A 127,403-nucleotide genomic window follows, 5' to 3' on the forward strand; every position below is an offset into this window, starting at 1 on the left:
CATATCTCAAGAATATTTGGATTTCATTCAAGACTCAGATTAGAAAAAAGCAAAATCAAGAAAAAGTCTTATCACCGGTTTAACCGACGACATCAAGCTGAAAGTCTGGACACAGTGCTCACTGGATTAACCGATGATGTTTAAAATTAATGTCGGTTCAGTTGTCCAGAGAGTCGGTTTTTCAGGGGTTTTTAGGCTTACACTCACCGGTTAAACCAACAAAGGATTTGAGTTAGTGTCGGTGCAGTTGTCCTGAGAGTTGGTTTTTCAGTTGATCAGTGGATAACTACACTCACCGGTTAAACCGATGATACGTCGGTTAAATTGCTCGAGCTGTAACGGCTAGTATTTCAAATGGGCAGTTTACATTCATCGGATTAACCGGCGTTGAGTACTTTTTCTGGCAGCTTTTCTCCAACGGCTCTATCCACGTGAGCTGCCTATATATACCCCTCCAATTTGTCATTTTGAAGTCTCTTGACACCAGGCAACACTCATACACTCATTCTCTTGTTGAGAGCCACCTTGAGCTTCACATTCCACTCATTTGATCATTCAATCATCCAAGAAGCAAGACTAAGGACTTGAGTAGAGAGAAGCTTGTGTGCATCCGTTCTTGGTGATCGGTTCTTACTCAAGTGAAGGCCCTACCTTGTTACTCTTGGTGATTGGCATCACCTAGACGATCTTGGTGATTGAGGTACTTCTTGCGGAGCTTGCCAAGTTGATTGTGGGAGCCCGAAGAAGATTGTACATGGCTTGAGCTCCACCACGCCGGGATGGTGAACAGAGACTCTTAGTGAGCACCTTTGTCTTGGTGACATGGGAGGTGACAAGACTCTTAGTGAGTGTCACAACGTGGATTAGGGGTGTGTGCCAACACATCGACACCATGGAAAAAAAAATCTGGTCGTCTCTTGCCAACTCTTTACTTTCAAGCACTTACTTTCATACAATTTATTCATGTGCTTGACCCTAGAGATCATAACTTAGCTCTACCTTGCTTGGCTTTATATCTTGTTGTTTCCTTTATAGCTTGTGTAGGTTGCTTAGTTAGCCGGTTGGTGAATTGAGCCTTACTAGCATTGCATAGGTTAAGGTTGCTTTATTTTGTTTTAGAAATTTGAAAAAGTCCCAATTCACCCCCCTCTTGGTCCATCGATCCTTACATCATGACTTGGAGCAAGCAAAGAATCTCAAACTATTGCTATGTGCCTTCGAACAATTATCTGGTCTAAAGATCAATTTCCACAAAAGTGAAATCTTCTGCTATGGTGCTGCAAAACAAATGGAGGATATTTATACCGACCTCTTTGGATGTAATGCAGGAGAATACCCCTTCAGATATTTGGGAATTCCAATGCACCATAGACAACTCCTTAATTCAGAATGGAGTAAAGTTGAAGAACGTTTTGAGAAAAAGCTATCTTGTTGGAAAGCTAAGTACCTATCTTATGGAGGCCATTTGATTTTACTAAACCCGGTACTTAGTAGCCTACCCATATTTATGATGTCCTTTTTTGAGATCCCCAAAGGGGTGCTCAAGAATCTTGACCATTTTAGATCAAGATATTTTTGGCAAGGATCTTCCGATAAACATAAATTCCATCTTGCCAAATGGGACATCTTGTGCCGTCCCAAAGACCAAGGGGGACTTGGGATCTTAAATTTACAGTTGCAGAATAAATATTTACTGGCAAAGTGGTTAGTAAATTTGCTAAACACCAATGGTTTGTGGCAAAATTTACTAACAAATAAGTATCTAAGATCTAAGTCTCTCTCAGGTCAAGGTCAAACCTTGTGACTCATTTTTTTGAAAGGTCTTATGAAAATAAAAGACGAGGTCTTATGACTCTCATTTTTTGAGAGGTCTTATGAAAATAAAAGATGAGGTCTTGGCTAAAGTCTCCTTTGAAATTAAAGATGGGAGCAAGACTAGGTTATGGGAGGATACTTGGGTAGGTGAGGTGCCATTCAAAGTTAAATATCCATCACTCTTTAATATTGTGCGTGATCCGGTGGCCAAAGTATTGGCTACGAGACCCCTCAATTTATCTTTTAGGAGGGCGTTGGTAGATAACAAACTTGTGGAATGGTGTAACCTGGTAGCACAGATAACTCATGTTGATTTAGTGGATGGTTTAGATAATTTTAGATGGAACTTGACCAAATCTGGGTTATTTACGGTTCGATCTTTCTATTTGTACCTTATTGATACACATCCACCGTTTAGACATAAGTCAATCTGGAAGTTAAAGATTCCTCTAAAAATTAAGATTTTCCTTTGATTTTTACAAAGGGGAGTGCTTTTAACTAAAGACAATCTCGTTAAGAAAAACTGGACAGGAAGCCAACGATGTTGTGGGTGTAATAGGAATGAGACTATCAAACACCTTTTTCTGGACTGCCCCTATGCGAGAATGATTTGGAGGATTATATTTTATGCTACAAGTTTGACACCACCTAGATCAATTGGCCATATGTTTGACTCATGGCTTTCTAATCAATCTAAAAAGATTAGGAACTTGATTTGGGTCGGGGTTGCCGCTGTTTGCTGGGCCATTTGGAGATGCCGAAATGATATTATTTTTAACAAATTTAAAGTTAACTCGATTTTGCAGGTTATCTTCGGAGGAACATATTGGCTACGGTTATGGGCGCAGCTGCAGCGTGACAAGCACGCTAAGAACGCACTCTCCGAGATGAGCAGAAACATAGAGATTATTTGCTATGGAGCTAGTAAAAGAGGGTGGAAGCAAAACTATCATTTGCAGTAGTTCTTTGTCTGAATTGGAGACTAGTTGTGCTTTTTTTTCTTTGTAAACTTTATAATAATTGGCTGTGTACATCTACGGATGTACAGGCCGGATTCGTATTTTTTTTTCTAAAAAAAATATGTGTGTATATTCAACAGCTAGCTGAGAGCATTATACGTATTGGGACTGCAGCAGGTTATTGATCGAAATGAGGAGCCACCTGAAACGATATTATAGGTGGATCTCATCATCTTCGGACGGATGCGAACAGTAGCTACCCGAGTTTAATTTAATAGTGCCTCCACGAGGCCAGTTAACAGGGATCGATCCATGGACGACAGATTCCTAGAACGGGTCAAAACAGCGGCGGCAGCAGGGGGTAGTGGACGTATATATGACTGGTGGCTTGCCCCCAGCCGCCGGCCCAGCAGATTCGATGATCTCTGACGCAGGCATGCGTGCTGTACTGACGATTTATTTGACTGTTGCAACACATGCTGGGAATTATTCATGATGGGAGTATGTATGTAATCGATCTCTCTCCCTCTCTCCGCTCTAGCTCCTGCATGCTGCATCTTGGCTTAATTTCAACGCTTATTTGCCTTGCAAGGTGATTTTCCTGGCTGTCCTTAACTCATGGAGGGCACAGTAGAGCTAGCTAGGCCCCTGGCTGAGTGATTGTTCTAGCTAGCTCCTACCTGATGGTACATACATATAGGCCCCGTTTAGTTCCCAAAATTTTTCCTACAATATCCGTCACATCAAATCTTTCGACACATGCATGAAGTATTAAATATATCCGTCACATCAAATCTTTCGACACATACATGAAGTATTAAATGTAGTTGAAAAAATAACTAATTACACAGTCTAACTGATTAGCATGAGATGAATCTTTTAAGCCTAATTAGTTCATGATTGGACATTATTTATCAAGTAACAGCGAAACGTGCTACAATAACTTTTCACCCTACTTTTCACCAACTAAACGCGGCCATAGTTCTACTACTGTTGCAGAACGAAGCAAGGTAGCAGAGATGCAGCATGTTGGTGCAACAGTGCCTCAGAACTCAGATGCGCGTATAGTAGTGTCACAACATGTACAGTACATGTAGAGACTGCTAGCTAGCTAGCTAGCTCAGTCGTTTAATCTGCAAGATTCGAATTTGAAAATCAACGTCGTTGTTAGTCCTACCATACCAACATCCATTGTGAAAATTTTTGGATCAAAGGTCACATCGATTGTTTGATCAGATGTCGGGAGGGCTTTTCGGGCACTAATTAAAAAACTAATTTCAGAACTCACTTGGAAACCACGAGACGAATCTTTTGAGGCCTTTGACCGCGTCATTAGCACATGGGGTTACTGTAGCACTTATGACTAATCATACACTAATTAGGCTTAAAAGATTCGTCTCGTCATGTACATCCAAACTGTGTAATTAGTTTTGTTATTTAATTACATTTAGTGCTTCATACATGTGTTTAAATGGGAGATGGAATTTTTTGGGTGAAAATTTTTGGGAACTAAACGGCCCCTAAGCATATATGCGTGCTGGGTCGGGAGTGATGCTCTGACAAAGTAGAGTAATTAAGCATGCTGCGGAGATCGAAATAATGCTCGTACAAAATACTAAGGTACAAAATACAAGGTGAATTAACACAAGCACCGCAAACCCAAGTTTCAGAAACCAACCAACTTCACTCTTCAGTTTGGACAACCGTGGTACTAGTACGTAATTATGTTACTAATAAACTGGTGCAACTTCTTCTAAACCTTGTGAGTACCGACTACACAGTGATGAGGTAACTTAATTGTAAGGAGTATAGCTAGCAGTATCGTGTTCATGCATGGTAACTACACTAGCAACTCCTGACGCTAATTAGCAGAGCAGTTTGGCACATCATATCGATGATCGATCGATACGTACGTGTCTTCTCTGAATCGATCGTCTAACCGTACTCAAGAAGAGGAGCTTGATGACTCGAACGTGGAGACCCTCCGGCGCTTGTTCAGGAGCGACGCCCTCGGCGCGAACTCGAGCGCGGAGTTGGCCTTGTCAACCACGGACTGGAGCGCCTGGCGCACGGAGTCGGCGACGCCGCCCACGTCGCACGGCGGCGGCGAAATGAGGAAGGTCAAGCGCACGCGGCCGCCCAGCGTGGTGACCTCCGACCCGACGACCCTCAGCCGCAGCGGCCGCAGCGCGCTCTTGACGTCCGCGAAGACGTCGGCGCCGTCGGCGCAGCTGAGCGTCGCCTTGACGAGGAGGCCGCCGCCGCCTCCTCCTCCCGCGCCGTGGGACGGTGGCGGTGACGCCGCGCCCGGGACCACAAGCTCGACGGCGACTTCGTCCGCGTCGGCCGGGACGGCGCAGTGGCTCCTGATGCGCGCCGCGCTGGTCTTGAGCTTCTTGACGTGCGTTATGACTTCGGCGAGCAGCGCGGCCTTGTCCATCTGCAGCATGACAAGGGCAAAATGGGAATAAGGAAAGCGTCAGGGTCGCCTCATCTTGGGCCTCAGGTTGGGCTTGCTTGTGTGGCCCGCAAAGACAGAAGGCATCTTGGGCCTCAGGTATATTGGTAGAAGAATTAGGCCTGGGCCGAGGGCCGGATACCAATAGGCCTTTGTTCCTCGACTGGGGTGTCAGTGTCACCCCTCGCCGGCCGGCAACCGGCAGCCGGAGCCGCCGGTGCAGCGACCCGCGTCTAGAGCGTCCATGTGACGGGACAAGTAGCTACAGGAAGGGTGCCGGGAGGAGGAGGAGGAAGAACTCACCTTGTCGGTGCAGGGCACCATGGTCCGGAGCGTGGCGAGGTGCGCGTTGATCCTCTCCCGCCGCCGCCGCTCCGCCTCGCTGTGGCTCTTGAGTGCCATCGCCGCCTTCTCCGACCGGTGGTCTCCCTTCCGCTTCGGCGCCTCCAGCAGCTCCGTGGAGGCAGCAGCGCCGTCCACCTCCTCCGCCGTTCCGCCGTCCAATGGGAGTGGGACATGCGACGTCGACGCGCCCAGCTGGCCAAGTCCGTACTCATCATATCCATGGCCGCCGAAACCACCGTAGAACCCGTCGAAGAGCTCCGTGTCACCAAAGGGTACAGAGCCCATGCCGTCGTCAAAACCTTCCACAACGACGGCGATGACGACGATCCACAAGGCACAAGAACAAATCAAACAGTGCAGCTGCAACTCTGGACCAACTTTAATTTTGCCGGCGATCGAAGAAAAATGCAGTGCCAGGAACGAACTCATAAGTCAGAGGGCACACAGCTTCTTGAGCTGACACGCCACAGGAGAAGGCGATCCGGATATAAAGAACAAGCCCCCTGTTTCCTCGCAATCCCAACAACGCACTGCGAGAGCGGTTTCTTGTTCCAACTCCCAAGGAAGGGATCAGCACGGACAAGACAGCTCCCGCACCCAAGAACTTGCGGTCACAAGAGCCAAGAACACGCGACAGGATTGGAGGGAGCCAAGTCCAAGCACCCCCGGTTCTGTTCCCCAAGGCCCCCCAAGCTCCGGCAAGGAACGGCGGCGAGACGGACAGGGAGGCAAGGCAGGGCAAAGGCAAGCGGCGGCGAGACCAACGCCCTGGCTCCCGAGGACACGGCCCGGACACGAGCCCTTCTCCCGAGGCCGCCGCCCCGGCAAGGCAGGGACCGTGGGAACAGGCTCGCGACGAGATCACACGAAAAGCAGAGCCATGTCGCCGTTAGAGAGAGGGGGCGGCTGCTAGACCGAGGAACTTGTTGGAGAACTGGATGGAGAATTGGAGATCGCCGAGGAAAGAGGAGGGAGAGGGGGACACGAGGCAGGCGCGCGCTCAGGTGCCTGGAGGCCGCTTCGGGGGGCAGGACCAGAAGGGGAGCCTGACGCGCCGCAGCTTCCTCTGCTCCGACTCTGCCTTGCCGCCGCGTTGCAGATCCATTGGTGCCTTCGGTGAGCTCCCGCTGCAGAGCATCTACTAGTGGAGGGAGCGTTTCATCTTTATGAAAGGGATCATCTTCTCGTCCACGCAGCTGAGGGTGATGTGTTCGGGGTGGGCGACCTCTGATGAGCTTCCTCTTCCTCCCCTCGGCTTGGTTCCTGGTGGTTGGTGTTTTGGTGTTGCGGCTTTCGAGAGCTGCTTCTACTCTGCGAGGAGAGGACAAGGCAAACTTGAGCTCTCCGAATGCTCTACAACCTGGGCTGGAGGAGGAAGACGACCAGCTCTAGCTCGTTGTGAGTGGAAGGGTTTGAGAGCGAGGGAGAATATATGTAACTTGTGCGTGTTCTTGTCTGATTTGAGATGGTTTTCCCTGCGATTGACGTAGAGGATAAGGACTTGCTGCATATTTTCCATGTTGCTTGCTGGGCTTGCTTTTGGTTTTCTTGCTTGGCTCCTTGCACTTCGTTTGGGTTTCCTTTTTCTTTCCTGATAGTGCCACAAGAATTTCTGGATGTACAGATGCCTTGACGTTTACAGTACCATTTAATTTTCTCAAGACAAGACAAGAAGTATGCAACTGGTGCATGGACTCACTCAAGTACAGCACAACAGCATGGATGCTGTAACGTCTGGAATCAATGGCAAGATGAGGGAGTTTGTATCCGGAATTTCTATGCTTTAGTTTGAATTTGAACGAAATTCTAAAGCTGCTACCCAATATCTACATGTATAATTAATTAATTTATTTTTGTTTATTGTGATGCCAACATATCTCGGGGTACCTTGATGTTGCCATTCCAACCATCCTCTTTGGCTCTATATAAGCTATGGCATCAAGCGTCCTATGAGAACTGCCCAATTTAATACTATTTTAAACGAACCGCCGGTCATTATCATCCAGATGAGAGTTAACACGTGCTTGCCGGAGAGCGTGCCACGTGTTATCCCACATCTAGAGACACGAATAACCGACACGTCATTCATCCAAAATAATATCAAATTCGGTAGTCTCGGTATGTGCTCCAACATACACCCAGAGTCAGCATATGCACATACCGTTTACAATCGAATACATCGCCAATATTCCACAAAGAGCAATTTTACACACTTAATATTACAAGTTCAAAATAGGTGGGTTTCGAACTTCACTTACAAGCCTTGGGCTCACGAAAGTCATATTAAATAGAAACATAAAGTTTATTGCATTTACAAGCTCTCACGAAACTCGATTACGATAAGTACTTGCTAAAGTAATGACGCCTTACTCAAGGACATCATTACAACCACCACGACCTACTCTTCCCCCGCGTTCGGATCAGCGGGGTAGAAGTGGCCGAACACCACTTCCGGCTCACCTGCAACTAGGTTTAGAAAGCACCCCGAGTACAAAGGTACTCCGCAAGACTTACGCGATTAAATAAGCAAGGATCATGCATTGGCTCAAGTAAAAACTTTAAGGTTAAGTAATTATTGCATAAGCATTAGCTCTCTACGCTAACACCTATCAGGATTAATTAATCTTGTCCAACCCCAAACACTTTTAGTTGATTAAGAGAGTAAAATAATCTATAACTAATCGTAGCTGTAACAAGAACCAAACCCATCATAATCAAAATTCTATGAGGAGTTCATGGGATAAAGAGCGTGCTCATAACCGAGAGCGCGGCAATTCGAATTGATTATAACCTTGCAAGGGTGTACTACTTTACCCACACGACACGAGGACCATGCGACTCACCCAACCGATCACGCCGGGCAAGGGGGTACTCACGTCAACCGTTCCCAACATGGCTCGATCATTGAACCTCACACCTAGATTACGAGTAGAGACTTAGTTCCACCAGGGACATCTCTAAACTTTCCTACACATAGGTCCACCTGGGGACACACTAAGCCTCTCTACATAGCCCGTAGCCACGTATCTAGGACTGCACATCAATGATCAAGTCAAAGAAGGTAATTGGCTCATCCATACCATTATATTGGATATGTGGTAGCACGGAAAGGTGCTCAAAACCAACGTCGTCCACTCGGTCCTTAATCGATCCAAGCGGACTATGCCCATGTGACTTCATTCTCTAGGCCCTAACATTCCGCTCGAATCTCGGTACTCCCACTTCATCACCACCCAAACCGAACCAGTGCGATCAAGGATTAACGGTAAGTGTGAACCTCCAAACCATTCTTGCCTAGCGAGCAATGTAAGTATTCTAAGCAGGGCTAAGCATCTAGTCAAGTTAAGTAATTAACTATCTAACCAGTGCCAAGAATAGGGATAACAAATCAAGGATGGATTATGCATAAAGATAGGTATAAAAATGCAATACATACATACTACATTTATAGCCCAACAATACCCAGTGGAATAGCTAAACTAAATTAGATTTGAAAGGTGCAAGGAATATGCTTAGCTGCTTGCCTGGGTTAACTTCAGACTCGACCACGAACGGGACTCCGGGTTCAGGCTCCACGGACTCGGCGGGCTCCACGGGTTCGTTCTCCGACCGTTCGGTCACTAAAATGCACGAATGTGATGCAAGAATTAAAGAATGAACTAAACAGCAAGAATAAATCATGAAATAATTTGAACATGCATAGAACAATACACAGAACTCATAAAAATTGGATTTACAGAAAAAGGATTTTCCTATAATTAAACATAAATAAAAAAGTTTTCAGCCACCCTAAACAAGGTAAAACAGAAAAGGAATGCAAACTAAACTAAACAAATCCAAGAAAATTATCTTTGAAACTAGGTAGCAACACAAGGCTTACAAAACTAGTTTTGCCATTTTATCGCTTTCCAGCAAGAAGTTCTAGAATAAACCATTTTCAGACAAAGTATAAGAAAACAAACTAAAACTTTAATAAACAGCAAGTAAGCATGTGAATAAGTTGCACCTCTGAAAACTACACCACACAAGGAGTCTAACAAAATTTGGTTTGGCATTTTTCGAGCAGTATACAAATAAATAAGCATTAAATTCACTTTTGCAAGATAAACCTATAGATAAATCTACAACAGAGTAACATGCAAAACAATATTTTTCCTAAGTAGATCTCAGCTAGAGGAATCCAACAAAACAAGTCTCATAATTTTTGGAGCTATACACGAATTTCTACACATTTTGCAAGATTGCTGCATAAGGAAAAACTCTTGAAAACGCTGGGTGCACCCGGAACCGACCACACCGCCAGCCAGAGGCCGACAGGTGGGTCCCACGGGCAGGCGCCCCCGGGCCAAGTCAAGGCAGCCCGGGCGGCCTTGACCCGGGGCGTGCGCGCCCACGGCGCGGCACGCGCGCGCGGCGGCGCCGGCGGACGGCGACGTGAGGTGGCGTGGAGAGGCGGGGCTGGAGTGGGGCAAAGGGCACACGCACGGGGTGGAGGCGACGGCAGCGAGGCTCACCAGCGGGTTGGACGGCGGGGAACGGCGGCGGACGAGCGGCGCAACGAGCAGAGGCGGCGGCGGGCAGACCGGCGCGGCGGCGGCCCTGCAGGGGAGGGGAAAGGGCCGGGTGAGCGCCGGAATCGGAGGAGGAGGGCGAGAGGGAGCTCCCCGTGCGAGGAGTTGGCGAGGGGCTCACCGGAGGCGGCGAATCGGCGGCGAGGAGGGAGCTCGGGCCGGCGTCGTCAATGGAGGGGAAAGGCTAGGGTTTGGGGCGGGGAACGGAGCCGGCCTCGACGCGGATAAGGAGAGGGGGCGAGGGAGGAGTGAAGGGCGGCACGGAACACAAGGATGGCCGGCACGTGGCGCGACTCGCGAGGATGGCCGGCGACGGGCGACGCGTGCGGCGCGCGGCGCCGAGCGAAACAGAGGAGAGGGAGAGGGAGAGGCTGACATGTGGGGCCCGGTGGGATTTTTATTTTCTTTTTTTTCCTGGGTTGTGACAATCTCCCCCCCTAAAGAAAATCTCGTCCCGAGATTTAGGTAGACAAGAGGGGAAGGATAAAACTCGGACTACGATTCTGCTTCTCAAGTCGTCTCTTCTACATATAAGCTTATAGATAATTCATGGCATACGTTTGGGTTGGATGACTTCAATCTTTTATATTGGCCAGTAAGTTCATGGATGCCAACACCTGCCCTTGAATTTAAAATCAAATAAACAGAGATGCTATCAACCTATTCTTTTTGTTTGACTTGTAACCCTCAACAAGCCTGATTATATAAGTATTGCAACATGGTTGACAACTCTTTTTAAGTTAATATGCATGAACCTTACCAGACCAGAACTACCGAAACAAATCACAGAGCAAACACACAGCCAAATGATTAGATGCTGGGACACATCAGACAATTGAGCAGATGTGCCACCTCTCTGGCCTGGAATCTATATATAGCACCGGCCCTTCAGGAAATACTAAGAGTTGGATGCCAATATTTATTAATTTTTTCTTTCAAAAAAACATTTATTAATTTGAAAAGGTGGCAAATCAGTCACCATCTTTGAAGAGTTCATTAATTTTTTTTTTGAAAACGCAGGAGAGCTGCGTTTCATTGCATTAGAGAGAGAAAAAGGTCCACATACATCTCCCACCTCTCATACGGGGACCAAATAAGAGAGACGGGTTCAAAACTAAAAAACCAGACTAGCCTATGGCAAAAATAAGAACATGACCGGAACACCTTGATCAAGAACCTAGATTATATTAGCCAAACCTAGGCCCTGCAGCTTTTTAGCGCCGGCCAGACACCAAAGGCTATGTACATCTTTGAAAGCACACATGATGGCACTGACTGAAGGGGTTACTCCCTCAAAAACACAGGCATTTCTGTGATTCCACAGCAGCCAAGCTCCCAGAATAATGAGAGAATTCACTCTCTTGTACTCTTTTTTCACCCTCTTCATCAATTTACGCCACCATTCCGCAAAGCTGCACTCCTGCTGTCTAGGAATATAGTCCCCCAGATTGAGAGGCTGTAAAAGGTTAAACCACACCTGTCTTGCCACCACACATGAGACTAAAAGATGCTGCACTGTCTCCCCCTCCTGATCACAAAGAGGGCACCGATCAGGGTGTGGTAGTCCTCTCTTGGCCAGCCTATCCGCTGTCCAACATCTGTTCCGAATTGCCAACCAAAGAAACACTTCGCACTTGTTAGGAGCCCAAGATTTCCACAATCTTTTCCATGGTTCAAAGGTAACAGACCCCAGGAAATAGGATCGGTATGCAGATTTAGAAGAGTAGCATCCCTTTGCATCCAGTTTCCAAATGTGCCTGTCTTCTTGCTCATTTAATACAATACCCTGGACACAATCCCATAATTTCAGAAATTCCCTGATACCAACCCATGAAAGACCTCCTCGAATTGCAGCTACCCAACCATTGTTGGTTAGGGCGTCTGCCATAGTTTGCCTCTTACGGATCCTGGGAGGCACACTTGCAAAGACCAAAGGTGCCAAATTCTCAACCGAAGTACCATGCAGCCAATTATCTGACCAGAAGAGAGTAGTGTTTCCATTTCCCAGCTCCGTCTTGACTGCAATAGCAAACAGGGCTAAGGAGTTGGGATGCGAGGGGAGTTCCAAATCAGTCCAAGGACGATCCACTCGGGTTTTCTTGTGCCATTGCCATCTTGCTTGCAGCGCCCATGCCATAACTTCCAGGTTGATAATTCCGAGTCCGCCCAGATCAAGAGGCCTCATAACTTTCTCCCAAGCAACTAGACAACAGCCTCCATTCGCTTGCTCTCTCCCTTTCCAGAGGAAGCCCCTTCTGATCTTGTCAATTGCCTTAATAAACCATTTTGGGACGTTGATGGCAATCAAAAGATAGATAGGTACAGCTGAGAGCACAAACCGAACCATGGTAATCCGCCCTGCCCTGTTCATCAGAGATGCTTTCCACCCTGGCAGCTTATCTGCCACTTTTTCAATCCAAGGCATAAGATCATTTTTCCTCAGTTTTTTTGTGAGACAAAGGCAGACCCAAGTAGGTACAAGGAAAATCAGATATGGTGCAAGGGAGGGTATTACTCACAGCCGACAGGGAACCATCTTCACATTGGATTGGGATGATGCTACTTTTGTGAAGGTTTGTTTGTAAACCAGAGGCTGCACCAAAGACATTTAGAAGATCCCTTGTAACCTGCAACTCCTCATCAACTGGTTTTATAAAGAGAGCAACATCATCAGCATACAAAGAAAGGTGCTGTCCAGAAATTATTGGGGACAGAGGCTGAAGAGTTCATTATTGGAGGCTCTAGTGAGGCGCCCCTTCAGATTAGGTACATTAGTGACAAAAACATTTAGATGTTGCCTCGCCTGATTGTGATCTTTAAATTTTTAATAGATACCTGTTCTGTCTATCCGAAGGAAGCAGAAGTGATATGCAAGACAACTCAAAGGTGACAGCAACAAGACTTAACTAATTACTCCAGGGGCCAATGAGGAACTAGGGACAATCTTGAACACCTGGAGCTTAGAGAGCCTTGCGTTTCTTTTTCTTTTTTTTGAATTAGATAATTCGAGCATCTCTGTCTTGAATTAAATTTTGCATTTTGATTAACTACAATGAGTCTAGCTAGTTTTTTCCTATTAAACTAAGGGGTGCAGTCAGTACTTAATCTCTTTGTAGCGAGATTTGTTTCAGTAAGAAATCTTGCTTTTCTGATGACCAAACAATTGTTCACTGACTGAACTTTTTGAGGGGGGAAAACTGTAAAAAACTTTGAGATAAAACTAAATACGCTCTGACGGCAGCAACATTTCTCTCGCACGAGTTGGTAACATTTCTGCTCTTAGTGTCATCAATAATCTGCACATGCTAGCGTGATACTGATACACACAAACTAAGGATATGCAAAGGGCACAGTGAAATTAAGCACCAACGCACTTCAACAAAAGGGGAATTCAGGTAAGAGCATAAAGCAACTATTCACTGGTTAGTCGTTGTGGACAACACTAGTACACTACATGGAAAAGCAACAAAACACAAGTGCTGGTTAAACATATCCAATAATTATCCATAACGATGTTTCCATGAAGCTTCAAAAAGTTGCTTAAACGATTCCTGCCTTTTTCATAACCTACTCTCTCCACAGATGGCGCTAAAAACACCTTAAAAACTAGGCTGTTCCATAAAAGGTACCAGGGACATATGCCGATCAGAACTAAGAGGGATGCTAAACCACATGTATATGTGCAAGTGATATGTACTAGCAATAATCAACTAGAGAGTTATCATATTGTGTGATAGAGAAGCTCCAACCACTTCAAGCCGAATGGGACAGGCATCTATTGCAGGGATCAAGTCATAGTCTCATGATTGGTTTAGAACATCACATTTTCCTCTACTTACCAAAAGTAAAACTGATCCACGTCCACTTATGGACACAGAGAAAGATGCTATTTTTTTGTTGCTTTATGCTTATATTATTTCCATCCACAAATTGGTATTCCTGATGCGAAAGTGACAATCATAACCCACCTATGCTTTTCTAAACAATTCTGGAGGATGCAACAGATTCCAAAACAGAAATACGCTACGCAGAATGCTTTATTTGATTTTATAAACATATTCATTCCCTAGTCTTTTCTATCTGAATCCGAGATCTCAATCATTCACAAAAACAAAAGAACTGAAGTAGCGCAGATATGGGTTTGGACTCTCAAATACTGGGAAGCTGTTTTAGTTGATCGATAGAAAGTGCTCTACACTGCCAGCAATCTGGTCTTCATGCATATCTGACACTGGATCAGGCTGGAATCCACGCAGTGATCCATGACGGCCATAGCAGGTGAAAGGTGGGATGGCATACAACTCCACATTAAGTTTCTTTGATCTGACAGAAGCGTGGAAGTAATTACAAGTTGCTCTTCATATCCTCTGCCTTTGATAAGTAAAAGAACTGCACAATAACCTTTGACGTATGTTCCTGGCTTGCCGTTTACAGTGTGATACTGTGATGTAACAGTACTACTGAATTAGAGTGCTCAGGCAGCTCCTACCGGTCTACACATATAGATAGAAGTATCACTAACAGATTCTGACATGTTTATCCACATGATTCTACAGTCCACGCTTGCCAGATCTGTAAAATCACATAAAGATCAACTCCTTTGCTATGCTGATGGCTTTATCTCGACCAAGCAGCTTCTCAACAATGGCTAGGGAAAATTCTGTTGCAGTTCCTGGGGCTTGGCTAGTGATAAGGTTACCATCGACGACAACTCTATGATCACATGCACTCTGATCTGTGAGCAGGTGTGACATGGGTGGAAATGCTGTTGCCTTCTTGCCCTACATACACAACAGCAGAGATAATTCAGAATTGGTACACCTTACAACCAAGGACAAAGCCAGGAAATTTTCACATAGGATGTCAAATAGCAACAAATAATTATTCAGAGGTGCCAATGGAAATCTTTTACTATTTTTCACAAGGAATTTAGTGCAAAGTAGAAGAAAACATCAAGGATAAGGGTCCAGGGCTTTTCCTAGCCCCCAATCTCCATCCCTGCTTACAACTTTCTGTACAGTGTACACTATCACCATTTCAACGAAACAATAGGTCTTCTCCACTGTTTTATGAATGAATGTGCATGTTACAAAACCAAGGATATAGGACTAATTTTGAAAAGTGCATGAATTCTGAGGCAGAGAAAAGTACCTTCAGTAAACCATGGGGCTCAAGGACATGGGCAGGAGAGGCACATATCGCACCATATGGTTTATTTGATTCTGCTTGCTTTTTGAGCAAGTCAACAAGTTTCTTTGTACTAGCAAACTTCTGAGCACCTTGTAGACCACCCTGTATACATATAAATCTCTAGTGTCAGTGCAAGGCCCTAAAGAACTTTACCTGGGTAATTGGAAATAACTCAACAGCCATGTACCGGCATGACTATCAAATCGAATTGCATTTCAGAAGCTTCATCCAGCATCATATCAGCTATTAGATTAAACTTGTGACGACGGGTCACAATTTGTAACTTTTCCTCCACTGATGCAACAGTAACATTTACTCCTGCTCTACGCAGCACATCAATCAAATTGATAGCTTCCATTTCCTCTGAGCCATTAGCAACTGGCACAAGAACCTGGAGGAGACATAAAGGAAAAAAAATCAGGAAATGTCAAACTAATTCAGGCTAATAAACAATATTCGAAAGCATGAGTATTCTATCAAAATAGTAGCATTGGCGAAAGCAGCCTAGGTGCTGCTGTTTGAAATATGAATATTATCCTTTTAATGAATGGCAGAGCGCCTGTCCATTTTTTTAAAAGAACCATATCAACAGTCTACCAAAGACTCAATGATCACCCATAACTGATAATGAACAACATTTGCAGGGCAGTAGATTTGCTACATTGTTAATGAGAAATATGAACAGTCATAATTGAACGGAAACAAGGTTGCAGAGAACATGTGCACCATGTTTCGAGGGAGGCAGCAATAAGTTACTCCTATCACTATCAGAACCAGTGGAATAAATAAAATTCCAACATAAGGAAGAATACCAGAAAGCAACCTAAATGAATGAGGTTCATTGGAGTTCATTTTCATCTCATACCTGAGGTGTATCACTGCACTTCCATTCAACTGAATTAAGCTCTTCTATGGTATATTCAACTCCATGTTGAGGACGCACATACTGAAAACAAGCCATTTAGATTAATGAAATATGCCAAAGAAAGAAAAATGGAAAACAAAACAACTGAATAAATTACAAACAAATATGCAGCAAAACCATCCCTACACAGTACATATATCACATACCCTAATATATATTTATAGACAGTTGTTTCAGGGGAGTGGGAAAAAAGGGTGTCACTAACACTAAGCCACAGCTGACAGCACTAACACAACTGTTTGATACCAATTTATCATAGGTGTAAATTAACAAAATTCAGCTTCCTTGTGAACAATAATCATTAAGGCATACACTATTTGGAACCCTCATGTTCTTAACACAACAAAGAGAAACAGAGGAGTTTTATGGCTTATAGCTTACCAAAGGCCCAGCAACCTCCTCCATCTTCTCTTTGCCATATAGCCGCTCCACCAAAGCAAGAGCAAACTCAATTGCTGTTCCTGGACCCTGGCTGGTCACGGCATTCCGATCCACCACCACCCTTGAGTTCACAGGGATCACATCTGCAGTGAACTTCTCCATGAATGATGGATAACAGCTTGCCTGCAATAACAAATTAAGCCATAATTTCTCAGCATTGCACATATTTCCGAGCAAAACCAATGCACAGAATGTTGATCAATGTGGCACCTTTAAGCCTTTCAGCATTCCCCAATAAGCCAGCGTCACCGCGGGCGCAGCGCAGATGGCGCCGTAGAGGCCCCCGTTCTCGGCATGTTTCTTGACCATCTTCTCGAGTGCTTTGCAATCTCTAAGGTTAACTGAACCCGGCATTCCTCCCTGCACCAAACTAACCATCAACACCAGAAGAGCAGGCCATGCATCAACCTCCTGACGGTTAATTTGTTGACGAAAGCAGCCAGCAGTTGTTTCGTGCAAGAAAGGCAGTTAATTTGGAGTGGGGGGGGGGGGGGGGGGGAACTGAGGAGGTGAACGCACCGGCAGGGCGATGAGGTCAAAGGCCTCGCCTTCGAGGTCGGCGACGCGGCCGTCGGCGACGAGCTTGACCCCGTAGGCGGCCTCCACGACGAGGCCATCGTCCCCCGGCGGGTCGGCGGTGGCGACGGTGACCCGCGCGCCGGCGCGGTTGAGGACGTCGGCGGTGGCCGCCGCCTCTATCGGCTCCGTGCCGGCGGCAACCGGCACCAGCACCCGCTTGGCCGTCTCGCCGCCCGAGGCGAAGGCGCGGGCGTGGAGCAGGCGGCGGGAAGCGGCGGCGGCGGCACGCCTCACCAACGAAGACGCGGCGGCGGCCATCCGGAACTGCGAGCCCTCGCGCGGCGGGATCCTTGCCTTGCTCGCCGGGAAGATGCCTTAAGACTGGGAGGTGGGTTTGAGGGTCCGCCGCTTTGGCTTTCCTTCCCGTGAGATCAGGCTACTCGATTACGATTACGACTGGTTGGGTTCTTGGCTTCTTGCCGCCGTAGGAGCAGGGCAAGGTCGCTGCGGATTTGCTTCGGCGCCGAGCAGCCGAGCAGAGTGCGTCAGGTGTCAGCAAGTCGTCGCCACCGCTTCTCGTTGTTTCCTGGCGTAAACTATGCCAGTGACGCGTGAGGCCGAGAGCCGCGGCCGCGTGGCTTCTGCGCTGTACTCAATTGCTGCTCATCACTTTTGAAACTGATTTCGCTTTCAGTAGTTGGAGTGCCCTCTACCGTGGATACCTGAAAGTGTTCAAAATCCTTTCAGAAGTTTACATTTGAAACTGATCCCGAAAGTTTCTTTCTGATCCACTACTTTTGGCGACAAACAATGTCTTTGGACTCCTCCACTAATTAAAGTGCTCAATGTCTGTAGTCGGCTTTAGTCTGGAAAGGTTGGGGTGTTTGGTAGGGACTAAACTTTACTACTTTAGTTCTATCTTTTAACACCGATTAGATGGACCAAAATAAAAGCTAATTACAAAACTAATTGTATAAGCCACGACTAATTATGAAGATGAATCTATTAAGACTAATTAGACCATAATTTGATAATATTTGTGCTATAGTAAACATGGATTCGCCTCGCGAACTAGGTACCATTTATGCAATCTCATTAGACTATATTTAATATTTCTAATTGGTGTGCAAACCTCCAATATTACGGGACTAAAACTTTTAATTCCAGAATCTAAAAGGCACAAGGTTTGGAGTTGTTTGTATTTCTTTAACCTTCTCTCTTCTAATAAAACTTACTATAAATCTCTTGACGCTTAAGTGTTTGCTGAAAAAGATGCTCAACGTTTTCCTCCTTTTTAATGAATTCAAGAGTGTTTTGTCCTTTTTGCGGCGGCGGCAAGCGGCGCGGGAGCGCCGCCGACCAGCCGGAGTCGGACGTCAGGTGGGCAATGGTCGGCGACAGAGTTGAGAAGAAGATTGGGGAAGGAGAGGTGGGCGGCGGCTTGAACGAATTCCAATCGCACATAGCGATGAATAGATGCCCCGATTGAGCCCTCCCGCCTCATCGCTTGCCGGTCAGACAAAAAGCAAGCCATCGATCCCCCAGTGTCGACGCCGCCTAGCTCGCTGCCGAATGCCGATCGATGAGCGCAGCTGGCCTCTTCTCCACGATGGCCACGGCGAACTCCATGGCGGCCAGCAGTTGAAGGGAGGAAACGATCAAGATCGATGAAACTTTCAGCGTGGTGAGCGCGCGCGTCCAGTTCGGGGATGAGGACGATACATCAAGCTAGCACGAGATAAAGTTGATCTTGGTTTTCTTTTGTTTGGATGTGTGTGGCTGTGTGCGTGTGCGTTCAATGCAGATGCCGGCGCAGGCTACGTGCACGCAGTGAATGGATTGAGGCACGTAACGCGGCCGGCCAGTCGCGAGTAAATGCGGCGCACGCCAGCGCGGGCTGCTGTTTCATTGCTAGCCCCCTGCTGTTTTTTTTTTGCCCCCCTCCCATTCCCTGCAACTTCTATTCGTTTTTTTATACTAAGCCATGTTTCGATTAATGCAAAACCCTTCGCAAGTATATTTAAACCTTTTTTTATTTCTTTTACAATGCTTTGACCTTAATTTTCTACAATATATATACTACTGACACTCGCGTACGTTAAGTTGCATTGTTTCCTATCAGTCGTCGGCAATGCAAGCAGGGCCGGCCGGCGTGTACAGTACAGTACGTGTTGCGCCCAGCTTGCACACTGAGGAATGTTGAGTACCTTCTCCTGGCTGTGATGAGTGAATTGTCAACCGTGTGGTGTGATCGTGTGCTTGGTCTTTGGTTGCAGGTACACGGGCGTCGAGTGTCGACGGAGAGCTGCCGTGGAGGTGCTGTGGCCGATGGACCGTGCGGTGGACGGCGGTGAAGGGCAGCCGGGGCCGGAGCTCGGGCCGGGCGGCAGCTGTGGCGTCCACTCCTGGATCGAGGGCGCAAGCACCGGTGGATGGCGGGTTTCTTCGTTTGCGCCACAAAACCAAGTTGGCGGACGGCGGTTGAAGACGCCAAGTCGTGGAGGCACGGGCGTCGGTCTCGGGACTGGCGGAGGAACGGGCGTCGACGGCGTCTAGGGCCTCGCTGCGGGCGAGGAGGTGACGGGCGTCGGGCGGCGTCTAGGGCCGTCAGAAGGCCGAGGCGGGAACGGCGTCCAGGGCCACGGCGTGGAGGCGGGAATCTTTCCGCGCGTGGAGTTTTAGCGGTTTTCTCAAAACCGGCCACCTACCCGGGTTTCGTGGACCCTCCAAAACCGCGGACCGGATCTTCATCCCCACGGCGGCATCGCGGAGAAGACTTCGATTCGAAGAAAGAACCTTGGCCGTCGGATGAGTCCTTGTATCTTTTTCCGGTTTTGCCCCTATGGGCTTTCTAGTGTTTAGGTAAGTCTAGGAGTAGTTTAGTCCTTTAGTTCTGGAGTTAGTGGGCATAAATATCTACTCACCCACTCTCTCTTCCTCGCTCCTTGCCTGGCGCCCAGACGTGGAGCCGCCCCCTCTCCTAGGCGTCTCCTCCTCCTCCTCCTCCCAGTTCCTTCCTTCTTCTCTAGGATTAGGATTTTAGGGCTATAGATTTTTGAGACTCTTGTATGAAATTGATCGGGAAAGGAGGCCCTCTCCTCCTTGTGCCCTCGGGGCTTTTGAATTCGTTTCAATTTCATACATCTTGTGCCTTGTTTGGTTGAAATTCGATTTTCCCGTGTCGATTCTTGTGCACGAGATGAGGGGTTGTTTCTTGATGATCATGTGACGCTTTGAAGTGATTCTAATCCACCTAGCCTAGTGGTAAATCCTACGGAATCACAAGTCTTTTCAAATCGAAGCTTTTCACGTTCTAGGAAAACCTCATTCTTGCTCGGGAATTCCTCGATTCCTCCCAAACCATGGAGTGATTCGTCGATTCCTTTGGTGGATATGTTCACAAGATCTTTGTGATCGTGCCTGCAAAATTTGAGCCCCTTTGGACTTGTTTTGATCCTCCAATCGTCAAGTTTTCCAAAGGTCGCGGGTTGTGAAACACCAGTTCTGCTCGGGCTGGGTTTTTTCGTTATCGTCGGTTGAACCAACGCTTGAGATCAAGATCGTCGGATCAACCGGTGAGTAGAAATTTTGGCTTTTAGGGTTTTTTGCCTTTCTGCTTGGTTGCACCGGTGCATTAGTTCCACATGCATCGGTTCAACCGGTGAAGCTTCACCAGCGATCCCTGCGTGTTGTTTTTCTCGTTGCACCGGCGTATAGAAATTCATCAACGTCGGTTCAACCGGTGCTCAGTGCAATTCGTTTTGCAGTCTCTCTGGACAACTGCACCGACACTAGGGTTTTGTTTTCATCGGTTTAACCGGTGCTCGTTAAGTCCGTTTTGAGGTGTCTCTGGACAACTGCACCGACGTTGACTCTTGATTTTGTCGGATCATCCGGTGTAGTAACACCGGTTGAACCGACGCTGTTCAAACCTATACGTCGGATCAACCGGTGATTGCTTCTCTCTTGCTGCCGGCTCTGTGACGTCGGTTGAACCGGTGAGAGTTTTCTTCCCACATCGGTTTAACCGGTGCTCATATACCGCGCTTTCTCTGTTGCTCGCTCGCCATTCTTGACTCGATCTTGTAACATCCCGAAAACTCACCAAATTAAATCGTGCGCTAAAATTGTTTTTTTCGTCGTTAAGCTCGACTCCCCCTTAAACCCTGAACCCTAGCCCTAGAATTTCTCCTGAACAACCCGACACCCGAATTCAATTCACGTCCCATCTTCTTTCCCATCCAACGCGACGCGTCGTGACCGGCCGCCGCGAATCCCGCCCCCTCTTTTCCCCTCTCTTCTTTTCCCTCCTGGCCGCGTGCCCATCCCCGTGGCCCGCACTCGCGTGGCGACACCACGCGTGGCCGACCGCGGCCGCAGTCGCCGCTGGCGTGCACCGCCCCCCCTTCTTTTTCTTTTCCCTCCCTCCCATTTTTTTTCCTTTCTTTTCCTCTATTTCTTTTTCCCTTTTTCCATTTCTTTCCCCCCTTTTTTTCCCTTTTCCTTTCTTCTTTCTTTTTCTCCCTCTCTCCTTCCTTTCTCCCTCTCCCTCCTCTGCCTCGCTCCCGCACGCCCCGAGCGCCGCCGTGCCCGGCCCCTCCTCCCGGTGCGCACCCCTCCCCTCCTCCCCGAGCCGAGCGGCCTGACCGCCTCTCCTCCCCGCGCGCCCCGGCCGCCTCCTGCTCCGCTCGGCTGTGCCCTCCACCCCTGCGCGCGCGCCCCGCTCGGCCTGCCCTCGCGCGCGCACGCACGGCGCTCGGCCCGACCGCGCCGCCACGCCGCGCACCGCCCAACCCTACCGCACGCCTCGCCTCCTGGACGCGCACCCCGCCTTGGCCGACCCACGCGCGGCTCGTGCACGCACGCGCGCACTGCTACCCTCGCCGCGCAAGGCGCTGCTGCATGCCCGAGCTCGCTGCCCCGCTCGGCGCCGCTCGCGCGCACGCGCCGCACCGCCCTTGCCCCTGCGTGCCACGACGCGGCCGCCTGACCAGCGCCCCGCCATCACCGCCCCGCCGCACGCCGCGACGCCCGCCGCTGGCACCTCGCCCCGGACCTGCTCGGCCCGCACGCGCCCACGTGCGCCCGCAGCGCCGCTCGCCGTGCCCTGCCTCGCCACTCGCGCCGCCGCTGTGCCGAACAGCGCCTCCCCCACGTGCTCGACGACGGCCTCGGCGCCCACGCCCTCGCCGCACGCCGCGTCGCGACGCAAGCACGCCATTAATGGCCGCCGCAGAACTCGCGACGCCGGCCACCTACCCCCGCCGCATCACCGACCTAATCAGGCTATAAAAGCCCCCCCCACGGTGTCGCCGTCGCTCCACAACCCCGGCCGCCACCACCAGCACCCTCCCCGGCTCCCCTAGCACCGCCGCCAGAGCCGCCTAGCGCCGCCGCCGCCTGCCCACATGAACCCGCCGCCTCACTCCACCATAGCCCGAGCTAGGTAGGGGAATCGGAGCTCCTCCCTTTCCTCTCCCTTTTCCCTCTCTCCCCGGCCGCCGCCGTGGTCCAGGACGGCCAAATCGGCCGCCGCCGTCCCGCACGGCCGCCTCCCCTATTTCTCGTGGAAGGGGAAGGAAGGGGATGGCAGTTTTGCCACTAGCCCCCTCCACTTTCCCCTAAATCCATAAAGAACCCCCCCTTATGACCTTCTTTCCAAAAACACCCTCCCTGTTTTCCTATTTTGCAAACAAACCCTCCGTTATTTAAACTTAATGATAACTAGATCCCTGCACTGTTCTAGTGGGCCCAAATATTCTTAAAAATTATAACCAAGCCCTTTCTATTCCAGAAAAATTTGTAAACAAGTCCCTGAACTATTGATTTAACCCTAACCACCTCGTTGCCCTATCATTTTATGTACCAAACGAACTCTGATCAACCCGAAATTTCACCACGCCTCTTATAACTCAGTTTTGGCCATGCCATTAGAAAACCACTCGAAAATACTACTCCGTACTCCATATTTTATGTGATTCCGATTCGAGCTCAACGATAGATCTTTGTATTGATTGGATGCTTGTTTGTGTGTGCTGTAGACCACGGAGTGAACGAAGGAGAGCCCGTCAACGAGCAGTACTGTGAGCAGGAGAACGAGGACCAGTTCCGCGACCCCGAGCCCGAAGGACAGGACTTTCCCGAAGGCTACGAAGACGGCAAGTTCAATCCCATCCTTTGATGCATGTTTCTGTCCTAGTTTTTATAAACACAACCCGATGGCCTGTTTTAATAAATTGCATGAGTTTTGCTTGCATGAAAACACGGTTGGATAGCCACCCCTTGATTTGTGATGACCATTCCTTGACCACCTAGATTAATGTCTGAATTTGCTCGGACGTTAATCGATATTAGAATGCTTAGGATTTTACTCATAATACAGTTTATTTTATAAAGAAAATGTGTGCGTATGGGATGGGATAAATGTGTTGTTTTTGTAAAGAAAGTGTAGACGGGATGGATGGCATTTCTACGGATTTGCCATTAGGTGTGCTCGTGCCAATGTGGCAGGGCAAAGAAGGGAGATATCCATCTTGTCGTGTCTAAGGACCGAGTTGGTGTGTCATCTCACCTAACTCCACTATCGTGCAAACAACTCGACCGTTGAATGGGCAACGGCGTAGCATAAATCCCACTAGTTGGTGTGATAGCCATCAGGAGAGCTGAGAGCAACGGGTGACTAAGGAAAAGGGATAAGCCCCGAGTGACTTATGCCCGGTTATACCTAAGTGAACGGTCGATGACCCCTTGGTGCATCCCATGATGGCTAGTCAGGCTTAGCTATGGTGGGTAATGGCTATGTTGGGATCTACACCGACACGACGGTGTTCGAGTTGTGGTATCCTACTTGTGGGTAAAGTTACACACCTCTGCAGAGTTAAGAATCTATTCGAATAGCCGTGCCCACGGTATTGGGCGAGTTACGGTGTGGTCACATAACTAGTGTTTCACTGGGATGGGCTGGTGTGAGTGTTTTGAATTGTGTCCGGCAGTCGTGCCGTGTGCTACGACGGACGGGGAGTCCGGTAGCAGTTTTAAAATTTGAACTCCGTATTATTACAAAAACTGATTTTCTAAAAGGGTTTTCTATTAAATAACCCCTGCATAAAATATCGTTTTTCTGCAATTTAAACCGTAACCTTATCCTTGATTTACCTATGCATATTATTTGATATAACCCCTCCGTGGGTGTGGTTGGACTTGCTGAGTACGTTCATACTCACCCCACTCTTACTTTTTACAGAAGAAGACCCAGACTTCGTGCCAGACGACGCTGAGTAGGGTTATCGTTCTGCACCCAACCTTGCCTGTGGAACCGGCCCTGTTCGAGATGCCTCCGCTGTCGCAATACTCTGAGCCCGTGCTAGACCCTATGTGGTTTGCGGTCTGGTGTTATGTCGTAGCTTGGCTAATTATTATCATTATCTGTATCGAGTGTCCTCCAAGGTTTGTACGGTTTTGAACCATCTGATGTAATAAATGTGGCATCAGCCTCCTGGGACTGGTGTTTTGTATCACATTTAAGTCTTCTCTTATGAGGGGACGCTTCAGATCTCTTCGAAGCTTGTTCCTAGGGTTTGTGCTTTGTGTCTAGCTCAGCTATAGCTACACTTTACACACTCTAGAAGAGAGGACTTGTGGTGCGCGTTTGGGATTATAGGCCAAACTTTCCTTGAAGAAAATTTTAATTGGCTCCCATTCACCCCCTCTGGTCGTCTTTTCGGTCCCTCAATTGGTATCAGAGCTTGGTTATGGTTTTCATTACCTTAACCGATTCGAAAAACATTTGGCGACCATGGCAAGTCTTGGTAAGATTCATGTGTTTACCGGCGAGGACTATGCCTATTGGAAAGTTCGCATGCGGGCTTTCTTGCAGAGCTTGGGAGCCGAGGTTTGGGATATAACTAAGAACCAGGCTTACGAGGTGCTTGCCGTTCGGGTCACTCCTCTTCAAGTGACCGAGCACGAGGCTAACGCCAAGGCTGTCAATGCCTTGTTCGCTGGCGTTTCTCGTGCGTTCTCACTCGTCCAGGGTTTTTAGGAAGCCCACAAGATTTGGATGTGCCTTGAGAACTACCACGAGGGCACACTTCAGGTTAAGGCTAGACTTTTCGAGACTCACCGGCATGAATATGAGAACTTCACACAGGGGCCAGGTGAGAGCATTGGCGATATGTTCAATCGGTTTCAATCGATTGTGAACAAAGTCAGTGCTAACAAATCTGCTGATGCCCTTGACTACACAGAGCATGAGAAGGCTCTCAAGTTACTCTACGCACTTGAGCGCTCTGTGTGAGATCTCAAGGTGAACACGATCATCGAGTCTGCAGGCTATGAGACTCTGACCGTGAATGAGCTATTCAGCAAGCTCAAGGCCACTGAGGTGGATAACCAGAAACAAACCAAACTCAATGGTTCCCCTCCTTCCAAGAGCATCGCTCTTGTGATTGGCCCAGGTGGATCGAGCTCTAACGCTAATTTTGCTCTTGGCTTTTCTCTTGCCTCTTTGCCTTCTGTTGCAGATGAGCAGTTAGAGACGCTGGGCGACGACGACTTATGCCTCCTCATCAGCAAGTTCCAGCGTATCTACCACAACAGGAAGAGGCAAAAGAACCCCGGGTGCTACTACTACGGCGATCCGAACCATTTCGTCGCCGACTGCCCCAAGAAGTCCGGCGGTGGCCAAAACAACAACTTCGACTACTACCGCCACCGCGACCGCGATGAGGAAGGCTCCAACAAGGAGTGTCGGTGCCACAAGCACCGCAGCCATGACCGGGACAAGGGAGGGCGCTTCGACAAGGAGTCGATCAAGAAGCGTTTCCAGTACAAGGCCAAGAAGCGGGAGAAGGCTTTCTTAGCGCAGCTCAGCGACCTTGACAAGAGCTCCAACACCGACCGCTCTTCTTCATCGACCTCCGACAACGATGACAAGAAAAAGAAGAAGCGGGACAAGGAAGCCACCGGCTTCATCGGCCTTTGCCTGGCGGCTGGTCGGCACAAGAGTTTCTGCACCATGGCGGGCGAGGCCAATGGTGCTCGTGCGTCTCCAGGTGGACATGCTACACCGACGCACGACGACTCTTCTCCTGGATCCGAGAGTGATTCAGAGGTAAACTCCACTATCGACCTGCTTGATACTGAGGTTATGGAGTTGTACGTTGCTCTCGACAATCAGAAAAAGCTGCTTAAGGAAGCAGCTAGAGAACGTAAGTGGCTTAGGGTTGAGCTGGCGTGTGCTAGAGAGAAATCTGGTGAGGATGAGTGCGCTGGCAGCATATCTCACATGAATGATCTTGTTGCTCTTCGTGCCAAGCATGATGAAAACGTAGCGAACTTGGATGTTGCCAAGATCTCGCTGGCTGACGTGTCTCACAAGCTAGCCAGGGCCAAGCATGAGCTTGAACTGGCCAAGGATGCTCCTATCGTTAGTGATGTGCTTGAATGTGATGAGTGCTCTATCTTTAAGTCTGATCTAGCTTCTTTGTAGTCTAAGTTTGCTACTGTTGTGTGTGAGCTAGAGGAGCTTAGGTCTAGGCCTGTTCTGCTTTTTGCTTGTAAGTTTTGTCCCACGCTTAGGTCGGAGCTAGATGAGAAGAACACTTTGATTAAGTCTTTGGGGAAGACTAAGATCGTGGAGTCTAGCCCACCTATTGATTGTTTTGTTTGCCCTGGTCTGATTTCTGACTTGGATGATCATGCGGTAGAGAAAGCCAACTTGGAGAATGAGAACACATATCTTAGGGTGATTCTTAGTTGGGTTTCTGATCGTGAGCCGCAGTTGGGCATGATGATCAAGCAGTTTAAGCGTGGTGATGGGTTTGGGGTAGGTTATACCTACATGTAGTCAAACTTTGACATGCTGTATGGTAAGATCGGCAAGGCTGCTAGAGTTCCGAGTGCTCTAAACACTGCTAGTACGAACACGCAACCTTAGCTTGTTGACCCCGTGGAGGGTGTGCTGAAAGAACAACCAAAAACACCTCCACAGAAATAGGTTTGGGTTCTAAAGCCCAATGAGCTGAGGAATCCCCTCGATACGCTCCCTGCTGTCACAGCCCAGGTTGCCCAGAAGAAGGGGGCTGCTCCTTTCCGTCCAAAGGCGGGGCCTCCACCTCCCAAGAGAGAGGTGAGGTACCACTGCGAGTACTGTCACAGAGACGGTCACTTGGAGGAGTTTTGCTTCAGGAGAAAGTGGTGTGAGGCGTGAGCAGGAAAGACGTAACTCGAACATGTATTCTGCTCGAGTGCATGGTCCTCCTCGGCGTGGTGGTAGGCAAGATGCTAGGGCGCGCCGTGTAGGTGGAGGACAGAGAGACAGTGGTGATTACCGTGCTCCAGCGGGTGGTCGCTTTGCCGGTTGTGCTCCTAGTCGTCCTCAGTACGGCTATGGACCACGGGATCGAGGCTTTGGAGGAGGTTACGAGACACCACGCTTTCCTCGCGGTGGTGATTGTCAGCCTCGCGGTAGACGGGACGGGGGATACACTTTGCTTGATTTTGCTAACCCTTATGTAGAGCAAATGGCTCAACACTGGTTTGCTTCACACTTTGCTAACCCCAGTGTTGAGACATTTGCTCACCTTTTGTCTCGCTACTGATGTGCAGGCCGGAGGCTTGGAGAACAGGTGGATCATGGACTCCGGTTGTTCGCGCCATATGACCGGGAATGACAAATGGTTCTCCAGCCTCATCCCGATGCGCTCAAAGGAGTACATTGTGTTCGGGGACAATGGAAGAGGAAAGGTACGTGGAATTGGCGTTGTTCATGTTTCCGATCGCTTTACCCTGAGAGAAGTTGTTTTGGTTTCGAACCTTGGGTTCAATTTGCTCTCTATTTCGCAACTTCTTGATGAGGGGTTTGAAGTTTGCTTCAAGGAGGGTTGTTCTCGTGTTTTAGATTCCAGAGGAGATTTGGTTTGCCGGATTTTACCTCGCGATCGGGTTTTCTTGGTTGACTTCTCTGGAACTTCTCTTGGTCCTCCTTGTTGCTTGTTGGCTGGTCCTTCTTCTGATTTGTGGAAGTGGCATAGGAGACTTAGACATTTAAGCTTTGATTTGTTGTCGAGACTTAGCTCACTTGGCCTGATCCGAGGATTGCCCAAATTGAAGTTTGAAAAGTATCTTGTTTGCCACCCGTGTCGCCACGGGAAGATGGTTGCTACCTGTCAACCGCTGATTAATCAAGTGATGACCACTCACCCTGGAGAGTTGCTACATATGGACACAGTTGGTCCTTCTCGGGTGATGTCTGTTGGTGGGAAGTGGTATGTTCTTATGATCGTGGATGATTTTTCTCGCTATTCTTGGGTCTTTTTCATGAGAACCAAGAATGAGGCTTTCGAGTTTGTTCGAGACTTGATCTTGAAGTTGAAAAACGAGCTACCCCATGCTATGAGAGCGATTCGCAGTGACAATGGCACAGAATTCAAAAATGCTTGTTTTGACACCTTTTGCAGTGATCAAGGTCTTGAACACCAGTATTCTTCCCCCTACACTCCACAGCAGAATGGGGTTGTAGAGCGGAAGAATCGGATGCTGGTTGAGATGGCTAGGACGATGCTCGATGAGCATAGGACTCCTAGAAAGTACTGGGCTGAGGCGGTTAACACCGCTTGTTATGTGTCCAATCATATTTTCTTGCGTTCTTTCATGCACAAGACTTCTTATGAGTTGCGATTTGGATGCCAGCCCCGTGTTGACCATCTCAGAATTTTCGGTTGCCGGTGTTTTGTGCTGAAGGAAGGAAATCTTGATAAATTTGAGTCTCGGTCATCTGACGGTATTTTTATCAGTTATGCTTCTCACTCTAGAGCTTACCGTGTGCTGATTATTGATACTAACATTGTCAGAGAAACTTGTGAAGTCACTTTCGACGAGACTGCACCGTGCAATTCTTCTGTCTTTGAGGTTGCAGGAGATGATGAGCTCGGCACCCCCATCTTTGAAGATAAGGAGGAAGAAGCTGCGGAGGCTGATGATGTGGCTACCACACGTGCTGTGGACCCAGCCGCCTTTGCCACGAGCTCGGACGATGATGACGGCCCCGACCCGACTGCATCCACTTCCCGGGGGCCGATCGAGCAGGTGACTCAGCCTTCACCAGCTGCACCTGAGTAGACACCAGTTTTGGTTGAGGAGGAGGCGACTTCGACAAGGAAAGCACTGCGACACATTCAGCGTCGTCATCCACCTCAACAGATGCTAGGTGACCTCAACGAGCGAGTCACAAGTTCTAAAGTAACATGTATCGCTGGCTTTACTCATTCTGCATTTGTTGTTTCTTTTGACCCCAAAGATGTTGGACACGCACTTTCTGACTCCAATTGGGTCAATGCCATGCATGAGGAACTCGAAAATTTTGAAAGGAATCAGGTTTGGGTTTTGGTTGAACCTCCACCTGCTTGCAACCCCATTAGAACCAAGTGGGTTTTCAAGAACAAGCAAGGTGAAGATGGGTTGGTAGTGCGGAACAAGGCTCAACTTGTAGCCCAGGGGTTTTGACAAAAGGAAGGGATAGATTATGACGAAACTTTTGCCCCGGTAGCACGCTTAGAAGCGATTCAAATTTTTCTTGCATTTGCTGCTTCCAAGGGTTTTAAAGTTTTTCAAATGGATGTGAAATCTGCTTTCTTAAATGGTTTTATTGAAGAGGAAGTTTATGTGAAACAACCCCCTGGTTTTGAAAATCCCAAGTTTCCAAACCGAATTTACAAACTTCAGAAAGCTCTTTATGGTTTGAAACAGGCGCCTAGAGCTTGGTATGATAGGCTTAAAATTTTTTTGTTTGCTCAAGGTTTTAAAATGGATGTGTTATAAAACCTTGTTCCTCATGCGCTCGGGCTCTGACTTTTTATTGGTTCAGATTTACGTGGATGATATCATATTTGGTGGCTCTTCTCACGCTCTTGTTTCTAAGTTTTCTGAGCAGATGTCCAGGGAGTTCGAGATGAGCATGATGGGTGAGCTGCAGTTCTTCCTCAGGCTGCAGATCAAGCAAACTCCTCAGGGCATGTTCGTCTATCAAGCCAAGTACACCAAGGACTTGCTGCGGAAGTTCGACATGAGTGACTTGTCTCCTCAGCCGACTCCGATCAGCACATCGACAGCGCTTGATGCGGACTTGGATGGCGAGGCGGTTGACCAGAAGGAGTACAGGAGCATGATTGGTTCCCTTCTGTACCTGACGGCGACCCGGCCGGACATTCAGTTCGGGGTCGGCCTCTGTGCGCGGTATCAGGCTTCACCACGCACCTCCCATAAGCAAGTGGTGAAACGCATTTTCAGATACCTCAAGTTCACTCTTGAATTCGGTCTTTGGTATTCTGCAGATTCATCTCTTGCTTTAGTTGGTTTCTCGGATGCCGATTTTGGTGGGTGCCGGTTGGAGCGCAAGTCGACTTCTGGCACTTATCACTTTCTCGGTACATCGCTGGTTTCGTGGTCCTCTCGGAAGCAAGCTAGTGTAGTGCTCTCTTCCACAGAAGCCGAATACGTTGCCGCTGCTAGCTGCTGCTCTCAGATTCTTTGGATGAAACAAATCTTGCATTATTATGGGTTGAGTTTTGGTAGGGTTCCCATCTTTGTAGACAACATGTCTTCCATTTGCATTGCAAAGAACCCAGTGCTCCACTCCAGAACCAAACACATAGACATCAGGTTCCACTTCCTGCGAGATAATTATGAGAGAGGCCACATAGACATGATCCATGTACCATCCGAGAGGCAAACCGCAGATATCCTTACCAAACCACTTGAGTTTGAGACTTTTGCTCGCTTGCGAGGGGAGCTTGGGGTTTGTTACCCCTTTTAGTTGCTAGTTTTTCTTTGGTTAGCTTTGTAGGTCTTGGTTCCTTGTTCTCTTCGTTTTTCTAGATTTGGTAGCTGCATTTTGCACTTGCATTGTACATTTCAGCATTTTTGCATTACCTCACTTGCACTAGCATTCATGAATACTTTGCTATGATCCTCTAGTGCTTGCTAGTGTTAGTCCATAAATGTGATCATGAATAACTTGCTCCACTGTGTATATGACATCCTCTGAGTTAAGCTATTTTGTTTTAAAAATTTGAAAACGTGGTCACCATGTCTTGGCTACTAGCATGTTAGGGCGTATTGATATGCTTTGCTATCTTATTCATGTTAGTATAGCTTCTTGATACTTAACTTGTTGTAATGTATCCTAGTTCAGCAATTCATATTTGACATGATATAAAATTGATAAAATTGCTTGAATTGTGCTTGAAATGGAATGGAAAGATCTAGGTGGGATTGCTTGTCGCACTGACCGAGCTTTCGGGACGGCTCACTTTGCACTTGTGAGAACCCGGGCAAGACTGTGCATGACTGAAATGAGTGTCTTAAGTTTCTGATTGCCTTTGGCATAGGCTTGGCCTCGTTGCTAAGTAAAGCATGACAAGCTTTCAACCCCTGGCATTAACATTTGCTTGATATAATTTGATTGCATAATGGATGTTTGCAACATGCCTTGGCTGTTTTTGGCTCACCTGTATGAGTTTGATTAGCACTTATTTCCATTCCCTACTTGTTAGTGCTAGATCATGGGTGATGCTTTTATTTCTGCTAAACTGAACTTGCTTAGCTCTAGACTGATTTGATATACCCTGTTGAGCTAGATGCAGGTCTTGTTTATGGATGCACACATGCTTGTGACTAGATGTTGCTCATATCCTTGTATCCCTGAATGCTTTCACTTACACCTCCTGCATTGCATTCATTGCATAGCATATTTTCAGGGGGAGTCTCAGTTTCAGGGGAGCTTTAGATCTGTTGAGCCTTGATGTGTGCATCTGCCAACAAGGGGGAGAAGTTTAGTGATCGAACAAGGGGAGAATTGTTTGATTTTTGAGAAAACCAAAAACTTGTTGTGCACAGGGCTTTGAGAGTGCATACATGTGGCGAGAGTTGCACTGGTGAGGGGGAATGCATTTCAGGGGGAGTTTTAGGGGAGTTTCGGCCTTGTTTGGCTCCTAGTTTTCCTGGTTTTCCCTCTGCTTCTGGCATGATTGTGTCGAGCCCTGCCTCTGTCCTTGAGAAGTCATGCTTGTGTTTGATCGATTGCGTCGAGCCGTTACCCTTGTCTTAGGGAATCGATCTTTGCTTGGTCAAGTGACCTGTTCTTGTTTCTTTCGAGCTTTTGTCACTTGTTCGAGTTCTCCTTCTTACTTGTTTTTCTCGGTTTTTGCTTCTCTCTTAGTTTGTTTTTGTTTCGTTTGTGGTGTGTTGACGATGCACTCATCAAGGGGGAGATTGAGGAATGTTGAGTACCTTCTCCTGGCTGTGATGAGTGAATTGTCAACCGTGCGGTGTGATCATGTGCTTGGTCTTTGGTTGCAGGTACACGGGCGTCGAGTGTCGACGGAGAGCTGCCGTGGAGGTGCTGTGGCCGATGGACCGTGCGGTGGACGGCGGTGAAGGGCAGCCGGGACCGGAGCTCGGGTCGGGCGGCAGCTGTGGCGTCCACTCTTGGATCAGGGGCGCAAGCACCGGTGGATGGCGGGTTTCTTCGTTTGCGCCACAAAACCAAGTTGGCGGACGGCGGTTGAAGACGCCAAGTCGTGGAGGCATGGGCGTCGGTCTCGGGACTGGCGGAGGAACGGGCGTCGACGGCGTCTAGGGCCTCGCTGCGGGCGAGGAGGTGACGGGCATCGGGCGGCGTCTAGGGCCGTCAGAAGGCCGAGGCGGGAACGGCGTTCAGGGCCACGGCGTGGAGGCGGGAATCTTTCCGTGCGTGGAGTTTTGGCGGTTTTCTCAAAACCGGCCACCTACCCGGGTTTCGCGGACCCTCCAAAACCGCGGGCCGGATCTTCATCCCCACGGCGGCATCACGGAGAAGACTTCGATTCGAAGAAAGAACCTTGGCCGTCGGATGAGTCATTGTACCTTTTTCTGGTTTTGCCCCTACGGGCTTTCTAGTGTCTAGTTAAGTCTAGGGGTAGTTTAGTCCTTTAGTTCTGGAGTTAGTGGGCATAAATATCTACTCACCCACTCTCTCTTCCTTGCTCCTTGCCTGGCGCCCAAACATGGAGTCGCCCCCTCTCCCAGGCGTCTCCTCCTCCTGCTCCCTGTTCCTTTCTTCTTCTCTAGGATTAGGATTTTAGGGTTATGGATTTTTGAGACTCTTGTATGAAATTGATCGGGAAAAGAGGCCCTCTCCTCCTTGTGCCCTCGAGGCTTTTGAATTCGTTTCAATTTCATACATCTTGTGCCTTGTTTGGTTGAAATTCGATTTTCCCGTGTCGATTCTTGTGCACGAGATGAGGGGTTGTTTCTTGATGATCACGTGACTCTTTGAAGTGATTCTAATCCTCCTAGCCTAGTGCTAAATCCTACGGAATCACGAGTCTTTTCAAATCGAAGCTTTTCACGTTCTAGGAAAACCCCATTCTTGCTCGGGAATTCCTCGATTCCTCCCAAACCATGGAGTAATTCGTCGATTCCTTTGGTGGGTATGTTCACAAGATCTTTGTGATCGTGCCTGCAAAATTTGAGCCCCTTTGGACTTGTTTTGATCCTCCAAGCGTCAAGTTTTCCAAAGGTCGCGGGCTGTGAAACACCAGTTCTGCTCGGGCTGGGTTTTTTCGTTATCGCCGGTTGAACCAACGCTTGAGATCAAGATCGTCGGATCAACCGGTGAGTAGAAGTTTTGGCTTTTAGGGTTTTTGGCCTTTCTACTTGGTTGCACCGGTGCATTAGTTCCACATGCATCGGTTCAATCGGTGAAGCTTCACCAGCAATCCCTGCGTGCTGTTTTGCTCGTTGCACCGGCGTATAGAAATTCATCAACGTCGGTTCAACCGATGCTCAGTGCGATTCGTTTTGCAGTCTCTCTGGACAACTGCACCGACGCTAGGGTTTTGTTTTCATCGGTTTAACCGGTGCTCGTTAAGTCCGTTTTGAGGTGTCTCTGGACAACTGCACCGACGTTGACTCTTGATTTTGTCGGATCATCCGGTGTAGTAACACCGGTTGAACCGACGCTGTTCAAACCTATACGTCGGATCAACCGGTGCTTGCTTGTCTCTTGCTGCCGGCTCTGTGACGTCGGTTAAACCGGTGAGAGTTTTCTTCCCACGTCGGTTTAACCGGTGCTTATATGCCGTGCTTTCTCTGTTGCTCGCTCGCCGTTCTTGACTCGATCTCTTCGAAGCTTGTTCCTAGGGTTTGTGCTTTGTGTCTAGCTCAGCTATAGCTACACTTTGCACACTCTAGAAGAGAGGGCTTGTGGTGCGCGTTTGGGATTATAGACCAAACTTTCCTTGAAGAAAATTTTAATTGGCTCCCATTCACCCCCTCTGGTCGCCTTTTCGGTCCCTCACACACGGCTGTGCCCGTGCGTGCATCCTCCGGGCATGCAATGCACCGATGATCCAACTTCAGCTGGATTGGCGGGCAACGTATGAACTAACTCCGGCACGCGCACGGTCACGACGGGGACATGCGTGCATTGCATTTCATCGATGGATCGCATACGCTCGCTGTGGGAACACACATCACAAGCCAGCAGCAGCCAAAGCGATGGACACGGAATTAATATTTAGTAATAAGCCGATCACACATACGACACCGCTGCATGCAGCAGGCATATGTGGTCCCCAGTTGTGCAGAGAACCTTCTCTTCTGCTATCTTCCAGCAGCAGGGACACGTATATATATAGCTGGGTAGTGTCGTACGTTGTTGTGTTTGCAGCTAGCTACATCGATCGATCAGCAGCAGCATGTCGCACATCGCGGTGGAGCGCAACCGGCGGCGGCAGATGAACGACCACCTCAAGGTGCTGCGCTCCCTGACGCCGGCGCTCTACATCAAGCGCGGCGACCAGGCCTCCATCATCGGCGGCGCCATCGACTTCATCCGGGAGCTGCAGCAGGTGCTCGAGTCCCTCGAGGCCCGCAAGAGGCGCCGCAGCAGCACCAGCACCAGCGGCGGCGGCTTCAGCCCCAGCCCCACGCCCAGCCCGCGCTCCCACCTCGTCGCCTTCTCCTCCTCCTCCGGCTGCAGCGCCGCCACCACCAGCAGCACCTCGTCCCCGCCGGTACTGCTGCCCGGCAAGGCCCTGCTGCCGGCGGTCAAGGAACTCGCCGCCTGCTGCAACTCCCCCGCGGCCGACGTGGAGGCCAGTATCTCCGGCGCCAACGTCCTGCTGCGCACGCTCTCCCGCCGCGCGCCCGGACAGGCCGCCGGGATGGTCGCCCTGCTCGAGGCACTCCACCTCGAGGTGCTCCACCTCAACATCAGCACCATGGAAGACACCGTCCTCCACTCCTTCGTCCTCAAGGCACGCTCCATGCAATAATAACATTCTTCATTTTAATTTGCTAATAATTGGCCCTGCTAAGTACATTGTTGTGGGAACTAATGAACACTACTGCACATGAAGCTAGCTGATTATATATATGTCATTGCATGTGATCGATGTGCAGATCGGGCTCGAGTGCCAGCTCAGCGTCGAGGATCTTGCCTACGAGGTGCAGCAGACCTTCGTCTGCTTCCGGGAGCAACAGCAGCAGCAGGATCAGGAGCAGCAGCCGGACCACCAGCTGCCGCAGGAGAATCTCATGTACTCAGCCATGACCATATGATCGATGATGATGAACTGATCGATGCAGCCAACCAGCACCTAGCTAGCTGCTCCCTCCGATCCATTCCAAATTACTAGTTATTTTGAATTTTCTAGATTAATAGACTTTGCTATATATGCACACACACATATATATATATAAAGCTATAAATTTAGAAAAGCCAAAATAACTAATAATTTGGGGCGGAGGGATATCTGTTAGACTTTGAGCGTCGATCTCATTGCTGCTTCCTTGCTCTCTATATAGCTGTGGCTTTAGTTTGTCCGCCGGCCGGCACTATTATTACATACATGTATGTGCTCTCCACTGCGTGTGATTTGTAATCTGTATGAAAAAAATATGTTTACTCGTGAATGTTAGTGATGATAACCTTGTTCTACTGCCTTTCATGCTTTTGTAAGCCGAAGCACCGGATCGGAAAGGCAACCTTTGTGTTTTGTAAATGCTCGCAAGCTGTACGGCATCGTGTTTGTCCAGATTTTATTAGTAGAAATATGTATGTGCTGGTTTCGGTTTCAGGCCTGGAACATGATCAGACTCCCACTTCTGATATCTTTTGGTCACTTCCAGACTTCCTTGCATGCATATGCGCACAGTATGGTAACACTTCCTACAAAGGCGACGTGAGGGGATTTCAGCTCCTGATCCTAGCGCTCATGCATGCAAATTAAACTCGTACTACTGTCCGAACGATATTTCCTACAATCTCAACAGCCTAGGCCCTGCTTATAAAGAACGCTCATGATAGCTTTTTTTCTTCTTAAACGCGTAAGATAATTGCACGTCATTATATTAATATAGATAGAAAGAACCGTCCAAAATAAAAAAAGCCGAATCCACGGTCGATCTGCTTATAAAGCAGCTCATAGGTGAAATAAAGTGAAACCTCCACCTAAATGCTTTGCTTATTTCTCGCTTACCACAGAATCTGCTTAGTACACAAGCATTAAAGCAACTGGAGGACTGCTTTTATCTCCTAAGTGGCTCGGGCGCCATGATTCTAATAATAAAAAATAATTAATATTGTCAAACATCCAAATATCAAGGCAGCAAGCAGTGGCTTATCAGAAAAGTCTTCTTTTCAAATAAACGAGTTTCAGGAGACCTAAACCAAACATGGCCTAAGCAGAAAAATCAACAGACAAGACAAGGTGGTTCAGAAATTAAAAATGACTAAGTGAGACGGGCAGCCCTAAATTCAAAGGATTGGATAAGGATTTTTGTTTTCTGGATCACCTTGTCTTGTCAGTTGATTTACTCTTACATTCGAAGGATTGGATAAGGATTAGTGTTAATCCCAAAGTAATAGGGCTGGGTTGGGGTTAGGGGAGGGCTATGGCCCATTGTCAGGCATAGACGGTGCTAGGGCCTAGGGCATTGAAGAAAACTTTGAAAATAACTTCTGTGGGCAAGTACCGCAGGCCCAAGTGCATTACCTTCAAAAAAAAAATCATCATGTGCATGGCTCGGAGGCCTGCGGCGATAATGTGGGCCCAATCTCCATGTGTCATCAATGAATATGGCCGGCCCACAAGTGCTGTAATCGGACCGGCCCATATGGTCTCTTCTCTTCGTCCTCCTCCGTCCGTCTGTCGTCTTCAAGCTCCGGCCTCCGCCCTCTCTCCTCCGAGGCTCGCCTACTATACTAGTCTTGTGTCCTGCTACTGCTAGGGGAGGGGCGGAGGTGGGAGACGACCGAGGAGGGCCGCCAGACCGGTGTTTCATCTTTAGATGCCCTATTCCCTCCCCTCCTCTCCCTCAAGCAGTCAAGTTCAATCCCCACCGGCGCGGCGCAACTGAACCGTGGTCGCTCGGCTCGACGACCACCCGTTAGCTAGATGCCTGAAGAGGTAAGTGCCTCGGCTTATTCCTCCCGCCTCACTCCCTCCCTCCCTCCTCCTCACAGTTAGGGCCTGGCCATTGTTGGGGGCCTCGGTGAATCAATCGCTTTACTGAATCACTTCCTTGTGGGTGGGTGCAGAAATCAGGTGGAGGAGGCGGCGGCGGCGGCGGCGGCGGCGGCCATGGCGATGGCGGCGACATCTACAACGTCCAGGCCGCCGAGATCCTCGCCAAGGAGGCCCTCGTCAGTCCTCTACTCTCAACCCTGCTCTACTCCCCTCAACTGAATTTCACCCAACCCAATCCAATCCTATCGATTTCAGCTGCTCCCCATCAACGAGGCCGCCCCCATCTACGAGAAGCTTCTCGCCACCTTCCCCACGGCTGTCAGTATACTCTCGTTGATCCCTTTCGCTTCCTCATTCGTTCTGCCAACGTGCTGACACATAATGTGAATGTGCAGGCCAAGTACTGGAAGCAGTATGTCGAAGCCTACATGGCCACCAACAATGACGAAGCCACCAAGCAGATTTTCAGCAGATGCCTGCTCAACTGCCTCCACATTAGCCTTTGGTCTGTGCTCAACTCACCTACCTTGCGCACGCAAGCTCTATCTATAATCTAACTGAGTTGACATGCACGAAGATCCGCTCTCATGCAAGCACATTGTATCATTGATTCTCTCTGGTCGGATCTAACTCGCAGGCGCTGTTACATCAACTTCATCAGGAGAATTAATGATAAAAGGGGCTCTGAGGGTCTCGATGAGACAAAAAAGGCCTTTGACTTCATGCTGAACTATGTTGGTAAGCAGAAGATTCTCATTCCAAGCATTTTTTGGTAATGAAGCCACTTTTGGATTAGAATGAACAAATTAGCCTTGAATATCCAGGGAATGATGCCGCTTCTGGGCCTGTTTGGATGGAGTATATTACATTCTTGAAGTCAATGCCTGTCAGTTGTGCTACTTCTTATTTCCTGTTCGATTTCCCATCTTAACAAGTTAACATTATGGCCTTATATTTGTGTTTGTATTCTGGGTCATCCCTGGCTTGCAAACTCTTTAGGCTGTGACACACCAGGAAGAGTCGCATCGCATGACCACCGTACGTAAAGTGTACCAGAAAGCAATTTTAGTTCCAACTAATCATGTAGAACAGCTATGGAAGGATTATGAGAACTTCGAGAATTCCGTCAGCCGCACCTTGGTAATTGGAATTTCTGTCTGGATTTTAATATTTCTGCAATGAAACATGAAAATAAGTCTACAAGTTATGTTGGAAAAAACTTGGTTCTTATATGCTTTCTTGCTGTTTTAATTTTATTAACCTTTTGGCAATGTAAACTTGACTTGCCTTTATATCATAATTTTTACAGCCGTACTTGCGCTGATGATTACTTATGCATTTTCCAGGCAAAAGGCTTATTATCTGAATATCAACCAAAATTTAACAGTGCTAAAGCTGTATATAGAGAGCGAAAAAAATACATTGATGATATTGATTGGAATGTGCTGGCCATCCCCCCTACAGGCTCTTACAAGGTAAGCCATTTCTCAGGTCCTAATGTTGATTCATACTAGGCGATTAGGTATGGAACATATGGTGCAAATCCATAGATATTGACTTAATATTTTTATGTACAGTTGTTTGTAGCCTAACCCTACTTACTTGGGGCTAAGGGCTTTGCCGTTGTTGTATGGATGATAGTTTACCATGTTTTAGTGCTAATACCTTTTACTTCATATCCTCATCTTTGGTGGTTCTTATTGCATATCATCTCTAGCCTACCCCAGCCTACTTCAGACTAAAAGGCTTAGTTGTGTTGTGTTGCTGTCTTAGTTTGAAGTTTGTCCCCACCTCCCCCAGAAAGGTAGCTTAAATTGTATGGCATGGAAGTCTCTCTCCCCCCTTGTTGCATCTCAATTGCTTCTGCAGTACTACAAAAATAAGAATTTGAACGTGCTAAGAAATTGCAACCTGTATAGCTAGATAGCTGAAGTCCATTCAGTAGCCTTCCAGTATTCAACAGAAGTTTATTATGTATTTCAGAAATTAGAATGCATCTACTTAATGTGAAAGTAAATTTTCATCAGGTCAGTTTCATATGCGTCAAATGGAACTTCAGATTGAGTTTGGGCTATTGTGTTTCGCTTCAAGTTTAGGCTGTTAGTGTCATATTAAACTTAATACAGATACAAATACGCTTCCCTATAAAGCATAATTTTCTTGTTTCATTTACTGATCTTGCTTTGATTTATTGAAGCTTTTCCTGACAATTTTTTCAATACTGGAAAATTATGTTGACTTTCTTTTCAGTCTGTAAGGTCCAAATGAAATGACTAGTATGACTGACAGGTAACTTCTTAACTTATTTCACAGGAAGAGCAACAGTCTATGGCATGGAAAAGACTCTTGGCATTTGAAAAGTGAGTAAACATCTGTATCACAAATGCTATGTTTCCATGACTGAAAAATCAACGATGCTTTTTTTTTCTCTCCACTTAGTTTAATAGGGTCGCTTAACAGCTAATTCTGTTCTTATTCTTCTCTTACCTCCACCTTAACCAAACGATTATATAGTTTATATTTTATGTTATCTGGAATTTAGAGAGTACGACGAACATGTGCAATTGATCATTCCTTCTGAACTTAAGTGTAGCATTTTTGTTTTCTGTGGTTAACTGTAATAATTGGTAACTTGTCTTTATTTTCTATGCCTTTTCTTTTCTTTACGGTCATTCTGTGGGGACAAGTTATGCATTAAACATCAATTCTAACTTGTCCAGTTTCTCACTTTCTGTCACTTACATATACAATTAGTTCATGCATCTCTGCTAACTGCAAAAAATTCTGTTTCACTTTAGGGGGAATCCGCAAAGGATAGATGTTACAACAGCTAATAGGCGTGTTACGTTTACTTATGAGCAAGTAAGCTTATTTCTGTCTGTATACTTAGATGCTAGAATCTAGATGCCTATGAATGAAATGATGATGCCAGTATCATTTTTTAGTTTAAATCTAGCCATGCAGCCTTATACATTATGATCATATTTTAACATGTGTAAGTCTCTTGTTCAGGACATTTGTAAACATATCTGTCCATACAATATGGCTAAATTGTTTATAGGCTGGAGTTTGTATTTTCATCCTAACCCGTCCCTTTCTTTCCTTTCGTGTACAAATGCTCAGTACACCTCTCTTCTATTTATACACTGAGGATCCCTGCAGTTCACGGTCAAAAAGAAAGAAAAGAGAAATACATCTTCTATGTGCTATTACTTTATGGAAGCAAATCAAAGTTTTCAGAATTGTTTCTCTTCTTTAATGGAGTGATACGCAGCTCTCCTGCATATTCGAGAATTTTTTCCAGATTTGCTATGCAGTTCTTTCTTTTATTGCTGTAGTAGTTTATCCAAGACAATTGAAAGTCACTGAAAGATTTGATCAATGGACTGATTGCAATTGATTTAACTATTACATTTTTTTGCCAGTGCCTGATGTATCTATATCACCATCCTGATATATGGTATGATTATGCTATGTGGCATGCGAAGAACGGTTCTATCGATTCAGCAGCCAAAATATTTCAGCGTGCTCTAAAAGCGATCCCTGGTAACATATTTTAGAACTCGTTTGGTCAATTCATTTATGGATTTCACTCCACTAGTCAATGAGTTATTTTGGAAGTATGCATCTTGTACTCTGGTCTACTGAAATAACTCAGAAACATGCTCTGAGATGTGGAAGAGTTGTTGGGGGCAAAACAACAACAGAGTTTCTAATCTGCTGTCAAGAGAGATGTCTTACAGCCTTTACCTGGTAGAATTAAATGACTGGTTTACTTAAAAAAAGGCTATGTTGTTGTTGTTGTTGTTGTAATTGGAATATTCCCTGAGATACGTCTCCAGTGGGATATGCAGTACCATTTACCACTGGGAGATGACATCTTTGAGGAGGTTATTCAAGGTGCTGCATACTTCCTAGGAGAATGCCTCCACTAGTCTGTGTATCCACATGTTAGCCATGTGCTAGGCAGTTCGGTTTGTGTTCCAAGAGCAAGCTAGCAGTTCAATCTGTCAACCCAAAGGAGCAGTGAGCCAGTGACTGGGTCCTGCAGGTCAAACATTCTTGAGATACATTCTTGATCAAGATGATAGAGCCACATTATTTTACATTCGACCATATAGTTGAAATTAAAAGGCCATCAAAAAGTTGGTGAAGTAGAGATGTCTATTTGACCTGTGTACCCGCATTTTTGAGGGAAAGCCTTTTACAGTTTTAATTTCACAGGATTTTGGGTTCCCTACACATCCTCATGATAATCCTGCAGTCTGAACTGTTTACCTTTGCCTAACCTTTCTGCATTCAACGAAGAACACTGGCACAAGAGTTTATGCATGAGTGCAGTGACGATTTCCGCTCCCAGTCAATATATCCAAAGGTGTATCTTTATATTTGGATAGGCGTGTGAGGAAATTGGCAATCCACATGCACTGGACTTTGAACTAGGATATTTGACCTTATGTCAATATTACTATTGCTAATTCTGTTTTACTTTTTTTTTGCATGTTTTCTTTTGCTTTTGTCTCTAGCTAGCCCAAATTGTTTGGAACATAAGGTGTTGTTGCATTATTTTTGTAGCAAATATATTGTTAAACGAGAGGTTTATTAGTACATTTCATCGATAAACACTAGTATATGGAGTTGTTAAGAGTTGAGCAAGAATTTGCTTATTATGCATTGCTAATTGTTACTTATTCATCGCTTGATACCAACATGTTGAAGTAGATTTCTTGCTTACACTAAAATTGTACTACTGGTGGCCTCATGAGTTCTTTATTGTGGTATATGTATTATATACTTAAATAACTTAAGTACTGTCCTGCTTAAATCATGTTGAGTACTACAGATATCAGAAAATGACATGTAGTTCTTAACTCTAATCATGTTGCATGCAGATCTGGGACATTTCTTTTATTCATTTTGCGTTAAATTGTTACATCAGGAGCAGCATTTCTGGCCTATTTTGACCCCTGAAATTCTCTTTTTTTAGATTCTGAAGTACTTAAGTATGCTTTTGCTGAAATGGAAGAGTCCAGAGGGGCAATACAGGTCCATTACCTGCTCTTCACCATTAATAAGCCACAATCTCTCTTAGGATAATTTTTATTTTCTCATATACACTTTCTCGTGCAGACTGCGAAGACAATATACGAGTCTCTTCTAGGTGAAAATGCTAGCGTGACCTCACTCGCGAACATTCAGGCGAGCTGGCATTATCTTTTGATGTACTTATGTTCTATTGTTGAGCGTTTTGTGATAAAATTTGTGCTGTGGTTATTTATTGTAGTTTATTCGGTTTCTAAGGAGAACTGAAGGCATTGAAGCAGCTCGTAAGTACTTTTTGGATGCTCGGAAGTCACCAAGCTGCACTTATCATGTGTATGTTGCTTATGCTACAATGGCATTCTGCCTTGACAAGGATGCAAAGGTTGTGAAAGTGATGGTATCCTATATTTTTTTTCTTTCTTTTTCCATAGGTTAAATATCGAATTTAACAGTAGTGGTGAAGACAATTAGAAATAGATGTGTAAATTTCATAGGGTCTAATATGTAGCTCATGTTTCAAAAATCATCACAAAAGCAGATCTTCAATACCATTCATAGATTCACCTTGTAGCATCTTTCACTTTAGCATTCATCCTTTTCGAACCTTGTATCTGGTAATCTGCCATGCAGCAACAAAACCCTCATGTACTTTCTGGGCAGTTACATAAAATCTGGCCATCCTAATGAGTAATTTGACTTAGACCACCCCCTCTAGCCACTCCGACCCTAAAACCCAGGTGTTAGAGTGGGGGAGAGGGGGGGGTGGGGGGGGGGCTTTATCACTGGACCAACATTCCCCCTACGGCGAGCGAGCCGCGCCTGTGGCTGCTAGCTGCTTGTCTCAGCGAACCCCGCAGGGGAAATCGCGCAGCGGAAGAAATGCGTGGCCGGTGGGTTTCGAACCCGGGACCTGGCTCTGGTACCAACTTAGACCACCCCCTCTAGCCACTCCGACCCTAAAACCCAGGTGTTAGAGTGGGGGAGAGGGGGGGCTTTATCACTAGACCAACAATTTGGGTCATGCAGAGAGGATTATAATGCATTAGTTCTTTGGGTCGTACAGTTGTATGCCATCTATTTTAAACTGCACAAGATTGGAAAATAAATTCTAGGGAATTGAAACCTCCTTAGAGTGGTGAAGTTTGCTTTTAATAAGGCAATGATGGTGCCCTGATGTTTTTTTTTTTCACTGGCCATCTTGTTTCTATATACATTTTCTTGAAGCAAATAGGCCAGAGGATATGTTTTTCATAAAGTTATGCTGGTGTTGAACAGAAAATTGATCCATAAAAGTTGCATTTAGATATGACAAAGAAGTTGATATTGTGAACTATTAATAGTAGTTTAGTTAGCATTCTACACTGAACTCACTCAATTTTAGTTAGTTCTGAAGACAGAACATTTGGTACTATATACTTGCTGATTCTTGATTTCATTTCTTCCTTCAGTTTGCTATAGTTAATTCATTATAACATATGGTAAGTATTCTCTTATAGGTGGCACAAAGTGTGTTTGAAGCAGGTTTAAAGAGATTTATGCAAGAGCCAGGATACATCCTTGAGTAAGTGTTTTTAACCTTTTCTTTGGCTCAATCGTCAATTCTTCCTAGAATGATTCGGTGTTTTATGGTCTGTCATGCTCTCATTCATATACCAAAAGCTCTTGCTCCACTGATTAATGTATGTCAATTGTTACATTCGTATATTGAGGATTGAGAAGGGTTCACACCCTCTGTCATACGATAGTAAGATTATTGAAACTGATGCTATTGTTCAGATATGCGGACTTCCTGTGTCGTTTAAATGATGATAGAAATGTGCGTGCTTTGTTTGAGAGAGCACTAAGCTTACTTCCTCCTGAGAAATCCATAGAGGTAAGTCTTTTGTTTTGTTGAGATGCCCTTTCAGCATCACTTTGCATTTTCTTAAGCAAGATCTTAATCAGCATAGAAAATTTGACAGTACCAATAAGCATTAGCTCATAATTTGACTATCCCCACCTTTTAGTGGAATTTTAGTTGCTTTGGGAACTAGTGTAGGCATCTTGTTGGATATTTGTTATAGAGGAGCAAAATGCGTATAGATAGTATGTATAATGTAGTTTATGCCTGTCTGTAATTAGCGCAAATACATTCATCAACCTGTTTGTTATCTGAACTAATACGTGTTGCTATTCTCTTGCAGGTATGGAAGCGGTTTGTTCAATTTGAGCAGACTTATGGGGACTTGTCAAGCATGCTTAAGGTATGAGCTCTGTTTATTGGTTTTGTAAATCTAGGCGAAGTTCATGTCAACATGGCTGGTCGCTGGTTATGCTTAAGGTTGTCACTGGTCACTGCGCAATGAAATATGGCCTTTTTTGGAAGTGCATACTTGTGGTTAAAATTGACTGGTTCTCCATATTTGTGGTTTGAATGTGCCACCCCTTATATGGTCCAACCCATTATACGGTCAATTGCATGTTTGTTACAAGTAGCATCTGTGCCATACTGCTTTCTCAATATCATTTCCACTTCCTTCTCTCCATCTTTCAGCTTTCCCTTCTGAGTCTTGATCTTCTCTTTTAGTCTTTTCATGTTCCCCAGTCTTGTAGGTATTGTCATATTTTCTCCGGAGAACTGCATTTTCTTTTGCCCATATCATACCTTAAAAATTGTGTATTCTCAGGTTGAACAAAGAAGGAAGGAGGCTCTATCTAGGACATCAGAAGATGTCCTATCTGCATCAGAAAACACACTTCATGACGTAGTTTCTCGATACAGTTTTATGGATCTTTGGCCATGTTCATCAAAAGAATTGGATTATCTAGTGAGACAAGAGGTTTGCGCTATCCAACATCCAACTTATACTTAAGCTTGTCTGATCTATACATAAGTGATTGTGTTTGCATTCTTGTACCGGCTGTGATGTTAATGTGCTAAATGACCAAATTAAATTATCTGCTTGTGAGTCTGAACTTGGTCATATTTGGAATCCACTCCCAAGCTAAACTATTATTTAAGTAAAAGAAAATTAACATTCACTGATCCTAGTTTTCAGTATTAAAAAAAATTTAGCACCAATCGACATCTGCAACTGTTTGGACTAAGTTCTTGATATAAGTTGAATCAATAAGTTTGCCTAAAGTATATATATTTGTATGTGTGGCCTCAGCAGTGATTCTGCAAGCTTATTGGAACAATCACAAAGTACAGACTAGTGATTCCAGGTGCTAGAATGTGTGCGCTCCCATAAATTAAAAATATTTGACTATATTTGATGTACCAATAATATCAATAATATGATACAACTTGGATGCAGCCCTTGAATTCTCTGTTAATTTGGCTAGAAATGAAATGTTTTGCTGGTTGATATTTCTGATGCAGTCTTTTCACAGATTTACTGATTGGTTTCCATGGAGAAGCTCACTTATGCTTTCTTAATTTTACTATTGCAGTGGCTTGCAAAAAACACTGTTAAGGTTGACAGATCAGCTACGCTAAATACCGGTAGTATGATAGGTGAGTCGCTTTCTTTTAGAGGACGTCTTTGCATTGTATGGCAAAGTTACTAAATGTGTGTGCTGTTTCTGGTGCAGATAAAGGTACTGTGGGAATTAGTGCAAGAGCAAGGTCGCTACCACAATCTGGAAAAGTTGTTCGTCCTGAGACTTCCCAAATGGTTATTTATGATCCGAGACAGATGAAAGGTATTTGCATGGAAGAATTTTACATTATTCCAATTTTTTGTGTGTAAGCTCATTTTCCTTGTGACAAAGATAAGCAGGACTCCATTCCTTTCTGTGTTTTAGATGTCCTACCTGGTTTTATCAGCCTGGGAAGGGGAATGATTTTATAGAAGAGGGTTTGTGGTTGGATTGGCCATGTGACATTGCTTTTTAGACTACTCCAACCCCTTGGTTGGCAAGAGTGGAAAATCATTGTTGAGGACATCATTGTTGATTTGTCAGGCCCAGAGTTTTCTGCGGCTACCAGTGGGTACACGAAGGAGGTTGAAGACATGCTTAAAATGCTATCTCCGTCGACTACGTCTTTCATCAAGAATTTGCCTGCTATTGAAGGTCGTCACACCTCACTCCTCTCAGAATACTATTGCCTTCGGTGTGGGCTGTTGAGCGCCGAGTGCGCTTCCTGTTTGCATGACACGCATAGCTGGATGATCTCTTTGAGTACACGCTGAATATATGAACATTTTGGCAGGTCCATCGCCGGATATTGATGTGGTGCTCAGTGTGCTGCTGCAGAGCACATTGCCAGTCGCACAGAATGCTGGGAAAGCAGGTGTCGCGAGCGAGCTCTCAGGCGTCGGCAAATCTGGACTAAACCAGAATGGATCTGTCCATAGACCTCCAAGAGAGAGAAGAAAGGATGCTGGAAGTAAGTAATTTTATCTCTATCTATCTGTGTGATGAAATGGAATCTTTTGTGATCTAAAGCTTGATGGCATGGAATGCAGGGCACCGGGTGCAGGAGGAAGAGGATGCGGCCACGGTACAGAGCCAAGCCGCAGCGCCAAGGGACATATTCAGGCTTCGGCAGATCCAGAGGAGCCGTGGGTTGGGCGTGGGTGGTGCCGCCGCTGCCTCGCAATCTGGATCCTCGGCATTCTCCTTCTCCGGCGGTGGAAGCGCCTTCTCCGGGGACCACTCTGCGAGCACAGACTAGTAGTAGTAGTTACTAATATATATTTTTTTTAACAAATCACAGTACATCCGTAGGTATTGTGCTTTAGTGGAATGTATCTAGTGGCTGACTTGCTGTATTTCAGAATTTACATTGTTGTAGAGTAATGTAAAGAACCAAACCAAACCAAACTGTTGATGCTAACTTGCTAAGCTTTGAGTTAGGCCAATCCCAATGGGGTGTTTCATTTCGCTGTTTCTACTAGTGCTTTGAGATGATTAATGAAACGACCCCACCAATGCAGTGTCAAAGCTGGCTGGGGGCCTGGGTCGGCAACTTGAGAAAATCGTTCTTGTCCTCCAAATCGATGAAAATATTAATTCCATAAAATGAAACGACGTCCGTGGTGTATCTCTAAAGTTTCTTGGATTTGAGGAAATTTGCAAGTGTCATAAGAAAATGTATTAAAAAAAACTTAAGAAGTTCCACATCACCCCAGCACTGTTTCGTTTTCAGAGACTAGCTAGTGCGATCGTGCCCTCTGTTCTCTGGACAGTGACATACTATAGACGTTTGAAGGTTTCAGACTTTCAGTGTGGGGCGAGCAAGAGCAACCACTAAAGTCTTCGAAATCGGCTCATTCAAGTGCTTGTTTCCGTTTGAAAATGATGCCGCCATTAAACTCTTTTCGCAGGTTTCTGCTTGAAAATGATGTCGAAAGTCTTTGTTTGAACCATCATTTTCGCCATAAGCAATGCGTTGTACTACTCCATTCAAGTGCCCAATGGCAGTTCTTTTTTCTTTTTTGTTCGTCGAGGAATTCAGTGGCACTTTCGACGTGTAGCATGATCACGGCAAAATTCGTTTTATGGATGGATGGATAGATATAGTTCTTTCGCAGGCGCATCAAGATGTACTCATAACGGTAAGTGTTCGTGCGTTATGCGAGAATCTGCGTATGTACCGTTTGGTAAAAAAAAAACTAGAAAGCAATCAACTTTATTACTCGCCGGCGTGCCAACTGACGGGCACATCAGACATCACCATCACTCGCTGCACAACGCAACCTCTTGTCCCCCAACCCCAAGAGCCAAGATGATCACTCTCACTCACACGACACGGGCACAGGCCCAGAGCTTCCAGCTAGCCGTCCTGTCAGGGCACACGGCTCAGACGAAGAGCAAGCCTTCCGCCACCTCCCGCGCGGCCTCGCTCCCCATCAGCTTCTCCACGATGGCCACCGCGAACTCCATGGCCGTCCCGGGGCTCCTGCTCGTGATCAGGTTCCCGTCGACGAGCACCCTGTTCTCGCACTCGCTGGCGTCCGCCAGCAGGCCCGCCATGGACGCGTCCGTCGTCGCCTTCTTCCCCTGCGGTCGCGCAGCAATTCAGGACGCCGTGCAGGTCAGACGACAAACCGAGATTATTGATAGATCTTTGTCCGGCGTGCACTGAGGTGTACCTTGAGGAGGCCGTGCGGCTCGAGCACCTGAGCCGTCGCGGCGCCGATGGCGGCGTACGGCCTGTTCGCCTCCGCCTGCTTCTTCAGCAACGCGACGAGCTTCTCCTTGCCGGCGAGCGTCTTCGCGCCGGGCATGCCGCCCTGATCAAGCGAGTAACGAGAGGAGGTTTTCATCAAGCTCGGCAGGATACATGTATGCACATCGAGCAGGAGCAAAAGCTTGCGACTTGCCGGCACGATGATCAGGTCGAACTGCTGGTCGGCGGCCGCGTCGAGCAGCACGTCGGTGACGATCCTCGTGTTGTGGCGCGCGACGATCTCGACGCCGTCCTCGAGCGACGCCACCACGACGTCCGCGTTGGCCCGGCGCAGCGCGTCGATGATCGTTATCGCCTCCATCTCCTCGCTCGCGTTGGCGAGAGGGATCAGAATATGAAACAAAAATTAAACCGAGAAGGTTTCAGGAACTTCTGATGGATGCGGCATGTTTCAGATCAGTATAGTTGGCCAAACGGGCCGGGCCCAACAGGCCGGCACGGGCCCGGTCCGAAAAAGAACGGCACTGACCCGGCCCGTTACCCCACGGGCCCGTGCCGTGCCCGTGCCAGAGGCCGGGCCGTGCCTGGGCCGCGATCTCGGCCCGCGGCACTAGCACGGGCACGGCCCGGCTAAGGGCCCAGCACGGGGAGGCACGGCCTCGGCCCGTTTGGCACGACGGCGGCCCGTCCGGCCCGGCGCCATCCTCCCCCCGCGCCCCTCGACCGTTGGATCTGCCCGTTGGGGGGCGATCTGACCGTTGGGGGGAGGGCTATATAAGGCCCGGCACCAGCCGTTCCCCCTCCCAACCCTAACCCTAATTATTTCTCTCCCTCCGCCGGCCGCCGCTCGTCTCGCTCTCTCACTCTCGCCTCTCAGTCTCTCACCATCTCGCCTCTCGTCCTCTCCTCGATCTTCCTCTCCTCTCCTCTTCCCGAGCTCCGGCGAGTAGCTCGGAGCCCCAGAGGGCGAAGGCCGGGGTGCGGGGCCGGCACTAGCAGACGGCACGACCATCTAGACCCATCGTCTCGATCTCACACAGACGATGTAACATCCTCTTCTCGTTGTCATCCTCCTCGCCGTCGCCGCCGCCGGACTCTGGTGTTCCGGATCTCACGTAAGTACCTCTATCCTTTCATCTCGCTCTCGCACAGACGCTCTCGGCCTCTCGATCTCTCACTCTCCTCACCTTTTTCTGTAGATGTAGACGAGATCCGTCGAGGAACCAGGGCCGGGGGGCTAGATCCGTGCTTCATCGACCTCGCCGGTGTACCTGGTGCTCCGGCTACAAAGGTGAGTCTCTTACCCTAACCCTAGATGACTAGATCTATGTTCTTTCCCTAACCCAGGTCTTGATCTGTGCAGTTGTTGAGGAACCAGGTCATTGGCGAGTGACGATGGCCGGATCTGACGACGAGACGGTGGAGCTCGGTGTGACCGAGAACGAGGAGCGGTGATTGTGCGGGATGGCCGGAGATGATGACGAGGATGGCCGGAAATTTATCTTTTGTTAGATCTTGTGCTGAGTTTTCTGAGTTAAATTATGTGCTTGTTTGAATCTACTACAAATTCTGAGTTGAATGAGTGTTTTTGGCACTACCGTGCTAGTGCTGGCCCGGGCACTAACGTGCCCCTTGGCACGGCACGACCCGGCTAACTGATAGCCGTGTCGTGCTAGTGACTGGCATCTGGCACGGCGGCACTAACAGGCACGACACGGTTAATCAACCGTGCCACTTAGTGCCGTGCCACTTAGTGCCGTGCCAGGCCGTGCCTGTGCCGTGTAGTGCCTAGCCGGCCCATTTGACCAACTATACAGATCAGACCAGGCACTTGGAAATGCGAATACCTTGGGCGTGCCGTTGCATTGCCATTGGATCGGGTTGAGCTCCTTGAAGGTATATCCAGGTTCATATCTGACAAGCTGAACAAGAACAGATATACGGTGATGGATCAGTAGCTAACTCATCTGTTCTGTAATTCACTAGTAAATTCAAAACTTGTAGCGTTAAAATGTGTGTTCATTTTGTGGTGGTGCGACAAAAAACATAGTAGTACAACGGCACCTAGCATTAGTGTAAACTTGGGGTTTGCAGATAAGCATCATTTCCGAGAGTAATGAGTTTGTGGATAAACTTCACATGATGAAGGCATGGGCAATCACCAATCACACCAACTCCCAACAGCTGCGAAGCCCCATAAAGACTCATACCGACCAATGATTGTGTCTTGGGCTTTCCACAAGCTCTGTCATTAGCAATAGGCAAAAGTTTTCACTGAAAATGATGCTCATGCCCAGCCACGGTCGCAAAAAAAAATGATGCTTATGATCTCACAAAATGATACAATCGTGCACCCACACCTTTTTTTTTCATGTGGCAAAAGTTTTCTTTGGACTAATCGTTCATATGCTCCACACCCTTTTCACGACCAAACTTGGAACATAGAATGTTTTCCGTTTCCGGTAAAGTTGAACACCTGTTTTCCGTTTCCGTATGAAATTGTACTCAAATGCTTGTTAAATCTATGCTCTTGAAGCGAAGCGAGCTTATTGCTTGGTTAGTTGTTGGTGACAAAAATTGGCACTGCCGAAGGCTGACCGGTCAGACCGGTCTGGTCCTATGTAATCCGAATCAGATTAGATTTAATTTAATTTGTAGAGTCCGTTTGTAACCCGATTTGGAAGGGGTACGTCCTCCCCGGTCTATAAATATAAAGGACACGGCCGATTGAGGTCCTTCTACCCAATCGAATCAATAAACTTACAATTTTCCTATTTTTCTCCAAACCCTAGCTTTTCCAACCTCGTGCTGTTCTTTGTTCGTCTCGACGGCGTTCAAGGACGTCTTGAGTGGCCTATCGACCTCAAGACAACCCTAGATCTGCGAGCTCCGACGGGGTCCTTTCCGAGCTCGTGGTTTTAGGTCTTCGCGAAGCTTCTCTGCGCCCGACCGGTCTGACCGGTCGCCGGCGAGCTTCGTTCGGTTCTGACCGTTGCGATCATGCGCGTTCTAGCGCGTGTGTGTTGGCCAATTCCGCGTCAACATTAGTTTTATTTATGATTGAATATGTCCATTCTGTTTCAAGTCTTGGATTTAGCAGTTAGCACGCGTATTTGCATTTATGGCTAACTAAGTCTGAACATAATCCTTCGTTTTTCTCCATTTCATGTGGGAATTGGATTACTGGACTAAAAAAAGGTACAAGTTTGGCAGGGTTTCTCCGGGTCAGGCAGACAGGTACGTACCATTGGTTTGGCAATCTGGTCAGCCTTCTCCTTCCCGTAGAGCTGTTCCACCAAGGCCAGAGCGAACTCCATCGCCATCGCCGGCCCACGGGCTGTGACGACCTTGCCATCGACCACCACGTTGGCGTCTACGGCGGTCACCTCGGCCGGGAACTTGTCGACGAACGCCTGATGAGCAGTTGACTGCACAAAAAGAAGTTAAAAACCACACTTTTTGTGCGCACACGGGAGACAGATCAGATGTGGCATCGATCACCTTGACGCCGTTGAGCAGGCCCCAGCGCGCCAAGGCCAGCGGCGGCGCGGCGCAGATGGCGGCATAGAGCCCCCCCTTGAGCGCGTGCCTCCTCGCGATGCTCTCCGGCGCAGCCGCCGAGGTTGGCCGCGCCGGGGATCCCTCCCTGCACAATTGTGACGGAACCGCTAAACTAAAACTCTCAATTAAGTGTAATGACTGTCATTTGAACACATCGGGCGCATTGGCTTAATGGTTTAATTTGACAGTCCTTTCTCAGTCCACGTCCCGATCGAAACAACACCGATAGTCCCACGCGAAGGTGAATATAGATGGTACAAACACGACATGCGTATGAAAATACAACGATATACACAAGACTCAACCGAAAGTTTTACAAACCAAGTTTGAAACATGCGTAATTTACAAACTTTACATTATTGAAACTAAGGTTCGAACAGAGGTAAAAGTCTACGACTACCACACTTGTACGCCGAGACGAACCCTAACTAAGTGTCTGGCTCCACAACCTCCCATCTCTCTGCGTCCCGACAGATGAACTTAACGCAGCAGGGACAGAAGTCTATGTCTGCGTGTCCTGAAATAATGTTTCAACAAAAGCCCTGAGTAATTAATACTCCGCAAGACTTACCCGACTATTGGGTATACTTAGACTATATATCTAGACATGCAAAGCTTTTGGCGGGTGATTTATTTTGCAGAAAAACATCTAAAAGTGGATCCTTATTTTTCAGGATTTTTGCTCCAGATTCTATATAGATTAACCATGATCTACTATTTGCATAAACCATCTAGTTCGAACATGGTAGAACATTAAGCACAAAACAAAGTAGAATCAACATATATAATATAATCCATGTTCCATCTCATATTACTACGCTGCGACTCGGTGATCAAGGTGCCCATGTCCGAGAGCGACCGACGTCGAATCGATTCGATTTAACCTTGCAAGGTGGACCTAACCAACACGGCACGCAAAATCCCCGTCGGACCACACGCACCAACTTTTCCCCTCCCCGCCTCGAACTACAGAACCGCCCCACCTGCATATAGTCAGCCGAGCCCTACGAGAGACCACCAAAAGTAAACTCATGCATCCCAATTCTCCGCGGCCACTCGACTCGCCCTAAGGGGTGGGTAGAAGTTCTATACTTTCGAAGCAAGGTAGTACTCGGCTTACCGGTTTCGACTACCTCCTACTCCCGGCATGCGGTTAGTACAATTCAAATATGACCAGCAGGGCCGACAATGGTACGGTCCTTAACCGACACAGACGGAGTTATCCTTTCTCCGCCCGGTCTCAACTTCTATTTTTCCTTTCAATTCCATGATTAGTAACTCATGTATGAGAACGTAAAATATCCTATATCTCGCGAGTAACTGGAAATTACTCGACTTCTACCGAACCCTATTTAGCATAGCACGTCTATCGTCTGACATATATTAGTATAGAACTCATGGTACCTAAGGCTTATGCATCTAAGGTTCCATTCAACTCCTATGACTTTAATGCACAAGAATAGATATATATACATATATAATGTTGCATATGACTTTAATGCACAAGAATAGATATATATACATATATAATGTTGCATAATTTGAAATAGGGATTATGCACCGGGGCTTGCCTTCGGGCTGCTGCTCAGAGCTAGGGTCAGACGGGCCTTGGGCCGGGTTCTCACGCTTCTCCTCCTGGGCTTGCTCCGGCTCCTCCTGTGGCGCCGCAATCACCTCATACACAACGTTCTCAACTGCGGATGCTACACGAATGCATATGAAATAATTGAGGGCAGCTCAACGATGTAACTACTTTACTTCAATTGGAATGCCCTGCGGACTGTCCGCGCCCAAGTGGCGGACCATCCGCAGTACAACTGTGACATCCCAGCCTTGTTCATCACGGGACACTGTAGCTCGGGACCGATGATCCCATACTGGAAATTGAGAAAGGGACAGACCAGCTTAAATAGCCGGTCGCGGGAAGCTAGTTAATTCCGGATCGATCCTTTTTGCGCGAAGCGAGGATGAAAGCGCAAGAGGATTAATTAGCAGGTGTGGTTTACTCAACTTGAAGAGTAGATCTTAGCCGTTATCCCGGGCCGGGTCGTTACAACAACTCTGCAGACCCGCCAGAACCAACAGCCTCTCCGGACAAATTTCAAATCTATACGGCAGACCGTCCGCTCCAAAATAGCGGACTGTCCGCAGTTTAACTTCCCAAAACCACCAGAGCCAACGACGCCTCTGGACAAATTTTAAACTCTACTGCGGACCGTCCGGCCCCCCCTTGGCGGACCGTCCGCAGTTTTACTCTATCAAACCACCAGAGACGATAACATCTCTGGACAAAACTCTAGACTCTACGGCGGACTGTCCGCTCTCCAATAGCGGACCTTCCGCAGTTCAATCCTGCGAACCCCACCAGAGACAACACCGTCTCTGGACAACTTCTAACCTGACCGGCGGACTGTCCGGCCCTCCTAGGCGGACCGTCCACGATTCATATCCCTTGACACTGCACAACAGGCGGCAGCAAGCGCGGCGGCGGCCGTTCACCGGCGCCGGCGGCGCACAACGGAAGGGGAAAAAGGCCGGGGAGCACAAGGAACTCACCACGAATCCATTCCCGCGGTCTGTTCGGGCGGAGGATGACCGGAGAAGCGGATCGACGGTGGAGCAAGCTTCAAGCAGGCTACAATGGTGACCGGCGGCGGTTGGGGCGATTCCGGCCGGGAGAAGCCGGGCTGGGGGTTGGGGAGGGTGGAGGAGGTGCTGGGGACGATGCTCGCGCAAGGAATCGAGGTGTGGTGGCCGAAGGAGGGAGATCGAAGGAAGGGGGTGACAGCGGCGCGAGCGGACGAGCTCCATTATGTTAGGAAATATATTGTAACGTGTAACACACATGTGCCACGGCGATAGACCTGGCGGTGTACATGGTTGAGATATGCATTCGGTTGAGATAGATTTTGGTAGATAGAGTTTGTTAGATCAAGATTGTAATCCTTATCTTCCCAACCGAATGCCTTGTAAGTCAAGCATGTAAATTCTTATATATAGATAACACGAAGACGTGACGAGCCAAGATAGGCAGTCACGGTTGCCATCTAATCTTACACGTTCGCCACTGGTCGAAGTGAGGAGGAGAAAAGAAGAGGAAATGACAGGCGGGTCCTACATGCAGATAAATATCTGGGTGTTGTTTGGGCGGACCGTCCGCCGCTCCCTAACGGACTCTCCGCGAGGCTGGATGTTACAACAACCTCCGATGCGAGTGTGTCAGAGTAAATACTAGACGGACGGGAGCGTGCGCGAGCCACTGGGCCTTGCTTCGTCTTACGGGGAGGGCGACGAGGTCGTAGGATGTGTCGGCGCAGTCGGCGATGCTGGCGTCCGCGACGATCTTGACGCCATACATGGCGTCGACGAGCAGGCCGCCGCCGCTCGCGGCCGCGATGGTGACGTCGGCGCCCGCGCGGCGGAGGACGTCGATGGGGATGGTCGCCTCCACGGGCTCGGAGCCGGCGGCGATCGGCACCAGCACCTGCGCAGCGCGGCAGCGGTAACGACGCGCACCAACACCAGCATGTGTTACGCTGCGCGACGGAACATACATGACCCGACGGCAGGAAGCTAGCGCCGGCTGCCGGGAAACCGGAGAGCGTATATACTAGAACGGACGAGCAGGCCGGAGAAGAAGAGTTACCTTCTTGTTCTTGACGGGAGCCGGAGACGCCATTGACGGATCGGGACGCTCGACACTGCGGAGTACTGGAGCGGGAGTGATGGGCGCCGGAGTGCAGCGCAGTGCACCAGTCCTTCTCCCTTTGGTCCAGCCATCTCCGAGAAGCTCACCCGCGACAACTTCCTCCTATGGAACACCCAGATCATGCCGGGCATCAGGGCGGCGCAGTTCGAGGGCTACCTCGATGGCACCAAGGCTGTGCCGGTCAAAACCCTGGAGGTCGTGAAGGACGACAAGTCTAGGGTCACCACCGTCTACCCGGAGTACGAGATCTGGGTCAAGCAAGACCAGCAGCTGCTGGCACATCTGAACAACTCTCTGTCAAGGGAGGTTCTTGCGCAGGTGGCAACAAAGACCACCGCGGCATCCGTCTGGGCAGCGCTGCAGGACATGTTCGCTGTGCAATCTCAAGCTCGGGTGACCAATCTGCACAAGCAGTTGACGAACTGCAAGAAAGGCAGCATGACTGCCGCCGCCTACTACGCCAAGGTAAAAGCTCTCGGTGATGAACTTGCTGCTGCAGGAAGGCCGATGCAGGATGATGAACTGGTCACGTTCATCTTGGCGGGGCTCGATTTCGACTACAACCCCCTCGTGTCAACAATGCTGGGGCGTATGACTCCAATTTCGCTTTCAGATCTGCACTCCCAGCTCCTGGCCTACGACGCATGCCTCCAACTCCTCCAGGACAACCACAACAACGGCCATAACTCCTCCGTGAATGATGCGTCTCATGGTGGTCGCGGTGGACGCCGTGGTCGTGGTGGCTTTGGCCGCAGCTATGGCGGTCGTGGTGCTAGAGGGTCTTCATCGTCCTCAAAGACTGATGGACAGTCAGCTGCCAAGCCGATCTGCCAGGTGTGCAAGAAGAAGGGCCATGAAGCCGACATCTGTTGGCATCGCTTCGAGGAGGACTACCAGCCCAACGTCAAGTCTGCTGGATCAGCGCAGACGAACAACTACGGCTACGACACCAACTGGTATGCAGATAGCGGCGCAGCCGACCACATCACCTCTGAACTGGACAAGCTGACAGTTCGTGACAAGTACAAGGGCACTGATCAGGACCACACGGCGAGTGGTTCAGGTATGCAGATTAGTAACATTGGTCATACAATTTTACATACCCCAAACAAAAAGTTCCATCTACAAAACATCCTTCATGTTCCTAGTGCGAATAAAAATCTTGTCTCTGTTCATCGCTTCACCTCAGATAATAATACTTGTATCGAGTTTTACCCTAATCATTTCCTTATAAAGGATCTGGCCACGAAGAAAGTCCTTCATCGAGGCAGATGTGAAGACGGTCTCTATCCCTTGAGGCCGCAACAAGCAGGAGCACAGCGTCAAAAGCAGGAGTGTTTTGTCAGTAGGCCATCCACATGGAGATGGCATAGTCGTTTGGGTCATGCTTCCTTTCCCGTTGTCGAGAGAGTCATTAGAAACAATTTACTTCCTTGTTCCTTTGGTCGTGATAATGAGTCAGTGTGTGACTCTTGCCAAAAAGCAAAGAGTCGTCAGTTTCCCTATACTAGTTCGAATAATAAAAGTGGTGCTCCTCTTGATTTGATACATTCGGATGTGTGGGGTCTTGCTCCTGTCTCTGTTGGCAATCATGCCTACTATGTCTCCTTTATTGATGATTATAGTCGGTACACCTGGATCTATCTCCTTAAACAAAAATCTGAGGTCTTCCAAGTTTTTAAGGACTTTCAAAACTTTGTTGAAAGAAAGTTCAACCGGAAAATAATCCATATGCAAACTGATTGGGGAGGAGAATATGAGAGATTAAATTCTTTTTTCCGCCAATTGGGAATCTCTCATAGAGTTTCTTGTCCACATACTCATCAGCAAAACGGTAGGGCTGAGCGAAAACATCGTCATATCGTTGAATTAGGGTTGTCTCTCTTAGCCCAAGCTTCAATGCCTCTGAAATTCTGGGATCAAGCGTTTCTTACAGCTACCTATCTTATTAATATCTTGCCCTCCAAAGTTCTTGAAAACAAAACTCCCGTCGATCTCTTACTTAAAGAAAAACCTCAATACACCTCATTGCGTGTATTTGGTTGTGCGTGCTGGCCAAATTTGAGGCCGTATAACACTAGAAAATTGGCTTTCCGCTCAACGCAGTGTGTGTTCTTGGGGTATAGTGCTCACCACAAGGGTTTCAAATGTCTTGAACCAAAAACTGGCCGTATCTATGTTTCCCGGGATGTGGTCTTTGATGAGAGTGTTTTTCCTTTCTCCTCCTTGCATCCAAATGCCGGGGCTCGTTTGAGAAGCGACATCTCGCTCCTTCCAGAAACCATCCCTCCTTTTATTCCTGGGGATGTAAATTGTCATGCACCTAATGCTACTAATACTGTTGTGCCCAGTAATTCGTCTCATGAACAGGAACAGCCGGGTGTGCAAGAAGTGCATGAGATATCAGATGTTGATGCTATGGATCAAGGCGACACAGAAGGTCTCGGCGCCAATCCCGAAGATGATTTGGTGCTGCCGACAGAAGCTTCATCCGAGGTTTCGGGCGGCAACCTGGGCTCACCGCGTGGGAGGGGGGGGCAGGATCGACTCCGGGAACTGTATCCTCTCCACCGCGCGCGGCGGCCACTGGATCTTCAGGTGTGGCAGCTCCCAACAACCTGCGCCAAGATGAAGCTGATCCAAGCACTACTGGTGATCCGATTTTGTTGCGTCCACACACAAGACTTTAGAGCGGCATTGTCAAACCCAAGGTATACACAGATGGCACAGTGAGGTATGCAAATATTTGTGCTAGTGGTGAACCTAGTTCGGTTGATGAAGCAATGAAGTCTAAAGAGTGGAAGGATGCAATGCAAGCTGAGTTTGATGCCCTACAAAGTAATGGTACATGGACTTTGGTTCCTCCATCCAGAGCCATGAACCTCATTGACTGTAAGTGGGTGTTCAATGTTAAAAGGAGAGTAGATGGTCAAGTTGATCGGTATAAAGCAAGGTTAGTAGCAAAAGGATTTAAGCAAAGATATGGCATAGATTATGAAGACACGTTTAGCCCGGTGGTGAAGATAGCTACTGTTCGGCTTGTGCTAAGTTTAGCAGTAACAAGAGGATGGTGCTTAAGATAGCTAGATGTTCAGAACTCGTTCTTGCATGGTGTTCTGGAAGAGGAGGTTTATATGAAACAACCACCAGGTTTTGAAAGCTTGGAGAATCCCTCTTTTGTATGCAAACTCAAGAAGGCAATTTATGGTCTTAAACAAGCTCCGAGGGTGTGGTACTCACGCTTAAGCACCAAGCTGATCAGTCTTGGTTTTGTTCCATCAAGGTCTGACACTTCGCTCTTCATTTATAGAAAGAAAGATGTAGAGATATACATGTTGATTTATGTTGATGATATAATTGTCACTAGCTCTTCTCAAGAGGCTATCAAGGTTCTGTTGCAGGCTCTTAAGACTGATTTTGCTCTAAAAGATCTTGGAGACTTGCATTATTTCCTGGGAATTGAAGTTGATAAGAAACCGAATGGTGATTTGTTGTTAACTCAACGGAGGTATGCAAAGGATATCCTGTCTAAAGTAGGTATGGTAAACTGTAAGCCAGTAACCACTCCAATGCCCTCGATGGAAAAGTTGTCACAGCATGATGGTGATCCACTTGGACCTGTTGACAGCACGAGGTACAGAAGCGTGGTTGGTGCATTACAGTATATTACTCTCACTCGACCAGATCTAGCGTTTGCAGTTAATAGAGTATGCCAATATTTGCATGCTCCAACTACACATCATTGGTCAGCAGTCAAGAGAATTATCAGATATCTAAAGTTTTCGGAAGGAACAGGGTTGCTAATCCGAAGGAACTCGCCATTGGTCATAAATGGCTTCTCAGATGCAAACTAGGCTGAGTCCAGAGATGATCGAAGATCTACTGGAGGCTTTGTAGTCTTTCTGGGATCGAATATAGTGTCCTAGAGTGCAAGAAAACAGCCTACTATTTCGAGGTCAAGTACTGAAGCCGAGTATAAGTCAATGGCAAACACAACAGCTGAGATGACGTGGGTAGAACAGCTGCTTGGTGAACTTGGTGTCAAGTTAAGAGTCAGGCCTCGTCTCTGGTGTGATAACTTGGGAGCTACGTATTTGTCGGCCAATCCTGTGTTTCATGCAAGAGCTAAGCATATAGAGATTGACTTCCATTTTGTTAGAGAAAGAGTAACAAGAAAACAATTGGATGTCAGGCTTGTCTCAACTGAAGATCATATTGCTGATGGTTTCACCAAAGCTTTGCCGCGTCACAAGTTTGAAGAATTCAAGAGCAATCTAAACCTTTTAGAAAACACATGTATAGATTGAGTGGGGGTGTTAGGAAATATAGTGTAACGTGTAACACACATGTGCCACGGCGATAGACCTGGCGGTGTACATGGTTGAGATATGCATTCGGTTGAGATAGATTTTGGTAGATAGAGTTTGTTAGATCAAGATTGTAATCCTTATCTTCCCAACCGAATGCCTTGTAAGTCAAGCATGTAAATTCTTATATATAGATAACACGAAGACGTGACGAGCCAAGATAGGCAGTCACGGTTGCCATCTAATCTTACACGTTCGCCACTGGTTGAAGTGAAGAGGAGAAAAGAAGAGGAAATGACAAGCGGGTCCTACATGCAGATAAATATCTGGGTGTTGTCTGGGCGGACCGTCCGCCGCTCCCTAACGGACTCTCCGCGAGGCCGGATGTTACAACAACCTCCGATGCGAGTGTGTCAGAGTAAATACTAGACGGACGGGAGCGTGCGCGAGCCACCGGGCCTTGCTTCGTCTTACTGGGAGGGCGACGAGGTCGCAGGACGCGTCGGCGCAGTCGGCGATGCTGGCATCCGCGACGATCTTGACGCCGTACATGGCGTCAATGAGCAGGCCGCCGCCGCCCGCGGCCGCGACGGTGACGTCGGCGCCCGCGCGGCGGAGGACGTCGATGGGGACGGTCGCCTCCACGGGCTCGGAGCCGGCGGCGATCGGCACCAGCACCAGCGCAGCGCGGCAGCGGTAACGACGCGCACCAACACCAGCATGTGTTACGCCGCGCGACGAAACATACATGACCCGACGGCAGGAAGCTAGCGCCGGCTGCCGGGAGACCGGAGAGCGTATATACTAGAACGGACGAGCAGGCCGGAGAAGAAGAGTTACCTTCTTGTTCTTGACGGGAGCAGGAGACGCCATTGACGGATCAAGACGCTCGACACTGCGGAGTACTTGTCACAGAACCGCCAAGTTAAACGGCTTAATTAAGCGTAATGGCCATCATTTGAACGCATCAGGCGCATTAGCTTAATTAAGTGTAACCTGACAGCCTGTTTCCAACCCACAGGCCGGTCGAAACACAAAAGAAGTCTCGCGCGACGGCGAGCACAGACGGTACCAGCATAATATAATTTCACAAAAATAGATAATAACAATAAATATTTACAAAACAGCTTTAAATTTAGAATTTACATAAAATAAATGACAGCAGCGGAAGAGAATATGACCTGAGAGAAGGAAATTTGATTGAGAACCAATAAAACAAAATGATAACTATGAACACGTGAGGACGTCACATCGAACCCACTGATGCGAATCCTGGTTAGCTTCTATACCTGAAACAGGGTAAACAACAAACCCTGAGTATACTAATACTCAGCAAGACTTACCCGACTTTTGGATATACTTAGCCCACATATCGAGACATGCAAAGCTTTCTGGTTGGTGGATTTATTTGCAGAAAAGCATCTAAGGGTGGATCCTTACTTTCCATATTTTAGCTCACATTCTATATAAATTAATATCCTCTAGGCATTTGCAGAACCCTTTCTAAAACAAACATAATAGAAGATCAATTAGTAATCTCAACATTTCCTTCAACATATACATTAATATTCTATCTCATTACTACAATACGGTGCTGCGATCAATGTGCTCGTATCCGAGAGCGACTGACGGCGAATCGATCCGATTTAACCTTGCAAGGTGGACCTAACCAACACGGCACGTATTTGCCCCGTCGGACAATACGAACCAACCATTCCCCTCCCCGCCTCGAACTACAGAACCGCCCCACCTGCATATAGTCAACCGAGCCCTACGAGAGACCACCAAAAGTAAACATATGCATCCCAATTCTCCGCGGCCACTCGACTGCCCTAAGGGGTGTGTAGAAGTTCTGTACTTTCGAAACAAGGCAGTACTCGGCTTACCGGTTTCGACTAACTCCTACTCCCGGCATGCGGCTAGTACAATTCAAACTCGATCACAGGGCCAGACAACGAACGGTCCTTAACCGACACAGACGGGGCTAGCCTTTCCCTGCCCGGTCTCCATTTTATTTTCCTTCTTCAACCTATTCCAATATTCCATATACTCAAAATAACGAGATATCCTATATCTCGCGAGTGACCAGAAATCACTCGACTTCTACCGAGATCTTATTAAGCGTAGCATTTCTATCGTCCTATACATACTAGTATAACTCCAGGGAACCTAGGGATCATGCAACTAGAGTTCCAAACAATTCATAAACCTAATGCGCAAGTAATAGAAACATATATAGGCGTCATAAATTTGAAATAATAGGATGTGCACCGGGGCTTGCCTGGGATTAACACTAAGTCAGTGTTAGTTAGATGATACTCGCTTGGCGAGCATCTTCCTTCGGTCATGCATATTGGGATCCATCCATCCATCTTCTAGATGTATCCACCATTCACCGTCTTGTGGTTCGGTTCCGTCAGCACGTGCCTCACATCCACGCGTTATACATCTAGCATACCTAAATGATATGCAATGATACGAGTGCATGAATATAATAAAAACAACACATGATGCAATGCAATGTGACTAATAGAAAAGATATGACTGGACAATTATTTACCGAGTAAACATAACAAACGAGCTCACAAGGCAAATGGGTTGGGGTTGCAATACAAGAATTCATTTAATTTATTTTAGCCTGAAGTGTTTCCTTCAAAAAGTATTACTAAACTTGCTTAGAACGACAAAGCAAATACACAGAGCAAGACGGGTAACTAGAGGTTTTTATTCAACTAAAAAGCACATAAGACCAAGTGACATGAAAGTAACCCACAATCTGATCTTAGGAATTAACTTCAAGATCAATATGAATTATTGAAATTAAACCCGCAGAAAAAGATTGCCTAGCAACAAGTATAACAGGAAAGCTATGGCTAACAACTAATCAAAAGCAGAAACATGACTTACTGCTTTAAACTTATAACCAAATTTTACCAACATGATATGATACGGAGAAGGAGTGTAAAAATAATTAACCCACATTTTTTTGATAACATAAAGTATTTATTTTATCATCAACAAGACAAACTGAACAAAAATAGATTTACACACATGTGCATAGCTTCCGGACATGAAATTTTTACAGTGAACTAAGCATGCAAAGAATAAGCTACTGCATAAATTTTATAATTTTTCAACATCCAGAACTGTAGATATTAAATAAATAAATTGAAACTAGCATTACCTATGATTAAATCAATACATCATGAAAACATTAAACAAACAGCAGGTTAAATATTTTTCCTAAGTTCTACATGACAAATCAAAGCTAATCCAACTGGTTTTACATTTTTACAATTTTCTACTATTTACTATGCATTTTCAAAACTTGCAACCACTTAAATTAACATTTAAACTAGAGCAAAAACTATTTATAAACTGAAGATCAACCTGTAAGGAAAGTTGTAGATCTTAGGACAAGGAATCCAACAAATTTTAGTTTGCATTTTTTTTGATTTTTTTATGATTTACTATGATTATTCGAATTTTCAGCTAATTATTGCAAAACAACCCTTCACAGCACTATTCACCTGAGTCATGGACTTCGCAGAAAACCCCCTGAACTTATTTAAATTCTTGCTCGAGGTCCCTGGTCGCGAAACAGAGCAGGGGCGCTTGGGAAAACGCCGATTCCGGCGATGGGGTGGCTTGCCGGCGGCGAGGGAGCATGAGGGACACGAGAGCTACCTGTGAGTCGTCTCGGATGATGCCGGGGTGGACGGAGGAGGGCCGGCGACGGGAGCAGTACTCGGATGGCGATGGTGGCGGCGTGTGGCGGCGCTCCGGTGAGTGGCCGGCGACAGGGCGGCCATGGGAGGGTTCAGCAGGGCCGGACGAAGTGTGGGCGCTCGGCGGCGCGGCACAGAGGCGCGTGCGCGCGTCTCGCAGCGAGCAGCAGCATGCCGGCGGCGGCATGACTCTAGAACGAGCGCGGAAACTTGCGGAACGCGCTGGAACGAGGAGAGCATGAGCTTCAGGGAGTCGAGGAAAGTCGATTTTAGCCTTTGGTTGTCGAAGATGATGACCGGAAGTGGGAGTTCATCGCCGAGTGGATCTTGGCGGCCATGGCGGGCTGCGGTGGCGAGCTCAAGTGCGAGCAGGAAGGGCTGGCGTGGTCTGAGGAGGAGAGGAGGGATGAGCACGTGCAGAAGGAGGAGGAGCAGCACGACATAGAGGAGAGGAGCGTCGCGGCGTCACGCACGGACGACGCCGTGGCAAAGTTGAGCACGGGAGCGAGCTGGCCGGTTTGGGAGGCTTCGAGAGCGTGGATAGGCACGGGAGGAGGAAGAGGAGATGACAACTGGGGCTCACATGTAGGTAAAATATCTGGGATGTTACAGTACTGGAGCGGGAGTGATGTAGAGATGGCAGCGGTTCGGGTTCGGTGCGGGTATCTGCGGGTTTCGGTTTTTCGGGATTCGGGTTTGGTGTTGGTTTTTCGCCCACGGTTTTCAGGTTCGGGTTTGTGTTTGTTTTCGGGTTCGGTTTCTGGTTTTGGTTTCCACCCGTGGATATCCAATGGATATCCGAAATAAATTATTTGGAATTAAAACTCATGTTTTATAATATGTTAATGATAATTTGTTTACTTAGACTATTAAATTTATTGAAAGTTGAGTCATGAAAATATTTATTATTTATTGCCTCTTGTTTATACATGTGAATATGTGTATATTTATCTGCGGGTTTCGGGTATCTATTCGGGTTTCGGGTATCCGCGGGTTTGATTTTGGTGATGGATTTCCACCCGAATCGGTTTCGGGTTCGGATTTCGATTTCGAGTTTCGATTTTAGATGCACGGAGGCTCCACCCAATCCGAACCCGACTCATTGCCATTCTTAGAGTGATGGGCGCCGGAGTGCAGCGCAGCGCACCAGTCCGGCGGCCTTAAATACGGGCGCGGTAGCGTGTCGATCGGCCAGGGAGGGATCGAGGTGGCGGGCGAGATGAGGGCGACATGGCGGCGTGCAGCGCGGCCGCATTTAACTTGACGATGCAGTGCAGCAGGGTGGTACTGGTACGGGCCCGCGATCATTGACCCCATGCTCCCTCGGTCCCTCCAGCTCCAAGGCGTGGCCCGCCCTGCTCCACGCATCAAATCATCAAATTTCATGGAGTCACTTCACTTCACTCCCTCCGATGATGCCATGCCACCACCCTGCTGCCGTTGCCTCCGATCCTGGGGTGGTGGTTGGAGCTTGGAAACATGGCCAAGATGGTCCTGCGCCCCTCGCCTCCGGCCTACCATCATCGTTGGCGCCGTACCATGCCACATCCACGTGGGAATTGCTCGTCCCATTGGTCAGAGGTTGACTGAATAATTGGAGTGTTAGTACCCTCATGAAATGCCTTCTCTTTGTTTAAATCATCTCTGACAACTGAACTTGCGGCTCTCCGTACCCCGAATTCATAGATAACCGGATCCATCGAGGCAAGCAAATTGCTACATGTCATCAGTTTGATAGATTGTCTAATTCAGTTTCACGTAGAATTTTTGATGGTGTGGAGGAGAGAGAGGGAGAGAAGAGAGAACAGAGTAGTTGTTTGCAAAACAACTGTCTCATAATATAAAATTAAGGACTATGTGACCACTTCTTTACCATTGTATGAGTTGTTGTTATCATGGTACTCATTATATTTCTTTTTTCATTACACAAATTAAGATATATGATACAATTATGAGACAACTAAAAAGACAATCTATTGTAGAGGTTGTTTGTTAAGTCATCTTAAGATGACGTGTCACCGTATGAATTTAGTTGCCATCACCTTTGACTACGCGTAGATTGGGCCACCCCAGCAGCATTCGGTGTCAGGCCTGCTAGGCCTACAACTGCTTCCCGGCCCAGCTCGCCGAGAGTTTGGAGAGCTTGATGGGCTTGGCCCCAGCCCATATAACCCGAGGAAGCGACGACATGCTGGGGAAGGGTGCTCGCCGTCGTCGCCTCTTTCTTTCCGCCGCGGCAGCCGCAGCGGCGATCTCCATCTCCTCCTCGCACCCCACCTCCGCCTCGCTCCTCTAGCCCTCCTCCTCGTCCCCTCCGTCCGCGGGTAAGCAAGACCTGACTCTCCGTCCCCTCCAGTGGCCTGTCGTTTGCTACCGATGGTCTGCGCCGGAATGGATCCGAGGAACGGCGATTGGGGGTCTTGATTTGGTCCTCTAGGTTTGTGCGTCTGGCCGGGGCTAGCCTAGGTCATGGGGAGGAATTCTTCCGGGATGCTGGCGTTAGGTAGGGATTTAGGGAGGGCGCGTTTGGTTTTATATCTAGGGGTTTCTTGTCACACCGATTCCTTTGGTCCGTCAAGTTTGTTTAGGCTCTTGAGGATCTCTCCTTTCTTTTTCTATCTACTAGTATTTCAGAGCTTAACTATGAACATACGTGGTCTCGAGCGGGTTGCAAAATACTAAAGACCTGAAAAAAAATGAAAACGATGTTATTGTACCAAATTTGTCGCACTTTATATGGATCTGCCGGGCTATATGTCTTTTTATTTTGAATCCAATATTCTTCCCAATCACCAGTCATACCATACCAGTCATGCTACATAATGAATTGGTTTTATTTTCCTGATGCTGTGATACATAGAGAATTAGTCACCAGTCATGCTACATGATGATTTGGGTTTATTTTCCTGATGCTGTGATACATATAGAATTAGTCACCAGTCATGCTACATGATGAATTGGTTTTATTTTCCTGATGTTGTGATAGATATAGAATTCCACCCGCAGTATTCCAAGCTCTTTAAGCTGATTTGTATCAAAGGTTTTGGTCAGAGGTGTATCCTTAACCAACCTATTTCCTTAGTTAATCTGATGAATCATGAATTTTGCCTTTTTGTGGAAAAGGAACCGCAATAACAAACTAGCTGTTGTATTGGACCGTCAGTGTTATAGTGCTGTTGTAACTGCAATATTTTTTTCTTGAGGGCTGTTGTGATTGTAACCGTAATATTGCATACTAATGAACTATGAACTCCATGTGATGTCTAACTTGGCCTTATTATTGTTGACTGATGCCCTCATATTTGTTTTGTCAAATAGGAGCCTAACGGGGCCAACACCAAAGAGTTGGTTGTGTCTTCAAGCTGAGGAGTGAGGAACAATGCCGCCGCATAAGATTGAGACTGGGCATCAAGATGTGGTGCATGATATCGCCATGGATTACTATGGGAAGCGTCTTGCTACAGCCTCCTCTGACAACACGATAAAGATCATTGGCGTAAGTGGCACATCGCATCAGCAGCTTGCAACTTTGAGTGGACACCGGGGCCCAGTTTGGCAAGTTGCATGGGCACATCCTAAGTTTGGTTCCATGCTTGCATCCTGCAGCTATGATGGCCAGGTTATCATCTGGAAAGAAGGGAGCAAGCCCGACGAATGGGCACAGGTACACACCTTTGTTGAGCACAAGTCTTCAGTGAATTCCATCGCATGGGCGCCTCATGAGCTGGGTCTCAGCTTGGCATGCGGTTCATCTGATGGGAACATTTCAGTCTTCACTGCTCGTTCTGATGGAGGTTGGGACACAACACGCATTGATCAGGCGCATCCAGTAGGAGTGACCTCAGTCTCTTGGGCTCCTGCAATGGCACCAGGTGCTCTAATCAGTGCAGGACCTTCTGGCCAGTATGAATATGTTCAGAAACTCACGTCTGGTGGATGCGACAACACTGTCAAGGTGTGGAAGCTCACCAACGGAAGCTGGAGGATGGATTGTTTCCCTGCACTGCAGATGCACAAGGACTGGGTGAGAGATGTTGCGTGGGCGCCAAATCTTGGCCTCCCAAAGTCCACCATCGCGAGCGCCTCTCAGGATGGAACAGTGGTCATCTGGACATCAGCGAAAGAAGGTGAGCAGTGGGAAGGTCGGATCCTGTATGATTTCAGAACCCCTGTGTGGAGGCTGTCGTGGTCGCTGACCGGGAATATACTGGCGGTGTCTGATGGCAACAACAATGTGACCCTGTGGAAGGAAGCTGTGGATGGTGAGTGGCAGCAAGTTACTACTGTTGAGCCGTAGATTTCTTGAGCTCTTCTCTCATATATTATTGCCATAATGTAGTTTTCCTGTAAGTGGAGTCTATGGCTGTTCACAGTAGTAGTTAGCAAGGCAGACATGGTGTGAGAGATGGTTTTGGCTGGGACCAAAGTGATAAATTGAGTTCTTATATCTGGATCATTCCGTGTCTTTATTCCAAGTTTTCTCGTATATTTGTTATTTCTATACAGAATATTGGTAGTACCTGCTAACAACCGATTTGGTTTGTCATTATTTCACCTGTCAATAGAAAAAACACGAATCTAGTTTTTTTTCTCTCTCCAAAAGTTTGGCAGAATGAAGCTTAACGCACTGCATTGGTGATGCTAAGTTTTGGTTCTTTGCTGCTGTAAGAGCATCTCCAAGGCTTGAGTACCCAAAAAACAGAGGCTAAAAAAAAAACTGGTTTTCGAACCTTGCCAAAATTTTGTCTTGGTGCCTGGTACTTGACTGTCATACTTAACCATTTTACTTGTATCAATTTCAGAAGTCGAAGCAAATATTTTGCCAGTGAACGTAGATTTCCCATTGAAAAAGTTGACTCCAATAGAAGCTTCCAAGGCTTGATAAACAGGCACACACACCATTTCCACAGTACTTAGGTAACTTCGTGGTGAAGATGTGAAAGGTATACCGGAACCGTGAATTGCATTGAGCTTCAATAAACCTTTGCTGAAATCTTCGTCAACTGCCCCCTCATCCTTAATCTTCAGATCAAACTCAACATACACTTGACATAAGTCACCAAGTGCTCGATACGGACCTGTCAAAGCGAGCATACGGTTCTGCACAGGGATTCAGGGGAGGAAACATCAAACATGTAAGAATAATTACACAAAAGGAATTAAGCTCAATAAGCCAAATGTAAATTCAGACCATATCAAAATGTTATGTCACGTTGTATGAACAAAGTCAGGGGAGGCATATACTCGCACTCTTTCGCGAAGTCAAAGAAGGCTACGTTGTATGAACAAAAACGGTAGGGTTGACAAAGGTTTCTCTTGGGGTTTCATTGAGTGAATTCTCGACAGCGTACCACATGAAGAAGAGAGAATTAGGCCTATGGTCCTGAAAAAAACTAAGTTTAGGTATTTAGCTTTTTCCAATCAAATTTAGCTCTATGGCCTCAAAATAAAACTTTGTTAGTTATTTGGCCTTCCGTCCATTCTGGGCATGTTACGGTGTTATTCTGGCCTCAAAAAAATTAAACAAGAAAAACTCTGTTTGTTTATTTTTTTTCATACCAGGGGTAAAATGATCTTTTCATAGCCCCATTAACACCGTAACATGCCCAGAATGGACGGAAGGCCAAATAACTAACAAAGTTTTGAACTCTGTTTGTTTATTTTTTTCATACCAAGGGTAAAATGATCTTTTCACAGCCCCATTAACACCGTAACATGCCCATAATGGACAGAAGGCCAAATAACTAACAAAGTTTTGTTTTGAGGCCACAGAGCTAAATTTGATTGGAAAAAGGCCAAAAATCTAAACTGAGTTTTTTTTAGGGCCATAGGCCTAATTCTCTCCATGAAGAATCCGCACTACCTTCTCCAACCATGTGTGGACCGGATATTGAAGATGCCTATGCGGACAGCCCAATGGAGTCAAGGGCTTATGGGCCGGGCCGGACCAGACACACGCAGCTGAGGCGCGTTTTTTTTTTCAAAATTATTTTTTACAGAAATATATTTTCAGTTTCATAATTTACAGTTTTGTACCCCTACCGCCTGGCTGCGGGGCGGCCGGCCCCCTGCCTCCCTGCTGCCGGGCGGTAGGGACCTGAATGTAAATAAAATTTATTTTTATTCGCATTTTGGCCCCTAGAGGGAGCCTGCGAGACCTTTTTCGTATTACCCTATGGCGACAGCAGAAGGAACACAAGGTAAATACCTAATCTGTAACCCGAATTTATCATGTTCTTCTTATTTCTATGAATATTTTAAATAATTTGAACGGTTTACAGGATCGCACCACCAGCTTCCTGATATGAGTCCTTCTTCGTATCCACCACCAACAGGTACGTATGATGAATATGTACCCAAATAAATGACTTATAAGACGATGATTAAGATATCTTAATTGCTACTGCATAGGGGTCACACAAGATACCTTGGAGGCGAACTTCGAAGACTGGAGTCGGTTATTTTCTACACCTAACCAGCAGGCCGATCCTACCTTCCAGACACATGTGGCCACCGGACGTCCAGGTAGAGACGTAGGGCCTCCAGACCGACACACATACCCTACAGACCACGTCCACGCACAGCGTAAAAGAGGTCGACATGGCCAGAGTGGTTAGGAGGTGCTTCTAGTTGTTTCTGTATTTTTGTTATGAATATGTCATCATGTTATACTTATTTCGTTCTCATGCATCACCTATTTCGTTCTCAGTTGCATATGTGTATGAATTGCTAAGTTATACTTTTCATATTCATCTACTTTACTAACAGTTTTTATTTCTATCCAAAATATTTAAAACCACATCTAATGACGCACTGCCGCACTGACGGGCAAGGTTTAACTTGCGGGAGGGGCCTGCCGCCCCCCTGCCGGGTGGCGAGTAGGCCTACCGCCCCGCTGCGGGGCGGCAGGCTCCCCCCAGGAGCCAAAATGCGATTAAAAATAAATTTTATTTACATTAAGGTCCCTACCACCCGGCAGGAGGGCGGCAGCCCTGCCGCCCGCCCCGCAGCCGGGCGGTGGGGGTATAAATCTGTAAATTATGAAACCGAAAATATATTTTTGTAAAAAACGATTTTGAAAAATATAAAAATAAAAAAAACATGCTGAGGCGCCTCCTCCTTTACTGGCCCTTGACGTTTTCTAACAAATTTCTTAAAAAAGAACAACCGAAAATTCGCCGACCACAAGCCGCACCAAACGTTCCCCTTGCTATAGTTCAAGACTCAAGAGGGCGGCGGAGAGGCGATTCTAGTCCCGGCGTCGATCTCGCCGGCTCTTCTTCGCGTTCGGCGACCGTTCCGGTGCCGGAGGTGGAGAGGAGCCGCGAGATCGATGGCCGGTGTACATACACTTTTCTGTTGTAGCTAGTCTAGGGTTCCTCGCTCCGTCTGCGGCGGCGCGAAGGAGAGCTCGTCCCGGTGGCCTAGGGTTCAGGCAATCGGTGCTTTTGTCCCTCCAGTGCTTCTCCGGCGGCTGCGTCGTCGTCGTCGAGTCGTCTACGGATGTGCCTGTGAGGTTTGTTCCCTCCTCCCCTGAGAAATCGGGTTGGAGTCTTCAGTTTGGGGTCGATTCGTCGTGGTTTGCTTGGAGGTCGCCAGCAGGTCTTGAGGTGCCAGATTTCCTTTCTCTTGGCGACGGTTTGCTCGGGCGTTCATCGATCCAAGTGTGCATCGGCTTCTTTGGTGCGCCAACTGTTAGAGCGCTAAAATTGTGTGTCGAAGTTCTTTCGTCAAGCTGGGAATCGGCTTCAAGCAGCAGCTCTGGCGTTTCTCTTTTCCAGGGATGGTGCGTCGAGCGGCGGCTCCGGTGGCCGGCGTCGAAGATGACAGGGAAAGTCTTACAAGGACTTGGATGTAATTGTGTTATCATCAGGGTTGTCTTTGTAAGAGTTGCTTGTAAACTTCTATATCAATAAATCAATTCCACCCGGTTTCTCAAAAAAAAAAGAACAACCGAAAAAAAAAAACGTTGGAGTTGGAGGCTGGAGGGCCCTGGACGGACGAGACCCGACCGCACGCGCTGGACTCTTCCGAGCCCGGTTGCCGTACGACGCGCCGCCGGGTGCACTGCATACCGCAAGGACACGTGCCTCTAAAGTGCCCCAACATACGCGCGCCCCCGCAGCCCTGCCGACTCCGCCGTCGCCTCACCCGACAGGCTGTAGCTGCCGGCGTGCGGATCCGCCGTTTCTCGTCACTGCCGGCGAAGCCCGCTGCCAAGTGGACACCTCACCGTCGTCTTCCCGTGGCTGCAATTTGCCTGCCAGGTGAGGGACCATCGCCGCCAGCTTTCCTTTGTCGCCGCCGGTGAGCAAGTCTGCGCTTTTAAGACTAAGAGTTTGAATAAACCCTGCTGCAACACTTGAAGTCGGATCAAACGTACATTTAGCGTTCAGTTCTGGCATTAAAATCATGTGCTAGTATTCGATTGTAGTCATGTACGATCCCATTATGTGTGGACTTGATTTATGCAACTCAGTGTCGATAGATAATGCAAATGCAAATCTAGTAAATATACAATTTCGAGAATCTTGGTAGAAATTGTATATGCCACTGAAAAGATATTGCGACACTAGTGTTTTCTGGTATTTCACTCTGAACTTCCACTGTGCAACTCTGAAACAGGGTATTTCCATCCTTCTATTGACAGAAAGAAAAAAAATGGCGAGAAGCATTGATTCGGATTATATTGACTTCTCACATATGGGTGGATTCAACATGGGCATCGATTTTGATGGATTCGAGGAAAATGTGAGAAAGTTCATGGAGGTAGTAGTAGTGCCTTCTCCTAAATTTGATGTTAAACACGATTTTTTGTAATCTTGTTTTGGTCCTATATTTAGATATCTAAGATAAGAGAGGATTTTCTTGACCGCACTTTGTATCTGTTTCTTGCATTTTGTTTTGACAGCTCCCTATCAAGTATCTGGATTCAGCTCATGATAAGGCTGTTGAGTTCATTGAAGATGTCCAGGCAATAATTTTTGCCCCCTTTACTGATGATGAGGTGCCAAATGAGGAGGATCAATCTATTAGCAATGTCATCACTGAACCTTTGGCAGCATCAGTTGAGACACCGCTTTTTGGACCAAATACTGAAGCCTCTACTCCTGCATCTCTCATAACGGTGGAAAACAGATCTACTGGCTGTGTAGATACTGATGCTCATGGAACTGAATCATTTTCAAGTAAAAGTACAGGTTTGTCCTTGAGGAATCATGTGTACCCAGAAAATACTTCTTCTGAAGGAGGTCGCATTGAAGCAAATGATCTGCGTCTTCTGCCAGAGGCAGAGGACACCTCACCAAGTGGAATATGTGGTACTATTTTTTTTCCCTAATAGATGCTCTATTTTCTCTTTATCGACATCTTATCACCTAACTATTTTTTTGTATCGTTTTCCCACCTTTCCCCCCCACTTTCAGACAGCTCTGAGGAAGTAATTCTATGGAATCCAGAGACTTCTGTAAAACCTCATGCTCTGGAAACAGATCAAGTGGCAGAGCAAGCCGGACACTGTTCTGGACATTCAGGCAAATTCCTTACCTCGACTTATCCATAAGAGTGATAAAGGCGCATCCTTAATTTATGTTACTTACCTTGCTTTTCATATTCTTGGCAGATTCTTCCGTTTTTTATAGAGAAATTCCGCTAGAAAATTTTAGGGCAGATTATGAAGAGGAAGCGGTATTACACAGTACAAATGACCCTGTCGAAGTAACAGTTCATGGTTTGTACCTTTTCATCACCTTTTCAATGTGACATAACTTTCTGTTACCTCTCCCCTTGTATTTAAAAGAGCTTCAATGCAAGAATGCAAATAACATGTAAACTGTTCTGAATCATATCAACTTCATTGGTTTACTACTTTAGTAAATAGAAGAATACATACAAGATTCTTTTGTAATTAAATTTGTATTTGACGTGAGATCTTAAACTTCTAGGTTGGTTTAGCGAACCAGATAATGGTCCTACTCGTTATGAAGGCTCAGTTTTATCACATTCTTAAGTTTGAGTATTGAGAAAAGCGAGTGAAATGTAAACATGCTGAATATTTGATCTTAAAAGATAAAAAGTGTGCCCTATAATGATTTTGATTGCTCACTTGGAAAAGAGAACAAGTGATTATCCACCAACCATCAATATGTTTATCTATTTTTACATTTATTTTCATTGAAAATGGATGTACATGTCCGGACAGATTCCACTACCATTACCCAAGATGATTATGTACCACACATATTGCACAAGGATCAACAAGCTGAGCTTGACTGTTCTGTACATTCAGGCAAGCTGCTTATAATTATAACCTCACCTTATTTTCTCCATAAGAATGATAAAGGCACATATAATTATTTTTATGCTACTTACTGTACCTTCATATACTGAATTTCACAGATATTCTGGTAGATTCTGCTGTTTTTTTTCAAGCACTGCTGCAAGAAGATTCTAGTGCAAATTATGAAGATGAAAGTGTATCATACAGTGCAAACGACCCTGTGGAAGCAACCCAAGATGATTATGTACCTCAAGCATTGAACAAGGAGGAACAAACCGGACTTCACTGTTCAGAACATTCAGGCAAGCTGCTTATAGCCTCAGTTACATATATTGATAAGAATGATAAAGGCACATATAATTTATTTTTATGTTACTTACTGTGCCTTCATATACTGAATTTTCACAGATATTCTGGTAGATTCTGCTGTTTTTTTTGAAGCACTGCTGCTAGAAGATTCTACTGCTAATTATGAAGAGCAAATGGTATCACACAGTGCAAACGGCCCTGTGGAAGCAACCGCACATGGTTTGTATCTGTACACTTTTGAAATATGACATGCAGCTCTGTTCTTTCCTGTTGTCTTTTAAGTTATGAATCTTCCCAATTTCATAGTGTTTGGTCATAAAGTTTGCCTGACTTGTTCACCCAAATAGTTAAAAAATAAATTTTATGTAATACAAACTTCTATGGTTCAGTAAACTAGATGACGATCTTACATGGGATAGTGTTTCGTAATTTAATATATTTTAAGTCCCATTAAAGGCATTATTTTGATTGTTCATAACAAAATTACTTAGCTAGTGCCTTTAATCAGTTCTGATATTTATTCACGGTTTAAGCATTTCTTAGATATTTTTCCTCATGACTGCAAATTATTATGCTTCCTACGTGATCTATGCAGGAGCTAGCATTTCACATGAATCGAGCTCAGATGTGCCTAGCTGTGCTGATGTTCCAAATATGCCAGCTGGCACCATGGTTGAGTCTGTTGATACAGAGGACCTAAGGGATGGCCAGGAGCACATGGAAAACGACGAAATTGTGCCCCCGTTCCCTCAGCGAAACAATGCATCATTTCAGGTAATATTATTTGAAACATGGTGGTGCTGTTGTTGTAATAGAAAACGAATTATGTTGGTGGATTACATCATAATGTCCGCTTCATGTAAATCTAGCTAGTGAGAGCAAGTTTCAGCTCATGATTAATATTTTCTGAAGCTTACTTCAAAGAGGTGCTTGGGGAAATTTAAAAGGGAATAATGCCATATTACCAAAATTTGTCTCTGAACTGATGTTTCTTGCTGCTTGCAGAAAATGTTTATGAGGAGCTTGTCGAGTAAACTCCGGTGGTCAAAGAAGCAGATGAGTGCACATCAGGCCATACCTGTTGGATCACAGGATGTAGAAACCACTGGATATCAACTTCTTTCTTCATCAGTCGATCTGGAGCATGACTGGGAGGTCTTGTAAAACTGCAAGAAGCTGCTCCATGTCTCTGGTTCCAGGGGAAAGCATATGTACATTACAAATCTCCTTACTGAGGATGTGTCTAGTTGCTGCATATAATCTTATAGAAGGATGAGAACCTGAGGTGTTTGCATCTCTAAGTCTCTACACATCCACTGGCATAACTGTAAATCCTATTTGAGGCTGTCTGTTCAAATTTTCTCTTACTGTCCTGAAGTGCATGCAGACAAATACACACTTGATTTTAAACCGTTTGAAAATTTTCAGTCTTCTTCGTGGCAGTGCTTACTGGTAATAGTGGTATTATTAACTGGACATGCTGAGCGTGACGTGGTCATTACTCAAGCCGGTGCCGGCAAACGAAACTGACGGATGGTCTTATTTGCATTGTAAGGCTATCCAATATTACAATCGGACAACACTCAAGCAGGAATCAACTATTTCTCAAAGAAAAAAACATCCAAACAAATGCTACATCGTGCATATGCATCACAATATTGCACTCACATTCCAAGCCAGTTGATTATTAATTAACTAGCGTTCGATGTTGCATCCAATGCTTCACCCTTGCCATCCATATACATCGTCGCTTTTTAAGGTCTGTCTTTTAGCTTTTAAAAGTTGGTCATAGAATAGCAATACTGATCAGAAACTGATGGCGCTGAGTGAAAGGCATTCTAGTGTTCCTACAGATTGGCAAGTATAGGAGCACCCTTCTTCAAGGCAAGGCAATGCTAGATTCAGAAATAATATTACTGAGATTATGTTAAGAAATTCAATAGGATAAAGCACTTAAACAGCATCTGCTGATTCAGAAATAATGTCACAACTGAAATACTCTGCCTCACCTGGCACAGGAGAAAGCATGTATGAATTCACATAGTCTGTGCCAGTATGGCAGTCGCACAGGTAAGACACAGCAGAAAACTTGAGTCTCAAACTCAGAAAAGGGTAGAAATAATAAAAGGAATCTTATTTCTCAAACTTTGCATGATGCTTCAAACCTTCAACTAGCTTGGTGGGTAGGTCAGAGACAACCTTGCACCGAACATCAACACGCACAACAGGGGAGACAGAGAGCTTCCTTGTTCTGATTGGGCATGCATCAACCTCCTCCTCATGAGTGAGTGTAATATTCTTCTAACTGATCGAGACCATAACCATCCAGGGAGGGACGTGTTACCACAAGGAACATCCCCAACTGACTCTTGTTTCTTTCCCATCCAGATAAGTACGCTGGACACTCAACATACAAATCCTTCTTCTGGTCAGGGAGGGACGTGTCAGTGGCGAAGCCAGCCCAGAAAATGACCTAGGGCGGACTTTTACGATAAAATGTTTGCACGACCAGAGCGAGACTCCGAGACTTGCTGCCCGGCTGCAGGCGCCCGCGCCGGCGGCGCACGGGATCTGCTGTCACCACCAACGGGCGCCGAGATGGGGCTGCTGAACGGACGGGCGTGGAGTGGCGTCGCGCAACGGCATCGACACGCCAGCGTGAGCGCCTGAGCGGGACTGCAGGGGGGTAGATGGTGAACTGCCGAAATTGGCAGCGGCATCTGGTGGCAAGATGCAGTGCTGGGCTGGGGCGCTAGGTTGAACCACTTAAGAGGCCGCAACCCACTCGACCTCGCGTTCGGGGGGCGCCGCCGCACCGCCATGAGCCCCTGCCGGAGTTGAGAACGGGGATATTATCAGCACCCCACGAACCAGAGAAAACATCTCCTACTATGGGCCGCCGCACCAAGAAGCCTAGTGTCTGTCTTGGCGCGAATGGGTTCGCTAGATGTGCCTGCACGCACGTATCAGGCCAAGCCCATGTAAACGCAAGAGAGTCGCTAGTTAAATACTGAGTGCGTGCGAGGAGGAATGGTATCGAACAACTTGTTTGAACTCTTACTCCTTTCTCAAGTAATCTATTCTGCGGAAGCCAATTTTCTGTTCTCTTATGTTCTTCATATGTTTTTCAGATCCATACTTCTTCTCTTTTTCTGCTACCTCTACTGTTAACAAATATACTCTAGACTTCACTTAGAGGGACCTAGGGCGGCCGCCCTGGCTCGCCCTAGTGGTGGCTCCGCCACTGGTTCAGATAGTTGGGACCCATGGTCCTGACCTTCGAACCAGCAGCAACCTTCCCTGAGGCTGTGTTTAGTTTCGCGAAAAGTTTCTAAAATTTTTCACTGACGCATATCACATCGAATCTTACAATACATGCATGGAGTACTAAATGTAGTTAAAAAATATAACTAATTGCACAGTTTGGTTGTAAATTACGAGACGAATTTTTTGAGACTAATTACTCCATGGTTGGACAATAGTTGCCAAATAAAGCCGAAACGTGCTACATCAACTTTTTCGCGAACTTTTCGCGAACTAAACACACCCTGAGAAGACATGAACAAAGGCAAAGAACCTGCCTTTACTGGATGCTGGAATCATCTACAAAGTTGAATTTAGACATGATATTTTATAAAGTTATGTATCATCATATCATCTATAAATGTGATTTTTTATTGTTGAATTTAAACAATTTTTTTTCCTGCAGCCTGCAGGGCCTGCCCGCAGCAACCCAACGCCGCCGCCGTAGAGGCCGAGCAGGCACGCACTGTACCTGTACGAGACGCCGACGCACAGGACTGGCCCGCACCCACGGCCCCACCCCCGAATCAGTCGCTTGCTGGCTTCTCGACCCCACCGTGGGGTCCCCACGTCCCAGAGGGACGGCCGCCACCGCCGCCGCGGAGGCCGCGCCGGCGCGTGCGTGCGAGGAGAGCCCGGCCAGGGCTGGCCGTGTTTAGATGACTAGGACAACAGCGCACTCTCCCGCGCCCGGTTCAAATTGCGAAATTTATGGTGCAGAGTGAACCCCCTACTCCTAAGGCTATTATTACTATATATTTTTATCAAAAATTGAATCAACGCAAATGAAATTGTCTCTCTCGGTCTCTCCGTCTGGAACTCTCTCTGACTCTCATTTCTCTCTCTCGCTCTCCGTCTCTGTCCAGAACCATGGCCAGTTCTCCTTCCGCCAGTCAAATTCGCCGGCCGCACCACACCTCCGATCGATTCACTTCACCCACGGGACCACAAGCTCCTCAGCTCCATCCAGGGCCCAGCGCTAGGCGCAGCCGAGCTCCACCCCGACGGGAATTGCGGATCTCGCGGCCATGGCGTTCTCACCTTCTGCTCCGTCGGGTGCCATCCTCCTCGGCCTCCTCTTCCCCCCGCGCGTCGGCTGCTCTGTGGAGGGGCGTGGCGGACTTCTCTGCCTCACAGCCGACTCCTCCCTACGGAGAGCCCCGCGACGGGGAGCTGCTGCTCCACCTCCGCCGTGGAGGCACGCAGGGGTCTGCAGGCACGGTGGCGCCCAAGCGCGGCCGGCGTGGCTCCGCGAGGGCCTCCTCCCACACCGACTGCCATCCTCGCTCGCCGCGGGCAGCAACCGCGTGCAGGAGGGCGGCCGCGCGCAGGAGGGTGCGACAGAGCGGCGGGCGGTGGCCCCTTCTCTGCTTCGAGCTCGGCCCCGTCCCTGGCCGGCGCGCCACTCCCTCCCTCCGGCGGACTCGAGCTCGGGCCCGAGCCCTCCTCTACGGCGGCCGCTACGGCGGCCGCTACGGCGGCTAGGGTTGGCTGGCGACGGGGACGCCATGGGCGAGCTTGAGCTTGGCTAGCGCAGCTCCTCCGACGTCGTACCCCAGCGGCAGTACTGGGGCACGGCGTTCCGGACGGCATAGCGTGCCCACTGCGGACAGCCTGAGACGGAGGCGAGGCGGTGCGGCAGGCCCCGGTGGGCCCCGAGGCGGCGCGTCCGCTCCGTTGCAGCAAATCCACGGGCCGCGTCTGGCGTCCCTCCCCGCGGAACAGAACACGTGTCGCTCCACGAGCAGCGGAGTGCTCACAGGGTTCCCCCTCCACGCTGTATAGAAGTTAGAGTATGTGTCCAAAAATTTTGGACACATAATCTTGCTAATTTGAAGTACTAAATGAAGTTTATTTATAAAACTTTTTACATAGATGTGTTGTAAATCACGAGATGAAGCTAATGATGATAATTAATCCATAATTAGTGGATGGTTACTGTATCATCACTGTTGCAAATTATGGATTAAGTAGGCTCATTAGATTCGTCTCGCGATTTACAGTCCATCCGTGCAAAAAGTTTTGTAAATAGATTTCATTTAGTACTCAATGCATATGTTCAAACATTCGATGTGATATTTTTGGGTGTAAAAATTTTGGATCTAAATAGAGCCATATATCTTATTACAAACCAGAGCGAGAGCTGGGCACAGCGGGCTGGCCCACACAAGACTAGAGACCACCGCCACGTAAAAAGCCACGTCCCCCCTCCTCCTGGTGGCACCGTGCCTCTTCCTCTCCTCTTCCCCAACGGTAACCCGCGGCCCCCTTTCTCCTCCTCTTTGCTCCTCCTTCCCCAGCCCCGCGGCCCACGAACCACCAAGAAGGCAAGGCATTGCGCGCCGTGCCGCGCCCATCGTCAACAACCGACGCTCCCGCCACGCAGACACGAGCATGGCGTGCCGTTTCGACCTACTCCTCGAGCTTCTCTGCCTCACCGTCGCTGTCGCGGTGGCCTACGGCTCTGCCGGCTTCAGCGCCGAGCTCAACCACCCGTACGCCAGCTGCTCGTGCTCCACGCACGAGATCATCCCCCGATCCGCCCGTGTGAGCACGGCTCGGCTGGCGAGGCTCGATGCCTCGATGCCAGCCTCGCACGCATCCTCTGCAACATCTCCGCAGCCGACGTGCGCGTCGCTCCACTCAGCGACCAGGGGCACACGGTGACCGTCGGCATTGGCACTGTGACATCCCGGCCCAGGGCTTAATAGGATTGATAGAATACTCATGTCAACAAGTTGCAACTTCTTTTCCGGAAGCCAGTCTCCAAAGAACTCCGAGGTTAAGCGTGCTTGGCCCGGAGCAATTTGGGGAACTTCCCGGATGCGCACGAGTGAGGACAAAGTGCGCAGAAAAGACTTGTGTTGGTCTGTGAGGGTAGTCTATGCCCTATAAAATTGCCAGATGTAAGCGGGCCCGACATCGGGGAGGCGGGACGTTACAGAATGGTATCAGAGCCGACTCTCGCGGTTTCATGGGCACGTACGGGCGTAAGTGCATGGGCATGTGGACGGGAGCGTGGGGGCGCAGATGCCACCGGCATGTGGACGGGCACGTGGCGGGTCAGTGCGCGGGCATCTGGGATGCGTCGTTGGCACTGGACGCACGGACGTGACACAGGGACCGTTGGCACTGGATGCACGGACGTGGCACATGGGCCGTTGGCACTGGACGTACGAGACATGGCCAAGAGAGTGCGTTCCTGGCTTGGGATTGACCGATGAGGACGTCGGTCTCTTAAGGGGGTGAGGATGTGACATCCCGGCCCAGAGCTTAATAGGATTGATAGAATACTCATGTCAACAAGTTGCAACTTCTTTTCCGGAAGCCGGTCTCCAAAGAACTCCGAGGTTAAGCGTGCTTGGCCCGGAGCATTTTGGGGATGGGTGACCGACCGGGAAGTTATTCCCGGGTGCGCACGAGTGAGGACAAAGTGCGCAGAAAAGACTTTTGGTCTGTGAGGGTAGTCTATGCCCTATAAAACTGCCAGATGTAAGCGGGCCCGACCTCGGGGAGGCGGGACGTTACAGGCACGCCGCCACAGCCACGGCTCTCATCGTCGACACGGCCAGCGAACTCACATGGACGCAGTGCAAGCTATTCCGCGGCACGGCGAGGTAGCATGAGCCGCTGTACGAGCCCGGTGAGTCCTCCTCCTTCACCTTCCTCCCTTACAGCAGGCTGTGCGCGGAGGGGCCCCATGGCACCAAGAAGTGCTCCAACAACAGCAGATGCCTGTTCAATTATGGGTACCGCAGCGTGGTGGTGGACGGGCTGCTTGCGTCAGAGACCTTCATCTTCGGCGCGAGCCGCAAGGTGGTTGTTGCAGTGACATTCGGCTGCAGTGAGCTCGCCGCGGGGAGCCTCGTCGGCGCCTCTGGAATCATGGGACTCGGCCCTACAGGGGCGGAGCCAGCGTGGGGGCAAGGGGGCACAAGCCCCCCTACCCCCCAAGAACTTCATTGTTGCAGTGACATTCGGCTGCGGTGAGCTCACAGTGACATTCGGCTGCGGTGAGCTCGCCGCGGGGAGCCTCGTCGGCGCCTCTACCCCCAAGAACTTCATTGGAGGAAAAGAGAAATGAGTAGGTGGAGAGAAGGGAAATGAGAAAGAAGAAGAGGGAGGAAGAGGAATGAGCCCCCCTAGGTGTTGGGGTTGGCTCCGCCACTGCGGCCCTGCAACTATGCCTCGTATGGCAGCTGCCGGTCCGCCGTTTCTCCTACTGCCTCACGCCGTTCGCAGGTCGGAAGCCAAGCCATCTTTTCTTGGGTGCTAGAGCAGAGCTACAGATGTACAACTCAACAGGGGAAATTCAAACCACGTCGATTCTCAAGAGCCCAGCACAAAACCCGCCACTCTACTATTATGTACCGCTGGTCGGGTTGTCGCTTGGCGGTAGGTGTCTGGCGGTGCCGGCGACAAGTCTGGAGGTGAAGCCGGACGGCTTTGGTGGCACCATCATGGACTTAGGTTCAACAATAATGTGGCTTGTGGAGCCAGCGTTCAAGGCGTTGAAGAAGGCGGTGCTGGGGATGGTGAAGCTGCCGGTGGCTAACCGAACGGTGGAGGATTACAAGCTTAGCTTCGAGCTGCCGAGTGGCGTGGGTATGGGCGCGGTGCAGGCTCCGGCGCTGGTGCTGCATTTCGATGGCGGTGCAGAGATGGTGCTGCCTCGCGACAACTACCTCCACGCGACAACTACAAATCGATTTGTAGGGGCGGGTGAGCCCATGACCCATCCCTACAAATTATTTGTATGGGCGGTCATATTACCCGTCCCTACAAATCCGATTTTTAGCTATGAAAACTAGGAAAGGGTATCACGTTCGCCCCTAAAAATAGGTTTTTACCCGTCCCTAAAAATTGTTTTTATAGTAGTATCAAGGTGCATATCAAAATCGATGTATTCGAAAAATTAAAATGAATAATAATTTGGAACGGTGAGGGTAGAAGCTAGCCTAATTATTCTTCCAAACAACTAAACCCAACTTAAAGCTTCTGACGAAAAGCAGCTATTAGCTAGCAGACAGCAATTAGCAGTCCGTATCTGACCAAATGGACTAGGGGGAAAGGGAAAGTGCATTGATGAGGAGTAGGCCGACGGCCCAAACATGGTTTTGCTTTGAGGGAGTAGGCCGATTAGGCCGGGAGCGGAGGGAAAAAAAGAACAGATTGGGTCCAAAACCGAGGTGAATTTAGGAATTGATTTAGCATTTACTTTAGATTATTCTACAAATCCAAACTTCATTAAAAAAATATCATGGAAATCTGCAAGAACAATTTTTTCATGTTATTAGGCTATGATAATAAATCCCTTCAATAAATTCCCTTTTAAGCCGTATATAAAAGATGCCTGGAACCGTGTCGGGGCCGTGCGGTGCAGGGGTTTCGGATCAGACACAGTCGTCGTCCAGAGGACTACTCTTGCTAGATAGACAGAAGATCAGGCTGCCAGTTTCCACACGAAACCAAGGTTATCGCTTGCTTGACCAGTTGACCGGGTGACGACGACTGACGACGGTGATGAAAGACATCTCGGATTATTGAATGATTGATCCTCTCAGCACGCCATCAACTCCAGGGCGGTCACGGGATTGATAGCGCACAGTGCGGCGTGGGCTCCGCTCATGGCTAGCTCCTGTGCCGCGCGCGACGCCGCCGACGGCCCAAAATGCGCGTGGAATTGGATTCCGGCCGGCCGGCCGAGGTCACTTCAGGTCATCTATCCTGCTAGCTGTACATGGGGAAACTGGATTGAAACCAGCCACTGCTGCCAAAGGCAGAAACGTTGACGCGGTCGATCTCATTTTTTCAGAAAAAAAAGTTTCGCCGCTTTATTACAAGAACGTAACGTACAAGACGCGCTCAATCTCTTCCCTTAATCAAGACAAGGATTGCGTCATGAGGTCCCATGATTAATCAATAGGTACAGTATGTGCGGAGGTGGTTCAAGCGGCCAACCCAAGGCCTTGCCTGGTTCGTTGGTTGGTACTAGGTGGGCTGCGCGCCTCGCCGCGCCCATTAGCGATGGCGGGCCTTGGGATAGATTTATGGGCCAGAAAGCCTGGGAGGGAGCGGCTGGGGGCCACGTGAAACCATGCATGATTATTTTGCTTATATAATTATTGGACATTTCTTACATGGGTCATTTAAATATATATTGATAACCTGTTGATATGCGATTTGTTTGAAACAATCACACAACACAGAGAATAATAGAATCAAGGCACAAAATTATGGCAGCAGGCCATGCAGAAAATCATCTACAAAGAGTTTTCTTTATTGCAAATACCCATAGAGTAATTCCGAAAGAAAAATTACAAAGGTAGAAATTAGCAGCAGATCATCAGAACAATGCATAGGGAAAATCACCCTAATTTGCTCATTTCTACACTTCAGTCCTCCAATAAGACATAGTAGAAGAAAATCAAGATATTTTTAATATAAAGTCTGAAGCGCTGCTATGTTATCTGGTGAGAGAAATACCAATTTGTACTTTAGGCACCATGAAGAGATATAACCCTCTTTAGAGCAATAGGAATAGGATCCTCGAAATTATATCATATACCCATATGCAATTGGAGGCCGCATGCAAGATGAATTGCATAGTCCAAATACCCAGCTGCCTTCAAGGAGAGATCAAAAGTGGCTTTGCTGCACACAACAAAATCTGAACATGAACGGTATGTTGCACTGATCATCTACCTTTGTTGCATTGATCATGTACTTATAATTGATTAGAAGACCTTATATAACTGCATATGCGTTAGCAAGGCAAATTGGAGATTACACGTAGCATACTGTCGACCCTGACATCTCTGTTTGGGAGGCTGCAAATATCTTAATTCATGACCAGATCCTATTTATACAGAAGTACCCCAAATGCTTCAGCCATTACCATAGCCAAGAGATCCTATCGTTAGTCACTTAGTCTGATGAGCTCCCATGTGCTTCCATTTGGGTTGTACACATGCACATTCAATTTAAACAAATGAGAATATGGTATGAAAATATTTAGTTTTAAGAAAGAGGCGTACATTAGGGTAAGAGATGAACCATGAATTATGTAAAAAATTTCGGCTGTGAAAAGAGCAAACATGTAGTTGACCTTTATATATGTTGTGCTTGATTAGGACCATATTCTTTTTTCAATAGAATAAACAATGTCACTGACAACCAATGGCACAAACACTACATGTTTCTTCCTCTAGGCAAACCGATGCCATAGCACTTATTTCGTTCCAAAACACAATTTTATTGATTTCTGAAGTATGTAAAGAAATGAGAAATAATGTGTATAGAGATACTACTTTACAAATCTGGAAAGGGAACCAGTAGAGTAGACGATGAGTTAAAGGTAAAGAATTCCTAGTTATGACATAGGTACTAAGTATATAAGATATACATTCATCACGAGGTACTACTATTATTGTCTCATCTTATTCATCAGTAGTATATAAATATATATGATATATAGAATTATCATTGCATTACACATTCAGCCTAATACTGATAACACTTTTAGTTATTAGAGAATCTAAAATGTGCCTAAAGATCAATATAGTTATACCTGTGCAACCATCCTTGGAACAATGATACCCTGTTCTATTAAACATTGATCTTGAGTTGGAAAAAGTGCAAGTTGGATACAAACTATATGTGTCTTGTGCTAACTGAAGTATTACCAATCTGAACTCAAAATTTATGCCCTGGAAATGACAGAAAAGAAATTATCAAAAGAGGCAAACAGATGTAATGCAACAGCAAATAGGAAATTAGCCACAAATTCTTGTTGCTTACCATGTCATCGGCTACCTCAGCATACATGGATGTTCAGTTTGTTCTTCCTTCAAAACCACTACCAGGGAAGGCAAAGCCGTCCTCTTTATCACATATTTTCTGAAAAAAAACAGATGCGATGTCTCCATCCTTGTCCATGTTACAACAATTCTTTAATCTTCAGTTTGTTGAATTGCACATTAACAATCCTATAGGGCCACATGGATATATGATTTTCAGTTTGTAGAATTACATGCAAATCATAACAGTAACAATCCTATAGGATTACATGGATATATTCCTAGTTCCTAATCAATGAAGTGAGTAATTACCTTGCTTGTTGTAGTTGCCTAGGCCCTTCCGTCCTTGGTTGCCTACTACTGAACATGCCTGCAGCAATGCTGTCGGGCTGCTGCTAGGAGTGTTGCCATTGCACAGCAGCGTTGTGAGTGCTGCTCCACTGCTGCATCGTTGCCATACGGCCGTCCCCTGGCCACCACGGCACCACATAGACCTGCTGCAGATCGCAATCACATGTTAACAGGGCCATCGCGCAAGGCCGCACTCCTCCCCTCTTGCTACAGCCAGGTGCCTAGGTGACCAGTGGAGGCTCGAGCCAGGGAATAGGGGAGGAGAGGAAGGCATGAATGGGTTGGTTGGTAGGTAGAGGAGGACGGCCATGGATCTGACCGGAGCCGCAACCAGCGACATGCACCTTCTCCGTCGACCCACCCGAAGCATCCACACCGATGCCATCTAGTGATTCCGCCACCAGATCTAAGGCCCTCGGCCTCATCACAATGACCTCTTCGTCGTAGAGGGACCACATGCCCACGAAAGTAGAGGAGACGGCGGCATAGACTCACCAGCAGAAGTTATCGGCGGCCACCACGAGTAGAGCAGTTGTGCCCTCCATCCAAACTCCGCCGCCCACCCCACCACTGAGCTCCGCCGTGTGCCCCTTTTGCCCTAGCCGCGGCCTCCAGCTGAGCTCCACTGCCCGCCCCTTTCCTCAGACCATCGACACAAGAGGAACCAACGCCGCAACAGAAACAAAGTACAACACAGATGAATCAGCAACAGAGATCAAGATGAGGACCGTGATTTGTGTACTGGGCGGAGGTTAGACTCACCAATGGAAGAGAAAACAGCGGTGGCGCCACGCACAGAGGCGGTGGGAGCAGAGGGTCGATGGTCCACGCAGCCGTGAGCAGCCGTAGGGGCCTGCAGGCGACCTCTGCTGGCACCCAACTTCGGCGGCCGCAACGGAGCCCCGCCGCTGCGAAGTGCGAATGCCAGCGACACCTGCAGTGGAGCTCCACCGCCGCCGCACCTGCGCTCGCCTTGCCCGCGCTCCATCGCCCGGCCTTGGGCCTGGATGCGCCGGCCGCCGCCGCCGCACCTGCGCCCGTGCTCCTTCGCCCGACCGCACGCCTGGATCTGTTGGCCGTCCCTCCTCTCCAACCCTAACCCTAGCAACTGCGGCAGCAGGGCGGAGCGGATGGCGGAGGTCGGAGGGGGTGGGGCGGCGGCGGGGGTCGAGAGGTGGGGAGCCCGGGAGGGGGCGGCGACCGGCGGCGGGGGCGGAGGGTAGCGGGGCGGCGGGGGCGGAGGGTAGGGTTAGGTTTAGGGGAGGGGGCGGGGGAGCCGGGGGAGGGTGCGCGTGGGGATGGGGGACGCGGAGAGGCGGTAACGCGAGGCGCGAGGTGGGCCGGAATTCAGGCCCAGCGGCGAGCCGTGTCTTCACACCACTGCCACAGGCGCCACGCGTCGCGGCAGGAACGCCGGAGCAACCGGAGGTGCGCTCGGCTCTTGCTGTATAGGGATTAGACTATAAGTACTAGTATTTCCTGATGGAGAAAATAAAGCCGTCACCACTCTCAACTTTCCGTTCTCTTCTTCTTCTTCCTCCCCCTCTCTCTCAATCAAAAGCGGCGTGCGTGGAGTACCGTATTCGTTACTGCAAGCAGAGGGCCACGAACAAGATGAAAAGCAGATGGTGTGGGTTTTCCAACTCTGCTTGGAGCCTGGCCGATGACCCGGTTGTGGTTTTCTAAGGTCTTCCCAAAAAATTTCCTACAGTACCCGTCATATCGAATCTTTAGACACATGCACGAAGCATTAAGTGAAGCTGAAAAAATTTACTAATTACACAGTCTAACTGATTAGCATAAGATGAATCTTTTAAACCTAATTAGTCTATAATTAGATATCATTTGTCAAATAACAATGAAATGTGCTATAGTACCAAAACTAAAATTTTTCACCAACTAAACACACCTCTGCAACTGCAAAGTGCAAACAAAGCTGCTTTTTTTTCCTAAAGGTTTCTAGCTACTTAGGCCGTGTTTGGTTATTAGAAAAATTTCCCGTGCACGTTTTTCGAGAAGAGAATCTCATATGCATGGAGTACTAAATAAAGTCTATTTCCAAAACCTTTTTAGAGATGGATGTAATTTTTCGCGACGAATTTAATGACGGTAATTAATCGATGATTTGCTACAGTAATGCTGCAGTACCATCCTCTAATCACGCGGTCAAAAAAAACTCATTAGATTCGTCTCGCGATTTACACGGGGGGTTGTGGAGGTGGTTTTGTAATTAGACTTCATTTAATACTCTAAATTAGTGGTCAAAGATGAAAAAAAAAATTCATGAAATCCTAACCAAACACGGACTTAGTGCGTGTAGGAGGATCGCAAGACCGGTACCAGCAACGCGACGCTTCTGTTGCAAGTTTGCGACGCTAGCTTAGCAGCTTCTGCAACTTGGGAGCTTGGCTGGGTCCATGCATGCCCAATTAGCTTCGGCTGCTGCGGCGGTCTGTATGTGCAGACGAGCAGATTGGCTGGCCTCTGCTCTCCTCTTCTGCCTACTTCGCGGGTCATGCTTCTTCAGCTGCGTGCCAATAATGGGGTTTCATTTCTGCTTTCTGAGCCTGAGCAGCGGTGTAAGCAACTGACCCTTGGACACTGTCCCGGTGATTGGCTCCAGCCTCCAGCATGTGGTCGTCTGAGCTAATGATGACAAGTGTGCTTGACTGCCATGTGTTTGGATTGGATCCAATCATCCGGAGACGAGCGAGGACGAGGAGCAGACCAGACGACCAACATGTGACTGACCATCCCACCAGCATGTTTCTCTCACACCAGATCTCTCCGGTCTGGACTCCTGTACTGCACCCTCCCAAATCCCAATCTGGAGTAGTCCTATACTATAAAGCCGATCCACTTGCCCAGCTGCCATTTGCCTTTTTTTTTTCTTGCTCGAGACAGATTGATGCTGTTCAAGGAGTTTTTTTTTTAGAATCCTTTCCATATGTTGACGATTGCATGCTCAAGTAGTAGCAGGAACGTGAAAAAGGGCGGGAACAGCGAGAGACAGAAAGCCGAACTCTTTCCAATGATAAAGCAGAGGGGATGATCTCTTCATTCGTTCTTTGCCTCTGACCCTGAAAGAAAGAAAGAATCTCCACACACCCTTTTGCCGGCCAGGAAAGGCAAGGATTGAACAACTAGTAGTGCCCAGCTGCTGAATAACTTGTGCAAGGGTGTAGCACAAACATTCTGCCCCGCCCTGCACGCCCCCCGGTTATCTCCCATCTTATACCATTCCATTTCGACACCTTTTTTTTTCTGCCTTCCCCATTGGGGCTGGACAGGTCCCGGAGGCAAAGAATCTGGAGAGGATTGAGTGCCGCATCAAATCAGTGCACAGATCTTCTCCTCCTCCTCCTGGGCCCTAACTAAGATAGACCAAGGGACCAGGAGCACAAGATACTACACGATCGTCGTGCCAAGCCGCCTTATATCTTGCTCGCACAAGCGTCCCTGTCGGGACTCGAGATCAGCTCCGTCGGCAGAATCGCGTGCGGCCGCACGGAACGGATCGGAACCCAATCAATCAATCGCGCCGCTACCGCTAGCCCGAAACGCCGCCTCCGTTCATCATCAGGCGCTGCCGTACTCGTCATGAAGAACCAGCCGGCGCCACCGCCACCAGATGCTCCGGGACACGCCGGCGGCGGCGGGCGCGGGGCAGGAGGAGTGCATGAGCGGCCCGGCGCCAAACCCACCGCGCCTCTGCCAAGGTTCGTTTTGTTCGGTTCTGGTCGCTCGCTCCGCAGTCGGTAGGTTCGGTTCCTTGGATCACCCATGGCCCATGCACGGATGAATGGATTATGATGCACCGAAAGGAAAGCAATCAAATCAATCCATGAATGAATGGTCAGTGAATCCTATCCCATGTTGTTAGGGCGCGTTTAGTTCCCAAAAATTTTCAACCAAAAATTTTCACCTCCCCTTTAAACACATGTATGAAGCACTAAATGTAATTAAATAACAAAACTAATTACACAGTTTGGATGTACATGACGAGACGAATCTTTTAAGCCTAATTAGTGCATGATTAGCCATAAGTGCTATAGTAACCCACATGTGCTAATGACGCGGTCAAAGGCCTCAAAAGATTCGTCTCGTGGTTTCCAAGTGAGTTCTGAAATTAGTTTTTTAATTAGTGTCCAAAAAATCCTCCCGACATCCGGTCAAAGTGCTGATTTGATATCCAAAAATTTTTGGATGCAAAACTAAACGCGGCCTTACTACCATCCAACTGTACGTCCTGCTATGTGCTAGGATCTCCTGCCTCCTGGACCTACGCGTGCCGGATCCAGCCAGCCAACAAGGCTTCCATCCATGGCGCAAGGGCAGTAGCCGCCCACCATTAAAAGAAGCAGCAGCAGAGAGAGAAACCTCAGGACGCTACAAATACCACTCCTCCCTCGTACCTCTCGCTCGCTCCCTCCTCCTCCACCCGGGCCCGTCGCACACACAGACACAGCAACCCATCCATTCTTTCTCACCCGGGTCCGTGTGGTCTGTTTTGCAAGGCCGGAGAGAAGCATGATGAGGCGGCGGCCGGGCGCGCTGTGGGCGGGCGCCCTGGTGGCGGTGCTGGCGCTGCTGGCGGCGTGCACGGCGGCGGCGGCGGCGACCATCACGCGGCGGCAACACCAGCGCGGCGCGTCGGCGGCGGCGGCGGCGTGCGACGCGTTCGCGGCGGGGCGGTGGGTGTGGGACGCGTCGTACCCGCTGTACGACGCGGCGCGGTGCCCCTTCATCCGCGACGAGTTCGCGTGCGCCCGCTTCGGGCGCCCGGACACGGCGTACCTCAAGTACCGGTGGCAGCCGGAGCCGCCGTGCGCGCAGCCCCGGTTCGACGGGCTGGCGCTGCTCCGGATGTGGGGCGGCAGGACGGTGATGTTCGTGGGCGACTCGCTGGCGCTGAACCAGTACGAGTCGCTGCTGTGCATGCTCCACGCCGCGGCGCCGGGCGCCCGGACCACCGCCTCGCCGGCGTCGGGGAAGATCGACCCCTCCTACACCGTCCGCTTCGAGGTACGTACGCTGGCTGGCACATGGCCATCGCGGCCGTGCGATCCGATTCCCTCCGCCCGTGTCCCGTGCCTTGTGTTTATTTATTCGTCCACGCCGCGCGGGGCAAAGCGTGTTGGTTAGATCCTGGTCCGGTGAAAAGCTGGCGGTTGGGTTGGTGGGTGGGAGGGAGCTCTGCGGCGGCCTGGGCATCATGAGGTGATCAGATGAGATCACCGGGACGTGACCCCAAGGAGGGATGATGGTGGTGGTGGCCGGTGGGTGAGGGCGGGGGGCCTAGCCGCCGGGGGGTTTGGTGCCACCAGCGGCGGGTGATCTCGGGCTCTCGGCTGATCTGGACGGAGCCCGCGGTGCCCGCCACGCGCATAGCGCAAGTCAACAGAAAGCTAGCAAGGGAGGTCGTCGCTCTTGCCTTTGGACCCCGGTCTCGTCTCGTGTCATCAGCCGCTGCCGCTGCCGCCGCCGCCGCCCCCGTTAGCAGCCTTAGCGGCGCGGTGATCTCAGGCGACGGCACCACCACGCTGAGGAATGAGGATGGAGCAGAGCAAGAGCAAGAGCAAGAGGCCAAAGCCAGCTGAGCTGGGCTGGAATGGCCGGATCCCCCTCCCGCCGCAGATGACAGATCCACCGCGATCGACATGTTGGCGGCGGTTGGTGGGCCCGGTCACCTTCACCTCCGTGGTTTTTCTGTGTCAGCCCGTCAGGCGGTCAGAGCCACGAAAATTGGTCTGACACTGACACCGAGTGGGCGCCCGTTTGCTGGCGGCCAGCTCGGCATGGCAGTGGCAGCTCTGCTTGGTGCAGAGGCCGCCGGCACGGCGGCACACCGCTTCTTTTGAGCTCTGCTCTGTTGGTACTAGTAGTTACTCCCGCGGCGTGTTCCACTGTTCCCAGGCGCCATCGAGCACCGACACGCCCGCGCGTACGTTTCTTTTCAGTGTCTGCCAGCCAGTGGCATCGTTGCCACCGACTAGACTGTCAGTGCATTTCTTCAACAAAAAAAAATGCCGGTTTGCATTGCATTGCAGGACTACAACGTGACGCTGGTGTACTACCTGACGCACTACCTGGTGGACCTGGTGCCCGAGAAGGCCGGGCGCGTCCTCAAGCTCGACGCCATCGACCAGGCCCGCAACTGGCTCGGCGCCGACGTGCTCGTCTTCGACTCGTGGCACTGGTGGCCGCGCACCGGCCCCACGCAGCCCTGGGACTTGATCCAGGAGGGGAGCACCGTGGTGAGGGACATGGACCGCACCAGGGCCTTCACCAAGGCCCTGCACACCTGGGCCGCCTGGGTCGACGCCAACCTCCTCCACACCGACACCAAGGTCTTCTTCCAGGGAATCTCGCCATCGCACTACAGGTAATTAATAACCCTTCTTCTTCTTCTTCTTCTTGCTTGTGTGCAGCTCAACGGCGGCATTGTTTGTTTGTGCCCAGGGGCCAGGACTGGGGCGCGTCGCCGAAGAAGACGTGCATGGGGGAGACGCGGCCGCTCAACGGCACGGGGCCGTACCCCGGCGGGCCGATCCCGCAGCAGGCCATCCTGCGGAGCGTGCTGGCCGGGATGGCCAAGCCCGTCTACCTGCTTGACTTCACCTACCTCTCGCAGCTCAGGAAGGACGCGCACCCCACCAAGTACGACGGCGGCATCTTCGCCGGCGACTGCACGCACTGGTGCGTCGCCGGACTGCCCGACACCTGGAACGTCCTCTTCTACGCCGCACTCACCGGACAGATCTGAATGATCGCTCAACAAGACCTTTCCTTACTGCTATTGGTATTGGTTGTGAGCTACTAGGCGGCTGTAGCTCAATAATAATTTAGTAAAGCAAAAAAGGACAGCAGATTGATTAATTGTTATAGGGCCGGTGTTAAAAGATTTTCCACCCAAAAGGAATATTATTATAGAAAGAATGTCAAAGGAAAAAAAACAGTGATTATATATATCCTTTCTCTTGAATTTAGTTGCGAGAATTGAATGTTTTAATTGCCAAAAAAGGAAAGTTCATTACTTAGGTGGGCGCCATTTCAAGTCAAGTTTGCACGATTTACATGTGGGAAGCGGCCTTTTCATGCCTTGAACCGATTTTAGATAGAGGGAAATTTCTATTATTGTCACTATTTTGGAGACCTAGGCTAGTAGGCTCCATTAGAGATGGGCTGACAGCACGGAAGAACATGCTAGCTAGCCCATGCTTGGCTCTTCTGTGGAAGAAAGCCGCTGCCCCAGAATTTTTTTAAATTTTATATTTTTCGATTAATCAAAAATATATGCTGATTTTTTTTGTAAATTTGTCATCCTGCCGCCGGTTCATCTGGCAGAATGAGGCTACCGCCGGATGAACCAGCGGAAGGTGAGCGGGCCCATGGCCTGATAAGGTATCGCCGGCAGTAAATGGGCCGACGCGGGCCTGCGATTTACCGCCGGAAGCACCCCGCCGGTTCAAACAGCAATAGCGGGTCACTTACTGTTGGACCATTCGGCAGCAAGCCCCCCCTTAAAAACTAGCCCCGCTCCGGCCTGAGCCCCCTCCCCCGCGCGCTCAGCCGCCTCGCTCGCCCCCGCGTGCCGCCGCTCGTCCCCGTCCCCGCCCCCGCCCGCCAACCGCTGCCCGCAAGCCGCCACTCGCCCCCCTCCCGGCCGCTGCGCGGCACCGGGAGGCGGCCCCACTGGCCGCTGCGCACCACCGGTCGCCGGTGGTCGGCTGTCCGGCACTGTGAGGAGGGCCACTGCGCCGCTTTATTTTCAGGTACCATTCGAAATGTGTAGAAGTTCATTCGGAAAATTAGCTCCCAGATAGAAATATTAGTCAAATTAGAAATAATAGTTTAAATATGATTATTAGTTTAGATAATATTAGTTTAAATATAATTATTAGTTTAAACACAATTATTAGTTTAAATATTAGTGAGTTGAATTATTAGTTTAGATATTATTAGTTTAAATATGATTATTAGTTTAGATATTAGTAGTTTAAATATGATTATTAGTTTAAATATTAGTGAGTTGAATTATTAGTTTAGATATTATTAGTTTAAATATGATTATTAGTTTAGATATTAGTAGTTTAAATACGACTATTAGTTTAAATACGATTATTAGTTTAAATATTAGTGAGTTGAATGATTAGTTTCGATATTATTAGTGTAAATACGATTATTAGTTTAGATATTAGTAGTTTAAATACTACTATTAGTTCAAATACGATTATTAGTTTAAATATTAGTGAGTTAAATTATTAGTTTAGATATTATTAGTTTAAATATGATTATTAGTTTAAATACAATTATTAGTTTAAATATTAATGAGTTGAATTTGGAATATTAGTTTGCTCGAACTATTAGTCAGTTATATTATTTTAGGTACAAATACTTGGACTAAAAGGACTATTAGTCCATTACAGAAATTCTAGGGAAAAACTTAAGGTACATATTAAAAATTAATTACACAGCACTACATGTTTTAAAATTATATTGGTTTTAGATTTGAATGGTCAGCACATTAATATCAGCGGCTCACATACATTACTTATTTAATTGAAATGTGGGTAGAAAATATTATTAATATTTAGACTGTGGTCTGAATTTGACTTCACAAAATAATAGAAAGATTTACTGTCGCAAATGTTGGCAGGCATGTCAGATAATTTGTATTTTCAAGTGTTCTATGGGTCAGGAGAAGTTAGATATGGTTCTGAAGGGGTAGATTTGACAGAGTTTAGCTCGATCACAAAAAAAAATTATCCAGACCAAGAGAAAGGACTTGGATTTCAATAACCAATTGGCTATTTAAAGCTTTCGGGCTTAATCGAGATGAACATGAGATATCTGTCATGGCAGTGGTCAGTCGAAGGGAACCAGTGTTTTGGGAGCTATTGCTGCTTGAAGGGACGCAAAACTGGAGGAACTATGTTAATATAAGTACTAGCCGAGGGTTACCGCTTGCATTGTTTGTTCAAGCTTTAGAGAAGGTTAGATTTAGTACTGAAGCGGGTGGAGAAGATGGAGGCCAGGGAAATATAGTATCGGAAGATCGGGAGACGATGCATGAACCTCATGAAGAAGGTGCTGAACTAGAGATTGTTGAAGATGGTACAAATGCTTCACACGAACCTCGCCAAGCAACTGGTGAGGCTGATGAGGGGGAACACATTTCCGAGATAGTTGAAGAGTTTCAGACGGAGGGTGAACAACTGAACCATGCAATGGATGATGACTCCTCGGATGATGATGATGATGATGATTATCATGTGCCACAGAACTGGTCCAGGTATGATTTTTCAAAATTAAGTGTAAATAAAGGTGAAGCGGTCCCTTAGGAGTACAAGAAAAATGAGATATGCATCGATTCGGTGTATGCCAACAGTGAAAATATGAAGGAAGCCATAAAACGGTGGTCCACGCTATATTTGCAAAGACAGTTCAAAGTGGTCAAGAGCAGTCCGAGAGCATATGACGTGCGTTGTGTGCGAAGCGAATGTTCTTTCAGGGTGTACGCTTCTAAGGGAAAGTGGCAGGATTTCTGGGAGGTCAGAAAAGTTGTGGAGCACACATGACTGCTTGAGCAATTAGAACAACAGCACCGCAACCTCAGTGCCAGTTTCATAGCTAACTACATGTACCCTTTGATCGTGGACAATCCTAGTTATGAACCGAAGTCAATTATTTGTGCTGTTGAGGATGAGTTTAAATATAAACTTAGCTACAACAAAGCTTATAGAGCGAAGCAGAAAATGCTGGAGATGAGGTGGGGGACATATGAAGCTTCGTATCATAATATGCTGGCACTACTGCAGACCATATGTCTTAGAAATCCTAGAAGCTACTACGACTTGAAAACGTATCCATGTGCCCAGAAGCCTGGAAAACAAGTACTACAACGGTCGTTCTTGGCCTTGGGGGCTTGCATTGAGACGTTTCCGCACTGTCGGCCTGTCATTTGCATAGATGGGACATTTTTGACAGGAATGTATAAAGGCACAATCCTGACAGCTGTTGCAGCTAATGGTAACAGGCAATTATTGCCTTTGGCAATTGCCTTCGTGGAGAAAGAATCAGGGGATAGTTGGTATTGGTTTCTGCAGAGGGTGATGCAGATGATTGTGAAAGATGTAGAGAACGTGTGTTTGATTCATGACCGGCACAAGGGTATCTTACAAGCAATCGATGACATACAGAATGGTAGTACTGAGCATCGTAGGCCTGCACTATGGCCGGACCTAAAGAGTAGGTGGTGCATGAGGCATATGGGGGCAAAATTTCATAGCCAATTCAAGAACAAAACTCTTATGAAGCTGTTCAAGTAGTTATGTGGCCAGAATCAGGAAAGAAAATTCAACTTGCTGTGGGAAAAATTGGATGAGCTGACAAAGAAGCAAACAACGGAGCTTTCGAAGAGACCTGTAAATACAGAGGAGGACGACCAGGTCTCACTTGAAGACGTGGGTTTGGACGGTCCAAATGTCAGGTGCAAAAGGAGAAGGGCAATTAAGACATTCTCGGAGTGGATTGAGCATGAGCCCAAGAAGAAATGAGCTTTACTATTTGATGAAGGAGGCGCTGGGTATGGTATAATGACTACGAACCTAGCCGAGGTGTACAATTGGGTGCTGCGTGGTGTCAGATCGCTGCCACTTGTTGGGATCGTTGAGTTCTTCTTGTATCGCACTTGCGAGTACTTTAGAGACCGGTACGCTGTGGCACAGAAGGATATGGCTGATAATCAGAAAGTTTACAGATACAAGATTACCGAGTACATGGAGGCGGCTTATAAAAAGGCCCATTTACACCGGGTCATTCCAGTTGGCAGTATGGAATGTCGGTACGAGGTGATGTGTAGAGACAAAGCCCGCATGGGGGGCCGGCGTGAGAAGCATGTGCAGGAGTGTGTTCTCCGTACCGATGCTTGTATTTGCACATGTCATAAGCCAAAGCTGGTACACCTGCCGTGCACACATGTCATTACTGCATGTTTTGAAGCTGGGGGACTACAGCCTCGTATGTATGTCTCAAATTACTTCATGAAGGAAACCATTTGGATGACTTGAAGGCACGAGATTTATGGGTTCCGTATCCTGGGAGACTTCATAACTGATCCTGGACACAATGCAAGTTACATTCCAGACCTAGATCCAGAAATGTTTCAGGGGGTGGGGCGACGCAAGAAGAAACACATTCGGAATAACATGGATCGATCGGAGGCTGGTCAAGACGTGCGCCTCTACTCGAAGTGCCATGAGACGGGTCATACGTACAAGGATTGCACGGCATTGACTTATGGTGGCAGCACAGATGGAGCGGGCCCATCACAAGCTGTTCCAAATCCGGCAATGCAGCCAACGGGTCGTCGTGGTCGTCGTATGAACAACGATGGCCTGGTGTGATGGATGACGATTGTCATGTGTGTCATTCGCTATCGAATCATGTCCTATGTTAAATTATGTAATGTTAAGAACTATTACGCGATGAACTGATTTCGTCTTGACGTACGAATATTTGTTATAATGTGTGGCGCAATCTTATGTTCAACTTTGTTGATGTAATTGAAAATTGAAGTTATATGTTATGTAATTTATTGTGCATCATTTATTAGGTTATTACGTTCCGCACATTTAGTATTTCATTTAATATTTGTTGTATTATTTAATGTTATTATGTTTAATATTATTACTTATGTTCTGAAATTTTATCTAATAAATCCTATTATTAAGGTATGGCGCACGAGGAAGGAGCCACCCCTGAGTTGCTGGATGCTCTCGTCGACAAGCGCCACCGGTCGTACATGTCTGCGGTCCGTGGGATAAGCTTGGGGACGTTTCGGGCACGTGTGCCCATGTCGACGATGCCGATACACCATCGCTGGGTTTCTAGGTACGGGTTACATTTGTCACATATTTTCATTGTTTCGATAACCGTTTGTTCTAACTTGATGTTTCATTTTCGCGCTGCAGGCTACGCGCTTCGGGTCTTCTCTCGATTGCGCGACTTATGGAGGGTGATATGGTAGACCCTGCACGTCGACCTAGGGACAGGGCTCCACGCTTTCAGTTCGACATGTCCCTCCTCGCGGCACTTCTCGACCGTTGGCGTCCGGAGACGCACACGTTTCACCTCCCGGTCGGTGAGATGACCCCTACTCTTCAGGACATGGCGATGCTTCTGGGGTTGCCGTGTGCTGGACGAGGTGTAGGTGTAGAGGACGTGGCACTCTCGTGGCGCGACGATCTTTTCGCTCGGTTCGCCGCGGTTCAGCGCAACGACCGAGCGTTGCCGTACCGGCCCTTCTCTTCGAACCACGGACCGACAAAGAGGTGGCTCCTACAGTTCAGTGTGAGTACCTAAATGTTGAATCCTTCTGTACTTATGTTCGTACATATTTGCATTGACGACTTGTACCATTTTGCAGGCGGACTACATGAGGGCTGACGCAGACCACGCTATGGTTGCCAGGCACTTGGAGGCCTACTTACTGTGGCTGTTCGGTTGGGTCATGTTCTGTAGCTCCCAGGGTGACTCGTGCCCCAAACAGCTCGTTCCTTTGGCGAGGTCGATAGCTGATGCTCCACTTCACAAGGTCCCACAGTTCAGCTGGGCTTCTGCCGTTTTGGCTGTGACTTACAGGGGCCTTTGCACGGGCGTGACGAAGGTCTCAGCAGAGGAGCCCATCTTTGTTGGGTGTCCTCTACTGTTACAGCTGTGGTCATACGAGCGCTTCCCCGTCGATAGGCCAGAGATGGACTTCGTGCCGTACGCCCAGCTGTCCCCAGACCACGATGATGTCGACAGACCGACGATGGGTTCGTTGTGGTGCCTCAGGAGGGTACGTTATATCATTTGTTTTACTTATTGTCACGTGCCTTCAGAACTCTACGATTTAGGAAGTCGTACCCTGACTTCGTGGGACAGTTCGACGCTCTTGTGGACGCGGACATGAGGTGGACTCCGTACACTGCAGCCGACATTTACGGTCGGGCACCAAGCGGTCTTTCTTCCTTATGCCTGCGAGACCATGAGTACTGGATGACGAGGAAGCCGATCCTTTACGACATCCACGTCGAGGAGTACCACGTCAACCGGGTCATGAGACAGTTCGGTGTCTACCAGCAGACCTCGGTCCTGATTGTGCACTCAGTGGAGCCCCACGTCCACAGGTATGTAATATATAGTTCTGTTATCAATTCATCTTATTTTTACAAGGTACCATGTAACGTTGATTCGCTCAATCTTTGCATTGTAGGTGGACACGTCAGGGGCAGCCACCAGAGTCGTTGTGAGCCGACAAGGTCCGTCCTTACGTCGACTCCTGGGCCGCGGCCCTCGACGACGTCGTTTTCGAGGATCAGCCGCACAGCGACGAGGCGTTCGCGGACTACCTACGGTGGTACCTGCTGAGGACGTGCACATGTGTCGTGCACGTTCCACCAGAGGCTCCGATCGAGGCCGCAGCGGTGACCGAGATGTACCCCGTAGTTCGAGACCAGAACTTCGCCATAGCGGTATGTTTCTCTAATTGATTTTGCATTCTACAAAACTGATTGCATATGATGTTACTACTTTCTCGGTGCAGTGCGATGTCATACAAGCGATTGAGTCCGAGGCTTCATCGAGCATGGGCCACTACCATGACATGACGCCCGTACAGCACCAGAGCATGCTGCAGAAGATCGTCGACATGTGCGGGAGGTTTCGGCGAGCCGTGACTTGTCGTGAGGATGACACCTTGCTCCCACCTTGCACTTCGGGGCCGGTGCCTAGGGCCGGTCCATCATCATGACGGTCTGCACCCGCGGCACAGTCAGGTGCACCACCACGGCCACCCGTCACGATGGCGACACCGTCGGCTTCTGCAGCTCCGCCCACGTATGTGCCTCGGCCAGCACATTTGTACTCGGCAGGTAAACCATACTCTAACCTCGTGTCCTTACAATACCGCAGCATATAAAACTTTATTCATCAACTTGTACTCCTTATTCGTGCAGTGCCCGGCTCGTCGTCGTATCCGCCGATAGATCCGTACGGCACCGGATCTTCCTCCCGTCGTCGTCCAATACACGATTTAGGTACGTCTAAGATGAGTTGTTAATTTGCGATAACAAGTACATACTTAATTGAACAATGATGGATGGAGGCTTGTGAATCAGAGTACCGGCAGATGGGAGGGACAGACGACGATGAGGAGGTTCAGGACATGGACGACCTCGCACAGACGGAGTGGGTGAATACGTTCTTCTCTGCTGCACCGACGCAGGAGGTCGTCTGCCCTTCACAGCTGGGGGCGCCCCACCCGCGACGTAGGACTACACTCAGGGGGAGCAGACGCCTGTTCCTGAGCAGGGTTGTCGGTCCACTCGCGAGACCATCCCGCTGGAGCCACTGACGTTCTCGCAGCACCACACTAGGGCGGCCCAGGCTGCAGAGCGACGTGGCAGGAGGAGAGGGGGCAAACGCGGACGCATCTAGTATGCCGGTTGTAGCTTGCGATTTACTTTATTCTGTCAGACTATGTTATGTACGTTGGTATAGACTATGATATGCGTGCTATGTAGATGCTATGTGACCTGTTTGTATTACAAAAACCCTATAATCGGTACGTTGGGCGATGGGATGTGTTGGTGACGTGCCATTATCACGACTAGGCAAGTGCAATGCTTTCAGCGATGCGGGCTGTCGGTGACGTGCCATTAACATGAGTAGGCCAGTGCAGTGTTTTGCGCGATGGGATGTGTCGGTGCACTGTCACTAGGATTAGTATGCTGCGTGCACTAGAACTATGACGGGTACCCGTTAAGCCGAGGCCGCGGTGTCATGACCGCCTATATATATCCCCAGTGGAGGATGCTTTGATATTCGCTTCCGTAGGACCGCCTCGTTTGAGTAGTAATGTCTGGGGGATCGTCAAGTAGAAAGGGTTTCGGTGCTGGGAGAGGAAAGGGGTACGAAAGGAACCGCCGATTGTGTGGGAGGGTTCTGTTGGTCCCGAAATTTATCCAGAACCATTGTATGAGTTTCCTGTACAGAGCAAAAATGACTTCAGTACCACAAAACCTCTGAGAGGATACGATAACCGCAAAGAGGATTGGCCAAAATGTATGCATGGTGAGGATTGTGTAGTGCAGATGATGATCGAGGGAGAGGATGGAGGCCGTCGTTTCTTCAAATGTCCGCGAGTATGGGTACGTCTAAATAGTCTTCATTTGTTACATGTATCGCACTTCGTTCCTATTCTTTACCCCAGGTACATGTTTCAGTCTTCTGCAGATTCGGACGGGTGCGGCTTCGTTAGGTGGGTCGATCCAGCTCCTATTCATCCACATCAGGAATATATTGAGTACCTGCAGAATCGTATCTTCGATCTAGAAATGAATATCGATGACAACGACACAGAAGATGATGACAACAACAATGTTGCCGTTGCACAGGCGACAATCTGCAGCGATCCATACTGCAACTGTCCTTGTCACAAGAAGGAGGGGGATTCGCCACCGCCGCCGCCACCGCCACTGCCAGAAAAAATAGGAGGTTGCTATGGCGAAGGCGCCACACAATATGCTAGGTGGCCGCACTATTAGCTGTGACTTTTATTATATTCGTAGAGGTGCTGTGGTGTGTTTATGCCGCTTGAAGTATCGTAGAGGTAGACATGTGACACAACACAAAGCTCATGGTAGATTTTTTGTACGTGTCTCTATTGTTTTTATATGAGTAATGTTGTTTGAATGCCGGGGAATCTTTTAGTGTATGACTTATTCATTCAATGTTTCAACCCAATCATTTCCGACTGATGGGACACGTCCAGGCCAAAGGTCACATCTTTTAACTGTGCAGTGCATTGATCACGAATAGAACGGTGCAGTGATATGTATAGGACAGTGCACTGCTAGTACACCTATTAAGTCCGTGAGAGGCTACGACACATGGGATAGGACATTGCGGCCCCATTAGGACGAGTAGCACACTGCAGGTATAGTGTGCACTGCAGTGTGGAACTCGCATGGCAACTAGTGTCATGATAACTCGCTGCATTATTTTCTGGACGCCTATGGACATAGCCCATGGACCTTGGAAGGAGCTCCACAAATAAGCCCACCAGGCAGACCATGAAACCATAGAACTATACACCAGAATCACCACACAGCTCAATAAAATGTCGTCCTCAGGATCCATCTATATTCCATGAAGTAAGCTGACAGCAACTGTACCCCAAGGAGTCCAGGTGTCTATGTGCTTTTGCGGTTCGTTGTGCAAGCTCATGAGGTCCATAGTTTTGGGGAATGACTTCGGGATGAGGTTCTTCACGTGCGACAACGCGCGAGACCCACGAGCAGGCCCCGCAGCCATCCGCCGGCTATGCTCCTGTACGCCGCCTCCGTGAGGTGGGTGCCATCCCAGTTCACCGCCCTCGACGGGTCCGCGCACGCCGTCGCGCCGGGGAGCCCGCACGCCGCCGTGGCGTTGTAGTTGTACCGGCCGCCGGCGCCGCAGCACGCCACAAGCGCCGTGCTGCCGTCGAAACCTGCATTCCGACCCGACGGCTTCAGTTTCCCAAGTTTTTCAATGAACGGCGTGCAAGCAAATGTGAAGATCGATCGATCGATCTCACCGAAGTTTGCCGGGTTCTTGAGGAATCCGACGACGGGCCGGGCGTAGTCGGCGTAGGCGATCTTGGTGCCCGGGTGCTTGGCCCGGAGAGCCCGGACCTCGCGCCGGAGGAGGGTGTTGTGGTAGCGCGCCAGGTCGTTGAACTTGCGGAGGCACCCGTACCTGTCGTAGTCTCTCTTGTTGGGGCTCGCGTACAGCGTCAGGATGATCGGGATGCAGCCCGTCCGCAGGTTCCCCGGCACCACGATGCGCTTCGCGCCCAGCTTGATCAGCCTCTGCACGCACGCATGTTGGTCGTCGTCAGGTCATCAGAGGATGGAGATCCGGCCCGTGGGTACTCATTGTTCAGTACCTCGACCCCGTCGGCAATGGCCTTGACGACGGCAGGAACGTAGGTCCTGATCTGCACCAGGGTCTTGTTGGCGGCCAGGAGGAAGACGTAGTCGTTCCCTCCGAACTCGCCCATGACGAAGAGAGACTTGTTCAGATAGTCTTTGCATTCCTTGGCGGCGGCGGTGTTGCAGAGCGACGGCTTGAGCTGCTCGAACCACCCGACCTGGACGCCGAAGGAGGTGTTGAACGGGGGGACGGAGGTGATGTTGCGCTCCATGAAGTAGGACAGGTCCAGGGCAGTCGCCCCCACCACGGCGAAGTTCGCGCCCTTGCTGAAGTTCTGCGTCTTGTCCAGGGACGGCGGCACGAACGGCAGACCAAAAGCTTCGGCTGGATGCACACACACGCGTTGGTCGATGTCAGAGAACGAAATAAAGGACGTCGGTGGGCGGTGGCCTAGGATCGGAGCGGTACCGATGAAGTCGAGGATGATGCGGCCGTTGCTCGCCCGGGCGGTAGGCTTGTGGAAGAAGGTCTCGCCGTAGGGGAGGTTGTTGAAAGGAATGACGGGGATGATGGGCGCGGCCAGCCTGACGAAGTTGCCGGTGTCAGCGTAGGAGTTGCCGAAGCTGAATATGGCGGTGAAGAAGGGCTTGGTCCCGTTGCCGGCGTCCGCGCCGTCGAGCCGGAACGAGGCGAGGACGAGCAGCACGGCGGCGATGATGGAACTCCTCATGGCTGTGGATACAATCGGTGGATGACGGTAGCGAAAAGAATTTGAGACCTTGCATTGGCCAATGGCTGGCAACTGGGATTCTATAAAGCCGATCATGTTGGACTTGGACCTTTCAGAGTTAGCGGTATTGGGATTTGCATATTCAGATTGTCAACGTATTGGCTGGGATCACGTTCCGTACCTGCACTCTACCTTACTACCTAGGCCATCTTGTCACACCCCAAAACTCCAGGAAAGCAGGACTTCTAGAGTGGTCACCACGATCTTTTGGAACATTTGGAAGGCACACAACTCCATTGTCTTCCACCGTGAGCACTTGACGGTTACGCAGGTCCTTCGTGCTATTATTGCTGATCTACAACTCTGGTGTCTACAAGCTATGCTATGCAACAACCTCTCGCATCAATATAAATGTTCAGGCCGGCTTCTTGCCTTCCTTTTCAAAAAAAAAAAATAGTGCACTGCTGGCTGACCTGATACTAAACAAATTGCAAATTGTAGGAAAGAATATTGTTGAGGCCATTGAGCAAGTAAGATGGATTGGGTTGATCTTTCTTTTCTGAGCTGTAAGGGGAAATGAATGATTGTGCCGCTAGTATCTATTTATTATCTTAATACAATAGTGTTAAAATTATCTTAATACAATAGTGTCAAAAAAGTCACCATATTCGTCGAGAGGGTCTAGAAATTACTACGATTAATTGGAAAAGGAGAAGAACATACACCATTGGGTTTTATGAAAATCTAAGGGTCCAGACTAACAACATGTCAAATGCGACTAATAGATATATACATTCAGAAAAAGGAGAAAGATGCACAACATATACAATTGTAGAGCTAAGTTATAACCGTGTAGATCAATTTGATATTTGATGATCAGAATATGATTTCAAATAGAAGACAACACCTGCCTATCTTTTGCACATTAGTTTATTTTCAAAGCTAGATGGGCCATTGCCCTTTAATTTCGGTGTTACACGATGTTTTGCATAGTTTTTTTTGCGGGTATGTTTTGCATAGTTGCAGTGCATGGTAACACAATGTTGGTTAAGCGAATTCAGAGTAGATTTCGGGAACGACACCGTCCAGTACGTGAAGAACCTTGGGTTGCTATCTCCATATACAGCTCAGGGCTGACTGAGTAAAGCAAGAAGATAGCACCTTCTCCAGAAGAATCAGTTTTTTTTTCTCGAATACGCAGGAGAGCTGCGTATCTTTGTATTAAGAAAGGAAATAGAATTATTTTAGTACAACAGCGGAGCCAAGCTCACGCTAACACATTGGGGCACGACTTGCTCCCAAGACTAGAACAGACCTGGCCATCTTGGCCATATAGTTCGGGACTACTCATGCTTTAGACAACCAAGACGACTCGCGCCGGCTTCAATCCACAGTTGCGCTTCTTCCCGTGTGTGTTCCAGCAGCTCATGGAATGAGCGCTCATGTCGCTCGAACAGCCGCGCATTCCTTTCCTTCCAAAGCGCCCAGATTGTTAGCATGAAAAGTGAGTCCAGACCTCGGCGCCGCCCCTTCGGTTGCAGCTGTCTCAAGTGCTCCCACCAGTCTTGTAGACTACTATCAATGAAGGTGCACGAGCAGTCGAACCACGAAAGCATGCCCCACCAAATGTCTTTTGCATAGGAACAGGTGACCAGTATATGGTTCACCGTCTCAGGCTCCTGATCACAAAGCCAGCAAGTGTCGTGCGCGTCGAGTCCATGCCGCCGACGCCGATCCGCTGTCCATACTCGGCCCTTGGTAGCTAGCCAGCAGAAGAATTTCACTCTAGGTGGTGCCCAGTTTCGCCAGATGCGTCTTGCACCCTGGAGCCTGATGGTTCCCTCGTGCAGCACCCTGTAAGCCGAAGAGGAGGTGTACCGTCCATCTGTTGTCCATCTCCAACGGTATGCGTCTTGTCGACCTGGTACCAGCTGCATCAAGGAGAGACGGTGCCAAAGGCTTACATACTCCGTGAGTATTTGCACAGACAGCCCTGCCCGAATGTCCTGAATCCACCTCCGATCAGTGAGTGCTTGAGCCACAGTTCGCATCCTTTTTGTTCCTCCGGAGATTATAGCAGAGAGGTTTGGCGCCAGGATGGTGAAAGAGGTGTCGTCAATCCAGTTGTCCTCCCAGAAAAGCGCCTTCTCTCCGTCACCGATGATAACCTCAACAGAGGCATTGAACAGTGCGCGGACTTCAGGTTCAACTTTGATCTGCAGCTCAGACCATGCCCTTTCTCCATCTATCTTTTGCAACCATAGCCATCTTGTCCTGAGTGCAAATCCAGCGAGCCTCAGGTTGATCACTCCCAACCCACCATGGCTCGTCGGTGTACAGACTGTTGGCCAAGCGACAGCGTCCTTGCCGCGCACCGCTCTATCCTTTCCCGCCCAGAGGAAGTTCCTTCTGATGGCGTCCAGTTCCTTTATGACCCAAGCCGGCAACTTATCTGACATCGTCAAGTAGATCGGCATTGCCGATAATGTTGATTTCACTAAGGTGAGGCGCCCGCTCTTGTTCAGCAATTTACCTTGCCATGTCGGCAGTTTACCTGCCACCGTATCAATGAGCGGACGGTACTGCGACTTGGGCAGAGCCTTTGTTGAAAGAGGTGCTCCCAGATAAGTGATAGGGAAGCTCCCAATCTCGCAGGGCAATATTAAACTATTTGCACAATATTAAAATAAAACATGCTATCTAGATGTGCAACTATGGCTGTTCTAGTGTGAAACCCCTATCCCAAAAGAGTTTAGCAACCTATAGCCTTTCCTATCAAGAAACTACTCTATGAAAGTAAAGGCACACAAATTGCTAGTATGAAATGCAGAAGCTTAAAGAGCGGGATAGGAGAAAGCAAACTCTCGACGCGGGTGTTTATCCCGTGGTTCGGTTAGCCACAAAGGCACACCTACATCCACGTTGTTGTAGCACTCACTAAGAGTATTGCTACTCGGCCACCAAGTCTCTTCCGTGAACACAATCACGGTCACTTTGGCCCCGGGTTCCACTAAGGAGCTTCTCCACAAAGGATAGTGGTCTCCACGTCCCCCGCACAAAGTTGTCGTCGCCGCTCCACACCAAGTCGGAGGGTCGATGACGTGCCGGTCAAGCCTTCAAAGCTCCAAGATGCCAGCGCACCGAAATATTCTTTTGGTTCACTTAAGAACCACAGCACAAAGGCTCAAGGCCTTGCAATCTCACTCACTAAGAGCTAATCCTTTACACAACACTCTCGAAGTGTGCTAAGGGCTAAGGATATGATCACTATGCTCTTGTATGGCTTGGAGGTGTTCTTGAGTATGTGTGGGAAGTCCAGCAACTCCAGCAATCTTCAAATGATCGGGGGATGCCATATATATAGGCCTCCAAGTCGTGGAGCCGTTGCTCCAATGGTCAGCAAAAATCTGCGTACCATCGGATGAACCGATGCCTCTGTCTGGGGTATCGTCGGTTCATCCGATCACTCTCAGACCCGAAGTAGCCGTTGAGCTTCTTTCTCTCCTGCTGACGTCATTACACCGGTGCTTTGCTCCGATGCATCACCGGTTCAACCGGTGCTGAAGGATCTTCTCCTGGGCGCTTGACATCGTCTCTGGAACATAGTATACCCAATGCACCGATGCCTATCGTGATGCCGTCGGTTCAACCGGTGCCTCACATGATCTTCATTTGAGCTTCAGAGACACTCATACTTGCATCAAACACCAGGGCGTCGGATCTTCCGACAACCATCGGATCTACCGATGCTTAGGCATCGATTCTTCCGGTGCTACTGGTTTCTGCAGAACTCATCCAATTCAGCGTTTCTTTGAGTTCTTTCTTCGTGTTTTGCTTTGCATGGCCTTTTTACTTCATCCCTGGAATTTAGAAATGTTCTCTTGTCAAAACCATTAGTCCCATTGATTGCGTTGTCATTCGATCACCAAAATCACTCGAAATGGTATAAATGGTGCCATGTTCGTTACAGCGCCTGAAAGCATTAATAATCACGTTCTCATCGCAAAACTAACCACGAGTTACTACCTCGAGGAAGTCATCAAACTTTGGCCAAAAGATTTGGAAGTGAAATCTAGGCTTGGAGCGGAAGGAGGCATTAGTCTGCAACATGAGTGGGCAGTGATCGGAGGACAGTGCTTGCAAGAAGCAGTGTGGGTGGGTTTCCTCCCAATCAACAGATGTCAACACCCGATCAAGCTTCACAAGAGTGGGGTCAGATCTCTCATTGCTCCAGGTGTAAGTCCTTCCATGCAAGTGGATATCCCGGAGCTCCAAAGCGTCAACCGTTCGGCGGAAGCGCGCCATGTTCCTTCGGTTGATCCTGGCATTGTTTTTGTCCGCCGGATCGAGGATTAGGTTGAAGTCACCTGCAACAACCCAAGGCCCCTGACAATCATCTCGGATGGCCTCCAGCTCCTCTAAGAAGAGAACTTTGTCAGCATCTTCTTGTGGCCCATAGACCGTAGTGAGCCACCAAGGCTGCTCACCGGACACAGGGTTAACAAGAACTGTAACTGAGAAACAACCAACACGATGCTCAGTAAGGGAAGCAACGTCACTTCAAGGGCACCCCCCCCCCCCCCCCCCCCCCGGGTGGCAGAAGCCGGCAAGTAGGCAAAATCGCTGAATTGCATTCCCAACATTGAGAGGATTACATCTTACATCAGGGGAAATTACGCTAAGTTTAGTCTCCTGAAAACACACCAACGAGGCTCTGGTGTCGTCCACCAGCACCCTCACCGCGTCGCGCCGGGCTCCAGTGTTGAGCCCGCGGACGTTCCAAGAGATCAGAATGGCTTGATCCATGTGGAAACAGTACACAACCGTCGCGCCCATCAGACCTGGATATCCAGGGCGTGGGTGGCGTGCTGCAGCGCGGGGAGCAGTTCCCGCACCGCTTCGAAGTAGTACGACTCATCTAGCTCTTCAGTGCATCAGTGTTTACTGGCGCAGATGCATGAACGGCATCGAATCGTTGCATAAGAACGACCTCCGCCCGCTTGGAAGACGCGACGTTCGCCAGTGGATGATTTGCCAGGCGCTCACTCCGCTTCGGCAGAACAGGTTTGCCAGCTTCCTGTTGCGTCGCCGTCTTCACGCGGGCTGGCTTGTGGCGATCTTGCGCCGGACCATTGGTGGTCCAGGCCATTAGCCTGAACGTGGACATGTCGTCCTTGGTCCGCGTGGCTTCGCCGAGCTGCTCGATCCAGCAGGACCCCGCCAAGAGTTTGCTCGCGGTGTCAAGATCCCAAGCGTGCGCCGGGACACCATCAAGATCGATCGTGACCTTGGAGAGCATGGTTTCCGAATCAGCGTGAACCAACCGTGTCCATGGCCGCAACGCAAGACTGGTAGCACCCAGTGGGATGGAGCAGATCACCAGAAGAATCAGTTTGACCGACTCATTCAATGCAACAGCTAGAATTACATACAGGTCAATGTGCACACATTTCCAATCGAGATCATGGTGATACTAATTAATGAGCACGAGCTCTGCCTCTCCTTAATATACTCCAAGTCAACATACAACCACATGCTGCAGAGGAATGCTGTCATTCCATATAGTTTTCAGAGAAGAAACCCACTACGGCGCTAGTTTTTTCATAATCGAACCGTTGTTGGTTTTTTCTTCCAGTTCTATAAATTGTCCTGGAGCGTTAGTGTCCATTATTGGCTTATCGATGCAGAATGAAGGTTCAGTGTCTTAGGTTACAGCACACGACGACGTGGCGCCATGTACTCGGGCCACGGGGCCATGTTCCGGCAATCGGTGAGATGAACTAGCAATCGCTCCTCCTAACCGGACGGGCTGCCAACGTTTTAGGCAGTGTCTGGTCTGGTTCAAACATTCCCATGTCTCAGTTCTCTGTAAAAACTAGCTAGTGTGCTGTCCGTCTTCACAGGCAGATACTACATTGCTACTGAAGTTGAAGCATGGAAAGTGATTGTTCACTGTAAAGTAGTGGATTCCTGCGGACTGATGCCCTGCAATCGCAGTCGCAGTTGCAGTGTTTTTCCTCGATCCCTTGAATGTCAGAATGCAATGCAATCAACAGATGGATACTGAACTGTAAATCCTAGTACATTTTGCTGTCTTCGCCGTGCCTGTAGCAAACTGGTGTGTCTCAGCAGCGACCATAGTGAAGCCATGAGTATTCCCTAATCTTATAGATGGAAACATCGATGCATTTCAGGCGAGAAAGTTTGAACATTTCGATGCAGTGTCTCTTCCCTCCATTTCTGATTGGATGTCTGACAGCAAAAAGCCGGGACAGCCCCGTTTGCTCCTCAGAAATGTTTTCATGCATCGAGAACCTGCAACTGCAAGGATCTAGAGACGCCTAGCCGGCGGTCAGCGTGCATCGTTGAGGCCCTCCAGGCTCCAGCCTCAAGTCCAAGCGGCCGGCGGCGCTGGCCTGGATGGACCCAGATCCCGTGGCGCTGGAACACCTCGACGCGGCGGAGCTGCGGGCGGAGTAAGTGCACGGGACGGGGCTGGGCGGTGTCGTCCCGGTGGCCGGCGGCGGCGGCGCTGGCCGCGGGCACGACGGCGCGGGAAGATGTCGGCCGCCACCGCGGAGCTCGACGCGGCAAGTTGAGGAGCACTTTCAAGGGCGGAGGCGTGGCCGCCGGCCGCAGATATAACATTAGCGGAGGGTCCTGCGACGCTGCGGACGCCGGCGATGCTAAGCGCGGCGGCGCGGCGAGCACGAGAGCGCGCGCCAGGAGATGCAGATGTGGGGTGGACGGTATTTCGTTGACCGTCCGCTCCAGACGGTATTTCATCCACCGTCCAGGTTTGGAGTATTTGAAGCCGTTGGATCGGGAGGCTGCGGTCAGGATTCGGTCGAGGAAAGCGGGGACAGCTGCTTGAGCCCACCGTTTGTTACCGTGGCCCATTGGCACTCAAACGGAGGCCGTGTACGCTGCCGCCTCCGTGAGGTGGATGCCGCAGTCCCAGTTTGCCCCCGTACGCAGCAGTACAAAATAGTCAAGAAAATATTTTTTTAGTCATTGCTCCAACGTTGAATTCTGTCAACATGCGAGCTAGTATTATACACTTCAAAAAAAGAATACTAACTGATCGCACACCCTCCGATCCAGTTACATATATTTTGTTATTGAAATTATTTCAAATATATATATATATATAGGCCATGGCTAATCCCTACCCTGGGTATGGAATAGCCTATTCCATACCGGAGCCCGTCCCGACGCCCGCTCACTGCCCGGCGCGGCCGCGCTTCAATCTTTTCAGTTTTTTTCCCGACGCGAGTCTGGTTTTTCCCGAGCGGTTTCCACTCATCCCGCGCCCACGCATCGCGAGCAGTTGAGGCGCTCGACATCTCAGCCAGACGCCGTGAAGACCGAGGAAGCCTGATCTCTCCCGGCCCTTCTTCCCTGCGAGCGGAGCGGAGAGCTACGTCGACGGTCGCCGGAACCTGCGTCTCCGTCTCTAGATCGACAATATGTATGGTAAAATCGATCCGTTACCATATCTGGGTGAAGCCTGATGCAAGCACATCCTTGTGATCGTAGAAGCTAGCAAGGGATATTGGGTAACCAGACAAGCATGTCGAGCCGGAGGTTGATGTTTGGAGATGGGGATCCGATCGTCGTCGAGGATGATGCCATACCGTCCTCGGCAGAGCATACAGCACCGGTCGGGGAGTCAGCGACAGCACCACATCATGCGACTGGCTGTTCCAACTATTCATCCCCGCCAGTGCCATCATCAAGTACCCCGACAGACTCGGGACATATGGTGGCTGCAACTTCAACCGCAGCGAGAACAACTCCAAGTGCCGATGCAAGGTATACGGCAATGGCGACACCTCCGAGGCGGGTTGATGGTGACCCATCCTCCATATCCCTCCACTCGCCACTTGCCACATTGACTCCAAGTGAGATTGGTACTCCAGACCCTGACCGCACGTACACACATGTAAGTACTCCAAAACAACCAAGAAAATGCCATATTTCATTGTCTTGAGACGAGCATAACTGACAGTAACATAAATCAAATCAGGCAAGAAAAGAATGAATGATAAGACAGGATACAGTCAGTTGCATATATCTTATTTCTTATTTCGTATGTTAAGGGAGTTTAGCTGCCGTGGGAATTAACTTGATGGGAGGGAAATTTTTTATGGTATTTGGTAAAATAAATTAAACACCTGGTAATTTTTTATGTATGTAGAGTTGCATAGAAACTAGCTTCTTGGGGTAATTACAGAAATTGCCATGCCCATGCAGGAAGATTCTATAGACCCAAAGCTCGTGCCAAGGCCTGGAATGTCGTTCAGGACAGAAGCTGATGCCACAGCTTTCTTCGCTGAGTATGCGAAAGCAGTGATCTATTGTTGCGAGCTGGGCACGGGGAGGTGGGGGCAAAAACCGGCGGCAGTAGAAAATCGAAATGAAGAAAACCAGACGCGGATCGATTCTGGGTCGGATCCGACGGGGGAGGGGGGTGTCGGATAGGGAATAGCTTATTCCATACCCAGGATACCCAATAGACCTACTATATATATATATATAATAGCTCTATTTAATACCTCGGGTATGGAATAAGCTATTCCATACCCGAGCACAGCGCGCCCGATCCACCGCGCTTGCTTTTCTACTCCCGGTTTTTCCTGGTTTTCCCCCACCTCCCCACGACCACCAACCCTGCCCCCAGCCCACTCCCGAAGCCTCCCCACCCAAACCACGCAGCTCGGATCCGCCGCACCTCCCTGCCGTCGGCGCCGCTGCCCCATCCCCAGCGCTGCTCCTCCCTCGCGACGCCGCACCTCCCGACGCGCCCGCCAACCGCGCAGCTCAGATCCAGCGCACCTCCCTGCCGTCGGCGAAGCCGCCCCAACCCCGGCGCCGCTCCTCCCTCCCGATGCCTCACCACCCTCCCCAGCGCCGCACCTTCCCCGCGATGTCGATCTCCTCCCGACGCGCCCGGCGCCGCTTCCACCGCCACCAGCAGCACCTTGGGCTCGGACACCGCCGCGGATGCCGACCTGTGGATGGCACAACTCCCGCGGCCACCTCCGTCCCGTCTTCAGGTGCGCTGCTCCCCAGCGGTTCGTCAACTCGGCGAGATCCTCCTCCCGTTCCCGATGCGGGCAAATCGGGTTTCTGTTCCCGAAGTTGCACCATCCTCCCGACACCACGACGCCGCATCCACCGCCATGAGCTGCGCCTCGGGCTGGGACGCCGCCGCGGACGCCGACCTGTGGACGGCACGACTCCGGCTGCCTCCACCGCCCCGTCTTCAGGTGCGCTGCTCCCCCGGCGATTCGTTAACTCGACGAGATGAACACGCCGGTTTTGATTAGTACCCACAATCGCTGCATGCTATGCTAGGTTCCTGGAGATCTAGCCCCAAACGTGGGCTGAGCTGGAGGAGACCGCCGCGTCGCCCAAGGCCAAGCGTCACATTGGTACGTTACGCATTCCCGCTGGATTGGATTTGGGAGTGCAACTCGTCTGGATTTAGCTGTTGAACGCAGCTTAATTAAATGATCGTAGCTATAACAACCTTTTATTTTCCGTCAGATTGCGTTACCATGCCTTGGTGCGACCGTATTGAATTGGATCACTTCCAGTCAATTAAGGCTTCTTTCGCTTGCTTCCAATCTGTATTAGCAATTTGACATTATTGCCCTGCAAGATCATGGAGCACCTCAAAAGTTGGTGGCCTAACTGCCTGTTCAATAGAGTAGACTGGTGTCTCTCAATGGAATAATGCACCAATGTTTCGTTTGTACATGTGGTATATAATGATATTAAATTAGTAGTAACTGTTTCCTTGAACATTGTTTGTGGTCGTGAGCTTCTGGTTTAGTGGTTTGCACTTTCTGTTTAATGTCTTAGGATTTACTGGTTGGGATCTGATGAATGTATCCACTTTGTTCTAGCTTTTTCATCCTTCCCTTTAAGTTTTTTTCTTTGCACATGCAAACAGAGGTAACCTTTTCTTAAAGACACTTTCTGAGTAAACTTGGGTGCATCAATGAGCTATGCATTATAGTTGGATTTGTTAGACCCGTAGTACTACATTATTCAAAGGAGTGTTCATTTAATCATTACGGCATTCAAATGAGCAATCTTATCTTATAAGAACAATTCAATGTCTTGACTTTTTTTTCTGAGAGTTGTGACTTGCTATACCTTGCCTTTATGAAATAGAGGCCTTTACCCGGTTATATTCTTAACTTTGTATTGGAGCTTTAAGTTTGTTCATGTTTCTTTGTAATAAAATACCTATACAGAGTCAGTATGACTTCTGAAGTTCATATATGTTCTTTAGTCCTGTTCAAGTGTTTGACACTGTAGTTTCTTATGCTGAAATCAGCATTGTAATTTGTGTAGTATTAAATAGTAGTATTGGAGGGAGGATTCAATTGCATGGTCAAATTGATAAGGCGGTGAGATTCTTTAAGTAACTTAATTTGGAGTGCTGTCTAATTGATACTAGCCTCTCTGTATCCGTCCTTTTTTTTTGGAAAATCATGCTGGTGCCATGCTTTAGTTATATTATTTCAGAATCTTGTATTTACATTTTATAATACTTGCAGCTTCAGTACACTCCACAACTCCCGTCACTGTCGCCCCCAAGAGATCCTCCTCAGAACTGCCGACCAGATCCTCCAAGATCATTATAGTCATGGTTCCTCATTGAAATGTGCTGATGGTTTATGCTGTCAGTGTCTTTGAATGCAACAAAAATGACAGGTAGTACCTACTTTTATTACACTCATCCTTGATTTCCCTTGGTTTTGGTGAATTCCCCTGGTAGGTGCTGATGATTTGTCCAGTGTGTAGTTTTTAAATTAGCTTTTAGGTTGTTGCAAGCAGTAGCTGCATGATCCTTGTTCCAGTTCCCCCTTCCCAGTTCTTTTGTGTGTCACATCAGACATTGAAACAATGTTGATTTGCAGAATTGGTTCTCAACCGAGCAGGGTGGTGTTCGAGATCACGCAGGAGAGCTGGAGAGGTATGAGCTTCTCAGAAACACGGATACGGCAGGGAGGGTGCGTATCCCGTGTCGGATACGTATCCGACACGGATACGCCTGGGATACGGTCGGGATATGTATCCACGGCGTGTCCGCGTATCCCTGCAACAGTGATGCTGGAAACTCACGAACGGATACGTATCCAACGGCGATGAGCCGGCCGCGCGCGCCGCTCGGTCCGCCCGCGCTGCTCCGCTCGCCCACGGCTGCATGCTGCTCCGCTCCTCCCATGGCCGCGTGCCACCCATGCCGCTCCTCCCGCCTCCGCCGCTCCGCCCGCACCGCTCCGCCCGCGGCCGTCCGCGCCGAGCGGAGAGGAGGAGGCGGGAGGAGCGGCATGGATTGCCTGATGCAAGTTAATATATCTGGATCAATATACTTGCTAATCATTCAAAAGCTCTGAAGCTTTTGACTTGACAATATTGTTGTTCATTATACTATGCTTATTCCACGCCTGTATTCTTTTGGTTGATTTCTTTGCATGGACCTGTTGTCCTCAGCTGATTGATGCTGGTTTATCGTAGGTGACAACATAGAGATGGAGTGAAGGCTTGCGGAAGAATTGGGCACAAGAAATAGCATGTCAAACTTTACGGCTAGCTGAGGCGTTGTTGCTTTGTGGCGTTGATGCAATGCAAAAACACTGAGTCAATTGAGGAATTATAAAATATTAATGGCCCTTGCATCAGTATCACATTATCCTCTCCACTTTCAGCTTGACATTCTCTATTTCTTGTTCGATAAAAATATGATGCGGCAAATCTAAAAACTTGTGGAGGTTTATCGTTGGACAAAGCTTGACGGAAAAAAACCCCTAAACTTTGTTACTCATAAATCACATTTTAAGCTATCTCAATGTTATTTAACCTCTCGCTTGCTCTATTTAACCGGTGCTTTCTTCGTTAGTTCCTTGATCAGTGTCTTTGTTTCCTCGCTGAATGAGTGAACTATGCGGCCCGTATGTCCCGACTCCCCGTGAAACCAAACTAGGGCAGCCACATTGAAAAAAAACAGAAACCAGAGACATGCGCGCACGGGACGGACAGGAAAACTGACGTGAGGGAAAAAAACCGGCGTCAAGAAAAAAAAACAGCACACCCGCGAGCGGTGTCCTATATATATATATATATATATATATATATATATATATATATATATATATATATATATATATTCCTTTCTACACTCACGTGTACTTACTCCCACATATGTATCTCATGATGTAGGATATATTTGACCCAACGAAGAGTATGTACGTGGAGTATGTGCTCATACTAAAATATCTATAATGATATACATATTGCGTATGTGACCATACATAGAGTATGTAGACATCTTATTTTATATATTAATAAAAAGATACAATTATAATATATTTAAAAATAGGGATGTTTTTGAATTTTTTTATATATATCCATAATTTGAATGGGTCATTTTGATCCATGCCACTACAATTTCTTGAAGTTGGATTTCATGTTGAAATCCATGCCATTGAGTGGCATGATTTTGAACGTGACACCCAATTTCACGGAGTTGTGGTGGCACGAATCGAATTTTCCCAATTTAAAAATAGGGATGCAGTCTACTAGTTTAATATAAACATTGTTTTGCTACTTCTTTTGCTATTTTAAATTTAATAAAACTGCTTTTTTGATTTTTATTGACAATGAGAACAAATTATCTTAATAAATTTATACAAAACTCATGAAAAATATAAATAGTTAGTAGAAAATATTCAGAATTAGCATTGATATATGTATGTTAAAGGGATCTAAAAAGTTTAGGGGTCAAAATTACATTTTGAGAGTTTAGGGATCCAAATAACCCCTTAAGACAAGTTCGAGAACCTCCTATATATTTTACTCTAAAAAACACATTAAGTGTTTTTCTTCCATCTCAACTGGCGATTAAAAAGTCATGTGTCCAATAATGTTGCATCATTTATCTTATTTTATTATTTATTATAGCAGTGTAGTCGACTAAATTATTAAAGGCCCCATGCATCCTGCAACGAGTACCTATGTATTACTCCCTCCGTTCTAAATTATAAGTCATTTCAAGATTTTTGATGGGTCAAACTATCTCAAAGTTTGACCAAAATTATAGGGAGAAATATAAAGATATATAAAATCAAATAGATATATTATAAAAATATAGCTAACAAAGAGTGTAATGGTACTTAATTGGTATCATAAATGTTATTATTTTGTTATATATATTTAGTCAAACTTGAAAATTTTTGACTATCCAAGATTCTTGAAATGACTTATAATTTAGAAAGGAGGGAGTAGCGATGATAATAACGAAATTAACCAACGCGGTACGTGGCATGCATGGGCGTGCACAAATGCATTTGCACCTACATATATATGTAAATTTATATCGCTGAACCAAACGGAGGTCTACGGGAGCCTCTGCCTGTTCCGCCAGTACAATCACAACGCGTGTACCTCCTGCGCCGCGAGAGATATAAAAGTCACCGCCTGAGGCATGGCGCGTGGCAAAAAACCGCCGTGCTTTGGACGAGTATATATACGGCTCGTTAGTTCCTTGCAAACAGTCGATCAAGGGCTCAAGGCGGCGGCGCGAGGGTCAGTATCGGCGGCGCCGCGAACGGGCCGTACAGCCATGTCCCGGCGATGTTCCTGTACGCCGTCTGCGTGAGGTGGATGCCGTCCCAGCTCACCGCCGTGGCCGGGTCCGCGCACGCTGTCACCGGCGGGAAGCCGCAGAACGCGGCGGGGTTGAAGTTGTACCTGCAGCCGCCGCCGCAGCACGCCACCAGCGTCGAGCAGCCGTCGAACCCTGCGCCGTACATACCCATCCCTCATCATAATAAGTCGTCGTCTCAGCTTGGCTTCCAAGCTTCAACAAGCTACTAGCAGGACGAGGTGCGAGGAATCAATAAGAGTTTGGCGGCTGCTACTAGCTAGGGTACACGCGTGGACTCGCGATCTCACCGAAGAGCCCCGGCGTCGTGAGGAACGCGAGGACGGGATTGTAGTAGTCCGCGCGCGTAGGCGATCTCGGCGGCGTGCGGGTGCTTGGCCCGGAGCGCCTGGATCGAGCTCCGGAGGAGCTCGTTGTGGTAGCGTGCCAGGGCGTTGAACTTTCTGAGGCACCCGTAGCCGTCGTAGTCCGCCGCGTCCGGGCTCGCGAACAGCGTCAGGATGGCAGGGAGGCACCCCATGGGTATGTTCCCCGGCAACACCAGGCGCCTGGCGCCGTGCCGGATCAGCCTCTGCGGCCAAGCATGCATTCTTCGAGTTAAGTTTTGGACAAGCTGCTAATCGATCGACGAACTGACGGAATGCATTCGTGAATGAATGCGTTTTCTGAAACCTAGCTACAAAGTTCTGAACCGGAGACTACTGTAGTTTGAGTACCTCTGCGCCGGCGGCGATGGCGGCGATAACGACGGGGACGTAGGCTCGTGTGGTTTGCTCCACGCCCTTGGCGGCCAGCATGGCCAGGAAGGCGAGGTAGTCGTTGCCGCCGAACTCGCCCAGGACGAAGAGGGACCTGCCGAGGTAGTCACGGCAGCCGCGTTTGGTGGCGTTGCGGCAGAGAGACGGCTTGAGCTCCTCGAACCACCGCAGCTGGACGGCGAGAGAGCTGTTCCTCGGAGCCGGCGAGGTGACGTTCTGCTCCAGGAAGTAGGCCGGGTCCAGCGCCGTCGCCCCGATGACCGCGAAGTTGGCGCCCTCCCTGAAGTTCTGGCCCTTGGGCAAGTACGGCGGCACCAATGGTAGATCCACACCTTTCGCTGCGCTTGAATTAACGAACGGACTGTCATCAGGAAGATCACTGCTGCGTCGTCCACGGTGTAACAAAAGACATTGATATCAAACCGGCGGCTGTGGCAGCGGCGGCAGAACGTACCGACGTAGTCGATGACGAGGAGGCCGTCGCTGGCACGGCCGGTGGGGCGGCCGATGGTCTCGCCGTAGGGGGAGTAGTTGAACGGCCTGTCCCCCTCCAGAATGACTTGGTTGCCGGTGTCGGCGTACGAGTCGCCGAAGCTAAATATGGCCGGAACAAGGGCTTCTTATGCCAGCGGACGGCGGCGTCCGCACCGTGGAGGAGGCTCGGGAGCACGACGACGAGGAGGAGCACGGCGGCCACGCGAACCCTCATGGTGGCACGCCGGTGCGTACGTGTTGGTGTGTGGACATTCGCAGTGCATATATAGGGAACGACCAGCAGGGATCGACGATTCCAAATCTTGGTAACACTTGGTCGCAGTCATCATCTGACGTGAACGATGAGCACACGCCACACGTGCACTTTGCACCAATAGCAGTGTATATACTAATACTTTGTCCATCCATAACAGGACTAAGATGGGTTGACTTTGATATGTACCAAACTATATTTTGTACCATCAATACTACAGAACTCTTAATTTGTCCTAGTTGAAAAACCCATATTGTCCCTGTTTCCAAACAGGAACCGTCAGGCCGGAACTAATAACCGACCTTTGGTCCCGATTGGTAACACTTAATCGCAGTCATCATCTGACATGAACGACGGGCACACGCCACAAGTGCACTTTGCACCAATAGCAGTGTATATACTAATACTTTGTCCGTCCATAACAAGACTAATATTTTCTTTCAGAAAAGCATAGGACTAAGATGTGTTGACTTTGATGTGTGCCGAACTATATATTGTACCATTGTCCATTGCCGTTTTCATAAATGATTGGAGTATTATATATACTCATCCTTAACATTACTGTCATTTGCCGTTATGTCACACCCGATTTCAGAAAGAAATCAGATGCATCTCATATGTCCACCAGGATCAAGTTTACACACATATGATAGACGTCATAAGTGAATATATCAATGACAATGATCAAAACGTAAGCAAGAGAGAGTAAATAACTTTATTACACTCCGATAAATAGACACAAAGGTCTTTAATCGTTCCACCGATATCCTATAAAAATTTCTTCAACGAAGCTTCATCCAATCCCACAGGCAATTGACTGGTGAACACACGCCTAGAACTCCTTGAAGTTGTTGTAGTTCTCCACTTCAATGTTCTCTTCTAAGCAGCAATTAGGTAAGGGTGAGTACACTTATGGTTGGTACTCAGCAAGTGGGGGAAGATGCAGGGCTATCAAGGAAAGCTGAGGTTTAAAGCAGTTAGCATTTTAGTTGGTTAAATTTTATTAGCATGCACCTATTTACTAGGTATAAGTTTATACCAACCTACTTAAGCATAAGATCATAAAGGATCCAACATTATAAAGTCAAAGCACCACAGATTAAATCATTCTTCAAGTTCAATTATCATGTGAGGGTCCATGCCGCTCTTGACCGTGAGCACGGCTGATATATCAGTTTTAAACACTCTGCAGAGGTTGTACACTTTACCCACAAGTCACATAAAAATTCAAAAGAACTTTGGACCCAACCACGCTGTGCTGATCAGGCACAATGCCACACTTCCGAGGTGTGATTGCATAGGGACGCTACGAGGCCTTTACAAAGATTCCCTAGTAAGAAGTAGTCCGCTAAGGTTTCTGGAGCAGTAGCAGAGTATAAACCTCCCTAATGGGCATAGTATCTTAGCAAAGCCCATTTCCCAAGAGGACCGGGTTATACCCCGACAACCACCGCCCCTTTTGCCCTTTCGGTAAGACCGCTTCAAACTAGAGTCTCTAATTAATCAGTCAAGACCAGAGCCATGTGGTCCTTGTGGTTGTACTGTTTTCCTGGGTGGTTCTCCATGTTCCAATTAAAGTCATATGATCTTGTAATTAACCACAACATAACAGCATAAATAAAGCATGATTAACATTTATGATATAACCATTCCCAATGTTAAGCAACTAAGCATTTCTACCCAACAGATATATTAAACCCGGTGTTCAAGGTTTTGGGATAAAAGACTAGGTAAATCCTTAATAGGTGTCCCATCAAATTTATGCAATTCAACAATAAAGTAAAGTGAATTATCATGCTATTAGTGGGACAAAGCAGAATATGTAGGGGGATAAGTCCACTTGCCTTCCTTGCCAAACTTCTGTTCTTCTTCTTCGAATTGTTGCTCTTGATTCCCCCCGAACAACGTGTCGTCTACACGATCACACAAGCAAAACATGCACCAAAATAAGGAACAAGACATAAAATAGTATAAGTAGGGAAAGATATGGTGATAAAGATGTTCTACGCATTGCAAGGATCGCGTGAGCGCAAGAATCGCTGAAATCGGAGTTGAAACGTGGAAGATATGGCTAAAACAAGGTTCTAGGGGCTTATTTGCGAAGAAACAGAACTTCTAGGGGTTAGATCCAAAGAAACCAAGGGCTAGAATGTGAATAAACCTTAAATGTAAGGTTTAGATTGAAAAACTAAGAGAATATGGACGGCGGGTTCAATTTTAAAGAAGTTCAGGGGCTAAAACAGAAGAAAAAAGACGTTGTTGGAATTATTTATGAACTAAGGTGGATCTCGGGTTGATTATGGGAAAGTGGAGGGACTCTTTAGAAAAAATGCCAAGTGTTGGCCGGTATGTGAAAGGCTGACTTGGTTTAGATTGATTCTAGATCGTTGGATCTCGATCCAACGGCTCAGTGCGCGCGGGACGGCTCTGCTCGGCTCGGCAGGCGGCTGGCTCGGACGGGCGGCTCAGGCGGGCGTCGGCTCGGCTCTACAGCCGGGCTTGTTTTAGATGGCTAGCAGCTCTGGATGGAGTAGACGGCTCGGGCGGCGGCGCAAATCGCCGGCAGCGAGCGGAGCGGCGGCGGATGGCCGGAATCGGCTATCCGGGCCTCGGTTCGGCTCGGGGAAAAGCCGAGGAGGAAGAGGAAGGTACGGGGAAGTCGATGGAGGGGTCGAGGAGGCGCTGCGGTGGCCGGAGAGGGTGCACTGCGGTGAGGGGCAGACATGGAAGTCCGGCAAGCAAGAGAGAGAGGGAAGGGGGAAAAGGGTCTGGGGGCGTCCTCACCACGATGCACAGCTCCGGCGGTGGCTTGTCGTCGAGGGGGAGCGGCGAAGCGGCAGATCGGCGACGAGCCCGAGCTCAGGTATGGCGGAGCTGCGGGGTAGAGGAAGGGGGGATCGAGGTGCTGGAGCTCGAAAAGAATGAGGGGCAGGGCACAGGTGCGCCATTTATAGGGCAAGGGAGGAAGAGGAGCGGCCGGGAAGAGAAGGGAGAGCGGCGCGACGCTTGGATGGCGGCCGGTCATGAAGAAGGTAACTGTGTCAGAACCGCCAGAATTAATCTGGATCAAATGCATTAACCATCACTAATACCACTAAAATGGCTAATACACACTTAATTCAGAGTAATTTGGTAGTCTGTCGGGTAAAATCCCGATGAAACCACTTGATTTCAGATCGAAACAACATACCTCATTCAAAGGTGAGTTCAGAGATTACAATAACCATAATATAACTTTAATAGAAAAAGTTATCATAAACTAATTTTGAGGATTTAAGATAAGGTACCTCAGAAATTTGAAGTAGATAAGGTCTTTAGAGTTTTAAAAGAAAGACAACTATTAACGACGATATAAGACATCATGATGAAGCCCGTACATGACGTCTATCTCACCAAGTTACCTGAAAACAAAGTCACTAGTAAGACTGAGTATACTAATACTCAGCAAGGCTTACCCGAAAAAGGGTATAAACTATCCCTTTAACTAGACATGCAAAGGCTTGTGAAAGCTCTGGGTTTTCTTTTGCTGAAAAGCAACTAAGAGTAGATCCTTAATTTCAAGTTTTAGCTTTCAGGTTCTAGGTTCATTATATAATCTAGGTAAGCACCTATCTATACAAGCATGGTAGAATTATTTGCATCCAACCATATTAAGATCACCATTGTTCCACTTCTTACTCTATACAGCAAAGGGATTAAGCAGTCTCATTCATCGTGAGAGGCGGACGATTCTGAATCGAAATTCAACCTTGCAAGGATAAACCTAGCACACACGCTTGAAGTACCATCGAGTCACTCTAAAGCAACATTTGGCTTCACATTCCAGTTCATGGATCAGGGCCACTCTCCCCGACTATAGGGCACTCTATCTCGTCCCATAGGGCACTCAACTCGTCCCTCATAGTCATAGTGAAGCACTATGAGTTCTAATATCTCTTATCATGTTATTCATCTTATCCCTAAGAGAGAGTGGGAGGTATGTCCACTTTCCGGGCCGAGAAGTTACTAGGCTTGCCGCGTACCATATTTACGGCATGTGGCTAGTACTTTCAAACGCTTAACCACAGCTACCACACACTGCGGCCTTAGCAAATTCATGTACACAGACGGACTTCAAATGATGAGGATGACCAAATCCATCCATGGTCCTTATAGTGATTGCATAAAGTAAACAATCAATTCCTATAAATCTCGCGAGAGACAAGAAATCCCTCGACTTTTACCGGTCCTTTTAGCAAAGCATCTAGTCGAACTCTATTTCTAGTGTTTAATCAATAGGTACCTAAGATTATGCATCTAGGTTTTCATTCAACTCAAATAACTTAAATGCACAAGAAAATAGTAATAAGTTGCATAAAATAATAGGATTATGCACCGAGGCTTGCCTGTATTGAAGTCTAGAGAGTTAGTAGACCTTGGGTTTTTCCGAATTAGAGTTCGGAGCTTCAGTTAAATCAACGTTGGCCTAAGCTTCTGAGAAAACCACGTCTGGTTCCTGGATAATTTTGTATGTTCCGTCGGCTAACGGAATGACTTCTATATGAAATGTAATAGTTGGTAGTGGTAGAGATGGTCTGATATGTAAGAGAGAGAGGACTAAATAACTTGACTTGAGTTCTACCCCTCTTCCTCTATTTATAGCCACTACATACACATAGGGGAACCACACCCATAGATTGAGGTTTTGCCAATTGATTATAAGCAAAACCATTTGAGACTCAAATAGTTTTTGGCAAGACTTAGGGCTTAAGTTTTGGCTAAACTTGAGGGCCAAGTTTCTAACAAAACTTGGGGCTCAAATGGTTTTAGAAAAACCATGGGCTTAAGTTTTGACTAAACTTGAGGGCCAAGTTTCTAACAAAACTTGGGGCTCAAATGGTTTTAGCAAAACCATGGACTTAAATGGTTTTTGGCAAAACCATTGGCTCAAATGGTTTTTTTTTGGCAAAACCATTGGCTCAAATGGTTTTTGGCAAAACCATTTGTGTTTCAATGATTTTGATCTCAACCTTCAATTTATGCTTTAATTGCTGAAAGATTGAAAAGGAGTTTGAACTTTTGCAGAAAGGACCCTAGAAAGATTTAATTCCAGCAATCAGGTCCTTGGTTCAAGGAAGAAGAAAACAGGGGAGGAGACCGGCCGTGTTCCGGCGGCGCTGGTCGCCGGCGGCGGGGGCGGCCGGTGGGTGGGGAAAACCAGCGGCGGCGGCGCTGCCAGAGCTCCGGTGAAGCTGGAGGTAGGGGATGAGTTGGAGGACTTGTCTGCAATTTGCGAAAAGTTCAGGGGCTAAAGTGAAAACTAAAATTTGCCACTGAACTAAAGCTCAAATGAAAAAGTACCCAACATGAAAGTTATTCAATTTTTCCAGATCTACAACTTTCATGTTATGCAAATTTTCACTAGATCAAAGGATTTGAAAATATTTTTATAATTTTAAAAGAACACTATTCCCTTAAGGAAAAAATACTTTTTATAGCAAAATTATAATATTTTTGTGCTAAAATGCAATAATGCTACTAAAATAATAATTATTAGTATATTTGCAAGAAATCCCTTCACAAAGTTTGAAAATACTTTCTAAGTCAAAACTTTTGCAAAAAGGGGCTTGAAGTTTTCTAAAATTACAGAAATACCCCTAATTTTGCACTGTAACTTTTTAGCAATCAAACATATTTTTTAAACATTAAACTTTAATTTAGCTACTAGACACCTGAGGTGTCACAGTAATGGCGGCGACGGTTACAGTTCGAGGGAGACAAGGCGAGGGGGGTGATGACGGCACTTCACCGCGCATTAAAGACGTGCCGAAGTGTAGGGGGAGGGGAGGGAGGCGTGCGGGAGCAGGGACTCGGGCGGCTGGCGGCGCTTGGCATGGGGAGCCAGGCGGCAGAGGTAGGAGACGGGCCTGATGGGTGGGGCCCATCCGTCAGCGAGAGAGAAAGAGAGAGAGAGAGGAGGCTGTTTGGGCTGGAGTGGGCCATTTGGGCCGGTTTGGCTGTGCGGGAGAGGAGGGAGGGAAAAAAGAAAGAGGGTTTGGGCTGGGATAGAAAAGAAAGAGGGAGAGAGAGATGTTTGTTTTTGTTTTTTTTATCAAAGGCAAAAGATCTTTTTGATATAAAAACATTTCAAATTTAAACATTTGTTTTGAATTCAAACAAATTTAAAATTTGGGTGTCACAAACTCTACCCCCCTTAAAGAGAATCTCGTCCTCGAGATTCGAAAAGATTAGAGACCAACTGAGAGAATTCTGCAATGAGCACATCTTCTCTTTCTCAAGTAGCTTCATCCTTGGTGTGAGTTCTGAATTGACGAGGAACATACCAAGCACAACATTTGGAGAGTCTTTAGTTGTCTCTGCAGTCACATGATTCACTCGACCACGTATGTAATTCTGTTGACCCTTGTTGCCTTGAGAATTGGGATTCCCAGTGCGTACTTGAGACGATTGTTGTCCAGTTGTCTGACCATTGTTCTTCTGAATCTGAGGAGTCTGCATGTTGCGCGTCGGGCAGATGTTGGCATAATGCCCCAATTCACCACATCTAAAACAACCATTGGGATGAACTGGCGTGATTGGATTGTTCATCCGCACTGGTGCACCTATTCCATAGCCTAAACAGTTTTGCTGGTGGTTGGGAGTGTCCTGCAATTGCTGGTTGAAGTACTGGGGCTGTTGAGGAGTATGGGGAGATTGCTAGTTCTGTTGATAACCTTCACCTTGTCCACTAGAGCGAGACTGAATTTCCTGGGACGAGTTGTAGTGGGGCCGGGTGTTGCTGCTGGATTGTCCTTGAGATTGGAACTTTTGTTTTTGTTCGCCAAGCTCATTGCGCTTGCTTTCCAAGCCTATAGCCTTGTCCAACAGTGCCTGGAAATTCGAGAACATTTGACTCTGCAGTCGATAGTTGAGTGGCCCTATCAGACCATCCAGAAAACGATCTTGCCTCTTCTCATCAGTATCAACTTCGTTAGGCGCGTAACGAGACAATTGAGTGAACTTGTCCCGATACTCACTGACTGACATGTTGCCTTGCTTCAAAGCCAAAAACTCCTTCTGCTTTAGCTTAATCACACCTGTTGGGACATGATGTTCATGAAAACCATTCCTGAATTCCTCCCAAGTTATGGCGTCAGCATTTGCGTGTGCAGTGGTGTAAGCATTCCACCAATCAGCTACAGATCCTTCTAAACATCCTGAGGCATATAAGACCTTCTAACGGTCGTTGCATTGTGTTATCTCCAGCTTCTTGCTAATGACCTTCAGCCAATCATCAGCATCCAAAGGATCCACCGAGTGCGAGTAAGTAGGAGGATGGTGACTCATAAACTCGCGGTGTTTATCTCTTGGCTGCTGATGCATCTGTTGTGGTTGCTGGTTTTGCTCAGCTTGTATGTTCTGAACAGTAGCTATGAGGTTTGCAAGAGTTGCATCTGAGCTGCTAGGAACTGTTCCATTTCTGGGTTTGGTGGTGAAGGTGGCAGTTGGTTCTGCTAGTTAATTATATGAGCATGTCTCATGCTTGGGATGTCTTGACCTCCTCTTGACTTGGTGTTTACCATCTGACTGTTAGAAGAACGAGTCTTGGATAAGAGCGGCGAACCGATAAAGATGGATGAGGTAGAAGAGAACCAAGATATGAACCCAAAACAGGTTTTAAATATTTTGTTTAAAGAAGCAAAACAAAACTCCAAATCAAGAACTTGTTCACAAAGCAAGCATTATTACATCGTCGTCCTCACAAGAACGATTCTAGCGAGACAAAAACTTAGAAAGAAAACTAGCCTAGAAGCCTAGAGCCTAGGGCAGAAGACTGGTGATGGATCCTGGTGCGCCGTAGCAGAGTCTCTTGTGGGGCAGTGACATGGAAGGATAAAGGGGCTCTTCTGCATCTTGAGGTGGGTCTTCTCCAGCGAGCTAGGCCTCTAGCTGTGCGACCTTGGCTTGAGCTTCTTGTAGCTTCTCGCGGGTGTTGTCCAGCTCGACGGTGGCACCCTCGAGATCCGTGTTGAGAGCTGTGGTGACTCGAGCAAGAACATTGATACGGTCTTCTCTAGCTTCTCCCAGTGGTACTACTGTGTCCTCAGTTCCACTGCTATGACGAGGAAGGTGATGGTAGTCGGTGAAGCTCAGTTCCTGGCGATGAGTGTATTAGAGGGACCACAAAGCTCTCCTAGCGGCGTCGCTGACTGAGGCGGCGTAGGTAGCATGGGGAGCGGTGGAGTTGTGTGCCGAGCGGGTCTTCATGCCTTTGGAAGTCTCCAAGTGTTCCCTG

At 48.1% G+C, this 127,403-nt stretch overlaps 8 protein-coding genes, 2 long non-coding RNA genes and 3 pseudogenes across 21 annotated transcripts; 7 read left to right on the top strand and 6 right to left on the bottom strand.

The window, feature by feature from the left end:
* Positions 1-4,339: 4,339 nt before the first annotated feature.
* LOC120676170 (transcription factor bHLH51-like) lies at positions 4,340-7,090 on the bottom strand. Its single transcript, XM_039957396.1, has 2 exons — positions 5,536-7,090; positions 4,340-5,214 (listed from the first exon to the last, which is right to left on the bottom strand). The coding sequence occupies exons 1-2, from the start codon at positions 6,004-6,006 to the stop codon at positions 4,720-4,722; spliced, it is 966 nt and encodes a 321-aa protein (XP_039813330.1). The 5' UTR covers positions 6,007-7,090; the 3' UTR covers positions 4,340-4,719.
* A 7,068-nt stretch (positions 7,091-14,158) lies between these two features.
* On the bottom strand, positions 14,159-17,823 carry LOC120675742 (protein DJ-1 homolog A-like). The gene is made up of 7 exons (XM_039956951.1): positions 17,224-17,823; positions 16,915-17,064; positions 16,645-16,827; positions 16,204-16,284; positions 15,526-15,729; positions 15,300-15,440; positions 14,159-14,929 (listed from the first exon to the last, which is right to left on the bottom strand). Exons 1-7 carry the CDS (start codon positions 17,539-17,541, stop codon positions 14,729-14,731), a joined length of 1,278 nt encoding a protein of 425 aa, XP_039812885.1. The 5' UTR covers positions 17,542-17,823; the 3' UTR covers positions 14,159-14,728.
* Positions 17,824-34,942: 17,119 nt separating this feature from the next.
* LOC120672949 (transcription factor MUTE-like) lies at positions 34,943-36,210 on the top strand. The gene is made up of 2 exons (XM_039953588.1): positions 34,943-35,522; positions 35,668-36,210. The coding sequence occupies exons 1-2, from the start codon at positions 34,962-34,964 to the stop codon at positions 35,824-35,826; spliced, it is 720 nt and encodes a 239-aa protein (XP_039809522.1). The 5' UTR covers positions 34,943-34,961; the 3' UTR covers positions 35,827-36,210.
* A 1,161-nt stretch (positions 36,211-37,371) lies between these two features.
* LOC120672948 (cleavage stimulation factor subunit 77-like) lies at positions 37,372-47,650 on the top strand. Of its 2 annotated transcripts, none has more exons than XR_005674427.1 (23): positions 37,372-37,676; positions 37,808-37,912; positions 37,992-38,054; positions 38,132-38,241; positions 38,374-38,474; positions 38,561-38,622; positions 38,736-38,876; positions 39,083-39,211; positions 40,050-40,096; positions 40,535-40,598; positions 41,162-41,282; positions 42,724-42,782; positions 42,867-42,935; positions 43,021-43,161; positions 44,276-44,340; positions 44,556-44,652; positions 44,963-45,022; positions 45,446-45,598; positions 46,215-46,278; positions 46,356-46,466; positions 46,569-46,838; positions 46,978-47,154; positions 47,234-47,650. XR_005674427.1 is itself a non-coding variant. In XM_039953587.1 (23 exons), exons 1-23 carry the CDS (start codon positions 37,665-37,667, stop codon positions 47,440-47,442), a joined length of 2,271 nt encoding a protein of 756 aa, XP_039809521.1. In that variant the 5' UTR covers positions 37,372-37,664; the 3' UTR covers positions 47,443-47,650. The 2 variants fall into 2 exon arrangements, 1 of the variants encoding a protein (XP_039809521.1); XM_039953587.1 differs by having other exon boundaries at positions 46,728-46,838.
* A 721-nt stretch (positions 47,651-48,371) lies between these two features.
* LOC120671909 lies at positions 48,372-56,214 on the bottom strand (annotated as a pseudogene).
* A 10,177-nt stretch (positions 56,215-66,391) lies between these two features.
* On the top strand, positions 66,392-68,708 carry LOC120674118 (protein transport protein SEC13 homolog B-like). Of its 2 annotated transcripts, none has more exons than XM_039955239.1 (2): positions 66,392-66,529; positions 67,524-68,708. In XM_039955239.1, exon 2 carries the CDS (start codon positions 67,585-67,587, stop codon positions 68,500-68,502), a length of 918 nt encoding a protein of 305 aa, XP_039811173.1. In that variant the 5' UTR covers positions 66,392-66,529; positions 67,524-67,584; the 3' UTR covers positions 68,503-68,708. The 2 variants fall into 2 exon arrangements, with proteins under 2 accessions (XP_039811173.1, XP_039811174.1); XM_039955240.1 differs by lacking the exon at positions 66,392-66,529 and adding an exon at positions 66,565-66,642.
* Positions 68,709-72,168: 3,460 nt separating this feature from the next.
* LOC120676929 lies at positions 72,169-76,214 on the top strand. The gene is made up of 10 exons (XM_039958276.1): positions 72,169-72,472; positions 72,856-72,974; positions 73,117-73,525; positions 73,631-73,738; positions 73,828-73,935; positions 74,407-74,493; positions 74,604-74,786; positions 74,893-75,012; positions 75,389-75,567; positions 75,799-76,214. The coding sequence occupies exons 2-10, from the start codon at positions 72,867-72,869 to the stop codon at positions 75,955-75,957; spliced, it is 1,461 nt and encodes a 486-aa protein (XP_039814210.1). The 5' UTR covers positions 72,169-72,472; positions 72,856-72,866; the 3' UTR covers positions 75,958-76,214.
* A 4,276-nt stretch (positions 76,215-80,490) lies between these two features.
* Positions 80,491-82,907, top strand: LOC120672890 (annotated as a pseudogene).
* A 1,448-nt stretch (positions 82,908-84,355) lies between these two features.
* LOC120673876 lies at positions 84,356-87,513 on the bottom strand. 7 transcript variants are annotated; one of them, XR_005674908.1, is made up of 7 exons: positions 87,009-87,513; positions 86,742-86,881; positions 86,208-86,392; positions 85,897-86,084; positions 85,667-85,805; positions 84,843-85,046; positions 84,356-84,750 (listed from the first exon to the last, which is right to left on the bottom strand). It is a non-coding gene; the product is annotated as an uncharacterized LOC120673876 (long non-coding RNA). The 7 variants fall into 7 exon arrangements; XR_005674903.1 differs by having other exon boundaries at positions 84,356-85,046; positions 87,009-87,208; positions 87,278-87,435; XR_005674907.1 differs by having other exon boundaries at positions 84,356-84,766; positions 87,009-87,433.
* A 2,157-nt stretch (positions 87,514-89,670) lies between these two features.
* On the top strand, positions 89,671-93,235 carry LOC120676169 (protein trichome birefringence-like 38). Of its 3 annotated transcripts, none has more exons than XM_039957393.1 (4): positions 89,671-89,965; positions 90,764-91,271; positions 92,297-92,631; positions 92,709-93,235. In XM_039957393.1, exons 1-4 carry the CDS (start codon positions 89,847-89,849, stop codon positions 93,010-93,012), a joined length of 1,266 nt encoding a protein of 421 aa, XP_039813327.1. In that variant the 5' UTR covers positions 89,671-89,846; the 3' UTR covers positions 93,013-93,235. The 3 variants fall into 3 exon arrangements, with proteins under 3 accessions (XP_039813327.1, XP_039813328.1, XP_039813329.1); XM_039957394.1 differs by having other exon boundaries at positions 89,881-89,965; positions 90,510-91,271; XM_039957395.1 differs by lacking the exon at positions 89,671-89,965 and adding an exon at positions 90,487-90,657.
* Positions 93,236-102,562: 9,327 nt separating this feature from the next.
* Positions 102,563-103,938, bottom strand: LOC120672891 (GDSL esterase/lipase At1g28600-like). Its single transcript, XM_039953499.1, has 4 exons — positions 103,677-103,938; positions 103,222-103,592; positions 102,871-103,144; positions 102,563-102,783 (listed from the first exon to the last, which is right to left on the bottom strand). The coding sequence occupies exons 1-4, from the start codon at positions 103,936-103,938 to the stop codon at positions 102,563-102,565; spliced, it is 1,128 nt and encodes a 375-aa protein (XP_039809433.1).
* An 8,644-nt stretch (positions 103,939-112,582) lies between these two features.
* LOC120675997 lies at positions 112,583-115,646 on the top strand. Of its 2 annotated transcripts, XR_005675563.1 has the most exons (4): positions 112,587-113,210; positions 113,299-113,375; positions 114,513-114,931; positions 115,477-115,646. It is a non-coding gene; the product is annotated as an uncharacterized LOC120675997 (long non-coding RNA). The 2 variants fall into 2 exon arrangements; XR_005675562.1 differs by lacking the exon at positions 115,477-115,646 and having other exon boundaries at positions 112,583-113,210; positions 114,513-115,422.
* A 2,231-nt stretch (positions 115,647-117,877) lies between these two features.
* On the bottom strand, positions 117,878-119,089 carry LOC120672897 (annotated as a pseudogene).
* Positions 119,090-127,403: the final 8,314 nt, after the last annotated feature.

Source organism: Panicum virgatum, chromosome 5N (assembly GCF_016808335.1).
Source record: "Panicum virgatum strain AP13 chromosome 5N, P.virgatum_v5, whole genome shotgun sequence".
In the NCBI taxonomy this organism is placed as follows: domain Eukaryota; kingdom Viridiplantae; phylum Streptophyta; class Magnoliopsida; order Poales; family Poaceae; genus Panicum; species Panicum virgatum.

Bases quoted from the DNA above. Each gene is read 5' to 3' on its own strand.
- LOC120674118 (XM_039955239.1), top strand. From the start codon at position 67,585: ATGCCGCCGCATAAGATTGAGACTGGGCATCAAGATGTGGTGCATGAT.
- LOC120672949 (XM_039953588.1), top strand. From the start codon at position 34,962: ATGTCGCACATCGCGGTGGAGCGCAACCGGCGGCGGCAGATGAACGAC. The intron at 35,523-35,667 runs GCACGCTCCATG...ATCGATGTGCAG, and splicing joins TCCACTCCTTCGTCCTCAAG to ATCGGGCTCGAGTGCCAGCT.
- LOC120675742 (XM_039956951.1), bottom strand. From the start codon at position 17,541: ATGGCCGCCGCCGCGTCTTCGTTGGTGAGGCGTGCCGCCGCCGCCGCT. The intron at 17,065-17,223 runs GTGCGTTCACCT...AGTTTGGTGCAG, and splicing joins TTGACCTCATCGCCCTGCCG to GGAGGAATGCCGGGTTCAGT. The intron at 15,441-15,525 runs GTACATGGCTGT...ATATGTATACAG, and splicing joins TCGATTTGATAGTCATGCCG to GGTGGTCTACAAGGTGCTCA.
- LOC120672891 (XM_039953499.1), bottom strand. From the start codon at position 103,938: ATGAGGAGTTCCATCATCGCCGCCGTGCTGCTCGTCCTCGCCTCGTTC. The intron at 103,593-103,676 runs GTACCGCTCCGA...GTGTGCATCCAG, and splicing joins CATCATCCTCGACTTCATCG to CCGAAGCTTTTGGTCTGCCG. The intron at 102,784-102,870 runs GTGAGATCGATC...GTCGGAATGCAG, and splicing joins CAAGAACCCGGCAAACTTCG to GTTTCGACGGCAGCACGGCG.
- LOC120672948 (XM_039953587.1), top strand. The intron at 38,877-39,082 runs GTAATTGGAATT...TGCATTTTCCAG, and splicing joins ATTCCGTCAGCCGCACCTTG to GCAAAAGGCTTATTATCTGA. The intron at 42,783-42,866 runs GTCCATTACCTG...TTTCTCGTGCAG, and splicing joins AGTCCAGAGGGGCAATACAG to ACTGCGAAGACAATATACGA.
- LOC120676929 (XM_039958276.1), top strand. From the start codon at position 72,867: ATGGCGAGAAGCATTGATTCGGATTATATTGACTTCTCACATATGGGT. The intron at 74,494-74,603 runs GCAAGCTGCTTA...TGAATTTCACAG, and splicing joins TGACTGTTCTGTACATTCAG to ATATTCTGGTAGATTCTGCT. The intron at 74,787-74,892 runs GCAAGCTGCTTA...GAATTTTCACAG, and splicing joins TCACTGTTCAGAACATTCAG to ATATTCTGGTAGATTCTGCT.
- LOC120676169 (XM_039957393.1), top strand. From the start codon at position 89,847: ATGAAGAACCAGCCGGCGCCACCGCCACCAGATGCTCCGGGACACGCC. The intron at 89,966-90,763 runs GTTCGTTTTGTT...CTGTTTTGCAAG, and splicing joins CCCACCGCGCCTCTGCCAAG to GCCGGAGAGAAGCATGATGA. The intron at 92,632-92,708 runs GTAATTAATAAC...GTTTGTGCCCAG, and splicing joins ATCTCGCCATCGCACTACAG to GGGCCAGGACTGGGGCGCGT.
- LOC120676170 (XM_039957396.1), bottom strand. From the start codon at position 6,006: ATGAGTTCGTTCCTGGCACTGCATTTTTCTTCGATCGCCGGCAAAATT. The intron at 5,215-5,535 runs GTGAGTTCTTCC...GTCATGCTGCAG, and splicing joins TGGTGCCCTGCACCGACAAG to ATGGACAAGGCCGCGCTGCT.